Consider the following 138938-nt stretch of genomic DNA (forward strand, 5'->3'; position numbering starts at 1 on the left):
GCTCTCACCACAGATCAGTGTCATCTGAAAACATCATGGTTCATGGAGATTCCTATCAAACCTCATCTGTCAGCCTGTCCATCACCACTGCAAACAAGAAGGTGCTCAGAGTTGATCCCTGATGGAGTCCCACCTCCACCTTGAACTTCTGCAGCCCCTACAGCACACCTCACCACTGCCTCACAGCTCCCATATGTCTTGCACCACTCTTACATATTTTCTCTGCCACTCCAGCCTTCCTCATACAGTACCATAGATCTTCCCTTTGCGCCCTGTTGTATGCTTTTTCCTAAAAAAAGCACAATGCAGATCCCTTCTCTGTACGTCTATCAGCACTCTTAAAGGAAATACTGCATCCGTAGTATTCTCTCAAGACTGAAATCATTTTGTTACTCACTTCTGCCCTTTGTCTGTCTTCCAGTACTCTTTCCTGACATCTTATTGTATGGCCTCATCAAATGTATTTTTCTTTTGTTGCTACAACTCTGCACGACTCCCTTGTTCTTACAAATGGGCACCGGCATGATTCTCCTGTCACGGACAAACATCGAGGTCTAAAGTCGTAAACTCTTTTATGCCTATGCTGATTTTACTTTTTGCTTGTCAGTTTTTTTTTGGTCATTTTTTTCCATATTACAGTTTAGTTTGATATTTGTAATAGTCTGATTTTTTTGGTGCATTTTTGGAATTTTACAAATATGTAATTCTATTTTTTTTCATAATTTCTGTTAATTTAACCCCTTCATGCATGACGGTCACTACAGTGGACAGCTATTAACATTTTTTTTAACTCAGTATATCATGGGTCATGCATAAAAGGATTAATATTTTGTAAACGTTGTAATTTAAAAAAAAGAATCATATCTTTTTTGTGGATGATTTTTAGTTTTTTTTTGCCGGTTATTTCCATGCTGATTCATATTTAAATCTGCATTGCTGAGCCTGCAGGTTTCACCCCTTAGTGTTTGACGACCTTGTACGTGCACAGCGTGCACTCACCTGCCACTCCTAGAGTCCACCCAGCAACAGCAGTGTGTGTGTGTGTGTGTGTGTGTGTGTGTGTGTGTGTGTGTGTGTGTGTGTGTGTGTGTGTGTGTGTGTGTGTGTGTGTGTGTGTGTTTGTGTGTGTGTGTGTTCGTTCGTGTCCTCATTTGTCACCAATTCAGCTTCACATCCAGATAAGAAGTAAATGTAAACACACATGAACTCAGCCATTAATAAGCAAAACATATCTCTTTATATATGTATATATGTTCTCAACTTGCTTTAGAAGAATAATAAATAAATAAGGAATAATGACAACAACCTTTTCTGTTTTCGCTAATTTCTTAAGCACATTTTTAGATCATTTTCACTTGTTTAGTTTCTGTCCGCCTCACCTCTGTTGCTGATTCAATTCCCCAAGGGGGGGCTTTCTGGGGGAGCACAAAATATTTTGCCTGAAATCAAATCTTTGTGTTAGTGCGGCCCACATTTTTTCTTCTCACATGAATCTGGGGGTTTTCTACAGTGGGTTTAAAAAAAAAAACAGGCAAGGAAAAAATGAAAAAATAACTTTGCTTCAAATTTTGTAAACAAAATGATTTTTTGATGAAAAAACATCAAGTGACATTGTTAAAATGTTTTTTTCTTTCCTTATTTCTATAAAAAACACAAAAACAATAGCAAAAAAAAAAAAAACGTGCAAAATTAAAAAGATTGATTTAATAACCAGAATAGCCATCATTAGCCTTGTAACCATCAAACCTCCTCTTATACATGCTACCAATCAATTTTCTAATAAATTCTAGTGGCAAATTTTCCCACAGGGATGAGAATTTGTCTTTTAACTCAACAATATTTTTTTTCAATTCTTTTCTAATATTCATTTTTAATATCAATTCGTCATGTATTTTTTAGAAGAACAGTTCATTACATATAAAGATTTTTATAATTTACCCGTTTACCTCCTTTACACTAAAACAAAGGAAAATTTTGGACTTAGTGTTACTTTTAGGTAATGATTTTACTGGTCCGGCCCCCTTGACATTAAATAGGCCGTATGTGGCCCCCGGACAAAATTGAGTTCGACACCCTGCTCTATAAAATGTGTGAATGAGAGAGTGAATGCTTGTATTTCTCTATCTGATTTTAGAGTGAGAGGGTGAAATTGTCTGCATATGATGTTTATTTCTCTATATAACCTGTGAATTAGAGGATGAATGCGTGTATGTCTCTTTATGCTGTGCAAGTTTTTGTCTCTATTTGACCAGTGATTGAAAGGATGAATGGTTGTATGTCTCTATATGATGTGTAAATGAGAGGGTGAATGGTTGTATGTCTCTATATGATGTGTAAATGAGAGGGTGAATGGTTGCATGGCTCTATATGTGGCCCTGTGACTGACTGGCGACTGGTCCGGGCTGAACCAGACAGCTGTGATAGGCTCCACTACGACCCTGAGTGAAGGACGGGTAGTGCGGATGACGAATGAATTAATTTTTTCTTAGTGTTTAGTAACCTTTTTTGTTTTTAAGATCTGATCCTGGGATCTTCTCAGGGACCTCTTAATGGTCTGAGGTCACACATGCCAAGTAAATATGTAATTACGGGATACGATAACAAATTGGCGGAGGGTTTCCGAGGCGACGGCGCGGCACGAAAGACCAAGAACCGGGCGGTGGTTCCACCCAGAGAACAAACAAAATATCTGTATTTGTGGATCCGAAGTTCTGCCCGCCGTAAATCATCGCTACTGAAAACTTTACAAGCCTCCGTCACAATAAAGGCCCCGAGCAGGGATTTATTGGAGGTCCGGCTCGATAAGGGCGTGTGAGGAAGACGCCCGAGGGGGCGTGGCGCGGCGGGGGGGTTAATGAGGCGACACCGCGGCGACAGGGAAGTTCATTGTCGGTAATTCACACCATCAGTAAAAAGTGATGGGAGTCAGATTGTTTTGGCAGGAGGACAAACGTCCGACGCCTGCGCCAAATCCCGACCTGGCTGGAGTTTCCAGGTACAAATCAATAAATGAATATTTATTATATTCAAAAATGAATTCAAATCCTATCAATTTTGACCCAAGAAAGTTTTTTTTAAATAAAATTCATCTGATCTCCAACAATCAGGATACTTTTCATATTTTTTGCAGGTGTTTTGCAAATGTCTGGTTCGCTTGCAAGCCATTTTTCCGATAGTTTATTCCTCCATCAATTTTTTTAAAATGTGAAAAATTATTTTTACATTCTAAAAAAAATTATCATTTTTTCATCATTTTTTTTCCAGGGGTAAATATCCGCATTCAAATTGATTTTTTTTTATTAAAAGATTGAATTTTTTTCTTGAATTTACTTCTTTTATGTAATTAGAATGTTATTTTTTTTTTAAATATGAAAAAAAATTCTTATAAAAAAAATCGTTAAAAATGGATTAAAAGAATAGTTTATTTTTAAATGTGTATTTATTATCATTCAGTGAACGTTGAATCAAACCAGAATGTTGGCCATTGTGCTCTCTGATGAGAATGACATCAAACAGATATTATTCCCCCGATGGTTCAAAAAAAGGAGAGTAAAAATAAAAATGAGAAAAATCAATGCATTTCATTTCCTTTTCTTTATCATGTTGGAGAAAAATTAAAAAAATCGAATTGTTAATGCACATTTTATTTATTTTAACGATCTTATGAGCAATTTGTATAAACACAATAAATATATCAATTTTCAATTCAAGAGTAACAGGGGTGAAAATTTCGGGATCTTTGCTTTTTTTTTTCCCCCCTTAATATTTCCTGGCTCGGGTCGTTCAGCATTTCCAGGTTTCTCGAGAATCGGTGTTCCTGGGATTCGATGTTTCCCGGGTTTGCAGGGCGCCGGTCAGGAACGTGATTTATGCTGCTCATATATCGAAAAAGACTTTGGAAAAAAGATTCGTGGAAAACTATCATCACATCTAAAGACGAGGTTTTAGTGTCAGACTGAGATTTTTACAAAGAGTCTAACTCTTACAGGGTCATTATTAACAAGACTGCAACTAGATTCTTTCAGCAATTGTTTTCTCCACCATGCAATATTTGCGGAGCCTCCGCTATTTCACTCCATCGCTTCTCCTTTCCCACTCGGTGTCGATACATTGGAGTTGGGATTGACCAAGTCGGGCTGTTCCACCCTCAGCTCCACCATTCCCTCCTCTGTCTGGATGCTCCACACGGATTGGGACGTCCTTCAACGTTCCCGTTTATCCAAACCGCCAACAAATACCGTATCTGCCGTCATTGCCGCTCTGCCGGTTGTTTGTCTATCAGGTTTCCTGTTCCCGGTTTTGTCGGAGCTCATCTATTAGTGGTTGATTGTGTTATTTCAATGTAAAAAGACCGCAAGACTTGGGATGATATTATCATAAATCCCAAGACTTGGAAAAACAGTTCAGATTACCACCTTCTACTTAACGATAGATGACGGGGCGGTGCTGCGACTGCAGCAAAACTCCTACAATTTCTTTCCCACTTGCAATTTTAAGTCTGCAACCATAAAAATCATCAAGTGTTAGCCCAGCAAAAGGAACCGCTGCTCCCTTGGAGAACATCCACTCCAGCCCGGCGTCGAAATGACCCAGTCAGACGAACCAGGGTTCTCCGGGTCTCCGCATCCGGAACATCGTGTCAGTTCTTCAGGCCGATCAGTAATGATTGATGGGTTTCAGAGATCGATAAGGTTTCACACCCTTCTCGTTCTAAGTTCACCGTTCCGCAGAAGGACCCACCCATTTCAATGAAAATAAGCCATTCTCACATACAAACAAACACACGCCACATGATCCGAAAAGCGTTTTAGCGGCACACTCTCCGCTGGGAATCGGACTCACACCGGCGAAGGTGTTGGCTCACTGCGATTCCCAGGGAGAGACGGAGACAGAGATGGAAAACCCTTGTTTGTGAAAACGCATCAGAGCCTTGCCATTCCCTGCCTTCCGAACGCATTTTTTTCCGCTAAGCTAATGTGCGTCGTGTTATTTTCGATGTCCTAACACAGCCAAGAACGCTTGTGTTTTATTGACATTCGCGTTGCTGTGTTTTTTGGCATCGTTTGCCGCGCTGGACTCGGGATTGCATTGCTTGGCAACAAGCATCATCAAATTGCTTCACCGTGTCACTGTTTCATAATTGAGATGCAAAAAGTTACATAGTGAAGCTTTAACATGGATTTCACAATGAAAGATAAATGTATCGATTAAATTCAAATTCTTCAAAAAAAAATAAATGTAATAATAAAAATGAAACATAATAATAATAATAATAATAATGATAATAATAATAATAATAATAATTGATAATTACCATAATTTCCTGACGATAAGCTGTGACTTTTTTTCACGTAAACAACGATGCGGCTAATATATGGACTTTTTTGGGAGAGGGACGCTATTGGGCTTCACGCTGCTAAAACGTTTATCCTCGTCACATCGGACCGATAAAATGACCAGGAAATTCTGAGTCCGTTCAACTCCGACACTGAAGAAGACGACTTTGACGGTTTTAGTGTCAGGAGGAAGCCCGAGATAGCGATCGGCTAGCCGGTGCGGCTTACATTGAGGTGCGCTCAATAGTCCAGAAATTACGGTAGTAGCATTAATAAAAATATATTTAGATTTTTTTTTTTTTTTTGTTGAATTTTTCTACATTGTCTATTTTTTGTCTATTTTTAGGCCAAACATGATGTGTGAACACACACACACACACACACACACACGCACGCACACACACACAAACACACATATATACACGCATGCATATTTTTAATCTGAGCGTAATTTCTGGTATCTATCTGGTGTTTTTTCCCAGATTTTCTGCTCAATCTTTCACTTCCAATTCGGTTTTCGTCTCCTCTGCTTTCATTTCTCATCCCTCTCTCTCTCCTCTCACTCTCTGTCCTCTCTCTCTCCATCCCTCTCCTGATAACCCACTTTCGCCTTTTTCCCCGCTCTCAGCATCTTCTGATTGGCTACACGTATGTGTATGTGTGTGTTTTTTGATTTGCCAGCCTGTGTTTGTGCGTGCGTGGGTGCTTGCGTGCGTGCATGAACGCACGTGCGTGCGTGCACGTTTGTTTGTTTGCATGAGTGAGCGGGCGAGCGAGAGCCTGAGCTGTCAGCCTGCAGCATTTTGGATGGTTTTACCGAGGTTATTTAAGGATATCTCTCTCTCCTGAGTGTGTGAGTGTGAGTGTGTGTGTGTGTGAGTCTGTGTGTGTGTGTGTGTGTGTGTGTGTGTGTGGTCCAGTGGGCTCTGAGGTAATTATGGGAGATTTCTCACTCAGTGGAGCGAGGGGCAGGTGCCCGAGGAAGTCGCTCTCCCTCCCTCCGTCTCTCCGCCCGGCCTCCATCGCTGCTCTTCGCCGTGTCACTATTTACCGCTAATGACGATGTTTAAGGAGAAATATGGCCGACGTAATGTTTATAACGCACGCATGATAATATCATAAATAATCCACCGCCATTAGGAGCTTGTTTCGCACCGGGTGGGGTGAGAGGGGGGGGAAACTGGGACAGGATTTAGTGAAAAATGATTTCGCACGTTGCAGCTCACTGCTGCGGGACTTTCATTCGAGGAAAATTAAATATTTTTTAAGGACCTTCAGGAGACGGTCCCTCTGCCATTTTTATTTATGTTCTTGAGGGATCCTTCCTGCTGAAAAATAAAATGTGTTAACACACCCTGGGATGTAATTGCGTGTGTTTTGAGGTCAGAGGACGAGTGGCACGAAAGCTAACTTTTTAGTTATTTGCGTCCTTGGCTTCATTTATTTTTGAAGCCACAGCTAGCACGCTCAGTTAGCCTGGCGGCTAACTCATCCTATGGTGGCGAATGACAGGAAATAAGAATACAAGTCATAAAACTACTCGACTCAAAAGAAAACAAATTCAAACATGGTGGTTGAATGTGACATCACAATTTACAGTTTTTTTTTGTTTTTGTTTTACAGCAAATGATGAAAACATCCAGCAGCGCCATGGAAACAGACGGCGTTGGCTTGACCTGCAGGTAAGCGCTAAACGCTAAGGTGGGGCAGTCAGGTGACAACAGAGCTCGTTCTGCGGTGATATCAGATTACTGTGATGATTTACTGCTGTGAAATTGACATTGGCTACGGCTACAATTACATCATTGCGTTTTCTTACTTGCCGCTTGTCCAGCCCTTCGCTGTGACGCGAATGCACCTGGTTAACAGGCGTTAGCAGCGAGGCTAGCACGCTACGTGCTACGTGCTTATATTGCCACGCTACGTGCTTATATTGCCACTCAGGCAGCCACGTAAACATTACTTCTCTCTGCCGGTAATTTTGTAACTGCTAACTGTAACAACTGTAACTGGAGCAGGGGGGGTTAGCTTATTGCTAGCAAAGTCTAATGGAAAGCAGGAGATTTTGGTGTTTGGGTCCCGTCGCCATGACGATTGAAACAAGGTGTTACCTTAACCCGACCAGTTGACTACACACCAGATTCTCAGAACTTTAACTGGGGCCTAGTGAATGAGACTATTGTTCAATTTCCATATTTCAGTGTCTGAAATCTGAAATTAGAGGATTAAATCAGAATCTTCTGGGAAAATAAATTGTGTAGATTACACTGAATTAAATTAGATTTCTTTAGATGAGACTGGATTAGATAAATAAAATGAGATAAAGCAAGATTAGATAAAACAAGTCTGAATCAGATAAAATGAGACCGGATAAGATTAAATTAATTGATGTAAAACAGGATTAGATTAGGTTCTATCGGATTAAACTGGATTAGATCACATGCCATTAGACTGGTTAGGGTTGATTTATTTCCATTACACTACATTAGATTAGTTTACATAATATTAGATAAGATTGGATGAGTCTGGATTAGATTACAACAAATTAGATGACATGAAACAGGATTGTATTATATTACACTACATTAGACTTGCTTCAATTTGATTACATTTCACTACATTACATTAGATTACCTTTAATTGAACTAGATTACATCTGATAGGACTGGATTAGATTACATTACACTAGATAAGATTATATTAGATTAGATGAGATGAGAGAGATTAGATTTAGATCAGATTAGATTACATTAGATTAGAATCTGATTAGATTAGATTATTGTCAAGAAAGTTTCAGGATCTGATTTCCTCTAAAAAAGTTTCCATCCAGCCTTTTCATTTCCTGTTTTAATTTGGAAATCCCCACCTGTCACTTCCTGTTCTCCGACATCTCCTGACCAATCAGGTTGTCCTCTGTCATTCGCACGGACGTGAAACGACTCCCCGCGGTTTGTTTTTGTTTGTATTCGCTTCTTTCCTGGCCCTGAATTGATTTCACGCACAGAGAAACACACACACACACACACACACACACACACACACACACACACACACACACACACACACAGTTGATTGCACTCCCTTTAATATGAAGAGAAACTCAGCCAAACTCATTCCTGCCAAAGAGGCTGCTATTATTTTTTTGGTGTGTGTGTGTGTGTGTGTGTGTTGGGGGCACTCACATCTGCTTTATTTACCAATAACACCCTAGTTTGTTGGAGTTTCTCATAGTGCTGTGGCTCACATCAGCGTCAGACGTCAGAAGAGGAAGGCTGCATTTCAAAAAGGTGAAAGGAAGAAGGAAAGACAGACAGAAAGACAGAAAAAAGAAAGAAAGACAGAAAAATCTCCTCATTTGCTGTTTCATTGTTCCTTCCATTGCCGTCCTTCGCTCTGCATTCAACTTCCAACATGAGTCATCTCTCTCCCTTACTCTTTCTCTCTCTCTTTTCATGTTCCCGCTCTTCCTCCGCCGTGACTTCATCCCTCTATCTCCTCGAGCCTCCCCCCTTCTCCCCGCCTCCCGCCCCCCCAACCAAAACCCCTCGCCGATTAATCTGATGTTTTGGTGACAGTCCAACAACAGCTGTTTCAAATGGTTGGCGCGAATCCTCTGTGTGCGTGTATGTGTGTGCATATACGTGTATGTGTGTGTGTGTGTGTTTTCCATGGTTTACCCACAGACTCACACTCGCCCTTTAACACCGGTCACCCCCAACACACACACAGTTCATTTGAAATCTGCATTATTTCTTTATAACCGCTGCAAACCACACACACACACCATTTTGTTTGCTTCTCTGTGTGTGTGTGTGTGTGTGTATGCGTGCCTCATACATTTCAGAAATTCTCTCTCTCTCTTGCCATCTCTCTTTCTCCACGTGACTTGAGGATTATCTCTCTCTCTTTCTCTGTCTCTCTCTGCCAAAAAAAAAAAGGCCAGGGGACGACGGAGGGGAAGTGGGTGAACGAGAGAGAGAGAGAGAGAGAGAGAGAGAGAGAGAGAGAGAGAGAGAGAGAGAGAGAGAGAGAGAGAGAGAGAGAGAGAGAGACTTCTTAATAAGAAGCCATAAAAATAAACCGAAGATAATTCAGTATCTATCAATGTCAAATACCGTTTGCGTCCTTTTGGGAGCCACACCTCTCAGTGACGTGCACGCCGAAATGTGCACACCGTGCTCCTGGTCCGGGCCGGCCAGGTGGCATCCTGTGCATTAAGAGCTGCGTAGGTGCTGATAGATCACGAGCTTTTTAAGAGACAACCTTGATCGGGTCCTCCCTCTCTTTCTTGTAGAATTATGCAGCGATGGGTGTTTGCTAGCGTGCACGTGCACATGCATGTGCATTAACTGAAAGGTGTACTTGCCCGGGTTCTCTCTAGGTTCCCCATCTCCCACCAACTGCCCCAAAAAGCTAGGTTCATTGAAGACTCTGTGGGTTGTGAGAGGCTGGACATCTCTCTATGTGGCCTGGTGATTGACAGCTGCTCTTGTGATTGACAGCTGCTCCTGTGATTGACAGCTGCTCCTGTGATTGACAGGTGACCCGCCCATGTTAAATCCCACCTTTTCCATCAGTGACAGCTGAGGTCGTCCAGCGGTTCCAGCTCAACTCGGCTTCTTTACACGCAAAGGGAAGAGGAGAGCTAGAGAAGGCTAGCGGCAGCCATGCTAAGATGTGGCGATCCTGCAACAGGGCGCCAATCTCCAGCCAATCGTCGGCAGGCATCTGCCAATGTCTTATTTTTAGTATCATCTCGGCTCTTTCTGAACGTCAACCAGAGCTGGTGCCGACAAAGAGCTGGGCTCCATTTACTGACCCTGATGGATGCCCAGGGAATGTTTACTTCCTGGTTGATGGCGATCAGAGGAAGTCAAAAGAGGAACTGGCAGGAAATAGAAATCCTCTTGTTTGGGGAGGCTCAATTCAGTTTGTTGGATAAGAGACAACAAGAGAATGAAAAACAACGAACTGACACAATTTAAGAAAATTAGCCTTTCAATTAGCCTTGAAAATTAGCAAAACGTTTTTACTTAATATGGCTCAGGTGGACGGCAGCCTACTGCTCATGGTTCGTCCATGATGGGTTCATTGCAGAGAACTAATTTCCTCACGAGGCATTAATATGATTAATGCCTCGTGAGGAATTAATGATTAAATTATTATATTATTGAACTCTATTGAAGAATAGAGGGACAGCGTTTAATAGCGATGAGTCACATGTCAATCACAGGGTCACCTGTCAATCGCATGGCTGTATGTGTGTGTGTGTGTGTGTGTGTGTGTGTGTGTGTGTGTGTGTGTGTGTGTGTGTGTGTGTGTGTGTGTGTGGCTGGAGCAAGCCTTATTTATTTTTCTACTGGACACACCCGTTCCCCATCTGTACACCGATTTAATGCAAATGTACGGATCGTTAACATGAATCTGTGTGTGCTAATGTGTGTGCATGGGTCTGTGTGTGTGAGTGCATGTGTGTGTGTGTCTTAAACTTCTCTAACTCAAGAGTGATTACCAGGGTGCTGAATTAATTCCAACTTCTGAAGATTGTGTGAGAACAATTTGTCAATGCAAATGAAACTCGGTGAGTTTGGGTTGTGAAGCCGGTGAGATGTTTACTTGGAAAAACTTTTATTTATTTTGTTTATTTTTTTAATTTAAAACATTTTTTAGCTTGTATTATTGTCCTCCTGGTTAATGGAGGTTTTTTTCCCTGTGACTTTTTCGACTTGTCTGGAGCATTTTTACTCATTTTAATCCGAGTAAATGAATGAATAAATAAAATAAAAACCCTTCAGAACATCAGAGGGTCATGGATGTGCTGGTATGAAAAAAAAAAAAAAAAAAATCAAAAAGAAAACAGACGAAATCCTGTGTCGAGTGTTTGCTAATGCTAACATCCAAGGGCTAATGGCGTCACCGGTGACAACCACTTAATAAATCTTCGCGCTATTGATATGAAAATTAGATTTTAAAAACAATGGGGCCTCGGATCCAGCCAATCACAGGGCGCCTCATAGAAACAGCTGTTCATGCCCATATTTACATGTCGGCATGATTTAACGTTGCTAATCTCTTTCACAAGATTTGTCGATGCACATTTGTCAATGCGACATGTTGCATTGTAACTACGCCATAGTTACATTGTTGCATTTTAACTACATTGTAGTTACACATTTAGGAAGCGGGAGCGGTGTGATCTGGTTGTACTGGAGGTGGATGGAACCCGAGAGAGAGAATTTACTGCCATAAACCCAGAGATATTTGCATTTAAAGTATTTATTCATTTCTTTATTTAAAACAGAGATGAAATGTTAGCTGCTCCAGAGCCAAATTCCAGTCTGGTGAGTTTCAAGGAACAAAAAAACTTGAATATATATATAAAAAAAAATTAGCTTTCTCCAAAGTAGTTATTTTAAACATTTAAAAGCGGATATTTCATCCAAAAGAACCGTTTACCCTGGAAAAATGTCAATGGGAATTGATTATTTTCAGTACGGGTTTATTTGCAGGTTCCATCATCACAAATCAACAGCCTTTCTGAGGGGTTTGACACACACACACACACACACACACACACACTGCATCCAATAAATATCCACTTGAACGTTGGCCAAATAAACCGGAGGTTAAAAAGCTTGTCTGGAAATAAATCATAACACTATGAGTGAGAAGAAGGGCTTTTTTTTTTTGTTAAAGTCTATGAATAGACGCGGGGAGAGATTCCTTGCTGCTCGCAGGCGTCACATCTGCATCACGTTTTGCACAACTCATATGAAACAGATGAGAGGGTGAATTCTCTTTATATGACATGTGAGTGAGAGGGTGAACAATTGTATATCTGCAAATAAGAGGGTGAATGGTTGCCTGTCTCTATATGAATTGGTGTGTGAATAGTAACGTAAATGAAAAGGTGAATGGTCGCACATCTCTATTTGACATTTGAATGACAGGGTGAAATGTTGTATGTCTCTATATGACATGTGAATGAGTGAGTAAATGCATATTTGTTGCTAAATAACATGAATGAAATGTGACTGGTAGTATTTCTCTATATATGGTGTGAATAAGAGGGTGAATGATTGTATGTCTCAAAGTGGAAAAACACACTCCAGCCTGATTCAGCATTGACGTAATGTCCTTAAAACAAGTCCAAATGAATCTGTGTTGCTTCCTTAGTGAACAGTTTGATTTCACACTAGTGCGATTGACTTGGAGTTACATTTTAAGTTGAAGTTTAAGTCTTCCCTTTATTTTTTTGAGCAGTATATATTGAAATGTGGCCATATTCTCGATAGGTGGCCCTGTGATTGGCAGCTCTGTCCCTTAATTTTTTTGTCCTTAAATTTTCATCAATAATTTTTAGTATATTTGTTTGGGATATTTTTAATTCAATTAAAATAATCACTGCAGTCACGTCTTGTATCACCCCAGTTTCCCTCCCGACATTTTGTTCAGCCACCGTTTTAAAATCACGTCATTCTCCAACAACTAGCAAAAACCAGATAAATAAGCAAAACGTTCGGAACGAGAAAGTAGGGAATGCGGCAAAAAGGCTCCGGACATCTAAGATGGCGAAAAGGTGGCTGGGAGGGGGCGGGGCTTCTGTCCCCCCGCCACTCTGGACGCCGTTGTGAATATCTGCTCATTCACAGCGTGCCAATGACGGCTTTTTTGACGGGTTTGTGTTTGTCTGGCGTGTGGGGAAGAACAAAACCAGTTCCTCAGGGTGACAACAAAGTACATGTTGATTCTGTATAGTGTGTGTATGTGTGTGTGTGTGTGTGTGTGTGTGTGTGTTTTCCGCCGAGGATGAAGAGCAGAAGTTGCCTTGAATAGACACCAGCCCATTGAAACATCAATGACAAGAATGCGACACATCCAACGCAAAGTACACACGCGCTGCTTTGAGTAAGCCTCACACACTCACAGCCCACTGGACACACACACTCACACACACACCCAGATGAAATACACGCCACATGAAGTCAAGCCCTGTTTTTCTCAGATGGGTCAATATTTGCCTACTCTCCCTTTTCACGCATAAACATTTCTCTCTTTCCCAATGCAGCAACGCCTATGTCACACACACACACACACACACACACACACGCGTGCACACGCATGAATTTTAAGCTCAGGTCAGAGTGCACCACATGTGTGTCTTTCAATCCAGCAGCCATATTGTGAGGATCGTTCGACAGGAGCCCAGGTGTTCTGTTATCCTCGGCGTGAGCAGTTCATCTCCACCGCTCCGACACGACGCTTTTCAGACATCGGCCTTCGAGCCAGAGTCGTGATGAGTGATAAACCCCCCGCAGAGGGGCGGCGTCGGTGGGTGGGGGCTGTATTTCATTGGCGGAAACGGTAGATTGAAAGCGGAGAGAGAGGACCAGAGTTACGGCCGGTGGCAGAAAACTCCCTGCCGGAGTCACAAGGCAGTCATCTTTTACGATTTCCTGTTTTACGCCCAATATGGAACTGAGTCACTGTTAATGGACGTCTTTCTCATTCTGCCTGATGGAACGGGGTCGCTAACACTAACGCTCCACGATCCAGGAAGCGATTTTGGGTAAAATGACGGTAGTTTAATGAGCCTTTATTTTTAAGTCTCATGCCGTAAACTGGCTTTCCAGACTCACGGTGCGTTTAAAGACTGACTTGATTTATGGGAGGACAGCGTTCGTTTTTTTTTTAATTTCTGCCTCTAGACGAGTAATGGATTTTTTTTTATTTTTTTTTTTAAGTAATTTAGAAATAAATTACCCGCGGCCTCCTTAAAGCTGGGGTTAACGCAAGGCAGGGCTCAGAAAAAGAGTCCGGGAAAATGAATGGAGCCGCATATTTTTTTTCACAACACGCGATCCCGACGATATTTTAGGGTGCAATGACAGTGAGGGGGTGGCGTCAGCACTGGAATGCCACAGGACCCTTTCCTTTGAGGGGGAGGAGCCGGGAGGTCATATTTGTCCGCCATCTCTGCCTTGATAAGATGTTATTTTCAAAACTTTGTCTCGTATTCGTTCAAGTTCTAATACAAGCACGGCGGACGGCAAGCAATGCCAAAATCTGTCCGTAAATGGAAAACGCTGGACAAGGAAATGCAGGACAAGGTGTAGTGAATGATGTCGAGGGATGCTAACCGACACACTGATGTGCAGTGATTCAAATCTGGCGATGAATGCATGGCTACATACGACGTAGCTCGATGTGCTATGCTTCTGAAACACAGCCGTTCGTGCAATAACACAGAACCTCATGTTCTGCCATCATGCAAGTTCACTCGAATTCACCCTGATATTCATTAGCATATATGCTAATGTCAGAATCATGTTTCAAAACATGGTGGCGCTGATGTTCTACCAACCAATCAGCATTCGTGGCAGTTTATCCATCCTGATAACTGGCTGAAAGTGGATGAATGGATGATTGGAAACAGTGAGGGGGATGCTGGCGCCTCTCGCTACCAAACCAACCACTTTAATTAAAGGTGCGGAAGACGAGATAACAGAGATGAGATGGAGTCGACGACTCCATCAGCGGAATGAGACGCTATCGGATTTCCTAACCCCCCCCAGCCGCCGTGTCGTGGATCGATCCGCTCTTCCTCACGAATAAACACACACGCACTCAAAAACTGAGGGGTTACCAGGCTACCGAGCCTCCCATTTATCAAAGCAGTTGGCATGACAACTATTAATCCAGTGATTTACGGCGTCGCTAGCTTGTGACCCAAAAAATTTAAGCTTTCTAACCCCCCCCCAACACACACACCACCGATGTTCCTGTAAACACTCAAAACAGGCGACCCTTATTCATTCATGTGTAAATGCCGGCGGGTGGCCTGAGCCAATCGGGGCAGACATCGGGGTTAGAGGCGGGGTTTAATCTGGCCGGGTCACCTGTGTGGTTCAGTTGTTGCACCAACATGTACGCTAGTTGCTTCGTGCCATCTTCGTCTTCACCAGTTGGCCTCCTTTCCCCAACGGAGGTTCTGAGACTCCAGCCGCACTGAGCGGGTCGCTGCTCAGCCCTGATCCGGTTAACGAAGGAGCGCTGTGTTACCGAGGCAACCACGAATCAAATAGAGAGGGCTTTTCTTTGAAGCAACGCAGATGTCGGAACAACCGACCGAACTGTGTACGGAAACATTACAATAGCAATGACACCTATTCAACTACCATGCGCATGCACACACACACACACACACACACACACACACACACACACACACACACACGCACATAGACACATATACATATCCTTCCTACCATGGTTTACTTCAACGGCAGTTCCCTCGTGATGTTGGTGGAACCAGATTCAAGTGCTACTTTGTCGATGTGGTGTTGTTTGATTGTGTTGTGTTTTCGTGTCGTTTTTGCATCGAGATCTTTTTTGTTGTGCTTTTCTTTGTATTGTTGTTTTGTCATATCGGGGTTGTGTTGTTTTATGATGTCTGGCTGTGTTTTGTTTGGTTGTAGTGTTGTGTTAGTGTCTTTGTCTTATTATATTACATTACATTACAATCATTTGGCAGACGCTTTCATCCAAAGGGACTTGGTTGTCTCGTATTCCGTTTGGTTGTGTTGTCGGTTGGTTGGTTTGTCTTGTGCGATTGTTTGTGTTTTTAGGTTGTGTTGTTGTGCTGCTGTTTGTGTTGTTTAGTTATGTCATTGTGTCCTTGTGTGGTTGTGATCTTTTTGCTTCTGCTGAGCTGTTTGTGTTGTCGTTTGATGGTGTCCTTTATGGTTGTGTTCTTGTTTGGGTGTCTTTTTGTGTCCCTGCCTGGTTGTGATCTGTTTGGTTAGGTTGGTGTGCCGTTGTGTTGTTGTGTGATTCTGTTGTCTGGTTGTGTTGTTGTTTGTGTTGTCATTTGATGTTAATCTGATGTTAATCTGTTAATCGAGTTGTTCTGCTGCTGTTTTGCTCAGTTTGCTTCTGTTGTTCGGCTTTGTTGATTTGTTTGATTGTGTTGTTGTGCAGTTAATTTCATTGTTGTTTGGTACTACACCCCGTTGTTGTTGTCTGATTTTGATTTGTTAGCGTTTGTTGTTGGTGTTGTTGTGTTGTTGTTTGGTAGAACTGTGTATTTCTATTATTGTGCCGCATTGTCATCTTCCCTGCTGTAAGTCTCTGCGTGCCGGCTGTTGTCATTGCCGTTGTTGTTGTTGTGATTGTTGATGTAGCAGAGATGTCGATCTCTGTGAGGCTGAAACAGGAAGTGAACAGATGAAACAGGAAGTAAAAGGAAAATGATCTGGAGGATGGAGTTCCATCTGTTGCAGGCCAACATCAACCTTCCAATGGTTGTCGATTGAAATAACGACGCAAACGGCGTAAACGAGATGGTATCGTTAAAACGCGACGACCCGGAAAAAAGATGAAAGAGATGACTTCAAAGGGGGGGTGAGGGGCTATGATGTCACAAGTATAACAACAAGATATCAAAGTTAAGGGCTAATCTCTTTGAAGATCAAAAAAGCGAACGATCCCCGGCACGATGACCGTCATTTGGCCCGCTGTCGTTTTGAGACTCTGCCCACTTTTGACCTGGTCATGCCTCTGATTGGCTGCCTCGCCCGTCGGCTGTATTGCCTTTTGGTCTCAGCTAATTTCGTTGAAACAATTTGTAAACAGTCATGACTCACCCTCTTCTTCATCGTCCTCCCCCTTTTCCTAGCCTCCCATCTCCAAGGGGCCTCCAGGGGCGGCGTCGGGATATTTGTTGGGGGTTAAGAATAGACCTGACCTCCAGCCAGGTCCCCTGGATCCTGTGCCCCTTGACCCCCCACCACCTCCTCCCCGGCTCCCTCGCCGCCGTCTTATTTAGACTTGAGTCTTCTCTGAGACCGAAATCCTCCACGTCTGACGTCCCTACATTTTCGCTTCCAGCACTGAGCTTTCGGGCGGGGTCAGAGACACAGATTCTGGGATACTTGTGTAACCCTTTTAAGAGGTAGCGTACCAGGACCGTGGGTATTTCGGGTTATAGTGTAAAGAACCAGAGAATCTTGCAGTGAAAAGGACGCCGTTCTGGCAGGTCAGGAGAGACTTTATTTTGTACTCACAGTCAAGTTCAACCCGCGCACGTGGCCAACCCGGAACCGCCCTGCCCTCTCACCCATGCGTCCTTTAAACAAGTCCCCCCAATACAAGGGCCGGTAGAACAAAACACCCCATACTTTCTCCTCAATGCATCTCTTATGGCGGTGTGTCCCAACCTTTTTTGAGCCACGGCACATATTTTACATTAGAAAAATCACACGGCACACCACCAAATAGATATGTCAAAAACATTTTTGAACGAGTTAGAATGAAACCGTAGTCTCAATTTACTTAGTGTGAAATCTAATATATCTAATATCTGTAGATTTGTCAAGTTGCAATGCAAATTTCCCACTGATGTGCAACTTTTCCAGAACACTTTTTTGCAATGTCCAAAGACATGTCATCAATATGTCTGAAAATGGTATTATTTGAGAGAACTCACTATTTCTTTATCGACGCCAAAGCCAAGCATTTCTTCTACAATGATTTTGCCGGCAGGTAGTATTAATGTTTTGATACGGTGTGTTGCTGTTTGGATTTAGAGATGAGTTCAGCAACTTTGTAGCAAGCTTTCACTGCTTTCTCACTCGTCTTAGTAGTTTTCAACAATGCTACCTGTTTGTTTACGCAGATACAAGTACCGTAAATTCCGGACGATAAGCCGCGACTTTTTTTAAGTAAACAACGATGCGGCTAATATATGGACTCTGGATGGGGGACGCTAACGAGCTTCACGCGGCTAAAACGTTTATCCTCGTCACATCAGGCCGATGAAATGACCGGGAAATTCTGAGTCCGTTCAACTCGGACACCGAAGAAGACGACTTTGACGGTTTTAGTGCGCAGGCGGAAGCCCGAGCTAGCGATCGGCTAGCCGGTGTGGCTTATATTGAGGTGCGCTCAATAGTCCGGAAATTACGGTACTTTTTATTTTAAAAATGTATCACGCAAAGCGTCACTAATCACTCTGATGCACAGGTCAATTCACTACCCGTTGCCATCGAATGGGCACGCTGCCCACATAGACATTGGAAGACACATTATTTGCGTTGGATGATAATTTTCGGACCAATCAGGTGAAAGTAGGCATTTTTCCACGGCACACCTGATGATGTCTCACGGCACACTAATTTGCCGCGGCACAGTGGTTGGGAAACACTGTCTTATGGCAACTGCCAATGACAACAAACCAAATTGACCATAATTTACATGGTTACAGTTGCTTGCCAGTCCCTAATCAATCATCATTTATCATTACCTTTATCTGATCTTTATCTTTACCTGGGGCCGAAGCGATCGGACAAGCTTCAGGCGTTTGAATGGGGTTTGTCTCATTTCATTCATTAATTCATTCTTTCATTCATCCATTCATCACCTACACCAATATTCCAGGACACAGTTGTCCCAGTGACTAGAAACCAGTCCAAGCTGACATCTGGGTCAAGAGTCCGGCTGTAACCTGTCAATCAAAGAGGCTACCTGTCACTCAAAGGGTCACCTGTCAATCACAGGGCCACAAATAGAGACGCAACCCAGGAGTCATAGTCGTCACGGAAACCCACTGACCTGTTTTCAGACCGTGGGAGAAAGTTGGGGAGCCTGGCGAGGCCAGAGCCCAGGTGAAAAAAAACAATTTTGAAGAAAAATATTTCGATTTTGGTGACGCCGGCAGGATCGCGTTGGTTTGAACAGGGACGGGTGGTGACCTCGGGAGAGAGAAAGAAAAGAAAAAAAAGAAATGCGGAAGCCGTGTGGAACGGAGTGTTTGGAGCATTGATATCGAAACATCTGATCAAACCCTGCAGTCTTTAATTAAAGAAGATGGAGGGGGAAGGAGAGAGAGAGAGGATGGAGAGGATGGAGAGATAGCAGAGGGAGGGAGAGAGGGTAGAAAAAGAGGGAGGATGGAATGGGAAGGTGGGAGAAAAAGAGAAAAGAGGGAGAATAAAGAATGAAGTGACTGAAAAAGAGACGGGAGGGAGCGAGGAGGAGAGAGAAAAGGGTGAGAGAGAGCGACAGAGAGAGAGAGAGAGAGCGAGGGAGAGGGAGAGAAGTCATGTGACGGAGCAGCACGTGTCGCCGGCTGTTTCAACTCTCATTCCTTCCACTCAGATACAAGGGGGGCTCTCAGCCAATCAGCACGCAGCGTCTCTCTCTCTCTCCATCTCTGTGTGATCCCATCAGTCGCTCTCTCGCCCAAACGCCTGACCTGCCAACTCTCTTTCTCTCTCTCTCTCTCTTTCTCTCGCTCTCTCTCTCTCTCTTTCTCTCGCTCTCTCTCCCCATCCATCTGAACATCAACTTGAAGGGTGTTTAACTCTTCGATACCCAGCTGTCATTGGTTAAACATCTATTCTCATTATTATTTCTATCTTATTTCTTTCCCAATTTCTTGAGTCAACATTTGAATATCAGTCTCCGTTGGTATTTCTTTTTGTAAATTTTTTTTTTTTTTCCGGGGGGGGGGGGGGTTGGCTTCATTTTCATTGATCGCCGTCTGTTTATTGTACCTTTGGATTTCACTGGGATTAGCTTTGAGCACTGTTGTCTTTCAGCATTGTTACCTTTTAGCACTGTTAGCTTTTGGCACAATTAACTTAGAACACTGTTAGCTTACTGCACCGATAGGTTTCAGCGTGGCAAGCTTTAAAAAATGATGTCTTTCAGCATTTTTAGCTTTGATAACTGTTAGCTTTTGGCACTGTTAGTCATCAACTCCATCAGCATATAGCACTGTCAGGTTTCTGCACCATTCGCTTTGATCAGTGTTAGCTTTTAGCACCGTTGGGTTTCAGCAAGGTTAGCTATAAGCCCTGTTGTGTTTCGGCATCTTTATTTTTGAGCACTGCTAGCTTTTAGCTGTTAGCTATTTTGCCTTCATTTCCATTGGCTATTAGCACTGTTAGTTCATGTCACAATTACCTTTGATCACTGTTAGCTTATAGCATCATTAGATTTCAGTGCGGTTAACTTTAAGCGCTGTCACCATTCAGCACTTTTACCTTTGAGCACCGTTACTTTTAGAACAGTCAGTATCTGCACCATTAGCTTTGATCTCTGTTAACTTATAGCACTGTTAGGTATTGGCACCATTAGCTAGGATCACTATTACCTTATAACACCATTAGATTTCAGTGCGGTTAGCTTTAAGCACTGTTGCCTTTCAGCATCTTTATTTTTGAGCACTACAAGCTTTTAGCACTGTTAGCCTTCAGCTCCATTAGCTTGAACATCATGAGCTTTAAGCACTATTAGCTTCCAACAGCTGGACGTTTCCTCTCTGTGTAGGACTGCGGCGCTTCAGTCTGCAGCCGGACGCTTGTTTACATTCAATATAATGAACGACCGTGTTCACTTCTTATTTTATTTTGAAATCCTTTTGTTTGGAAATCCTCCATCACCCCATTTCCAGGTGACTATTTTCCCAATGACTTTCATTTTTGCAAATTTAGATCCAATATTCACATATTTCTTGCCAGCTTTGAATATTTGATCACAATATCTCCAGTCTCTCAGTTTTATAACATTTGTAATGGCTTTTGAATTTCTAGGTTTATTATGATTTAATTGTGAATTTCTTGCCGATTCGAGTACATGAATGAATTTGAGTCTGTTGCTTTGCCGCGTCATCTGTAGCTTAATGCGACATAGTATATTCTATTTACTTTAGATTTACCAACAAAGATTTTCTGAGGAACACAAACACAAACACAACACACACACACACACACACACACACACACACACACACACACACACACACAGGTAGCATCTCGGATGGCTGACACACAACCGCCAAGTGAGGGGTGTTTGATTTCTGCACCTGTCTGTACAGCCACACAACTGGAGGAGCCTCTTGTTGTGAAAAAAAAAAAAAATTGTCTTGAAGCATATCTGTGTGTGTGTGCATGTGCGTTCTCCATCTGCCGCACACTGAGGCTTAGCGATGCATTGTGTTTAACCGGGCTGCGATGCTGCGTGCTTGAGCCTCTCTGACACGACTAAATGCAAGTGTATGTGCACACACACGGGCACACACGCACACGCACGCCACGAGGACAGACAGATGGGCAGATGGAGAAATGTATCAGTCCAGATTTAGTGAGAGTTGATAGTGATGAAGAGTAGAGATAGAGAATGACAGGAAGTGAGCGGGGAGTGGGGTGCGCTCTCATTGGACGGTCAGGTCCATCTTCAGAGTGGAGACATCGGTATGACCCGTTAGCATAGCGAGGCTAACTCATTATTCAGAGGCAGATCAGTATCCTGTGGATATGTTTGCAGCAGAGTTGTTGTTGTAGTCCCAATGTCCTCATATGTGGACACATGCAAATAATAAAGGCTTTAGAATAATAAAGAACTTTTGCAACTGCTTTAATCTATTCTTTTACCAGTGGAGGTACAAGGTGTGTGATCCTTTCAAAATAAAATCTGAGACTTCCTCCGGAGACGGCCGCCGTCCTCTCGTGTGCGTAGAAGCATAAAAGACAGATTTGGGCTAATCTGTGCGCCGCGACCGATCACGCTCATCTGTTATTCGTGCATCGTTTCCTGTCTATCAACACAGACATACCTTGAACATCTGTGCCTCGGCGGCGGCGCTGTGTCTGGGGCCGTCTGTGGCGGAGCGCGAGGTGAGGAGAATTTTATTTTGTTTTTTATTTATTTTTTGTTGCTGCCGACCTCATTGTAGTTCACAGACACAACTAGGACAATGTTTCATAATAACACATCTTCACCCCTAGGATTTGAACTTCTTTGCTCATGAAAGAAACCTTCACAGCACTTGTCGAGTTTTATTTTGAAAACTGTCGCCCAGTTTTTGTGCATGACTTCCTGTGTCTGCGCTAAACCGACTGGCTTAGATGGTTTTACAAGAGTGTTTATTTTGTGGACTTGAATGTCGAGCGCTGCTGCACAGAACTACAACTATGACGTCAGCTTTCACACCACCAGCTCACAGTTGGAAAGAAATAGCTTGTGTGTGTATATAGATAGATTTATGCATGTATATATTTATATATATATGTGCATATATGTATATTTATATCATATATATTCATATACTCACTCACTCACTCATTCGTACATCATAGAGACATACAAATATTCACTCTTTCGTTTACATGTCATACAGAGACATACAACCCTTCACTCTCATTCATATATAGCAATGAATTTTTACCCATGGCTATATGATAAACCTAAACGCTTTTGGGCCGAACCAACGAAAAGTGGCACCCTTGTATAACATGAATAGAATAAAGGTTTTTTCATTGATGTTCTGATTGACCTCACGCAGGCTAGACGGGGGCGCCCCCCGGGCCGTGAAATACCCAAGTGTAATATGTAATGTGCACTAGTCATGTTGGAAAAGGAAGGGTCCAGCTCCAAACCGTTCCCACAAAGTTGGGAACGTGGAATTTTCTGAAATGTCTTGCTGAAGCTTTCAGAGTTCTTTTCACTGGAACTAAACGGCCAAGCCCAGCTCCTGAAAAATAAGCCCACACCATAATCCCCCCTCCACCAAACTTCACACTTTGCACAATGCAGTCGGACAAGTACCGTTCTCCTGACAAATGCCAAACCCAGGTTGCCAGTTGGTAAAGCTCTAGAGTCCAGTGGCGGCTGCACTTGGTGATGTGTAGCTTGGATGCAGCTGCTCAGCCATGGAAGCCCATTCTATGAAGCTCTCTGTGCGCTGTTCTTGAGCTAATCTGAAGAGCACATGAAGTTTGGAGATCTATAGCGAATGAAAGTCGGCGACCTTTTTGCACTATGTGCCTCAGCATTCGCCGTTTACGTGGCTTACCACTTCGAGGCTGTCGTTCCCAAACACCTCCATGTTCTTATAACACAACTGACAGTTGACCGTGGAATATTTACGAGCGAGGAAACTTAACGACTGGATTTGTTGCACAGGTGGCATCCTATCACAGCTCCACACAGGAATTCACCCAGATCTCTTTCACAAATGTTTATAAAAACAATCTGCACGCCTAGGTGCTTGATTCTATACACCTGTGGCCATGGAAGGGATTGGAACACCTGATTTGGATTATTTGGATGGGTGAGCGAATACTTTTGGCCATATAGTGTATATCAGGTGTGCCCAATACGTTGATCGTGATCTACGGTCAATCTCAAAGGTAGTGTGGGTAGATTGCATTACATTAAAACCTATCAGCCTATCCTCTTCACTATGAAATTTGTCACTTGACTGTCGGTCTGTCCAATCTGACCTTTTCTGACACAGGCGTCACTGCACATGTGCACATAATGGCGCGTTCTAGAAAGCTAGCAAGTTAGCCTCCACTTTATCTCTTCTAAACTTATGGGTATAAAAATGAGTGGGGGAGCTGGACCAAGTAAAAAGACTAAAACGTATCACTTCCGTACAGAATGGGAGGTGGACTTTTGTTTTTACCATGTTATTTTCAAAGTGCGTTTGCGTCATCTGCCAGTCTGCCATTGCTATACCGAAAAAGGGAAATGCATTTTCAGACTGTTCATAAAAACTACCATGCCGACTTCCCTCCGAAAAGTGAGCGGAGAAGGAGAAAGGTAAAGGAACTAAAATCCCAGCTGTCAGGACAGCAGTCATTTTTCTCCCAGCTAACTTCAACTATGCTGCTGATTCCATTCAAGTCATCAGAATAAGGTATTTACCAAAAAAGTACTCTGTTGTAGTGTGCCATAAGGGTTCATGCAGTTATGCAAGATCAAAAAACATTTATTGTCTTAAGTATATCTGTAGATATACGAATAAATGATATATTCAGCATTTTTAGAGGAGGTAGATTATTTTATTTTATTTTTTGAAAAGTAGCTCACAAGGCGTAAAAGTGTGGGCACCTCTGGTGTGTGTGTATATATATATATATGAGTATATATAGATGCGCGCGTGTGTGTGTGTAGATATATGACCCTCCTGATTGGATTAAGTGGAATAATTGATCCCGATTTGCCTCCAGATTAAACAATTTGATGACCGCTCCAGTAGCTAACGGGCTAATCCAAATGCTAGCATGTGCCAGGTCTGTGGACAGTGGAGAAGCCTGAACCCTACGACTCTGTATCCAGTTCCATTCCGCATCCTGGTTTCGGAAAACAAGGGCGTCAGGAGTCCGATTGGTGTGAAACCGGATGCGTTTTCGGCACGTCGTGACACGCGACCCCCGCTAGTTCTTCCCCCTTTGACAATGGCGCCTCCCCCCGTTCCCCCTGGCCTGTCATTACGTCGAGTGGCGCCGACTTAATGAGACGGAACGAAAGGTGATTAGAAAGAGAGGATTTCACCGCCATAAGTTGTTGATTTTTGCTGCCGCTGGGAAAAAAAATGGAAAAAAAAAAAAAAAACGTTCTTTCCTCCTCATTTTTACCGGGGAGTTCTGGAGGCCTCGGCGCGGCGGCATACAAATAAGGGCATTTGGAAACGCGGCACGTTTGCGCCTCACTTTGTCACCTGTTCATGTATGTGTGTGTGTGTGTGTGAGAAAGAGATATAATAAAGAACAGGAGATAATGGTAATGATGATCGCATGGGGGGGGTGCAGGGGGGAGGAGAAGGAGAAAGGAGGAAGGAGAAGGAGGAGGGGAAATGTAGCACGACAGAAAGGAGTAAAATGAGGTTCTGATGGAAGTGGGGGGGTTGTCAGGCAGGGGATAGAGGTGAGGCGGTTGAGGATGAGGAGGGTGGAAGCTGGCGAGGAAGAAGAGGAGGAGGATGAAAAGGATCTCATAATGCAGGAAGATGGAGAGCAGGAAAAAGAAATAGAGACGTGGAATGAAGTTTCCTGCCGGCCTGCGTACACGGGCTCACAATGGGATGTTGGTGCTTGTAACTGGATCTCAATGTTTAAGGAGCATGAAAAAATAGATAATGAAAATGACGATGATGATAATTATACTCCTACAACTACGATCACTATGGTTAATAATAATGATAAAAATTCCAACAGTTATCATGGTAAAAATCAATGATTTTAAAGATAATTTTCAAATATGTCATTTCAAAATCACAATTTTTGGAAAAAATTACTACTACTAACAATAATAATAATAATAATAATAGCCCCAATCTTATTCATATCCTTTAAAAAAGTTTTTATGATTTCATATTTATTATTTATTCATTTACTTACTTTAGTATACAGGTAATTGATTCATGATTTTTTTTTTATCTCCCGGATTCATTTGGAATTGTTAATTTTTTAATTCATCATATATTTTTCCAATAAATTTCATTGGTATAAAGTATTGCTATAAAAAATGGTGACTGCAAGTTTGTAAACTTGCCAGGATTTATTTCATTTAAAAAAAAAAAACAACTGTATCATTTTATAATTTTTCATTTCATCAAAATAGAATGTTATTTAATTTTTTTTTACATTTTTATCCTGAATCTGGCCCTGGCAGTTCTCCATGGAGACCTTTGACATAAACTATACGTGTATTACGTTGACAAGGTGGGATGGCCGGCAGAAATCAGTCAATTGACGATTGGCTTCTAATCAATACATTTACAGCAAACTTCTGTCGTCGGACACACAGGAAATGTTGTTTCTTGTCTGCAACCCCGTGTGTGACTGTTATTGATCGGCATCCATCTGTCCCCGCCCTCCATTACATGCAAACACACACATGCAAACACACAGACACAAACACACACACATAGACACAAAAATACACACACACACACACACACTGAAGATCAATAAACACATGACCCGTCTGTGAAACAGGTCACAGCTCTGACTGATCACCGCAAACGAGACATGGCCCCCCGTCGCACTGTAGGGGTGTGTGTGTGTGTGTGTGTGTGTGTGACATTGTTTGTGTGTTTCTGTAAGTATGCACGGTCTGTCTGTGTCTTTGTGTGTCATTATGTGTATCAATGCGTTTGCGTGTGTGTCAATGTGTGACAGCATTTTATCACTGTGTTTCAATTTTGTGTGTGTGTGTGTGTAAGTGTTTCTTTGCATGTTTACATTTGTGTGTATCTTTGTGAGTAATTTTGTGTGTGTGTGTGTACCAGTATGTGTCTAAGTCTGTGCGTACCAATTTGTGCTTGTGCTTGTGTTTACATGCAACTGTGTGATAGCGTGTGTGTGTTAGTGTCAGTGTGTGTGTTTGTGTAACAACAGCTTTATAACACACTGGTGTGTACGTGTGTTTTGTGCGTTTTTTGTGGGTGTGTGCGTAGGCAACACCTCCATCTGTCACCCTTTGATCGATCAGATATTCACTGGCTGATTGACGTGTGTGTGAGTGTGTTTGTGTGTGTGTATGTGTGTGTGTGTGTGTGTGTGTGTGTGTGTGTGTGAGGAGTCCGAGGATGAATCCATCCTGACAAAGAAGCTCCATCTTTGTCTCATCAGATCAAAACAACAAAAACCCACAGAATTGTATAAAGAAAAAAGAAAGAAATGATTTTATTCTTTTGAAAGGAGCAGCTGCTGTTTTTTCATATTTCGGAAAAAGAGACAGAACTCAAGCACGTTGGGCTTTAAAATTCAGATCTCTGATTTTCTTTTCATGGTTTTATGTTTTTCTTCCTTCAGCTGAAAAGCTCAGAGGAACATGAACCAGTATTTGCAAAAGTATTTGTATATGTGCGCGTAGGAGTATAAGTATATGTACTTGTTAGCAGCTGTGTGCAGAATGAACACTATAGACAATGAATGTATAATTTTCTTATTTTTTGATTAGCAGGCCGTCTGTTGCCAATTTTTTTTCTCAATTCATTTTATTAGACAATTTCTTTGTAAATTTAGCTTCCTGTTTCATGTAGCACAACTATATCTACTTGTTAGCTGCTCTGCACAGGATCAGCCATTTCGACAAAAAACAAACAAATGAATAAACGTACAAATGAATAATTTTCTTATTTTCTCGTTACCCTTATTCTTGTCATTTCTTTTTAAGTTTATGGTAACTTGCTGTATCATGTTGTACAGGTTTATATGTACATGTTAGCGCCTGTTTATAGGACAAGCAGTGTAGACAACGAACAATCAAATTATTTTCCTGTTATCTGATTAGCAAGTCATTTGCCACACGTTTTTCCTCAATTCAATTTATTTTGGTAGTTTCTTGGTAGATTTAGGATAATCTCCGGTTTCAAGTAATATAAGTATATGAACATGTTAGCGGCTTTAGGCAAGATTAGCAGTAAAGACAACGAAAAAACAAATCGAGCAAATGAACGAACAAACAAATAATTTTCCCATTTTCTGTTTACCCCAACTTTGATAATTTCTTGGAAAATTTAGGGTAACTTCTTGTTTCATGTAGCAAAAGTATATATTTGTTAAACCCACGGCGCAGGGTTAGCAGTATACATAAAGAAACAAATTAATGAATGAATGGATGAACAAACGAACAAAAGAATCGCTTCATATTATCTGATTACTCTTATTTGGGGAATTTCTTGGTGACTTTCAGGTAACTTCCTGTTTCAGTCAGCATAAGTATATGTGCCATGTCAAAACGACCACACCAATGAATGAATGAACGAACAAACAAATAATTTTTTTATCCGAATACCCTTTTTTTGGAAATTTATCGGTAACTTTAGGGTAACTTCCTGTTTCTAGTCCCACCTCCTTCCACCCCCACGATACTAGTGCCTGACATCCTTGAAGCTTCGGGCACTTCAATACATAAGTTTACTGTTCACTCAGCAGATGCAATAGTGCATGTGTGTTTATGAGTGTGTGTGTGTGTGTGTGTTCGTGTGGGGGGGGCTTCAAGGGGCCGTGTGGGAGGATTTATTCTCTATATTATGCGTCACGTATGGACGTCGGGCAAACTGAGGTCTCCTCGACCAGAGATTCACCTCTCATCAGCCAATGGGAATGCGGAGAGGGGGACCAGTGGCGGGGGTGGGGGGTGCTTTTATTTTGTTTTTTTTCTGCGGCAGAGTTCTGACAGCACGCGGGAGCATGAGGAAGAGGAGGACGAAGACTCAGCGAGGAAGTTTAGTGAGTCACTCAGGGCTGAAGCGAAGGTCGGCGCTGGAGAAGCCGTTTATTTATTTCCTCCGGGGCTAAAAATAAAAGCTTCTCTTCTCCGAGAGCGTGAGAGTCAGTGCGGAGAGGAAAGTGGCAAAGCGCCTCTTCATCCTCATCTTCATCATCAGCATCATCAACATCATCAGCATCATCCCTAAGGTTTTATTTTGAAAGGTCGCAGAAACAGACGTCCTCTAGTACCCCGACATCTAATACTACCACCACTACTACAATTAGTACAACTACTCAAATTTTCAATATTTATTATGTATTGAAATATTTCAATATTTACAAAAAGTCAATTCAAACATCACAAAAATATACTTAAATATATAAACCTCCTTCAGCATCTCGTCCATTTCATCGAAGTGTTTCCTGTCCCTCCTGTTATAGAACGTAGCCATGCCAGGGACCTCTTCTTTCTTGTTGACACTGACAAGAAAGACACACATATGTATATATGTGCATATATATGTGTGTATATGTATATATATATATATATATTTACATGGAATGATACAGAGAAGATTAGAAGAAGAGGAGCTGTTTTCGCCTGTCAATCATAGGGTCACCTGCAAATCCCTGCTGCACCTGTCAGTCGCAGAGCAATCCAGCCCCAGGTTTGCAAATACTCCGGGCTGATTTTCAGGCCAGGAGACAAGCTTTAACCTGGGCTCGTCACCTGTCAATCAGGGACATTTATTCATTAATTCAGTCATTCATTCTTTTACTACAGACGCCACTTATCATGCAAAAAGTGTATTGTGGAGTCACGGCTTGTCCAACCTGACATTGGAGCCGAGAAGCGGGCTTTATCCTGGACAGGTCACCCGTCAATCACAGGGTCATTCTTTTGTTCATTTGCGATCGACAGCTGACCGCTTCAGGTCAAACGGAGCAGAAAAGCTTCCCATCCCGAAAATTGATCAAACTCGTCCATTGATTGATTTGAATTTATTGATCGGTGATTAAAAAACGATAACCTGAAAGCAAGAAAACGGTGACTGAAGGCTTGCAACGGAGCTAACACAAAACGAGCAGCCAGCGGGGAGATCCCTCCCGCCATCGCCTCCCCGCTACCCCTCCTTCTCCTTCCCTTCCGCTGTTCCTCCACCTTCCTCCGCCGCTGTATTCGGTGCAAAGTTCAAGGTCATCCAGCCTGAGAGCGGCTGAGTAAGAAAAGGCATATGGCACTCGGGATGTAATAAGTACCCCCCCCCCTCCCGGGTGTCTCCTGGATCCACGGCGTTTGGTCGAGGCCAGTAATTAAACCCTCCCCTCCGTCCCCCCAACACGTGCCGGCGATCTCCGCCGCGGTGAATCAAATACACCCATAAATCACAGCAAACGGCGGAACGCTCCCGGCCAGGCTCTTACAAAGATGGCGCTGCAAGGATGATGAGTCTGGCGAACTCCTTCTTGTTTGGTGTTTTGGTGGCAATAAATATCGGAACTAATGAGATCCGACGCACCTTGAAATAGATGCTCAGTTGTCAATCAAGAATATTATCTTTTTCAAGTGTAAGTATTGTGTACGGTTGGATGATTGACAGCTGACCCCCAAGATTAAACCCTCTGACCGGAACATTATCAACTATGGTTGCATAACCCTTGATATGGACCGCAGAGCTTATCCCTGGAGGCATCTTGCTGCGGGTGAGCGCCGGAAGCTAATGCTAACAGACGTTGGCGTATCCGGCAAACACGGCAGCTGTCAGTCAAACAATCCGGGTAACCCTGCGATTGACAGCTGACCCACCCAGGTTAAACCTCGATTCCTCATCATAGTATAGGCGCAAAGCTTGTAGCATGGGGGTTATCATCGGAAACTAATGCTAATTGGCGCTAGTGTGTCTTGCAAAAACGGTGTCCGACAGTCATACAACTCAATTTAGGATGGGGGTACCTAACACTAGTGGAACTACTGAAGCTAGCGCTAAACTTATCCTCCCACTTCTTGAAGCCATCTTTGTGGTCTTTAACGCGCCAGTCCTTGAAGACACATCTTCCTGCTTTACCTCCACTTTTCCCCTTCACTCCCCCAGGCGCCCGACCTCGCCGTGCTGACGGAGCCAATCGTTTATCGTGCGAAGGCAGCCGGAGGCACGTCTTTGTTTCTCCTCTTTTGTGTTTTTGTCTTTTGCTCGCCAGCAAAGCTAAATATAAAACGAAGAAGGAAAAGAAAACAACGGATGTTTCCACGAGTTCCTCTCTGATACAAAACACAAATCAATTGTCAGTTTGATGTATTTTTGTTTTTTCTCTCTCTCTCTCTCCCAGGACAATACAAAGCTTTGCTATCGCTAGTTAGCTTAGCATGTTAGTGATCATTTTCAATTCAGACGTGACTGCTGGGTTGTAGCTGGGAAGATAAGTTAATGGTTTTTAGCAGACACTGGCTATCAGTTCCATAGTGCTGTTGCGCCAAGCTAACTAGCCCTTCTCCACCCTGATCCAAAAAATTAAGTGGACACTGTCCGACCGCTGACCTCCTCTCTTGCGACAATGAGGATTTAGAAATTGAAGGTTGTTCAGCCGTTGGCTTCCTGGGGAGCCTCCCAGAACCGGGTGGGGGAGCTCGGGGGAAGGTCCTGGCTAGCGGCCCGGGTTAAAATGGTGTAACGCGAGCCGGAGACTTTTGCAGAACTGTAAGTCGGTATTTTGCCGTTGGCGTGCGGCGAGGCCGCTGTTTGGTCTATTTTTACCCGCCCGCCTGTTTGTAAGACATGTGCGTCGGTTCCAGATTTCTTTTGTCGCGTGTTGTTACCAAATACCTCATTACCTAATGGGTGTTGAAGGTGACCATCTTGAGAAGTTGCTGTCAGCCGACAGTGTTGGGTAAGGACGCACCCGTTGCGTGTCCTCTCCTGATCCTTGACATACTGTGTCCTCCAAACGATTAACCCGCTAGCTGCTACAGCCACAAACTTCTTCTTCTTTGGCCGCCCGCCTGGACATCCCTGACCTTGGACCACATTCCAGTGTTGAGACCCTGTCGTCATTTACCTGCCTTTTTGCGAGAGCAGCAACGCCGCAGACCCAAATTTAGCAAATTAAGCTAACTGAAAATCCAAGGGCTTAAAGGGATGGGATAAGTTGAGGGATTGCGATTTTTTGGAGGGTTTTTAGGTTTCTATTGACGAGTTCGAGAGAAGATCAAACGAGGGGACACGTTTGCAATGGTTAGCTCTTCCGCCTCGCAGAACGAGGGGTTCCTGGTTCAGTTTCCGACACAGGGCCTTCATGTGTGGCGTCTTCGTGTTCTCGCTTGTGTCTGCAAAGGCCTCTTCCACAGTCCAAAAACACGCAGGAGGTTCACAGGAGATCCCACATTGTCCAGATGTGTGAGTGAATGGTTGGTAATGGGTGAACCCCACCTCTCGCCCAATGATGGTTGGGAGTGTAGCATAAGCGGTATAGATAATGTATAAATAGATATATTTATATATTCTAGCCGTGAGTCAGTGGGGTGAATTTGGGCGCCGTATTTGTAGTTCTCTCCAAAGGTGCTCAATGTTCAAGTCTAAATATAAAAGCTCCTGTTAAACTATATAAACCCGGTCGCTTTTTGCATGGACAGTGGAATTCATGCATGAAACCAACAAGCTTGAGCTTTCAAAATAAAACTGTAACAGCACGACAAAGATTTTCTCCAGGTCTATTTGACTGTGACTAAGTGAGTGGATGGTTGTATGTCTCTCTATGAGAGTGAATGTAACCGTTTCCAATGCAGGGAGCGTTAGCGCGCTAGCACAGGCCACGGGTCCCTCAGGAGCCGGTGGATTTAAAGAACAATAACAAAACAAGATGAGGCTGGACAAGCGACGGGAGCCAAATGCTCTGAGTCTACTGCCAAAATGTTTTATAGCAATATTAAAGTTGTAAAAGGGATTTATTTTCCCTCTAAATGACATATTTCATATGTAAAGGAGATTTAAGCGTGATTTATTTAGGTTGATGTCTTGGCTTTCCTGTATTTCGTGGCTCAATGAGATGATGTTTCAAGGATCCTTGCAAAGGCCTTATTTTCAGGGTCCCTGAAATGGACGCTTACGGGACAGGACCGCTTGTTAGCTTAGCACGATGAATGCTGTTATAATGGAAAAACATCCACAAAATAAGACAAGAACTTAAATAAAGCAAGGATAAACAATCAGATTCCAAAATTCTTTCTGTGCCGATGTCGGCCTAATCTTGACTGGATTTTTGGGATTAGGAACATGGGCAAGAAAATAGATGTGTATATTTAGATCGACGCAAACGTAACTCCCCTTTCCTGCTCCCACTCAGCATTTTAACCACTATGGGACGCCACTCAGAGCCAGTGTTGCAGCCCCCCCGGCCCATTGACATCACATCACAAATTTTTCGATGATTTCACATCATCTCATAGCTGTCTCTCCAAAAAAAATCGTGATTCGGTTCAGCGCCGCCCCTTCTGGTTTTCAGTGGTACTGCTCCATCGGGTCATTTTCCGGAAAGCAGTCCCTGCTGTGTTTTCGTTTGCAATTACTGCTCGTTTTCTAGGTTACGTTGCTGATAACAGGATTGTAATATGAACACATGAGCGCTTTGTCGTTGCTGAGAAAGAAATATGATGATTTTTTTAACAGAGGTTTGCTACAAGTACCATAGACTACCATTCATTATGCTAAGCTAACATTCAGTAGGGGTGGATGTGGTCACAAGAGGACTTCAGGGAGCATCCTGAGATAAGTCGTCCTGAGGGCCAAATCTGTGACTTTAGTTTGCGTGTCCCTGCATAATGAGGCATACCTGAAACACACACACACACACACACTCACACACTCACACACACGGTTTGTTAAGGTCATTGTTGTCAGCAAGGCCTTTGACAGCCACGCCAAGCGCCGTTACGACCATCACCTGCCTCACACAGTTAACCTTTCACTGCCACTGCGTTCAAGACAAGCAACTGACAACTGACAACTGACACGCACACACACACACACACACACACACACACACACACACACACACAGAGTTCAGGAGAATGACTGCCCCACCCCGCTCTGTGTTGCAGTGATAACATTACAGTGCCTGCTGTTGGTTTGTGTACATATGTGTGTGTGTGTGTGTGTGTGTGTGTGTGTGTGTGGGTGGGTGTGTTTGAGGTGAAATATTACACCCCTGGATTTATTCCGTCGAACAAATCTGGATTAAAACCGTTATAAGATAAAGTTGCTGTTCTTATTAAACACAGCTTTCCAAGCTGGAGGCTGCAGGGCTTTATGCAGATGCATGCTCCAGATCCTCTCTGTTTCCCATGACTCTTTATTTATTTTATTTGTTGTTCTTAGCGGCTACAAGTAAATGTTTGCTAATAAAAAAAAAAAGCTAAATAGCCTTAATGTGGGTTTCCAAACCACCTCCTTTTTTCTCATTATACTTCCGCTTCTTTGAGCCTTTGTCGAAAAGGCTCTGCAGGAACAATATCTGATATCTTCATCAGATTGTGACTCAGCTCTGGAGAAATGGAATGATCACAGGAGCCGGACTCGAGGTGGGACTCGAGACGGGTGCGCGCATTCGAGGAACGCCGGGTGAATTCCAAGCAAAAAAAAATTGCTTCAATTTCCAGGTGCTGGAAAAATATAATTAACATACAATAAAATTCAGAAAGATAAACCCCAGAAGGCTCAGGGTAAATGTGTTTTAAATCAAACTTCTGTCATACAGGAACTCAACTAATGAATAAATTTTACAAGAATGATTAAAAGAAATTAGTAAATAATAAATAGATAAATAAATATTTAAACAAATAAATACGTTTCACCCGTTAAACAGGAGAGGGTAAAATTACTTAAAATAAAATAAAATACCATGAGGCTATAAGATTAATTTGATACATTAAATATGAACAAACGGAAATCAAATAAAATAAAATATAACAATAAAATAAGATTGAATAAATTTAACTTTAAAATAAGATGAATAAAATGAAATCAAATTGAGAAACAAAGTAGGCAGTATATTAATTTAAATTAAATTAATAAATGTTAAAAATACACAATAAGTAAGAGGAAGATGTAGGTAATTGAATCACCTGAATGCTGAAAATAATTACTTATATTTAAATTACATTAATGAGTAAGAAATTAAGTTAATATCTCAGAATTATGTTTAATATGAATTTAAATACGGTCTTGAAAGGAAGGAACATTGCAGCTCCCTACTCATTGGCGGAAACGTCATAATAACCTGATATGGGTTATTATGTGGCGCATTGATTGACAGGTCATCCTTTGAGTAACGGTTGGCTCTTGTGATTGAAAAGTGGCCGGCCCAGATGAAACCCTGCTTCTCGGCCCCCAAAGTCAGCTGGGGTCGGCTCCAGGTCAGGAGAGACAATGAATGAATGAATGCCTTAATGAATGAATAAATGGATGACTGAACGAATGACAACCTGCTGCCTGGAAGAATCCTGATCTGGAAGCCGCTAGTTCGACCTGCTCCTCCGGTTCCTGACCATTCTTGAATGTTCTTCTTTTCCCCGGTCGGTTCCAACGTTTTTTCGGAAATCTGGTGGCACCTCATTGTTTTTTTACTTCTTTTTTTTTTTGTTCCTTCCGAGGCGCCGCGCTTGTGCTTGTGGCATGTTGTTGCTGGGCAACGGTCAAAAAAACAACACCTTGTCACTTCAGCGAATGGAGATTCTGACTAGATGGCCCAGTTTATGACAATATATTCAATATGTAATAATATTGTTCATATTGTAATAACAGTCAACCTATAAAAATATTTTTATTGATTCATCATATCTGACTGAAGTTAAACATTGCCTCTGTTTCTACTCTTGGTGGGGATTTTGCATTTCTTTTAATCACTGGATGACTTCCGCCATGCGTTGATGTGGACCCCGGCATCATCACCGGCCGTCTCCTCGTCCCCGCTGGGATTATGGATTTACTCGCCGCCTGCCGTTCACGCTCCTCAATCTTAATCCGTAAATCCGTCATTTCACAAACATCACGGGGGGAAAAAAAAAACTCGCTGCCTAGCCTAGCCACAATGTGGGTCATAACAGCGACTTCTATTGGTGCGGGGTGGTATTATTGGCTGGAATACAACCAGTCACTTAGAGGATGTGCAGCATTTGTTTCACAGCCGTGAGTGAAGCAATATTAACTTTCATATTTGAATAAATGAGAAATAATTTTAAAGGTGGTGAGAAGAACGCCAAGGGTAGGAAAATCAAAAAATTGGATATTCATTATATAGCTATAAATTAAAATAAAATTACAATTGGAAAAAAAATACAAATGTTATTAAAAAAAAGAGAAAACAATGAACAAAAAATGGAAATGTAAATTTATAAATAGACACCGAAATAAAGAAATGCTAAACAAATAGATAAATGAAATTAAGGTCCTGGAAGAAGCCCCCCCCCCCCAAAAAAAAAAACAAATATTAGTTGCCAGACTGATCTAAAAACGCTAAATAAATGTAAAAAATAAATAATATAAGATAATCGATAACATCGATACATCGAATACACAAATACATAAAAATTGATAAACTGGAACAAAAGAAAAATGAACAACTAGTCAGAAATAGATAAATTAGATAGATAAATGAATTTGAAAGAATAAAAAAACAAATAAGTACTAATAAATATAAACAAATAAAAAAGTCATAAGTAAATACACAAATAAATAAACACACTCGTAAATACATTGGAAAAAAACAAACAGAAAAAGATACAATTGCTTGAAAAACAATAGTACCAAAATAGTTCTGGGAAATGCAAGAAAAATAAAAAATAAAAGATAAATATAAATTAATAAATAGCTAATTAAATAAACAGACATTTGATTAATAAAGGATAAATTAGGGTTAATAAAGGGATTAATAAAGGATAAATTACTTAATTTATTAATAAAAAATTTGTAGCTAGCTAGCTAGCCTGATAGATAGATAGATAGATAGATAGATAGATAGATAGATAGATAGAGAGAAAGCCAGTGACCTCACTATGGCAATATTACTAAAATCAATTAATATGAAAATACATTTAGCATACAAAATCTAGTATATGATAATAGTATACAATGATAATAATAATAATAATAATAATAATAATGATAGTTAAACCAAAATGGACTTCCACCAATAATAATAATAATAATAATGATACTGATAACAACCACAATAAATAAACATACGAACAAAACAGAGATTTAAAAGAAGCAATAAAAGTGGTAAAATAAAATGAAAAAGAAAAGAAGTAAGCAAGTAGCAAGAATTACTTCAAATTGTTTTTTTTGTTACATCAACCGTGGAGATAAAAAAAAAATAGTTAAAAAAAAAAAAATTCTAAATGACAGATGACACCTACGTGGAGGAGGAGGGAGGAGGAGGAGGGCTCCTTCACTCCTCCCTCCCGCCGGCGCGCTCAGCTGCGCCCCCTAGCGGCGACCCGCCGCAACAGCCGCCGCCGCCGCTAAAGCCGCCCCGCCGCCTCCGCGGCTCCTCATTCAGTAGAAGATGGCGGACTGCGCTCCACTGTTTGATGAGGATCTCTCGTCCCTCGTCTTCGACTACCTGACAGGAAGCGCCGGTGGACAGGTAAGGTCCACCCGAGAAACCTCGTGGGATGTGGGGTGGGTGGGGGCGCGTGCACGCGCGGGATGGGCGGATGGGTTGTGTCGGAGGGTGCACGCCGCTGCGGCACCTTCCTCCACCGGAGTCTCCACCGGAGCCCCGGCCGATGCGGAGCCTCTCCCGCCCGGGTAGCATCTCACCGGTGGACCCCCCCCCCCTCCCCCCACTCCACGCGTGTGCGTGTGGTCGTGGGTGCGCGCAACCGCCGTCTTGGCTTTCACGTGTCTTCTTCTGTTTTGGAGAGGAAGTGTCACAAGCCGGTGAAAAGACCACCGAGCGTGGACACGCGTGGCACCCGTGACACCCTTCCTCTCTCTTCCACGCGTGGATGACGTGGAAATGCAATCGGGTGCAATGTATATATATGTGTGTGAGTGTAAACTTTTTTTTGGAAAGGGGGGGGGTTTGACGCATTCTTGCGGGGGAGAAAAAGTTCAAGAGTCCACGCAAACCACGTGGACGCGTGGAAGTCGCCCGCGGTGTTGTGACAATCCGGTCCACGACTCGCCCCCAGCTTCTCTCTTCATCTTTTCTTACAAATACACACACACACACACACTCAGTCACACACACACACACACACACACACACACACATTCACACGCACACGGTCCTTTTACCCCACGCTGCGTCTCCACGGATCCACGCAGAGGGTCGCCGTGGAAACGCCGCGGTGCAACCGGCGTCCTGATCCGCTCCTTCTGCCGTTAAGCCTCTTGCCACCTCACGGTCTTAACCGGTGTGCGCGTGTTTGCGCGTGCGCGCGTGTGTATTGACCAGCGTCGAAGTTGACCCCCCACCCCACTCCCACTCCCACTCAAATCACCGATTATCTACAATTACACGAGATTTGTGCGTGATTGGAGCCGGAAGTGGCGGTGATTGACGCGGAAAAGTTGTCACTGTTTTTTTTCTTTCATAATCGGTGTTTTGTAACCCACGCGTTACAAAACACCCCCCCCCCCCGCAACCCCGCGATTGTTCCGCCGTGGGAACCCGCGACCCTCATCGACTGTCAGTACCCCCCCCTCCCCTTGCGCTCCGCAGGATTTTTGACCTGTCGTGACACTGTCACGTCCCGTGACCCACTGTCCACGCAGCCCCCCCTTACCCCCCCCGCAGAACTTTCCGTCGCCTCGCGGGGGGGATGACGCGGCGCCCCGCGCCCCCCGGCGTTTCCGACGCACGCCGAACCCGTGCGGTGAAGCCGCTCCGTGCGGCGGCACTCGACCCGGCGATGCGGCGTGCGTGACGTGGCCGCGGTTCGGGAGCGAACACGCAAATCGGCGATTTTCCAACGGGAAATCGTCGCCCGGTGACTGGAAGAGATCAGGTCTAATCCCCCCCACCCGTGGCAGTTTTTCGTAATTGACGCGACCGTGCACCCCCCTCCCCGCACGCAAACACGCACACGCACCCCCCCCCCCCCCATCCGCCGTGGGACGCATGTAACATATAGATTTGCGTTGCAGCTTGACTGCGAGTCCTGAATGCATGATCACGATGTAGCTTGGAGCTGGGGTGCTCGTGGTGCATGCGTGTGTGTGCGTGTGTGTGTGTGTGTGTGTGTGTGTGTGTGTGTGTGTGTGTGTGTGTGTGTGTGTGTGTGTGTGTGTGTGTGTGTTTGAGAGCCACTGCTGTCACAGCTGATTGGCAGTTAAGCAGGTTAAGTCAGTGTGTGGTGGGATTCAGGGAGACTGGACTATTTATAAACTTGCAGCTCCCACACACACACACACACACACACACACACACACACACACACGCGCACATGCATGGTGTATAAGGGTCTTTGTGTGTGTGTGTGTGTGGGGGGGGCATGCAGATGTGGACACGCCGGACGCCGTAACGTTTAAGAAACCTCACACACACGTCTCTTTGAACAATAACCCCCCCCCCACTTGAGTGACCCCTTAGTGAGACTCCTGACCCCCTTATATAGAACCCCCTCCTGGTTATATTAGCCAAGGTCAAAGGTCACATGTTGAGCCGCGCCGTGTTCGAGCGAATTGGAAACACAGTAATCGCAAAGCAAACTCTCCAGTGCTACTAAAAGTAGTCGTTATATCAGTAACGCGCGGCAATAAGTACGGCCGTTGTTGGCGGCAATGAAGTTCACGAAGTGGCGTGCAGGTTTTGCATTTTATTTCTTTTGGGGATCCCCGACGGCGTTGAAGAGTCACACGATCACGGTTGTGTTCTGAACGCACCGCGCCGGGCCGACAAGTTGGTGATTTCCCACTGGCAGATGTCGGCGTCTTTGAACGTGGCGTTTTCGACCAATCGTATTTCCGCTCGCCATCGAGCAGTTGGAATCCCCGCGAGGAAGAAGAAGAGGAGGAGGAGGAGGAGGCCTGATTTGTGTGTGAAATGAATCGGGGGTTGGGGCGGGGGGCGCTGTGAGTGTTTTGATTTCTTACGGCGCCGTCAGATTAACCGCTTGTTTTTTTTTTTTTTTTTTTTTTTGCCGCAAAGTCCTTGACTGACGCGGAGGGTGGCGAGCAGCTTGGAGGCGGGAGTAGTGGCGGAGGGGGTGAAGGAGAGGGGGGTTAAAAAAAAAAGTATCACAAGTTCTGTCTTAAGGTGTAAAACGATAAGGTTGTCTGTCCCTCAAACGCAGCGTTAATATGTTAATATTTACTCGGGGCTCTGAGAGCGGCCCGCGCTCGCTCGCTCGCTCTCTCTCCCCCAGTGTGTGTCTATGTCGCTCGTCCCTGCTGGTTGGTTATTATAATACTACTCCATCCTCGTGACTGGAGTTACAGAACAGGGCTGCTGCAGTCATGTGAGTTGTAGTGGAGGAAGGGGAGGGTGTGTGTGTGTGTGTGTGTGTGTGTGTGTGGAGGGGGGAGGCGTTGCCGTGACGTCAGAGACCGACAGGCAGCCTCCTCCTTACCCGCCCCCAAACATGTGACTCCTCTCTCTCTCTCTCTCTCTCGCTCTTGAACATACATGGTCGCTGGCGGTTTTGCTGCAGACGCTCGGCCGCCGCGCTCCACGCCGCTTCTGTTTTTCATTCAGATTAGCGATGGGATACCCATACCCCCCCCCATCCCCCAAACACACACCCTCCAACTGATGCATAGGTTTGTTTTAATGCAGTGCAGTAATAATCAAAATATAAATACATAATAACATAGAATATACACGTATTTTGTGTTTCCTGTGATGGATCTGCTCCGTCCTCGGACCCTGGCGGAGGAGTCGCCCCGTGCTCCCGCGCTACTTATCTATCGATATCCATAAACAAACCCATAAAGATTGGAAACACTTTGGATTTTTGAACAGCAGCGGTAAGCGGATGACCCCCAACCCGACCCCCGATGAACGACCGAACAGTCCCGACCCCTTTTAGTTGCTAATCATTGACTCACCAGCTGCAGCTTTACCCCGCTGTGTGCAACGCAACTAGACAAATAGTCAGTCAGGCCCAAACATGAGGGTGGGGAGTCTCACATCATCATTATTAGTATTTTTACTATTGTTATCATTATTATTATCCATTCATTGATTTATTATCTATACTACTTCTCCTGCATCCAGGATCACAGGGCTGCTGGAGCCTGGTTATTATTATTATTATTATTATTATTGCTGCTATTATTGTTGTTGGTAATATTGTTGGTGTTATCGTTATTCTAACAGCAACACTAACGCAACAATTATAACATTAATGATAATAATATTCAATTATTAATGTGGTAATAGTATAACATTTCTTCTACTGCCAATAAAACTACCAATTATTTATTTAAACAGGAAAATATTATTATCATTATTGTTTTTTGTTGTTGTTATTGATATTATTATTATTTTGCTGTTGTTCATTTCATCATATTTAATGTTGTTTAAAAAAAACAATAAAAATTGTAATAATAATATATTAACAATATTTATAATGATTAATATTTTAATAATGATAATAAAAAATATGATAATTGTGGTAATTGTGCTAATGATTATTATAATAATTATTCTTATTATTTTTTTTTTCCCATAGTGCTGCTGAGAAGTTGTGTTGTGCACTAAAGGTTAGGTTTGGAGTTTAAAAATAGATGCCTCCTACCTAACAACATCAACAACAAGATAGCAAGACACACACACACGGATAGTCAAAGTGTCCATCCACAGACACGGGGAGAACATGCAAACCACATAGAAAGGTCCTTTTGTCGTAATCGAACCACGGCCCTTCGTGCTGTGAGGCGGAAGCGCTAACCACTGCGCCGCAGTGCCGCCCAAAGGGAAACTCCTTTAAATAAAAAAAAAAAAAACACAGCCATTTTATTTTGAATTAGATGAAAGTACATGGTATAAAAAACAGTGCTTTACTGCTGTAAATGAAAATGACAGTAATGACAGTGAAGTAATTACAATTGTACCAGGGTCATCACTTCCTGTTGTAGACCTTCAAAATAAAACCTTTCAAATGTGCTTAAATAAGCTTCCCAATTGATTCAGACATGAAACATTACAAAATAAAAGAAGGAAGTTGAGTGATTTCAGACCGTGGGTTTTGAATAATCCTTCCCGATTGCCCCCCCCCCATCCCCCGCAGCCCCGCCATTGTGGACTAATCCAGATAAAACACTCCAGTCTTTTAAACATTAATCGCGTCTGTGAGACGACGCCGGCCGTTTGCAAATGGAAAACGTAATACAGCACGGAGCCATTAGTGCGCAGTCGCGCTTGCCTGTCCTGTAACCACGTCACGTGCATGCGCGAGGCGGTACGCTCCCTTCCCCGGCTATCCGGTGATCCTCTCCGATTTCGGATACAAAGTCGATCGGGTACAGACGATTGGCTGGTCGAAGGGGAAATGTGCTTTGCGCTTGGGTGTGTATGAGTGGGTCAATTGTTTTCCCAGCATATATAATTTATGTTTCATTCCTGAAAATTTGGACCAAAGTTCAAACTGGGCTTCCCACCCTCTTGTATTCTTTTACATTTTGCAGTAAATGTTTGAAAGGTCAATATTACGTCAGGGATAGAAAGCAAGTATTTGATCTAGTCGTCCCAGTTCTGCGGTTGGATTCCGGTCCGACTGGCTGACATGTATGCTTTAGCTTTGGGGTTTATGGTCGCTAACGGACGCAATGGTAGCCGACGGGCCGAGGAACCTCCCTCACGTTCTTTCCGTTTCGGATACTGGTTTGTTTCACCGCAGTCTGACCTTGAGGGCGACCTTCTTATTCAACATCCAAGACTCCCCCTTCGTGCCTCAGGTGAGAAAAGGGGCGCGGAAAGTAATTAGCATAACGACACAAACAAACATCAGCATTTCTCGGTCGCCGCAGTTCACTTGAATCCCCCATGCAGAGCGGACAGCGAGCGGCGTGGGCGGGCTCGTTTCACTCCATGGACGCTTGAACGCCAGTCAGTCTGATGCTAAATTGCGGTGGCAGGAAGTAGCGAGGGCGGGTAAGAGACCAGACACTCAGGTATATAAATAACAAGGACTTTGACGTTCCAACTGCCGCTGACAGATGCCGGTGTAATCGAAAGCAACCGGGATTTATGTCGTCACGGCGACGAGGACGGGGAGGTTTCTCTTCGCCGCCGCGGATCTAGATGCCGTTTTTGTTTCTTCTCTCCGGTCGCTTTGCGTTGTCAAATGGGGGAAGATTTGACTCCGAGCGGATTAAGAAAAGGCAAAGCAGATTAAGGGGCATATTTCAGGGTAACGTCGCCAACCGGGGGGGGGCTGGACGGGTCGGGTTTGACGATCTGGACAGGAGACCATTGCCCTTTCACTTTCCAATCGGCAAAATTTTGACCGTTTAATCTGTAAATTTTGCTTTTTGTAAAGTTCCACAGTGTCGTCTGCAAAGTGAATGATTTTTTTTGTAATCATAATGGAAAATTAGCGCCGTCTTACTTTCAAAAACACTTTTCGAGGCTTCCCTTCAAGGCGGTCAGTCGGGTGACTGGTCAGAACTCCCCGTGCTAAGCTAATGGGTTTTGCGATTGGCTTAGGGTTTTCTGCCAGTGTTCCAGCAGCGTTGTGATTGGTCGGTTGGTTCAGGTGACAAAACCGCCTGGTGGGCAAACACGGCGCCTGGAAAAGGAGTGGACCCACACACACACACACACACACACACACACACGCAAACACACACAAGCTATAAGACACCCAGGCCTGGTGGAGTAGGGCGTGGTGTTTATTTTGGGCTGGCGGTGTGTTTGAGCTGTACGTTGGTGATGAAGGTGGAGTTTGCCTGCTGTGGTTCTTTGTATCTGGACTGATAAGCAAACACAACCTTTCTGATGGAACCGCCACATCTGCAACGCCAGAGGGGGTTGTGGAGGGGCGTGGGGGGTTTGGCAACATTTCAGAAAACAGCCTTTTGTCCCTGGTTTTGTCCGGAATCCCAGCGTCTCCTCCTCCTCCTCCTCCACCCGCCGTCTGTCTGAGTCGTGATGCGCTCTGCTGCAGTGCAATGTGTGCAGCTCGCAGCTCCTACAGTGACTCACCTGTCCCTGCAGCGGACACACCAGCTGTCTCACGGACACACACACACGCACACACACACACTCATGCACACACCACTCATGCTCGCCCGTGTGCTCGTGTCGAAAAAAAAACAAGCTGCGAAATCCCGGGTTTGCATTGAGTTTGACTGACACCCATCAGGCGGTTGACGAATTACGCCTGTCTGCAGGTGACGGGCAGGTCAAAGGTCATGGCCGTGTTTTTGCTTTTTTTTTATTTTCTTTAGAAACCAAACAAGCATTTGCTTGATTGGCCTGTGATTTTTTTTTTAAACTCGTAATAAACACGCAATACACGTTATAAATGTGTAATATCGAAGCTGCAATCGGCTGAAACCCTGATCAAATTGAATTTGTTTCCTTTTATTTTATTTTTTTGCATTTTTCATACTGGACTCTTGAGAAGAAACTCCTTAATTCGTGAGAAAATAATAGAATATTGATTGTATCCCGGGGTAATTACAGCAGTAAGTTTTTGCCGGCGTTGATCAACTTATGGATTTTTCCATTACGCCTCGGCGTTCTGATGTCATGGTTTTCGTTTACGACACGAGATATAAATTTTTTCTTTTATCGCGCCGCTTTCCGGGGTTTCGGTAGGGACGGTGTGGTGGTGGTGGGGGCCTAGAGGGTCTGGAGCTTCCCGTTCCCGTTGCCACGGCGCTCAGACCAACAAGCGAAGTGTAAAATCGATGGCGGCTCGGCTCAAAATCGAGTGCTCTTTCGCTCGCGCCCCCCACCACCCTCTCCCTATGGGGGCTGGAGTGCTACGTCAGGGCCCCCCCACCGCACCAACCGGAGATCCATCAGATCAGGCATCTGGCTCTCGGATGACACTCCCACCCCTAGCCCTGTGTGTGTGTGTGTGTGTGTGTGTGTGCTGAGCTGTGCAAGTGCACTCATGATGGCAGGTGAGGCTGGTGGTGGGGGGGTTGGAGGAAGGGGGGGTCTCTAAATAATTAATCACATGGTGATTTGTCAGTTGCTTGCACACGGCTTCTCGGTGAGAGGGGGGGGTCAGAGTTGTCGTGGCGACCCCCTCCTCACCCCCTCGCCACCCCACCGATTCAGATTAAATGAGGATGAATCATCTTTTTTTTTTTCTTTATTTTCTTTTCCTGACTCCGCTGAGAGGATATTAGTTTTCTCCCCCCCCCCTCCCCAAAAAGGTTTCCTTATAAGGCAGCGGAGGGAGGAGGAGAGCGGCGTTCTCCCTGGTAGAACCTGTGCACGTGTGTGCGCATGTCGTACGCCGCGACCTTTTGACCCTCACTTCCTGAGCCCGACTTCGCTTGTTCATGGCCCTTCCCTCGCCGCCTCCTCTGAAAAACATAAAAAAAATCACGGCCCGCAGCATCCCTTTTTCTCGGTTACCATGGCAACAACCCCCCTCCTCCTAACAACTTGCATTCTAAGACTTGTTTTTTCAAGAGCAGATTCCAGATTACGACGTTAAAACACCTGGATTCTCCATACTGATAAATATTTCGGATCGGCACACAAACCTCCAAAAAGTACATGTTAGTATCACGAAATATCTTTTAGTTCTCGGAAACTGAACTCGTCGTTTCGTTTGATTTGACCGCAAAACGTCCACGCTTGTCTCCAGACCAGCCGCCTCCGGGACCCCGTGGGTTTTTTTTTCAAAATAAAAGAGCCAAAAGAAGAACACCCTTGGAAATGTTGCTGATGCGTTCGATTGTCGGGGTCGGATATCAGGAACTTGCCAGCTTTGCGCGCTCGAAATGGAACGGACGTAGATTGAAGACGTCGAGCGCTCGTGTTGGCGGCAGCGTGATCGCCGCTGTTTGCTCGCGTCACTCCGGGTGATCGACCTCCTCCTTGATCTTCACCGTAGCCCCGCCGCCTCCCCCTCCGGCGCCGCCTCGGTGACATTTACCTGGAGCTGCGGGATAAATAGTGGCGGCGAAGGCATTACGGCGTGATTTATGTCCGAGATTTGCTCCCACTGGCGGTATCTCGGGGTTATTTACTCACCCCGTCAACGCAATTCGTCCTGTAAGAAGGCGCTAACGTCGCTGCTAGCTTGATGGCTAACAACAGAAAACGGTATCAACTGAACTGAATCAGACTGCTGATTGGTCAGCTGTGTCACATGGGCGCGGTTGACTGCGGAAAAGTGGAAGTTTTGTCATTCCCGCTTTACCGCAGGTGCGGATGATTCCGACGGGAATTATACTTCGGAGGATAAGAGAATAAAAAGGGCGACGCAGCGGTTGGCGCTTCTACCTCACCGCAAGTAGGTGGATTCCCACGGGTGGAGGGGATTTGTGTCTCCACATTCTCCTCGTGTGGAGTTCCTCCGTGTACTCCGGATTCTTCAGAGTCCTAAAACATGCAGGAGGTCCATTGCAGACCCTAAATTGGTCAGGTGGTGAATACAGTGATCCCTCGCTATAACGCGGTTTACTTTTCACGGTTTCGCTACTTCACGAATTTGCATCGTGCATTGTGTTCTGCATTCTGATTGGCTAAAAAGTCACCCTTCTTCTCTACCTGTGTGTCAATAACGTTGCAGTTTAATATGTACACGTACGTAAAACAGCTTGCCAAATTTACATTACGTACGTGCAAATTCTCTTGCAATTTCGAGTTTCTCTAAAACCTATAATGTTGACAAAACGCTCTGGACCGACAAAAGCACCTGCGGCAGGGTCCAAAAGGCAGAGGAAGATGCTATCTATCGCAGATAAAGTTAAACTTCTGGACATGCTAAGGGAAGGTAAAAGCTATGCGGCTGTAGGTCGGCATTACGGAATTAATGAATCTTCTGTTCGTTCCATAAAGAAGGAAGAAAAAAACATAAGGCCGACAGCAGCAATGTATAATAGAGTATTTAATTGTATAATAATTGTAAAAAAAAATAAAGGTTTCTACTTCACGGATTTTGCCTATCATGGGTTCTTTTTGGAACGTAACCCCCGCGAAAAAACAAGGGTATACTGTAATGTGGTGCGTCTCTGTATGACCCGAATGAATGAGAGATTGCTTGTAAGCCTGAATGGTGTATGAATAAATAAAATAAATGGTTTTATGTCAATCAGAGGGTTCATGGGTGATTTGCATGTCTGTATGACGTGAATGAGTGGGTGAATGGCCATGCGTCTCTAGCTAGAAACAAGAAAAGTTGACCAATAGCTTCAAAAATTTTTTGTTTACATCATTCCAAGTCTCCACACACACACACACACACACACACACACACACACACACACCTGGAGATTGACCAGGGTTGTTGTCGGGATGAGCAGTTAACCATCCACAGCAAATGGGTGGAAGAACTCGTGTTTGCCAATCGTTGTTTATGTTTGAGTCATGCGGCGTTGCCCAAGTAACCTGTGTGTATGTTTGTGTGCATGTGTGTGTGCACGTGCAGGAACTAGAAATACCGTTACGCTGCTGTCAATGCACACACAGTGACGTATCGTTGCTGCGCCGCATTAACGGTTAAAAGAAACGAACAATTCTTGTCCGACAGGAAGTACAACTGATTTCAATTCACTTAAAAAAAAACAAAAAAAAACACGCTTTCATTTTGAAAAACCCGGCGATTGCGACACACCTGACGGTTTTTTGACCACGGCGTGATGTCTGCGCTTCGCAGACTAAACTGAATGTCGTCGCTGGCAAAGCTCAGATTAAGTTAATCTTTTAATTAAGGATTATCTGACGGGATCCCCCACTTTAATTACACCTGATATTGTATTTATATCAATTACAGTCATTTAGTCATTCATTGTGTACGTTCGGGGCGGTTGGGGTGATGGTGGTGGTGGAGCCAATCCCGGCTGTCATTGGTGCGAGGGATGAGGGTTTATCCTGGACGGGTCAGTTGTCAATCACGGGATGTCTTCATGTCAGTCATGGGGTCGGCTGTCAATCAAAGGGTCCACATATAGAGATGTCCAACTATTCACACCTCGGGGGAATTTTAGAGTCTTAAGTAGACTGTTTTTGGGAGGAAGAAGAACCTGCACAAGTAGAGCCCATTGGAACTTTGTTTCTGTTGGTTTGTTCCATTGGTTTGTTGCAGTAAGAACCTTCTTACTGTTAGCCAAGAGTGCTAACAGCTGTTTTTGGACAGTGGGAGATGATGGAGAGAGGTGAGGCTTAACCTGGAAGGGTTGACTTGCCAATCACAGGCTTACCTGTCAGTCACATTTAGAAATGTCCAACCGTTCCATGGACAACGTGGAGTCTTCAATGAAACCGCTGTTTTTGGACCGTGGGTGGAAGACAGAGAACCTGGAGAGAACCCAGGCGGGAGAACCTCGGTAGAACCCACATGTTGAGCGCATTGGAACACCGAGGTTAGAGCCTGGAGGAGCAGGATCGAATACTGCCACGAAAACTGACAGGTGGAAAAAAGATTTCAGACACAACTGAAACCCTATTGGATGAAATAATAATGAATAAAGAAAGAAAGAAATAAAAAGCGGCGGTTGATTTCCCTGAGGTTCTCCCGAGAACTGAGAGTTCCCTTCGCAGTTCTCGCCGCTCAGTTCCGTTTAACGCAGCCGAGTGTAAAAAGAACATCAGTTAAATTTTTTTCTTTTGAGCGGAATTTACAGAAATCTGAAAACCCCCCCCCCCTCAAATTAGGACCTCCGGATGCGAACGGCACGTTTTGCTCAGCTACACTTCCATGATGCTCCACTGAATGCTCATTTGTACAAAATAAAAAACATATAATAATTGTTAGAATGATAACCATGCTAATGATAATAGAACAATTTTCTGAGTTAAATAAAGTGCTAGTAATAATAATAATAATAATAATAATAATAATAATAATCCTCTCTTGCATCTCATTTTTTGGCTCCCTTAAAATTCAATTTTTAGATTTAATCAACTCTTTGGGGGGATTTGCTATCTTTTGTTTCCAATAGAATCACTGATGCATTGGTGCTCAAGGATTTCTCCTAATTTATTTCCTTTTTTTTCATTCATTTTTTTAATGAGGGAGACAGCAGTGATTAACGATCGCAGTGTTTTTGAAAATAACTTTTTTTTTATTTAGAATAAATAAAGTTAAATAAATAACATAAAATCAACTTCAAATAAATCCAATTAAAAATGTAATCATCAAGTCACATTCACATTTTTATGATTTTATTTTTGTAAATCAAGGAAGTGCTTGTGGTGTTTTTCACTTTTACAAAAAATATACTGATGTTTACAAAGCAGACATGTTATTTTCCCTTTTAGAGTGTGTGTGCATGTGTGTATCATTTTATATTGTGCGTGTGCACGTGTCTATGCATGTGTCCTCATCCAAACCTTTACCTGTCATTTGTATTCATCACAGTGGCCCCTCCGGTGTGTTAGTGGTGTCAACAACCGGGGGAAGTGGGGTGTGTGTGTATGGTGGTAGTGTGTGTGTGTGAGCAAACAAACACGACGCAAACACACCACATTCCCCCTCTTCAGTCCAAAAAACATCCGGTTCACTGATAACTCGAAACCTATATGTGGACCCGTGATTGACAGTTGACCCCGTGATTGACAGCTGGTTTGTCCCGGCCTCTCGACCCAGTGACAGCAGGGATTGGCTGTCGTCCCCCAAGCCCCGCCCCCCCACCGAACCCAGTGTTCGTAGATCCAGTGTGTACGCACAAAGATCGCCTTCTTTCGATGTCACAGGCGTGAGAAAAGATGAATAATTAGGGAGATTAGCCGCTCGCTCAGCGACCATGCTTGCATGCGCCGCCACCAACGCCGCTGCCGCTCCTTCACCGAAGTCAACGCCGGATGAGAAATTTCCCCCCGGAAACATTGGCCCGACCTGTGGTTGCCATGGTGACATTGATACATGGCGGGGGCGCCATTGGAAAATCACATCTCTGTTGATATCTCTTGGACGTGGGGGGGTGTGATTGGCAGGTGGGGGGCCTTGGTGACACACACACACACACACACACACACACATACACACACACACACACACACACACACACACACACACACTCACACTCCAGGTTAGAGCGCAGCCAATCTTGGTCAGAACCAATGTGGAACACACACGTTGGGTGAGCGGAAGCAGCGTATTTATCATAGCCCGAGTGCGTGCGTCTGCATATGTGTGTCAATCCCAACACACACACACACACACACACACAGGCACACACACACTCCTTCTCTTCTCAGTAATCCACTGGTCCAGTGGGATTATGGGATGTGATTACGACTCGTGCTGGACAAGGTTAGGGATTCGTGCGTTTGAGGGCATTATGTCATACTGTGAAGTTTTTCCGAAAAAAAATAGCGGCTATTTTCGCGTAATTTTGCATTGCAACGACAACGCAAAATTACTTCCTGTTTAAGAACAGGTAGTGTCTAAAATGAACAAACCGTTGTTATTAGACCACAATGAAGTGTTTATTAAAACCTCTCGGTGAATGAGCGGCACCTGTTAGCGTAGCAACATTAGCATTTTTTCCCATGAAATAGAATGTAGTAAAACTATCAGCAATATAGTAGTATTTGTAGTAGTAGTAGAAGCAGTGGTAGTAGTGATAGCAGTCATAACTATCATGTGACTGCTAAGCAGCTTTATCGGTTTGTGGAGTGTTTGTAGTCTCAACACAATGACAGTTGGCTTATCTCTGTCGTAACCTACACCACCGTGTGTGTGTTAGCGCGCGCAATAGGGAAAGTGTGTGTGCGTGAGACGAGTCCGCGTTGAGCTGAAGCGGGTTCTCAAGGGCACGGGTGAAAGTGAGAGGAAAGGTTAAAGGAAATTTCCAGAGCTTGGCAAACATGGACGCACACGCACACACACACACATGCATGCACACACACATGCATGCTCACACACACACCCTGGTGCCAGCATGGTTCATAGCCGTGGCAACAAGGTACCAGGGGAAGGCAAGCACAGACTGGTGGGAGTGCAACACACACACACACTTTCACATTAAACACACACTGCCTGATAGCCGCTTTTATCTGCGATCACAGCCGTATTAGATGTAGTTCAATGCAGGACACACACACGCGCACGCAAAGACGCAGGGGCACACACAAGCACACACACACACACGCTCTCTTTTACACACACACTTCCTCGATTACACCGCTTTAAAAAGCATTGAATGTTATTTTTAGCTGATGTTGCATCCTCGGATAAAAGCAGCATTAATGTGTGTCTGCCTCTGTGCTATTAATAGACACACACACACATTTAGAAAAAACTGCACTGTCACATCTCACACACACACAGACACACACAAACACTCACACACACGCGGTTGACCCGGGTGTGACCTTTCGCTTCTGTGGTAATTAGGGAGTCGTCATCGATTCGATGGAGAAAATAGGCTGGTAGCGCTCGGCTTCGGTTGCACAGCGCTGTGATGTAACCTGTGTGTGTGTGTGTGTGTGTGTGTGTGTCTGCACTCAAGCGTGTTTGTGCAGACACACTCTTAAGACAAAACACTTGACACTTCTTCTCCCAATGATATTGTCTTAATTTAACTGATTATTCAGTAAACATAATCGCCTTTGGTGGTGGCTGATTGAAAGTTTGGAGACGTGTGTGTGTGTGTCTTTATCTGTGTGTATGTGTGTATTTGTTTGTGTGTGTGCATATGTCTGTTTGTGTGTGTGTGTGTGTGAGTCATTAGAGTGGGCTGTAAAATGGGCAGCAGGCCTCTACCTGAGAGCAGCTGAAGGAGGTGGGATGGAAACACACACACACACACAAACACACACACCCAAGAATTGATATTGAACTAATGGAAAATGTCCGCCGCTTTGTTTTGAAACTAAGGTCATGTGACTCGGGGGTAATTTTGTCAATAACCGAACAAAGATCAATAGTTCAGAGAATCCGAGCGGTTTAATAAAAAAGACAACTACCTGGTCGACTTCATCTTCTTTTCTATCATTGCCGTGGAAACCATTTATTCGGTTTCATTTTCCAATCACGTCCTGGTCGGTTCCCCGATTGTCCATTGTCCCCAGTAACCGTGGAAACGGCCTCATAGAAGCCACCGGGATCAATAATCGGTGGTTTTCTTTTTTTTTTCGAGAGTTTGGGGAAACAATTGGGCATCAATTGCAGATCAATCAGGTGCTCGGATGGTATAGAACACACACAAACACACACACACACACACACATGCAAACATACACACTCTTGTATGGTACTTGTCTGGATGTCTTTAGGGTTAGTGTGAGTGTGTGTGCAATTCCATGTGTGATTGTGTGGTTCTGACTGTGCGTGTGTTTATATGTTTATGTGTGTGTGTGTGTGTGTGTGTGTGTGCATTTCGTAAACTGAACCTGCCTCCTGTGAAATCTTTACTGTCACTTCCTTCATGCCTTTTGCAGTTTTTCTGTTTTCCAGTGCTTTCTCTCTCCCCTTCTCTCTCACTGACCTACTTCCCAAAGGCTGCCCAGGCTTGCGTGACCACAGCGCTCACTTGTACAGAGCTATGGCATCACACACACACACACGGACACACACACACACACACAAACACGTGCATGCGCAGGGTTTTGCATAATGCCTGCTCACATGTATTTACTACGCTCCTCACCTGAACAGCGTGAAATAGTTTCAACAAGACATAAACAACGCGGCAGTGCATGTGTGAGTGGTTGATGGAGTCCATGCAAACGCGCACACAGCTCCGATTTGTGGTAAAAAAGCTAACAACGCTTCTATTAATAAGCATTAATAAAGAGGTAACAATGGTGTGCGGGGCCGTCAAGGCATGATTCAGGGTTGAAGTAAACGGGGGCGGAGCTAAGCATCCAAACCCCCTTCTCTGATTGGCCGAGAGGCTGTTGGATCCGTATGACCAAAATGAATGGAATGGATTGAATGTTCAACTCCCTCCACAGACTGTCAGAATCTAAGGAAATGGAACGCACAACACGGCGTGAAGCATTTAGCATTTTTACCATCTTCCATTCTATAATTTTGTTTTTTGCTAAAGATGACATATCTCTCCCTATTGTTATTATATCATAGCAATTGAATAACCTCAAAAGTCAATAGGAATCATTGTTTACTGTATTTAAACCATTTTAGGTTGATCAAGGCAGAAAGCCGCCCACCCTTAGCTTACCCACCTGTTGTGGTTTTTCGCGTGCTCCCTCGACGACCACTCGCTCAGCAGCGGCGGTCACGTCTGCAGTTACCGTGGTATTACCCTTCTAACACGATCGGGACCCAGCTCTCGGGTTTGTAAAAAAGAAAAAATTGCAAAACGATCGCTGTCTACTAGCTTGCGGGCGCTGACACACCCTCACGTGTAAATCTGCCACGGCGAGGCGGGGGCGCCGTTGATGCAAGGAATGCCCATGTTGTGATGCAATATGAGTAATGAGTCAAATATTTTTATGGTGACTCTGTGTATGTGTACTGCAGACGTGTGTCTGCAGGTGTGTTAAGGTGTTTGTTTTGTGGTTTAAATGTCAGGGCAGGTTTGTACGAGTCTTTTTCCTTTTGTTTTATTTTTGTTGTTTCCTCTTCCAGGTCGATTGAGGTGTCTGACGTCCATTGTGATTTTAATTTCTCGCAGTGTTTTCTCTGGCGCCGACGCCCCGGATTCCTCCGGATTAGCAGTCTCTTGCTCCTAAGCAGAGCGGTAGCGATCAATCTAAAGCAGTAGAGCAATAAAAATCCCGTCAGAAACAAGTCAATACTTGCTAGCTGCTGAAGTAGCTCACTGCCTGGTTCTATTTGTAAAAACAAGTTTTTCTGCACAGGTTTTTGTAGAACTACACCAAAATGTAAAGGATTGGCTGGACATTTGCTTAAAGGTAACCACCTGTGAGCATGACAGCCACTTGTATTTGCAAGGCTAGCTAGCTAAGAGGTGCTTTTGACACTAGAAAAATCTGTACAGTTTTACGTTTTAAGATCTTAGTGCTTGCAGAAACTAGTCAGCTGCTGGTGTTGAATCTACAAGGTTAGCTGGCTAAAAGTTTTAACACTGTTTTGACACTAGAAAAGCGTCCATTGATACAGTATTTTTCAAAAGAAGTAGCTTGATTTCACCTCACTCTTGATGTTAGCAGAAACTAGCCAGCAGCTAGTGCAGTATATGTAAGATTAGCTAGCCAAGAGCTGCTCACACTTGTAACACTAACGCTGTAGTTCATATAGTAGTTTTGTCAAAGGATTAGCTTGTCTAAATTATCAGAACCGGATAAGCTGCTGGTGTTGGATATGCAAGGCTAGCTAGCTATGTAGTGCTAATACTGTTGTGACAATAGAGAAATACTCAAAGCATTCATCTGTACAGTGTTTACGTAGAAGGATTAGCCTCATATAACCTCACTCTATATGTTCGCTGGAACTAACCAGCTGCTAACACTGTTTTGTTACAAATGGCAAATAGGCCTTTGTTTGTGCTGTAATTGGAGGAATATGGTCAAATTCCAGGCGTATTCCCAGGATGAGACAGATGTTAGCTCCGTCGCTACATCAGTGGAAGCTACCAAGCATTGAGAAAAGATCCTGAGCTGCCGTTTCCTTAAACCCAAGCACGTTTCAGATGTCAGGCAACGCACCCCATCATTCTTGCATCAGGATGTAGCTTAGTCGGCGCCGCCGTGAGCCGCTGCTAGCTGCCGGGGCTAATGTCAGTCGGCGTTGATTGACAGCAGACGGTCATCGCCGCAGCATGGTGCGGCTTGCCTGCGAGGTTGTTGCGGAGCACACTCAAACCGCCGGCATTTGCCCCTTTACACGCGTAAACACACACACACACACACACATACACAAAAATGCACACCTCTGCTGGGCTTCATGCTTCCTCCTGCTGCCGACCTCATTTCAACCCTTGCTGTCTCTCGCTCCTTTCGCTCTCACCCCTCTCTCACCCCCCCAAGACCTACACTCACCCCTCCACCCCATCTCACCCCCGCCCCTTCCTCACTCTTCTGTTTGACTGTTTTTCTCCTCTTCCTCCCATGTCAGTTGTATCCGCTGCCTCACAATTTTTTTTTTCGCTCTCTTCAAAGTGGCTTCTCTCTCTCCCTCCCTCAGCCTTTCCATCTCTATCGCCTTCCATTATTGTTCTCCCAATAGTTCGAAGCTGTCTGCAGCGAGATAAGCATTTACTGATGAAACAAACACACACATGCGGCGCGATGTTCTGCGAGCGGTGGATATTGCGTCAAACGAAAATGTGGGATGCGGTTGGGTGGCGTCTGATGCGGGCGGCGGCGAGGTCTGACGGCTTATCGGCCCCCCCGCCCCCGACCCCCGTGGTCGATTTTCGACGTTGAGGAAGACTACCGAGGATGGACAGCGCCAAAGAGCGGGGGTTGGCACAGCCTTTAGAGCTTGAGGATACTCATTGGACTGCGCCGTTAGCATGATATTAGCAGTTGCGTCCATTTCTTGTTTCCTGGAGGGGGCGGGGCTAGCATTGTATCCAATCAGAGCGGAGTTTAGCCAGACTCCCAACTCTTACTGGGAGTCTTACCTACCTGTCTGACTGGCTAGTGGCTGTTTGAGCCCCACCCAACCTGTAGCTCCGCCCCCTCACATGGAATAACAGGTTGTGATTGGCTGGTGTTTTGGCGAAAGCACGTTAGCGTTTGGTCGGCCTCAGCCGCCGCATGCTTGTGCACATTGTGTACACCCCTCACACACACACACACATACACACTCCCCTGCTTTCTCCAAGATAAGGCATCTTGTCAGAAGCCTAACCTTTGACCCCCGTTGTCTCTGTTCAGGCTCTTTCCAGGAATTAAACCTCTCCGAAAACTGATCCTAGAAATATTTGTTGTGAAAGGAAAACATATATAAATATCTTTTTGTGATATTTATATGATGATGTCTTCCTCTATTATTTTTTATTTTTAAAAATATGAATTAATAAAAATATGTTTTTTTTTTCCTATTTTTAGAATCAAATAAAAATAAACATTTTAATTTAGAGAAAGAAATAACATTAACATTAAGAAATTAAGAAATAACATTAAAACATTTTCAAGTTCCGCACTGCTTTTGTAATAGCATGCTAATTAACCTGTTATTACTGTAGAATAGTTATGCAATGCTGGATTTTAAGATAATTTACCAGATGAATTATTCATGTGTTTGAGTTCATCTCCTGCTGAGTGAGGGGGAAGCTAATACCCCCCATCTGTGCTAGTACTTTGACCCGCGTACTCTGTCAGTAGTACTGCAGTACTACGTCACAGACGAGCCGTTTTAATCCTCATCCTCGGCTCTTTCTGGACGGGAAGCGACGCTGCATGTTTTTTCCTCCTCACGCCGAGAGAAATATCAAGACTGCCCAGATGACTAACGCTTGCATAAGAGCATCCCACACACACACACACACACACACACACACACACACACGCACACAAACGCACACACACACACAGATGCGTGTTGCAGTTTGTCACGCACCCACAAATTTTCGATTTTTTTTTGTACCAGTGGCGGTTTTAGTGAAAACTGTGTTTTCCTGATTGTTTACAGGAGGCCAAATTTCTTTTAAATAGTTTTTTTAAGGTGACTCTTAAACCATGCAGGTGAACGTGTGCACAAACATAAAACAATCCCTGTTTTTTTTTTTTTTTTTATGTGATCATTTACTGATTTTGTTGTTTTCATGCCCTTTTTTTTCCACTATAATCAGTTGTGGTGATAATTATTGATCGTAACTCCTTGGCAGAATCTTCTTTCCCGCTCTCACATATTTTCTGGACTACAGTACACATGCACACACATTCATACATATAGTGAAACACGTTGTGTGTTAGTGTGTGTGTGTGTGTGTGTGTCTGTGTGTGACAGGTGAGCCAGCGGTCGTGCGGCACGAGGGCGGACAAGGCGGCGGCGTGAAGGTCCCGGCCCTCGTAAACGCCGTGGCGCAAACACATATAGACAAACGCACAAGGTCTCACATCAGCTGTCCTCCTTATTTACGGCACCATTTCGGGACCTTGTGTGTGTGCATGAATTTGTGTGTGTGTGTGAGTGAAGGCCAGCACCAGCCTGCCAGGTGACAGATCGGTTGCAGACACATGGATGGCAAGGGACAGTTATCAAACACCTGCTACCTGAGATTGAATAAACAGGCAAAGGAGGCGACGCTACTTTTCGACTCGCTATGTTTCCCCAATTTGCCTGTTTTTTAAATTATTTTTGTTTGTTTAATGACTTTATGATAACACAGGTTATTCCCAATTTATTATTATTATTATTATTGTTATTTTTGCCTTTTTCTTTATAAAGCAGGTTTCTTAGCAATATTCTTAATTATATAAAAATAAAATAAAATGAAAAATATTTCACAATGAACCAGCGACGAGTCCAGGGTGAACATCACCTCTCGCATGACAGCCAGGATAGGATCCAGAATCTTCTGCAGGATAAGCGGAAGAAGATGCATGAATGGAGCAATGAAATATTCTGTCCTAGTTTTAATTAACTTTTCCTTAATTTTGTTGAAAACTTATTATCCTAAATGTAGATGGTAATGCATATTTTTTATAATATATCCATGAAGCAGGTGTATGTGTATATGTCCATGCTCATGTGTGTGGGTGTGTGTGTGTGTGTGCAGGTGTGTTTGCAAAGCATGCCGTGATGGCAACATAAAATTGGACATTTTGTGTGTCTGTGTCTGTGTGTGTCTGTGTGTGATCATGGGTTGTTTATGTACACGAACAGTGAGAGTGTCTGTTTTCCCTGTGTGTGTGTGTGTGTGTGTGTTTGTGTGTGTGTGTGTTTGTTGGCCCTTCAGAGCATAATGGCAAAATAAAAGAACCGCATCCCTTGTGTGTGTGTGTGTGTGTGTGTGTGTGTGTGTGTGTGTGTGTGTGTGTGTGTGTGTGTGAGATGGGGAAAGGAAGCCGATCTTTTGATGGGACAGCTGGGAAGTTCAAAGCCCCTTTCGGCTTGGCGTCTGATGACGAACACACACACGCACACATGCAAACACACACACACACACACACACACACACACATGCATTTGCTGCTTTTGTACTTTGTCACAGCTGCAGACACGCGCACACATGCACACACACACACAGGCGTAATTTCGTCACCCCGCTCTGAAGCAGGTTCACTTCCTGTATGTCCAGATAAACCCTGGGGTCAAAGGTCAAAGTGCAAAGTCGATGTTTTCCTGCCCTTTTGCGCCACTCGCTTTCTTTTCCCTGCCTAATATGGCTCTGCTGCTACACAAGGGGCTTGGTCACGTGCACCGAAGACAGTGGACAGAAACTCACACAAACACACAAACATACACACACATTGCGTTAGCATGTGTGTGTGTGTTGGGGGGGCCTGGCTGTAGTTTTTTTTTTTTTTTTTTTTTTGCTGAGATAAACCAAACTTCCAAACCAAACACAAGCTTCTACGACAGCCACTCACCTCCTTCCCTCATCTCCTTCCTTTCCTCCCTCCTCTCACACTCACCCTTCCTATCGCGACAAAAGAAAAAAAATTATATTTATTTTGGAAATATATTGATCGGTCAGGAGGTCTCATTTTTGTTTTTCCACCAGACGTTGCAGAGCAGGATGGGTGGTTGCACCGGACTAATTCTGTGTGTGTGTGTGTGTGTGTGTGTGTGTGTCTTAAGCCACTAAGCCTTGTTTATCTCCTCAGCCCCCGGGCTAAGGGCTCTGATGGACCGGCGTCTAGACCAGTGTGACTCCGGCGACGCTTTTATTTTCTTAAATCATCCCGGCTGTGATGAACTTCCTGCTCGCCCCCCCCTCCAAAAAAAGAAAAAAAAAAAACAACGAAGCTTTTAAACCTGTTTTATAGCCTTTTAATTACCGGCACTCGGCGGGAAACGGCAGATTAATTGAGTTGAGAAAGTGAAATGAGGAGGGGGGATGGGGCTGGGGAGGTTGTCGAAGTGTGTGTTTGTGTAATTGAATAACTGAAACGCCAACTTGGAGGAGGCGGGGGAGGTTGGGGGGGTAAGAGCGGAGAAACAACACATGGGTGATTTGCGAACAGGTTTAATTGTGATGTGGCAAGGTTGGGGAAGGGGAGGGGTCTCCAGAGGTGAGGTAGAATATTTGTTTTTATTAAAAAATTTATAAAATGAAAAATAAATTTAAAAAATACGCAAAAAAATATCATACATCTCCATTTGGAACCTGTAATCAAAATAAAATTGAAAAAAAAAGCTGAAAATTGGCAGGAAACATTTCCGCGTTCAAAATATGTTCTTCTGTTTGTAAAAATCAAAGTAAAAAGAAAAATAACATAACAGCTCTTCAACACTCGGAATGTTTTTAAATTGAGCTGTATGTGTGCATGAAATTGTGTCAGAAACTGGAAAAAAATACAGAAAAACATCAGTTTTTAATATATAATTTATCTTTTTAAATAAAAAACTTATTAAAAATAGATATTTCAGCATTTTACACCTGTAATTCAGTAATTAAAAAAAAATAGTTTAAAAAATAGAAAATAGATAAATTTGTAATTTTTTCAAATAAAATTCCCAACTAAAAATAAAATTAATCAATCAGAAAAACAAATTACAGCACTTCAACCCTGTTTAGCAGAGTTGTTCAAAATAAAATGAGCTGAAAATAATAGTTTTTTTCTTACTTATAATTGGAAAAAGCTTTATTTAAAAAAGTTTAAATGAGCTTTTTGAAAAGAATTACTCAGTAATAATTTCTTAAATAATTATAACAATAATGATTAATTAAAAATGTAAGTTAATTATTTAAATCATTCATCATTGGCAATATCAGTGTTTTGACGGAAGCTCCTGGCTATTTTGTATTTGACTCTCTCAACTCCGAAGGAAGGAGGGAGGAAAAAGGAGGGAGAGTAGGGTGATGGAGAGAAAAAGAGGGTGATGGAGGAAGAGGAGGAGGAGGCAGTTCTGTGCGAAGAAAACGCTAAAAATGTCAGAAAGAAAGAGATTATTAATTAGCAACACGGTCAGTTATTGGAAGTTTGTCCTCTAATAAAGCCACAGTCAGCTGTGGTGTGTGTGTGTGCGTATGTGTGTGTTGCCAAGGTGATGATATGTCACCCCGGCATCCCTGACTCCTCTCAAGGACGGAGATGCTGATTGCACCGTCAACCGTTCGCTGCGTCTGCGTTCATGTGTGTGTGTGTGTGTGTGGGTATACATGATGACAGAGTGTGTTTGTACACACACTGATTTGTGCGCACCGGTGGCCTTGCGTGGTTGTTAGTGTGTGTGTGTGTGTGTGTGTGTGTGTGTGTGTGTGTGTGTGTGTGCATGCATGTATGGAAGGGTGACAGGTTGCCGGCAAAGTAACTAGAGATTTTTTTTTGGGGGGGGGGGATTATATATGAGGACATTGCTCAGTTGATTCGCGTGTGTGTGTGTGAGTGGGTGAGTGGACAGTCTCATTTGTTCCGTCTTACTGCCTTGGAGTTTGCGAAATAATCTTTCGAAAGGGTACAAAAATTCCTAAAAATTAGATGTATATATTGGGAATAATATCTGCCAATAAGCAGCCCACTGACAAAATGGAAAAAAAAAGAAAAAAGAAAAGAAAACGTGGATAAAATCAAAGATACTCGAGTACGCACTCAAATGTGCCGACGAAACCTTTCCCCCTGGAGAGGAACTTGCAGCCGGCATGCTTTCAAAAAAAGGGCCAGCCTTGGTCGTGGAGTGGAGGGACGCCTTCTCCTATCTGGAACCGAAGGCGGCGCCTTCAAAGTGTGTATTTCTGGCCGGTCGTCGTAAATATCTGCTCACGGTCGACACTCCTCGTCCTAACAGCGGGTCCAGGGGGTCAAAGGTCAAGGGACTGTACAATCTGAGCAGGCGTGCCTGTGTGCCCTTGGCCTTTCTCAGTATGTGTGTGTGTTTGTGTGTGTGTGTGTGTGTGTGTGTGTGTGTGTGTGTGTGTGTGTGTGTGTGTGTGTGTGTGTGTGTGTGTGTGTGTGTGTTTGTGTACTGCAACTGTAATGTGTTAATGCACCATCATGCCTTTATTTCTGGCTAGTTTTTGAGACTGTGTGCTTGTGATAATGCTTTTATACCTTTTTGTGTGTGTGTTGTGTGTGTGTGTGTGTGTGTGTGTGCGTGCGCATGCACGTAGGCAGGTCGGTGTGTCCACCTGTCTTTATCTGAAAGTGATGGATTGTCCAGGTTCTACAATTTGCTGTCAACCTTTAAACACGCTCATGCACGCCTACCACCAAAGATAGACACACACACGCACATACACACACACACACACACACGAACACACACACACACACACACACACACAGACAAACAAAACACACATGCACGCACGCAAAAGCCCTGGACATATTTATAGAGTGTGGGAGTATGGGAGTTATTAAAATGCTGCATTGTATTTCAACGCGGAAGCAGCCAAAACTCATAGCACCTTTCATTGTGTGTGTACACAGTGTGAATACAGTTGCAGAAATTCTAGCAAAAAATACAACTGTCCAGTGCAAAACAAAAGAAAGGAGAAAGATTAAAAACATCACGCAACTTTTCAAATACACACATGCACATGCGCTCACACGCATGTAGGATTACACAATGTCTAATTTCAACATCAACCTGATGACGCCTGCAACTTTAAAACACTGCTTGATGTCATTGAGACTTCTTTCTTATCTGCTATATTTGTAAAGTGAACTTAACATCCTTCATAAAGTAAATTTTATATCCTTTGAGTTATTTTGACATCCTTGTTAAGTTAACTTGATATATATTGTTAAGATAACTAGATATCCTCATAAAGTTACCTTGACATCCTTGTTAAGTTTTCTGATGTTCTTTGTAAATTTAACTTGTCAGTCTGAGTTAACTTGATATCCTTTGTAAGGTTAACTTGATATCCTTTGTAAAGTTAACTTGATATCATTTGTAATGTTAACTTGATATCCTTTGTAAAGTTATTTTGACATACTTGTAAAGTTAACTTGATATATCTTGTAAAGATAACTAGATATCCTCATAAAGTTACCTTGACATCCTTGTTAAGTTTTCTGATGTTCTTTGTAAAGTTAACTTGTCAGTCTGAGTTAACTTGATATCCTTTGTAAAGCTAACTTGATATCCTTTGTAAAGTTAACTTGATATCCTTTGTTATCAAAGTAAACTTGATACCTTTCAGAAAATTAACAAAATTATATTTTTAAGTTTTTAGTTAATTGAGTTAAGGTGTAATTACATTTTGAAGCTAACTTTATATCCTTTGTCAAATAAACGTAATATCCCTCGTTAGTTTAACTTTTTAGTTAACTTAACATCCTTGTAAACTTAACTTGACATTATTGTAAAATTAACCTGACTTTCTTTGTTAACTAAAGTTGACAGCTTTTAGATATGAAGTTAACACGTCTGTGTACGTACATAGGAAGCCACATCACACATTAACGCTACAATCTGGCTTCATCCAAGCCCCTCCCACCTCCAGAGAAGAACCTTCAGGAGGGCGGAGAATCCTCCTCCTCCCCGCGGCTGCAGCAGCGTCTATCTGGGCCAGGACGGGCGCCGCGAACCCCCGGGACCAGGAACACTTTCTCAGCCGGCGGGCCTCGGAAATAGAACCGTGGCCCGAGAGGCTTCTGAGCGCAATCAGACCCAACCTGGATGGCCAATCAGACGCGTTTCAGTGAAAAGATGCTAAATCTGTTGTTTATTAGAAAACAAACAACTGGAAGGAACAAGAAGCGAATCGCGTAAGTGTTCTCCGACATTACTTATCCATGGGTCATCATGGGTGTCTGACAGGAAGTCAAGGTCTGTGACACAGGAAGTCCAAATCTGTAGGACAGGAAGTCGGGATCTGTGACTCAGGAAGTCGACTGCCGTGAAACAGGAAGTTGTGGTCTGCAATGCAGGAAGTTGAGGTCTCTTGTACAGGAGGTTTCGGTCACTGACTGAGGAAGTGGAAGTCTGCGAGACAGGAAGTTGGGGTCTGCAGCGCACAGGGTCTCTAGCGAAGGAAGTCAAAATCTGTCCTGGTATCTAATACAAGATGTTTGGCTCTCAGGAAGTGACTCAGGAAGTGAAGTTCTCTGAGACAGGAAGTTGAGGTCTCAAACGCAGGAAGTCGGGGCATCTGTTGCAGCAAGTCAAGGTCTCTGACACAGGAACTTGAGGTCTTGGATACAAGAAGTAGAGGTCTCAAACACAGGAAGTCGGGGTTGCTGTGGCAGGAAGTTGAGGTCTCTGATACAGGAAGTTGAGGTCTCAGATACAGGAAGTTGAGGTCTCAAACACAGGAAGTCGGGGTTGCTGTTGCAGGAAGTTGAGGTCTGTGATACAGGAAGTTGAGGTCTCAAACACAGGAAGTCAGGGTTGCTGTTGCAGGAAGTTGAGGTCTGTGATACAGGAAGTTGAGGTCTCAGATACAGGAAGTTGAGGTCTCAGATACAGGAAGTTGAGGTCTCAAACACAGGAAGTCGGGGTTGCTGTTGCAGGAAGTTGAGGTCTGTGATACAGGAAGTTGAGGTCTCAAACACAGGAAGTCAGGGTTGCTGTTGCAGGAAGTTGAGGTCTGTGATACAGGAACTTGAGGTCTCAGATACAGGAAGTTGAGGTCTCAAACACAGGAAGTCAGGGTTGCTGTGGCAGGAAGTTGAGGTCTCTGATACAGGAAGTTGAGGTCTCAGATACAGGAAGTTGAGGTCTCAAACACAGGAAGTCGGGGTTGCTGTTGCAGGAAGTTGAGGTCTGTGATACAGGAAGTTGAGGTCTCAAACACAGGAAGTCAGGGTTGCTGTTGCAGGAAGTTGAGGTCTGTGATACAGGAAGTTGAGGTCTGTGATACAGGAAGTTGAGGTCTCTGATACAGGAAGTTGGGGTCCTCGATGGAGGAAGTCAAGGTCTGTGATGCAGGAAGTTGAGCTGTCCAACACAGTAAGTTGGCATCTGCAATACAGGAAATTGGGGGTTGTTATGCAGGAAGTGGAGGTCTCTTGAGGCAGGAAGTGGAGGTCCCTAATGTAGGAAGTTGACGTCTCTATCACAGGAAGTAGGGATCTCTGACACAGGAAGTCGAGGTCTCTGGTGTAGGAGCTTGTGATCTGTGACGCAGGAAGTGGAGGTCGGTGACGCAGGAAGTGGAGGTCCCCGAGGTTGAGAAGGTGCTTCCTCAGCAGGACTCCGCCCGCAGCGCCAGCAGGACGGAGGGCTTCTATATTTATCGCTGTTTCCAGGCGCCGCTCTGCTCGCGTGTCGTACTGCAACGCAGCAACTGCCGCATCCGCTGCGTCCTTCAGGCGGGTTGGTGGGTGGATGTGTGTGTGAGGGGGGGGGGGGGGGGGCTCCGCGACCTACATGAGACACAGCAGATGTGGGGGGGCGGAGGAGGGGATGGGGGGGTGACGGCGAGGACAGAGGGAGCCAACGGTCGCGAATGTGCTACAGGAAGCGTTCCTCGCCGTGATGCGTCGCATCCCCGCTAGAGGGGGTGGGTGGGGGGTGAGCGAGACGGAGGGGGAGGGGGGACGAGAAAGTCGCATCAGGTGAAACATCCAACGGGCGGAAGGAGGGAAGGAAGAGGAGGAGGAAGACGGAGGGAAAGAAAATAAAATATAAAAAAGATGAACGCATCACTCGGCCCGCCGCTGAAGAAGAAATTCTGCCTCGGTGCGTCTGAATGCAGAATCTTGCCGCTTTTGTGTTGAGTGTTTGGCCCCCCGACAAAACTGTGTTCTGTGTGTGTGTGTGTGTGCATGTGTGTGCGCATGTGTGTGTGCGCGCGCAGGGTCGTTTCAGGACGGCTCACACCGCCAACGTCACCGCCGCCACCACCGAGATCGAGCCGATTCACAGGTTTGAATGAGAGAGGAGATAATTAATAGTTTATATAAAGTGTGCGTGCGTGTGTGTGTGTGTGTGTGTGTGTGTGTAGTGTGTAGTGTGTAGTGTGTGTACGCGCATGCCCGTCACGGTCCCGTCTCCAGGGAAACCGGCGAGGCGAGAGAAACAGCCGGCACGGTGTTGCAAAGGCGCAAAGTGTGTTTCCCAAATGCGCAGGCTTTTTTTTGTCTGCAGGAAGAAGTCAACTGATCGCCCTGTTGTCTGTTGCCTAGCAACGCAGGTGACTGGTCTAGGGTCAGAGGTCACACGCACTTTTTACAGATGAGTTGGCGACAGGGGGATGCCTTCTGTCCTTCCCTTTTTCCTTTCCTTCTCTTCTTTCTCCTTTCTATCCCTTAATCCCCCCTTTCCTCCTTCCCTTTTTTCTTCCCTCATCCCTTCCTCCTTTCCTTTCTCTTTTTTTATCATTCCTTTCCTCTGTTCTCTCCTTCCTTCCTTGCCTCCTTCCTCAGTTCCACCGTCCTTTCCTTACCTCCTTCCCTCCTCCATTCCTTTCTTCCAGCCTTCATTTTCCATTTCCTTACTTTTCTTCTCAACATGTCTTTTTACCCAGCCTCCTCTGTCCTAACATTGCTCTCTCACCTTCCTTCCTTCCTTCCTTCCTTCCTTCCTTCCTTCCTTCCTTCCTTCCTTCCTTCCTTCCTTCTTTCCTTCCTTCCTTCCTTCCTTCCTTCCTTCCTTCCTTCCTTCTCCTCTCCGTCCGTTTTCACTTCGAGGCTCCATGGAAACGGTTATTGATCGATTATTGATCTTTAATCCTGGGTTTCCTTGAACCTTGTAATGAAGCACAGATGCACTTATTTGAAATCAATTGTCCTGGTGGTCCTTCACACCCCTCACAAACACACACACACACACACACACACACTTGTAAATACACAAAAATAATCTCCCATGTGTGTCTTGAAGCTGTAATTGAACAGTTAGTATACTAACTGTGTGTGTGTGTGTGTGTGTGTGTGTGTGTGTGTGTGTGTGTGTGTGAGTGTGTGTGTGTGCATGGAGAATTTGGGGCTTGATGTTGCGTCTCGCCAACATCACTGACATGTACACTTTGGTCCGGCTGTTGTTTTTCCTTCATGTGGCTTCCTGTTTCCTTTTGCCTCCACTTCCTTTTTACGCCTCACCTCAGCCACGTTGCCGTGGAAACCTAGTCTTGTTTTTTTTTTTTTACCGCAGAATCAAGGTGAGCGTTGCCGTGGAAACGCAGGTAGATGTTATATGGTTAGGTTTTTTTTGTTTGTTTTTTGTTGTCATTTTTTTTTTTTTAGCCGTCAGACAGGAAGTGACACGTTTCCGACACGGTCACATGACTGGACAGCAGAGTCCTTCCATCCTTCCCCCACCTCCACTCGTCCCTCCTTCCTTCCATTCATCCCTCCTTCCATCTTTCCTTGCTCCCTTCATACTTCACCAAAAATAGTAGTTTAAACAAAGAAGAAAAAAAGTAAATCATTATTTAGAAATCAGAAAGAATCAAAAATATTAGAGACTTCCTTCATACTTCATCTGCTGCAGTCTACCTTTTCTCTGCAATTTTGCCTTCTTCCCTTCCCTTCACACACACACACACACACACACACACACACACACACACACAACCACACAAACACGAACATCCACATACACACACCCACGCAGAACTTTCTGGTCTCTTCTCATCGTGACGCTCGGGTTAGTTGTCCAGCTTTTGCTTGTGGCGTTTAAGCGACTCATTCCAGTGGAGGAAAAAGGAAGTCTTTGAACTAATAGTCAGGAAAATTTGAGTCATTTGTATCAGATTTTTTTCGAGTGATTTTTTTTTTAAATTTGTTTTATCTGTATCAGTTCAAATTCTGTTTCTTCTTGGTCATGTATTTTTCAGTGTTTTTTTAGTAGTTTACTTATTTTTTATTCACTTTTTAGCATTTTATCTGTTTATTCATTTCCAACTTTCTGTTTATTTACCGAACCTCTTTCAACTTGAATATTTTTTTGTGGAAAAAAATATCTATTTTAATTTTCTGATTTTTTTTAACATCTGTGGTGCATTTAATGTTTAATTTTTAGTCAGACTTTATTTCCAATTTTTTTTCTCATCCTCAAGCAATTTTCCTTTCAATTGTTATTTTACCCTCCGGGTATTTTATTTCTCTCCTCACTTATTTCAAATTTCCAGCAATATTTTTCATCCATTTTCAGTCTATGCGACAGACTTAGTCTCTTTGATTTTCTGATTTTAATTTTCCTTTTTCTAATCCCTCCAATAATTCTTAGCTGGTTGTGAAATCTTTAGATGCCCAGATTACTTTCCTCTTCAGATTTTGGATTAAATTATTTTATCACAAACTAGACTTTTATTTTTTTAATTCATTTTTTAAATTGTATTTTTTCATTTATTCACCTTTTACCCTGAAATAGTCAGTCAGTCTCATTTTAAACCAGGAGTGACCTCACTACGTCACTCAGCATTTAATCCCCCCCTCCCCTTTTTGCAGACACACAAACACACACACACACACACACACACACACACACACACACACACGCACATGCCCTCACCCTCTATTTCTGTTTCCACCTTTAAAGCCTAAAATCTCCTCCCTCACCCAAACACTCTAATCTGTCGGACCGCAGCAGGTTGGGGATTCACCAAGTTGTGGTGCAGTAAATGCATCGTGGGAATTTTTATCCATCCATCCATCCATCCATCCATCCATCCATCCATCCATCCATCCATCCATCCATCCATCCATCCCTCCCTCCCTCCATCCATCCATCCGGCCGAGAGGACTGTTCGCCAGTCAATTGCAGGGCCATAATTATTCATCTATTTTGTATTTATTTATTAATTATTTATTTATCGTTTGTATGTTTGTTGTTTATTTATTGATTTATTTACTCCTTTATTTAATTAGTTATCTGGTAAATTTAGATTATTCATTTTTAACTTTTGCAGATTAATTTTTTTTGAATGGTCTTCCCAGAATCTCAGATGCCATTACATTACATTGCAGTCATTTGGCAGACGCTTTTATCCAAAGCGACTTACTGCCATTTTAAACATCTGCTAGGGTCGCTTCTAAACTTGAATGGATTGACATGGAAATTTTAAAAAATTATAAAAAATAAGAAAATGGAACAGATGAATTATGATAAAACATTCTCATTTTCCAATAAATTATTGAATATTTGAAAAAAAAAAGGAATTCACTAAAATTCTTGCTGAATTTGTGGGTTGTCCAGGATTTATTTATTTAATCTGTTTTTAAAAATTAATTAATTAAATTTATTTATTTTATTTATTTTCATTGATATTTTTTATTTTATCCGGATGCAAATGGAAAAAAGTTGCCTGTGTGTATTTGTTGCCTTGTGAGCAGATGGCAGAGCCGTCTGTCTTCACATGAGCAAGATACTGATGAGATGAGTCAGACACACACACTCACGCACACACATTCACACACACACACACACACATGCATACTTCTCCTTTCCTTCGGAAATTTGTGTACATTTTTCCGTCGATTTATTTTTGTGTGTCAGCCTATGGATTTGTGTGCACTTTATACATTTGTGTGTGTGTGTGTGTGTGTGTGTGTGTGTGTGTGTGTGTGTGTGTGTGTGTGTGTGTGTGCATGTGCGAACATGTGTGTGTGTTAGCACTTGCATCTGTCCCTGCTTCCTCTGAGACAGCAGGGAACATCGCTGACTCACACCATCCATGAAATAACGCACATACACTCATACATACCCAACACCCACACACACACCCACACACACAGATAACTTATGATGAGGGTTGAAAAGTTGCCATTTTCAATTTTTCTTTTATTTCTGATGGAAAAAATCAAAGTATTTTTGATTGAAAACAATGTTTCTTTGAACCACGCGTCAAAAACAATCAAACTTTCGAGAGAAATATAGGAGTGTGTGTGTGTCTGCGTTGTATTGTGAGCCTGGAAAACACTCGCTATCGCTCTAGTGCGCCGCCTGAGTGCGTCTGATAGACATCCGTGGGCTCGGCTGATGAATTTGGGTGGTGGCGGCGGCGTGCGGGGGAGGATTGAAGCAGTGTGTGATGGATGCGATGAAGAGTCGGGAGGGAGAGGAGGCGGGTGGATGCGGCGGGAAGACGGACGCTCGATCTGAAAAACCCGACGTGACCGAAAAATGGGAGAGAATCGACACTCGAGTGTTTATTTTCTTTTTTTTCCGATCTTCCATCCTCGCTTGGCGCCCAGTCGATCTTGCAGGGGGGGGCGGGGGTAAAGACAAGTGACTCCCTGTTGGATTTGGCTGATTGGTGGCATGTATCATTCATCTATCATGTAATATAGATAATTTTCATTCAGTAACAAACATGGATATACACCATGACATCGTCTGCAAAAGTATTTTTCTGTTATGATTGTGATGAATCTTGATGCAGAAATTATCCTGAAGGAAAGTCAAATCATCAAAAATTTGCAAAAATTATCAGCTTAAAATGTAAGAAAAAAGTTAATAATTGTTTATAAATCCGAAAGAGTCAAAAATAAGATAGAGATTAAATGTCATTAAATCAGTGGAAATTCAGGCATGCAAATACTTTTCAATTTTAAACATCTGCATTTCATGTAGTTTTTTTTTCTAGCCCTTTTCATACAATACAACATGTCTGCAAGAAGCTTTCCATTTCTATTAATATCGAGATGAATCTTTGCTAATTTGTGGCCTTGTTGACTTTTTTTTTTCCTTTTTTTTGAGGCAGGCAAAAAAAAAATCCTCTTGAACTCCAGAATAACAGCTCTAAGAAATCACAAACTCTATAATGAAAAAAACAACCGAAATTGATAAAATATATATATATATATATATATATATATACATATGTTTTTTTTCATCTAATCATGAAAAATTATCAAAAATAGTAGTTTAAACGAATAAGAAAAAAAAGGAAATAATTATTTAGAAATCAGAAAGAATCAGAAATGTAATAGAGATTTAAAAGTTGCTGAAAAATGTAATTAAATCCGTGGAAAATCAGTCATGAAAGTTCCTCATTTTAATGTGGTTCTTCAGCCCCTGAGGAGATGCTGCTGTTTGCTTTGGCGCAATTAAACAGACAAATAAACAAACGAACAGGCAGTTGTTGAGCATCAGTTTAGTGAGAAGAGATGAGATGATTCACTTCCGCCTGCAAAGAGGAAACGATGGAACAACGCTTTGCTTGAAGTGGCGACGGAAGACATTTCCCGCCCCTCAGATTCCACTTCCTGTTTCTCACTTTGAGCGTGCCTCCTCTCAGAGAGGCTCCGAAGAATTTAACATTCCCAGGACACTAATTCAATTCTTTTTTTTTTTTTTTTTTTTTTTTTTTAAATTAGTGTTTTCCGGAAAACTGAGTGAAATCAATATTTAACGTCACCAGTTCACGTGGCAGAGAACATTACGGGATTAGAACAGATCAAATTGTGGCCAGTGGCCTGAGATTAAATACCAAGAAGACGCTTTCTGTATATAGAAAGATTTTAATGAGGGGATTTTATGAAAAGAAGAAAAAAAAGCCTTATTTTTCAAGCCAGGGAAGCATTCCAGGAAGCTGGGACCTGCGTGGCATGCCCTGCACACACCCGTAAAGTTAGTTATTGTATTTCACACTAAGAGACTGATCAAATAATAATAACAATTATAATAACAAGAATATAACAAAAAAAATGATACGCCCCCATATGAGGACATCACCTCACGCGTTGAAAATTTGATTTCCAATTATGAATGCACATGGGAAAATTACCTTTATTTATTCCCAATAATTTTATTGTAGTTGTTGATTTTCCTCTTACTATGTTATAACAAAAAGTAGTAACACAAATGTATATAGAAAGATATTCCTTTTTTTAATTATACTTCAGTTCTTTTATTTTTCTAGTTTCATCATTATTTCCTCTGATTATTTGACTTTTGATATAAGGCTCATATAGCATTTTCCATGATGATGATTATAGTCATCACCATTATTATTATTATTATTATTATTATTATTGTATATATTATGTATATATTATTAGTCATAATAATAGTAATTTTAAGAATATTTGTGGTCATATTTTTAGCATTGCTATTGTTATTATTATTGTTATTATAGTAGTAGTTGTGATGGTTGTACTATTAGCATTTTTATTATTATTTGTTGTAGTAGTGGTAGTAGTAGTACTATGTAGTATGTAGCAGTTTAAATGTAATATTTGGTATTAACTTGATTTTTAATTATTTTGTTTATCTATTGTGATGTTCCTTATAAATAAATGAATAAATAGCTAAATAAGGCCCAGGCCGTGGGAGTTTCATTTTTGTCCCTGGCTGCCTGCAGCACTTTGCCTTTCTGTTCACCAAAATAATAAAACCACGTCCGCTTCCTGTTTGCCGACTGTCTCGCCGCCGCTGCCGCCGCCAGCCCAGGTGCGAGCTGTCAGGGGGGCAGTTAAGATGGTCTGAAAGGACGCGGAGGGGGGCGGGCGAAAGAAAGCCACAAAGCTACATGTCTATTACGAGCTCATACAAACCCGAGGAGACGAGAGTACACAGATGGTCTTGATAAGAATCAGAAGCTTCTTCTTTGTCTTCCTCTCTTACACCACTAATTTCAAACTTCCCCTTAACCCTCATTCACACCTCCTGTGGGAAACTCTCCAGTGTGTTGACATTTAATTAGAGGCGAGGGGAAAAAGCTGACAACAAGAAATCGATAAATAAAAAATGCCCCCCTCCGAACGTTGACGGTGTTGTACGTGGACGCGCCTGCCGTGGAAAAGGACTATTTGTTGGCGGGGAGGAAGACGAGGCCCTTCAGACGCAATTGAGGGTCGTTGTTGTGGCCGAGTGTCGGTTCCTCCGGCCGGGGGGCTGAGATACAAGAACACCTTGAATATCATCACTTTGAGCAAAGTCGTAACTCCTTGGTAGTTTTCGGTAGTCTTTCTATGCTAATTTCGGGTAATTTGTGTTTATTACCTGTTGTTAAGTGTTAATTACAGGTCGATTCCTTTTTCGATCTTTTGTTATTCCAGGAAAGGTTTGGTTTGTTTGTTGAGCAATTTTAAGCATTTGGTTACAATGGAAGCTCTCAGAAATAGTAGAGTGTCATCTGCATACGGATGAGTTTTTTACATTGAAAGACCTGCGTATGCTGACGTTCCTGCCGTTCTGCTAATTTGTGTTGGTTTTCTTTTTTGATCTTTGACTATTTTCAGGAAAATTTGTGTCAGTTTTGCTATGTCTTCCACGCCTTAAACACCAAGGAATATTCATGTGTCATCTGCATAACGGTGTTCTTTTATATTGAAAAGCATGCATATACTGAAGTTCTTGCAGTTTTGCGCTGTCGTAGGGAAGATTGACGCTCGTTCTGAAAAACACGACGTGATAGAAACCTTTTTTTCTTTTCGAACATTTTGTACCCCGCTTGCCGTCTAGTCGATCTGGGGTTTGACAGCAGGGGGGTTGGGCTGAAGTGACGTGACTTTCTTTTAGATTTACCTGCCGTCATACGTTATCCAGCCGCTTATTGGTTATTTCGTGCTAATTGTGGTCAATTTGTGTTAATAGCAGGTCATTAATGTATTAATTTCAGGTCATTTTTTTCTCTCTTATACTCACTTTCTTCTGGGATTCAAATTGAAGTATTTCTGATTCTCATTTATATGTTAATTATAGGTCATTTTCTTTTCCGATCTTTGATTATTTTCATGAAAATTCCTGTTTTTTTGTTTGGTTTTGTTCACAATTTCTCTCACCATTGCTACATTGGAAACACTTAGTAATAGTAGTGTGTCATCTGCATATGGGTGTGCTTTTACATTGAAAAGCATGTTGATGCTGAAGTCCTTGCAGATTTGCTAATTTGTGTCAATTAAAGTTAAGTCTTTATTTATTTTCAGAAAAACTCTGAATTTTGTAAGATATTTTTTTCTTTGTCTAGCAATTTTTCCCATGTTGCTACAAAGGTACCACTCAGGAACAGTAGTGTGTTGTCTGCGTACGGGTTTAGTTTTACATTGAAAAGCATACGTGTGCTGTAGTTCTGGCAGTGTTGCCATACCCGTCCTCTGATTTAGCACGTGAGAGCATTTCCCCAGCCCTGCAAAGTACTTAATTGTCGTGACTTTTCTTCTCCTTAAATCCAAGGACCAAGAATAAAAACACGTAAATAATTAACTCCTTCTGCTTTCATGAATCAGAAGCGCTTCCTTATGTTTTCCTTGGAAATAACAAAACAGACTTTCAACGAAGCTAGCGGACAGCTTAGGGCATTGAATGACTCGTGAAAAAGTTTTTTTTTTTCGGCAGTATTTTTCATACAATATTGTCAAATATTCCAAGCTGCGTTGTCGTGCAGGGAACGGCTGCATTTGCGACAGCTGCGCTTTGGCTGTAGCTCCGCCCCCTTGCCTTGTGTATGTTTGCATGTGTCAGACCCGGAGAGCTGAGTGTGTGTGTGTGTGTGTGTGTGTGTGTGTGTGTGTGTGTGTGTGTGTGTGTGTGTGTGTGTGTGTGTGTGTGTGTCTCCACGTGGATCGGTACAGCTGTTTCAGTCTATAGAGGTCGGAGCTCCGCCCCTCTGGCCTGCACTTGAGTATCAAAACAAACCCCCCCCCCCCCCCCCCACTTCTCAAGCGCCAGCATTTCCTGTTGTTCAACGAGGGAGGGGGGGGTGACACCTTCCAAAAAAAGTTCACACGCATCAACACACGCACACACACACACACACACACACACACACTGACCCCTTTAAAGACATCTGATCCTGAACCCCCCGTCAAAACATCTCAACATCTCCTTCAGTCTTTCCTTTTCTCACCTCCTAGCCTCCTTCATACCTATGAGACAGTGTACAGGAGTGCGTGTATGTGTGTGTGTGTGTGTGTGTGTGTGTGTGTGTGTGTGTGTGTGTGTGTGTGTGTGTGTGTGTGTGTGTGTGTGTGTGTGTGTGCGTGTATGTGTGAATGGAGGGGAAATGGGTGATAGTGTCTGGTTTTAGGAAGGAAGTGCTTATCATGTTTACAAGGAAAATTACTTGAGCTTTCCCCCAAGGAGTGTGTGTGTGTTTGTGTATGTTTGTGTGTGTGTGTGTGTGTGTGTGTGTGTGTGTGTGTGTGTGTGTGTGTGTGTGTGTGTGTGTGTGTGTGTGTGTGTGTGTGTTCGAGAGAGATCATGTAGCAACAAAAAACAATTACTGTTGTGGTCAGTTATGTATTTATTAATATATTTTTCATTTTATCATTATTTTATTTTATATTTTTATTTTATGTCACCATTTTTTATTCAGGCAATTTTAGGTTTTTGGATTATTTATCCAAGGGATTGTACAAGTCTTTATTTGCTGAGTTTTTAATTTTAATTTATTTCAAGTTGATATTTGAGTGGTTGGGTAGGTTTAATTCTTATTTTTTTATTTTCTCAGTGTTTTTGTCATCTTCATCCTCTTATGGATGCTCAGGGCGTCAGCTGAGCGCAGATGACACAAATACAAACACACACACACATGCACTCACATGTGCTCACACACACACACAAACACGCACACACACTCCCTTTCTCATGGTGGATGTTTGAAGTGTTTGTGAAGATCCCGCTGCAGCAAGTTCAAAGAACTTCCTGGAAAAAAAGCGGCCTCTTCACCGCTGACCCCTGAACCGGTCGGTGGGACCAAACAGGCCGCCCTTGAAGTCACCATGGCGACGACATTTATCAGAACCCCCCCAAAATTCAGCCGGAAAGAATGGAAAAATTGCTGAAAGATTGTGAAAGAAACGACCTTCAAAAATACATGGAAAAAAGTAATAAAGAATAAATAACATTATTTACCAAAAAAAAAAAAAAAAAAATTAAAATGATCAAATAAGCTCACAAAAACATTAGAAATGATATTACATTTTTGCCAGGATTTGAAACAATAAATAAATGAATCAATATATTAATGAATGAATAACTAGATAAATAAATTCAAGCTCCACCAAAAAAACAGTGAAAAAAATAAATTAATAAATATCAGCCAAAAAAAATCTCTAAAATCAACATAAAAAAGTGTTAATTAAATTGGAAAATGTAAATGCAAAATTGTGGGGGGAAAAAAAAAAAAAGAAAAAAAATCAAAGTAATAGATGGAAAAAAAAATCCTTCTGTTTTCTTCGGATGAAAGAGTCTCACATCAAAGACTCTCCGCCTCCTGAAACTCTTTCATCAACTCTTTGATCTTTTCTTCCTTCACTTCCTTCTCTCTATTTTTTCATTCTGTTTGTTTCAGTCGCTCCTTTTGTCCCCTCTTTCCTCCCCTTCTTTTTCGTTTCGTCTTTTCTTCCTCTTCCTCCCCCACTCTTATATTTTCCTCCCGCATCTTTCCCTCTCATCCCTCCATCTTGCTTTGATCACTTTCCTTCATGTTCCTGTTTCATCCCGTCTTCTTCCCCCTGCGATCTCCTGTCCTCTCTGTGACTCTCTCCTTCTCTCTCTCTCTCTTTCTCCCTCCCTCCATCCCTCTCTCCTTACTCTTGCACCATCCCGGAGTCGTGACTGGACGGATGGATGCATGCAGAGACGGAGGGATGATGGAGGGATGATGGAGGGATGATGGAGGGAGGGGGGGCTTCACCTCCCTGAGTGCGGCAAGATGGAGGGATGATGTAAAAATAAAAGGGAAGGAGGAGAAAGAGCAGAGGAACACGGGAGGAGGCGCGCACATACACACACACACATATTGACAAACATGCACAAACACTCATGCACACACACACACACTGCGTCGTGAGCGGGTCATGTGACCAGGTTTGGTCGGTTACCTTTCACCTGCTTCTTTCTCTCCTTCCCTTCTTCTTTTTCATCCTCCTCTAGTTTCATCTCTTTTTTTGTCTCCTGTCCGTCCTTCACCTCTTCCTCTCCTCCTCCTCCTCCTCTCTTTCTCCTTCCTGTCCTACTTCTCTTTCTTTCCTCCCTTTATCCCTCTCTTTCCCATCTTTCCCTTTCCTGACTTCGAGGTCATCGATGATTCTTCCTCCTCTTTCTCCTCTTCTTTTCCTCTCCTCTTTCTTCTCTCCTTCAATTGAGGCTTCGGTAATGAAATGGTTCACACTGATAGAGGGTGCAATCCAGACAGGCCATAAATCAGTGTGTGTGTGTGTGTGTGTGTGTGTGTACATGTGAGTGTGTCTGTGTGAGACCTGGCCATTTAGATTCGTCATTGTGATATAAGTGCTTAATCTGCCTGGATACAGTTCTTGGACCACACACACACACACACACACACACACACACACACACACACACACACACACACACACCGCTGTAAATGGCATTATATGGTGGGGAGACATTCTGCGTTGGAACATCACCTTGTGTTTTCTCTTTGGGTCGCAGTCCCTGCTGTGTGTGTGCGTGTGTGTGTGTGTGTGTGTGTGTGTGTGTATGTGTGTGAACAGGTGCGTTCTGTAAATGTTGCAGTAACATTCGATACCTGTGCTGCCGGCGTGTCTTTGTTAAGGATCTCAACCTGCTGACTGCCTGCTGTTCCATCTCTTCGGTGTGTGTGTGTGTGTGTGTGTGTGTGTGTGTGTGTGTGTGTGTGTGTGTGTGTGTGTGTGTGTGTGTGTGTGTGAGTGAGAAAGTGCATATTAAGCGCTGTGCTGACACCCAGGGAAAATTTTTATGCTAAACAGTCATACATGAGCAAGTGTAGCGTGTCGTGCGCGAATGTGTGTGTGTGTGTGTGTGTGTGTGTGTGTGTGTGACAGTTACCACACACACACTCCCCCAACTGACGTGTGTTTGCTTTGACTATGAGTGAATCCTCCAGTTAGGACTGTGTACTTGTACTACGACATTCTTCTTACTACATCATTAAGTACTGCAGTGATGCTTAACCAGCGGTAAAGTGTTCATCGTCGTGGCAACGCCAACTTAATAACTCGTCGCCGAGGCCCCAAATCAGGCAATGATTATTTCCCACGTCTGTAAATGGTGGCAGGAGCTGATCGATCGCACTGATCAATTCATTTCATAACAGCATTTTTACAACATTTTTACAACGGGAATATATTATAACACTGGTAATAATAACAACATACCAGTAATAATATAATAATAACAGTAATAACAATATTATAATAATACAATACAATACAATGCTAATAACAGTAGTTCCAATAATATAATAGTAATAACAATGAAGTTAGACAAAATGACAAAATAATATTTCTCCTTCCTCTTCTCATCCTTCCTTCCCCTCCATCCCTCTGACCCAAACACTCATATTCACCAATACGCTTACCAATATCTCCCCTTGACCATAACACTTTGACGTGTGTGTTTGTGCGCACATGTGTGTGTACGTTCATATGTGTGTGGGTTTAAGTGTCCAATCTTTTTTTCTGTTGCATTCATGTGGTAGCAAACCAATTAATTGAGACATTAAGATTTACTCAAGCATGGGTTCATTGACACTGCGAGTGTGTGTTGTGTGTGTTGTGTGTGTGTGTGTGTGTGTGTGTGTGTGAGATTTTCCCATATTACATAAACACAAGCTAACAAACTAAGCTAATGTTAAACCTTTAAACACTGAAAGTGTTTTTGTTAGCAGATAAACAGCTTCATAACACCACACACACACACACACACACACACACACACACACACACACACACACACACAGGTCCGATTGTGCGTTTGTTTGTGAATAAGGAGTGAGCAATTGTCAGCAGGCAGTGACACAATCGGCATCTATTTTTCTCTCTCTTTCTAACACACACACACACACACATGCATGCTTACAGCTCTGTTTACGTTTTGGTGGGAAACAGGAAGTGATTTAGTGGGTAATTACACTTTCTCGTCTGGAGCGGAGCATCGACTCATCGCAGGATGCGACCCATCGGCTCATTTCTGCCCTGCCAAAATAAAAGCCTCAGTATCAGTTCATTCAAATCATCAATACATTAATTTGCAACATAAATAAATGGAACTTACAAATAATTGACGTTACAATGGTAACATATCATAGGGCGAAATAGATAATATTTGCACGCGATTTTTACAATTTTAAATCAAATACAATTTTTTTGTATTCCAGACTATGTAGTCCAGACTATGTTCAGGTGCTGGTCTCTGATTGGTTTATGGTTTCCAGCGATATCAGACACCTGAAGTTAGCGTGAGGTTGGAATAACATCGTATTCCAGCGCTACATAATAAGTTATTGAAAGTCGTCTGAGGTTGCAACCCATATTCAGGCGAGGACCGACTTTAATAGAAGGTGGGAACGGACGATCAGTCAAACGGCGCGGCTTGGTTGCTTACCAAAGTCACTCTAAAAAAATTTCGACAGATGTTTGAGCGGAGCTTGCCAAATAAAATTGGTTGGAGGTCGCAGCTGATTTAGGAGAAAATTTAAGGATTCTTACCGTGCGAAAAAAATGGTAGTTGTAGTTTAAAAAAGAGGATGAGAATTAAAAAAAAATAAATAAAAAATAGAAAATATGAATTCAGGTCAAAAGCAAAAGTTTTATTGTGGCAATATCATTTTTTTACATTTCACATTCATATTTTATTTCATTTTTTTGTCTCAACGTCGTCTCGCAACCATCGTCTTTGTTTCGATCTCTTCCTGAAAAGGACAGGAAGTGGGATATCTGGATTTATTTCACTGATCCACTGATTGACAGATCGAGCTTTTTTAACATCCTCCTTCAGACGTCCTCTGCCCTTCCACTTCCTGTCCAGTCATCCCGAGTCTTCTTCCAATTTAAATATCAAAATAGACAATTGTCTGTTCCTTTTGTTTTTTTGGCCTCGGCACCAAAAACGAACTCCGGCGTCCACGTCCTCGCCATCTATCCACCCTCGACCCCGGGGAGGCCTTTCCATCCTGGTCGCTGAAGCCTTGAGAGGCTTTGTCTCATGTGACTCTGGGTAACTGAGTGACGCTGCTGCCGCCGCCACAGCCGGTGACTCACCGGGCTCCTGTTACCCCGGGCTGCAGGGTCGCCTTTCTCGCCAGCGACTTTTTCAGGAGAAGCAGAGGACGCCGCTGGCCGCCGTCCCCCGCTGATGATCCGGCAGGAAGCTGTGGCGGCGTGACAAGTGGTTCGGGTTGTGTTAGCATCTAACGAAACACAGGAGAGGAAGTGAATCTTATATATCCTGAATCGCTAAGGCTCAGGTTTAGAAAATCCTGACTCAGCGATAGAAAAGAGCAGCTTCAGCTAATTTCGAAAAAATGTTTTTTTTCTTATTTTTGATCTTATTTCTGAAATATTTGATTATTCACTTCCTGTTTATTTATATGGCAATTGACAGAAGATACAGGAAGTTGAAGCGAGTTTTCAAGCTTGACTATATATATATTCACTAAAAATCTTATGTATAGTTTCTATTTAATCAGTATATATACATACTTCATTATTGCAAAGTGTTAAAAAACATATGTATATATGCATTTATACTTACATACAATATTGAATTGAATTTATATAAAGGAATTTATTTCATAATGATAATAATAATTATATATGTTATTATATATGTATTTATGGTGTCCTATGGTGACACTCAAGTGCATTAGAGGGATTTATGTATCTATAAACTACAGATTAAAAAAAACGATAGAAAAAATAACAAGTGACAAAGTGATGCATACACACATAAATAAAAAATGTAGATCTATATATATATATACATATATATATATGATAAATTAGCAAAGTGTTTGAAATATATATGTATGCGTAGGTATGTGCTTATGTGAGTTTATTCACATAAATATAAACATGTAAATGGTCAACATATATATGTAAACTGGCCGCCCCACCTGCCGCTCGCAGCAGGAGGAGTTTAAACGAAGGTGAAATAATCTGATTGGCCGGCCTGTTGCTGCTGAATTAAGGTCAGATTGAAGCACACAAGCGTGGGTGTGACGCAGTTGGCTGTTAGTAATCAGGGTCAGGGAAAGGTGTGTGTTTGTGCGTGTGTTCGCGCGTGCACGCATGGGTGTGTGTGTGTGTTTTAAGCAGCTCTATCAAACACAAAACACCCGCAACCGACCGATTTCCTATTAAGCGGCAGCGTCGTCCCCGCCGACCTTCGACCCCGACCCCTGATGGTGATCCCAACCCCCACCAATCCAGTTAAGGGCTTTGCAAACTGGCTGAAAACGATAGATTAGCCGGCTGAGGGGAGAGAGGAGGAGGAGGAGGAGGAAGACGACGACGTACGGGTTGAGACGACGAGGATGCCGTTTACAGATATGGATTTTCCGCGGATGGATCGACGGCTGTTTATTGGACGTCGCAATTAGTTGGGATTTAGTGGCAACGATCTGAAAATCAAACCCTGGGAAAAAAAGGAAATAAACAAGGGGAGGCGTAAAATGTAAATAAAAAACTCCTGAATCCGAGGGCTGGAGCGATGGGTTCCTCCTGGTGGACGGAGTCATTGTGACTGCATTGAGGGAAGGTTCGGAGACGGTTGTGTATACATTTATTTTGATAATTAAAAACTTTATCAGTTGTTGTCAGGTGTGATAAAAATAAAACAGCCAAAAATAAATAAATAATAGAGGAAAAAAAAAATAAATAATGACACTTTAAAAAAAAAAAAAAAAAAAAATCAGGAAAAAAATCTTTAGAATAAGGATATAAAACCACAGAAAAAAATAGAAAATTATTTATTGAATTTTCTTACGCTCAATATTGAACAAAATTCTGCGTCCATTCATTGGCTCTTTTTTCAGACATGGGAGTTTTCCCGTCAGTCTTGACCAACAGGCGGGAGGGAACCCTCCCTCTGCTCTCAAACAGGGAGATGTTCAAGTAGTGATTAATAAACTGGGAGAAATGAGTGTCACGCCGCGTAACATCACCGCCTTGTGACAGGAAACCGGGGAGGGTTCAACGGGTCGGCCTGGGGTCACTGGGGTCCGCCCGGTGAAAACACAGGTCTCTTGCACGATGGCAGATCAGGTCACATGGTAGATTTTACAATAGGAAAATATAATAAGGAAGGAAGGAATTAAGGAAAGGAAGGTTTCACATACTTTGGATGCCGAGGTTTAAATAAAATTGAGAGAAACAAGAAAAAAACATTCAGATACAGATGGTATTTTTTTAGGGGGCGGGGCCTAGGAAGCTGCCCCTCACTGATTGGCCTATTGTGGAAACATTCTAAATGTCCGCAATCATGTTTTTTTAAGTAAATAATAAATAAGTACTTAATAAATTTAAGTAAATAATAAATATAAAATATTAAAATCTGGATTAGATTGTGGAGTACTAGTAGTAATAGTACTAGCAGTATATGAAGTACCTGGTGAACTAGCAGCGTTTCAGCTAATCAGTGACCCTCCCAAGGCATGAGACGTAGCATAGCATCGACCGCTATGTAGATTTGTTTGCTTTACTGGGCTTCTGCCAATCCCCTGTCTCCCTCCTCTTTCCGGATGGTTCTGTGGAGCAAACCGTTCAATCGGTTCGGACGGAAATTGCATTTTTTTTTCTTTTTCTTTCCGATATTCAATAATCCCCCGAACGTCCGGATTATTCTCCCGTCGTCTCGATTGAAAATTGCATTTGTGACTTCGTGAACTTCATTAAAAAGTCGTATTCCCTATTTCTTCTCCTCCCCATGCCATCGTCGTTTCCTCCTTTCGCCCTTTTTTCGGTTTTGAAAACTTTCATTTAAAGGCCCATTCAGTTCTGGAAGCGAAACCCATTAACCCGCCCCCCCTTTCCTCTTTGCTCTTTGTTTTTTTCCCACTTGACACCCTCTTGTTCTGAATCGACGACAATGGGGGGGAGCTTTCACCCTGGACCTGCCGTTCATTCGCAATCATAAACAGACACGCAACCATTCACTCTCTCATTTACCTGTCATCTAGAAATATAACTAGTCATTCATATCATTCGTCCCCAATTCGATCAAAAGGCAATAGACACACGTCCATTCACGCATTCATTCACATCATATAGAGTCACATTAACAATCACTTATATTTCATATAGAGAGAATCGACGCTTCACACATTCATCTATATATCATATAGAGACATGCAACCATTCACGCTCTCATTCGCGTCATTCATTCATTGTCTCCATTTGACCCCCATTCAATCAAAAGGCCACATATAGAGACCTGCAGTCATTTACATTTCATATAAAGAGAAACAATCCTTCACTCATTCATTCACGCGTCATAGAGACGTGCAGCCATTCACCCTCCCATTCACTTGTTATTTATATGTACAAAAGTCACCCTCTCAGTCACGTCATATAGACCGGGGGTCAGAGACTCGCGGGCCAATTGTGGCCCTCGGACCAATATTTTGTGGCCCCCTGCCTGAAATCAAATATTTGTGTTAGTGCGGCCCGCGCGTTTTTTTCACATGCATCTGGGGGATTCAGACAGTGGGTTTAAAAAAAAAAAAAAACAGCAAGGAAAAAATGAAAAAGTAACTTTGCAATGTACTTTTTGTTTCAAAATTTGAAAACAAAATGATTTTTTGATGTCATCTAGTGACATTGTTAATACCATCTTTTTTTATCTCTATAAAAAACAACAAAAAAAAGAAGAAAAAAAAAAAAAAACGGGCAAAACTAAAAAAGATTGATTTAATAACCAGAATAGCCACCATTGGCCTTGTAAACATTAAACCTCCTCTTATACATGCTACCAATCAATTTTCTAATAAATTCAAGGGGCAAATTTTCCCACAGTGACAAGAATTTGTCTTTTAACTCAACAATATTTTTAGGGTGTCATTTTTAGTATTCATTTTTAATATTAATTCGGCATGTATTTTTTAGAAGAACAGTTCATTACATATAAAGGTTTTTATAATTTACCTGTTTACCTCCTTTATACTATAACAAAGGAAAAATTTGGACTTAGTGTTACTTCTAGGTGGTCCGGCCCCCTTGACATCAAATTAGGCCGTTTGTGGCCCCTGGACCAAAATGAGTTTGACACCCCTGATATAGAGAGAGTCGCCCCTTCATTCATTCGTTCACGAATCATATAGAAACCTACAAGTATTCATCCTTTCATTCATATTATGTAGAGACTTGCAACCAATCACCCTCTCATTCACGCGCGAGTACTGTTAGCATTATATCTATTGTTCTAAGTAATTTGTCATTTTCACGTTATATAAGAAATAAATTATTCTAATCATAGATATTCTAGTCTATTTGTTCGTTGTTGTTAAAAACGCGATTCTTTATTTGTTTATTACTTTTAATGCTAACAGTGTTGCATTTGGTCGGTCTGCTGGCTTAGCATCCACATGCTAATCTGCCAGTAATCGAGCAATTTGTTTTTAACCCAAATAGAAGCGCCGGCACTACGCTGCGGCTAACAGACGACGTGTCCGAAGTAGATTTTAAATCCGAATTCGAAGTTGGCCGAGACGCCGGGCCGAAAAACCTGCCGCCAAAGCCCGTTTGGCTTAAAGTGTGTATTTCCATCCCGCGCTGTCATTAGCCTCTTAGCTGCGGGCGGGGGGTGAGGCGGGGTGGCGGCGGCGGCGGTGGCGAGGCTTCACCTGAGCCGCCACCGCCGCCGCCAGATTTAGCCTCCGTGCTGGAGGGATGGAGGGATGGAGGGAGGGGATGAGGCCAGATTAGGTTTCGGAGTGACAGAGGTTGGCTGGAGGTGAGATGGGTGTAACAGATCAGCCTCCGGGAAGGAAGAGCCGCCGTCACAACGGGTTCCTGTTCTGTCGTTCGGAAAAGAAAAAAGAGGTTTGATGCTCACTCCTCCTCGCACACCGCTGGACCTCAATGAACTCCGGCAGCCATTTTTTTCTCCCAATAAATAAGGATTAGCGTTCATCCTTTGCAGACGCCTGCGTTTGGTTGTAACTTATTCTCCTAGCTTACGTCTAGTTGTAAATCAAGATGCTAAATAATTCCATCCGCTAATGCCTGGCAGATGCTTGATACGGAGAGTGAGAACCGTTATTTGTCTCGTTCGTTTCTGTTTCGAGGTGACGTTTGTCCTGCTAAGTGTTTAGCTTCGGTGGCGTCGCAGGGACCTATTCTGGCTGCTCTCCGGGTCATGTGATGCAGCAGATCGCTGACGACTCCCACCGGCCAAAAATAGTGTTGGGGTTCGGTTGAGGGGGGGGTGAAAGGTCAGATTGATTGACAGGTGATGCATCCAGGTCAAACCCCGCCTCTCAACCCGACGATCGCCGTGATTGGCTCCAGCAGCCCCAACCTCCGGCCCTTTGGGCTAACCAATAAATGAAGAATAAACTAGCAAGCAATGTAGTATTTATGCTGCTGATAGTTGTCATTTATGGTAGTATACTAATTTGTGACGCAGGACTGGAATGACAATCGGCGTTAAAATAAGCGCTGGCGTGTTTTCAAGCTCGTGCCGGAAACTGCATCAGCACTAGTCGATAGTGCTTGTTGCATCGACTGGATGTCGGATATCAATTGCAGTGAGTGCGTGCGTGTGTGTGTTTGTTTGAGACAAAGCTAGAAAAACACAGAAATGTAAAAGTAGCTGACAAAGTGCCTCTTTTTTTTTGCATGTACTTGCATTAATATGTATTTTTTTTATATATATTTACATATATATTTTTATTATATATTTATTTATTATTTTTTAAATATTTTGATATATTTGTTTTCACAGTTTATTTATATTTGAATATACGTATATATATATATACACACACACACACACACACACATATATATAAAACATTTTTTCAAGTAAAATTTTTAAACATATACATTTTTTTGTAAGCTTTCTCCTCCCCATCGTTTGACCTCATACATCAGAGGGGATTAAATACTAATAAGTTTGTACTGTAATGGGAGTAAAAGCTGCACTTGGTTGAATACTTATATTCAAAGTATTTTATATATATTCTATTTATAGAGAGATTCTTTTTTTTTGTAGTGGTTGTACAAACATGCAGACAAATGCCACCTAACTAAGTACATCGGAAAAGATGAATTTATTATTCATTTATTCATTCATTTATTCATTTTAAAATAATGATATTATCGACAGTGGCACAGCATCAGCCAAATTTTTCATGTTCTAGAGTGAGGAAAGTGTTTTTTTTCCAAAAGCAGCCGTTATTATATATATATATATATATAGTAGAGGTTGTACAAACATGCAGACAAATGCCACGGAACCAAGTACAACTAAAGAGATGATTTTTCTATACACTCACTCATACAAATATTGTTCACTTCAGCACATTTTTTTTTTGTTTAAATAATGAAATTATGACTTAGCATCAGCTAATCATTTTAAAGCGGATACTCCGATGTTCTCTGTGTGTTTAAGGGCGAATAAGGCTGGAACTCTTCCTTTGCGTTCCAATTTCCTCCACGTTTGTCCTCATTCATCCTCTGTAACCAACACACACACAAACACACATATGCACACACAGCGCCGTTAACCTTATGACTGACTGACTGTCCGTCTGCTGCTCATTGGCCGAATTAAACGGAAATCAGCTAAGAAATTCACTCAAGTAAAATAGACCCACTTTCTTTAGGTTAAGAGAATTTAATAGGAGGCGCAGTAAGAAACACCAGCTGCCAATTTGGCCTTTCATCCATTCAAATAACTCACTTTGGTCGTCATGTGCTTGCAGTGTTGCATTAGGTCAAGGATGCACACACACGTACACACACACACAGACACACTGCTGTCCTGTTGATTCCGCAATAATCCTCCGTCGTTTGCATCATCGTCCCCTAAAAAGTGTGTGAAGGGTCGTCTGGATCTGGCAAGAGATACTCCGGTTACCTGGCAGCCTGAGGGGAACGGGTCATGAGACCGGCATCAGCTGCTATTTTTATAAAAACGCTTGTGTAGTTACACAACTATCACGCATGTATTACATATTTATCACCAAGTTCTCACAAGAATTGTAGCTACATTAAATTTTAATTACTTAATCGCAATATTTCTGGTGCTGTTATCAAGCCAGCATTGTCGACTTGTTGTCACACTAGCGGTCTTTGTCATAGTGCTCTGATTGGCTGTTGCTCACGGGTTATGGTCTTGGTTATGGTCTTGTTGCAGTTGTCACGGCGATGGCCCTTTTTGTTAGCTTGTCGGAAACACTGGTGATCTCTAATAAGCAGCTGTCGGCCTCGATTTTCCAGTCGGCAGTCTCAATGAACCGCTTGTGATAGTAACAGTTTGGATGGAGATAAAAAATAAGATAAATAAAATCTGATGGCAGTTTTATAGTTTTGCGTGAAATATTTATGATCATCCATGATAATACCGTGTTGCCGTGTGTGCGAGCATGCGTGCGTGCTCGCACACACGTGTGTGTCAGTCCGATTCTCCGCTAATTTAGTGGCTTTTATTTGTGTTGCCTATAAAAAACACTTTATCTATTGATCCAGTATTTGATTTATTGATTTTTTTGTTATTTATTAAAACAACTTCCCAGCCCTAAATCAGGGAACACGGACTGGACCTACCCGGTTGTGGGAGGTCACGAGAAACATCTGGTTCATCGAGTCTCCTCTCGGGAGACAGCACCACTTCCCGTTTCGAACCATCTTCTCCATTCATAACTTCGTAGGATTTTTTTTTTTTTTCAATTTTATTTTGTTTATTTATTTCCTGTCGTGATTTCTCGTCCGCAGGGATCAAGAAACTGATTTTTTTTTTTTTTTTTAATGAACAAAAAAATACAGGAAAATTTGCAAAAAAATTGTTAAATATGTAACAAAAAATTGACAAAAAAAGAAGAAAAAAAAAAACTTAAATATGTAGCTACAGAGCCAATGTGCTTGCCGACCCTTTACGCTCCTTGTCAAAGTCACCCTGGAGAAAGTGAGTGTCTGGAGGGAGGGGGGGGTTTGCATGAAGGTTGGAGGGGGGACACTTAGCGGCGTCCCTGGCTCGCTGCCTTCGATCTTCCACGTTCAGCTCGCGGCGACTCTTCGCCGCCCCCCGCACTCCTCATCACCATCTCTCAGCTGGATGTGCCGCTCCGTCACTTCACCTCCACGCTGCTCCTCAAGGACGACCAACCAAATTTATGATTTTAATTTGAAAAGTAATTTCATACAGATTCTTTATAGGACATGCATTTCCTGCTATTTGCAAAATATATTTCATTTATTAATTTTCAAAAACATTATTTATGTTCTGTCATATTGTTTGTGTTAAGGAAAAAGTTTTGGGGTTCATTTTTTGGGGGAAAAAACATTTTTTACAACTTCCTGGAGATTTAATTTAAGACTCAAATTCCATCTGAATTTCTTTTTGTCGTGTCTTTCACCCTTGGGTGTTTTTGTGTTTACTCATTCCAGTTTTCTAAAAAGTTTGGGGGAAATGTTTCCAATATCTAGTTTCACCTGGTGGTTTTTCACAATTTGAACATTTTTGAGGGAATTAAACTTGATTCCTTGATCATAAAATATCAGCTGTAATTTCTACTCTTTTTAAACTGACTTTTAACATTTCTTTTCTTTCATTTTTTTATTCAAACCATTTCCCTCTTTTATTTCATTTCATTTTTGTGTGATTTCAGGATTTTACATTGTTTATTGAAAACTTGACCAAAGGCTCTCAATGAATTAGGACCAGAATTAATAATTGTTTTTTTCCTTGTTTTATTCTATTGTTTTCATAATATCAAAGTCATTTAGTGAAAATCTTTTTTCTTACATTTTTAGCAATTTAATTTCAATTTTGTCTTATTTTAAGCCTTTTTTTAGATCATCTATTTAGATCATGAATTTTATTTTGCTATTATATTTGAATTCATTTTTTACAGATTATTTCACAGATTATTGCTTGATGGAAGCTCTAAATAAACTAATAGCAGAATTAATTATTGTTTTCATTTTTTGTTTTATTTTTTTTCAAGGACCAGATTAATTTAGTGAAAATTGTTTGTTTTTATTTTCTAGCAATTTATTTTTGCTTTGCTCTCATGTCTACTCTAGTTTGATCTCATGTTAAGTCATTTTTTCATTTACTTAGATCATTCATTTTATTTTGCTCTTATATTTCAATGATTTTTTTAGCTAATTTGCAGGTCATTTATTTTTTCATATTCATTCCAGGTCACCACCTCACACTCGTCACCCTCAGGTTTCATTTCCTTCCTGTCATCGTCGCCACTGTAGTTTGCCACTGCTGCCGCTGCTCAGACGCAGTCTTTACACGACGGTCTCCTGCAAGGGCCAAATCTAATTACAACACACACACAAGAACACACACATACACACACAGATGTAGCAGCTAATCTGAGAATTCATGCCGGCAGTGGAGCGGGATTTATCCTCTCCTCCGCCTCCCGTGATCTACAGCCCAGAGTCGAGGGAGGCTGACCTTGTATGGTGCTGTTTTATCTCTGTGTGCGCGCGTGTGTGCGTGTTTCTGTTTATGTGCATGTGTGTGTGTGCCTGAAGGGAAGCCGGGACAGTCCAGAACACTGGCTATGCTCACCGGCACATGACTGAGCTTGTGACTGACCTTATATAACATTAGAAAAGGCTCTGTGGTTAAAACACCCGCCGGGTTCGTCTTCATCGTCCGGATCGATGAAGAGTTGCCGTCGACCGGGGGGGGGGGGGGGGCGCCGTGCACACCGTGCACGCTGGGGTTTTTTTTTCCGGTCCGTTTCATCCGGAAACCCCCAGGTTTCTCTGGTGTATTTCCTGCTTGTTGAGGTTAAACGCAGTAGTTTAATGTGTGCATGCGTGCATGCGTGTGTTCGTGTATGTACATGCATGTGTTTGTTTAACATTAATTTCCTCAGACCTGAAAATACACACAAATGACTAGGGTGCTATTGCTAACATCCTGAAATTAAAGGTCATAGGTCACATTAGGGGGTTGCATGACTGAAGCTAGCTTAGGTGTTGCTAGTAAAGTAGCATTTCGTGCTTTATTAAGCAATTTTTTCTTTGAGGTGGGGCCTCACCTTGTTGCCGTGGCGATAATTCTCGAGATGTGCATGTGTGAGAAGTGTGTGTGTGTTTGCACAGATGAGTTTGTTCAACATTAGTTTCTTAAAATCTAAACATACATACAAAAAAATGTGTCGCTACTGCTAACGCTCATGCCAACATCCCTCCTCCAAACCAAATGAGTTTTTCATGTAACCTATTAGTTTGATTTCTGTGATTATAGATCCAGGACTGTGAGCTAATGTTATGTTATGTTAATCACATTAGCAGCTATTGGCTAGCTTGACTGATGCTAGCTTGTGTTTGCCAATGAAGTCATTTTATGTTTTATTAAGCAATTTTTTTTAAGCAGCATGCATTATTGCTAAAGCTACCGCAATCGTCCCTCTACTGAATACATTCAGATTACTATGACTATTTCATGTAATCTATTACTTTGACTTCTGTGATAATAGATGCAGGATTGTGAACTAATAATTCTTGCTGTGTTGAAGCACAAGCCAGTGTATCATCACATTAGCAGCTATTGGCTAGCTCGACTGATGCTAGCTTGTGTTTGCAAATGAAGAAGCATTTTGTGCTCTATTAAGCAATTTTTTTAACCAACATGCGTTATTGCAAAAGGTACCACTAACATCCCTATGCTGAATGCATTCACATTACTATGAGTATTTCATGTAATCTATTTCTTTGACTTCTGATTATAGAATCTGGATTGTTAGCCTATGAATTGCGCAGTGTTGTGGCGCATGACGGCGTATCATCACGTTAGCAGCTAGCTTAATCGTATCATACTAAAGTAGCATTTTGTGTATGCATATGTTTAGAGCTACGTCTTTATTGAACCACCCCACTCTCTTCGAGGAAACAGACGTCTGGGTGGAAATGATTGGGAGGCGGGGCTTAACCTCTTTACCGCGCCGGCAAATCCAAAAGAGGCGATAAAGCCCAGGAAGAGGGTTTTTATATATAGCAGGTGCAAGAGGCCGGACCTGCAGCGCGGAGGCCGGCCTTCCTCCCGCAGCTCCTCGCCGCTTTTTAGCAGCGAGCGCTCTCCCACGTGCACGGGCTTTGGTCTATAAATAGCATGGGTTTAATGTGCGATTGTCCCGGCAGGCTTTTTTTTATTTTACGACTAAACAGGCCAGGAGGTTGGTGGTTTTTTTTTTTTCGTTTTTTTTTTTCCAGTGTTGCCATTAACCAGAAATGGAAGTCAGGCCTCCCTTCCAGCTGGTTGCCGTCGGAGACACGGCGGTATTGTCACACAGGAAGCGAGATCCCGAGTGGGTCCGCTGGTCACTTCTCTGGGGAGGAAAAAAAAGGATGGAAATAGTGAATTTGATGGTGGGGAATTTTTCTTATAAGAGCAAAAATGAATAGATAAAAAATGAATACATTTAAAAAATATTCGTGGAATAAACACTTTATAAATAGTTTTTGATGAAATACATTCATATGATATATTATAACAATAATGATGATGATGAAAATAATAATTAGTTCAAAACAATAACACAGAAACATTTAATGAAACATTTAAAACATTTGATAATGAAAAAAATGTTTATCAGTCTGCCCGAAAGACATTGACCAAGAAATGTTATTAATTGTATTGGAATAATAATAATAATAATAATTAAGAAATGAAATGTTAGTTTTACAGATATCACTAAAAAAAAAATAATAAAAAAAACAGTTATAGTTTTTATAAGGTTTAAAAAGAAATACAAAAAAACAGAAAGAAAATTTAAAATTCAGATTTTTATTTAATTTAATAAATGTCATCATCAAATTAGTGCCAAATTAGAAAACAAAATACAAACAAACATATAAATCAGGAATTATAATAAATAATTATATAAGTAACAATAAGTATAATTATAGAAAATAATTATAAATTGATAAAATAAATAAACTTACATTTCTGAAATAATTTGACTGATTCAAAAAAAAATCAAACAAATCAAAGAAAATTTCAACAGTGATTACATTTAAAAAAAAATTATATATAAATAAATAAATATATAGATAATAATAATTTTCTTCTTCTTTCCCTTCAGGGGTCGCCACAGCGAATCAACCTTCTCCATCTTACCATATTGTCTGTATCCTTCTCACACCAACTACCTTCTTATCCTCTCTCACTATATCCGTAAACTCACTACATCCAACCATCTCAGTCTGAATAATATTAATAATAATAACAATAATAATAATAAGAGAGGAAAAGGGAGGAACTCAGTAAAAAAAATGAGAAAAAATAAATATAAAATTCAACCAGGGAATGCCTTCGTTAAAGATGTCCACCTGAGGCTCGACGCTCCTCTTCTGACGGCGTTGCTGCGGTGATCGTTGACTCGGCCCCCACGAGAGGCCTTCGCGCATTTTCGTTTCGATAGAAGCGGTCTCTTGTTCTTCCCCGCCCGTTTTCCGTTTCCCACCGTGCGATGGCAGCCTCGGCGTTGCCGTTGGCACTTACGTTTTTTTTTTTTTTTTTTCTTTCCTTCTTAATCTGGCGCTGAACTCGGGATGACCGACTCCGGAGGGCTTCATTAGACCGAGAGAATCTGCAGGGGAGAAGAAAAGCCGATTGGCTTCCGACGGCTACTCGCGTTTCTTCTGACAACGGCGGTCCGAGGGGGCGTCAAAGCACCAAAGCAACATGGCTGCCGATTGTGGCTTAGTCCTGGACATCCCTGAAAATCGACTAGGCTCAATACATTAAATGGAAATTTTACAACTTTGGGTTCTCGCGATGTTCTCCATGTTCTCCTACGCTGGTTCTTCCATGTTCTCCGAGCCACGTTCTGGGTCTTTCCATGTTCAATCCTCTGTCCCTTCCATTCTTCTACCCTATCATCCCTCCTTCCTCTGTTCCTCCCTCCTTTCCTTCCTTCCACCATTATTCAGAGGCTGTGTGTGTGTTTGTGCTTGCATGCATGTGTTTGTATTTGTGTGTGTGTGTGTGTCTCGTGAAGACACATCTGCTCTCCCCAATCAGATCCATGACCGCTTCTCCTCTTTCCCGCTCCAACGCCCAGATGTGTGTGTGTGTGTGTGTATGTTTGTGTGTGGTGGAATGTGTGTGTGTGTGTGTGTGTGTCGAGCCCAAGGATGTTTTTATTGACGGGAACCTGCGATGGATGGATGGATGGATGGATGAAGGAGAGAGATAGAGAGAGGGAGTAGCTTCTGAGTGGAAACAAAGAAATCAATCGGCTCGTCTCACGATTTTAACGAGAGAGAGGAGGATGAGGAAGAAGAGAGAGAGAGAGAGGGAGAAAAGGAGGGATGAGAGGAGATAAGGAATAAAGAAATGGGAGGAAAGAAGTGGGACGTTAACGGAAGATAATTAGAGGGAATTAAAAAAAGAAAATGAATCGAGGAGGAAATTAACAATAAGGGCGGTGAGGGGAGAAAGGAGGGATGGGAGGATGAAATGAGCGACGGAGGAAAAGACAGAGATGGAGAGGTAAAACACCAACAGGGATGGATGACAAAGCAGAAAGATGACAAGGAAAGGAAGGAAGGAAGGAAAGGAGGAGGTAAAAGTTGAAGGTCTGTTTTGGAAGGGCTCACGGAAAAGAGGAGGGAGGGAAGAAGAAGGGATGGGATGGAGGTGAAGGAAGGGAGGAAGGGAAGGAGGAGATGAGGGTGCGAAGGAAGGAAGGATGTGTCGAGCGCAGGAGTGATGGAGGGCGAATGTGAGGGGAGCGATGTGAGCCGCATGCTAACGCTATCTCGCACACAACCACACACACACACACACACACACACGCACACACACATACACGCAGAGGTGAAAACACACACCTGCGCCAGCAGCTGGAGGAAGATGAAGCAATGGGAGGGTCTTATAAAGTGCAGCCTCCATCCCTCCATCCCTCCATCCTCCTTCATTCTTCCGTTTTCCTATCAAGTCACGACTCCCCTTCTCTTTCTCCTCCCTTCATCGCTCCTCCCCCTCCTTCATTTCTTCCACATCCATCTTCCTTTCCTCCCTTTTCCTTTCCTTGCTTTCCTTCTTACACCAAAATCATCCCTCCATCCTTCCGTGATCCCGCCCCTCCTGGCCCCGGCCTCATCTGATTGGCTCCTCGGCACCCTCCCCCTGACACATATAAACACACACACAAAAACACACGCATGCATGTACACATAAGCACATGCACATAGAGATATGCATACATACACACACAAACACACACACACACACACACACACACACACACACACACGGACAAACATACATGCTGACACACATATGTTTACATTCACACACAGAAACCCACAGAATTGTCTGAAAATCTCATGCACAAACACTCAGACACACACACACACACACACATACCAGGGGGTTGTAGACGGCTTCGTCATGGGCGCGCATTCATCCATTCATCCATTCATTTATTCATTCACACTTCTGCACAGGATGGCGAGGGCTTGGAGGGCAGGAACCAATCACGGTTGACGTTCAGAGCGAGAGGCATCTGTCAATCAATGGGGTCAGCTGTCAATCAAAGTCCTATTTACACCCTGTGGACAATTTCTAATCTTTAATGAACCAGCTGAGTTTTTTTTTTGGATTGTGGGAAGCCGGAGAACCTGGAGAACCTTAGAGAACGTGGACAATTTGGAGAAACCTGGAAAACGGGGAACCTTGTTGCCGTGCGACGGCGACCCCAGAGAGGAAAAAAAAGGGCAAAGGATTTGATTCGATTTCCATGAAACTTGACGGTTCGTGATTGACATTGAACTGAAAATACGCCTGAGGGGGAGTTTTGGTTTGAGGCTGGGTCGTTCTTCATCGTCGTGCGTGTGAGCGTGCACGTCGTCTATGTGTTGTTCTATGTGATATGGCAGAACATTGATCTTTAGTTTTCTAGACTTGCTTTGCAGGAAGTCGGGCTTCTTGTAAAAAAACCAAAACAAAACTGAGAACTGCTCTTCTTCCTCCTCCTCCTCATGGTATTCTATCTTTCTGCCCCCAGATTTTGAAGTTGCCTCCCTCCTCACACACCCTTCCCCTCCCTGGAGTCAGTAAACCACTTCCTTCCCCGACTGAGTCACGTACACACACACACACACACACTCACACACACACACCTCCAGCTAGCTCGGTGACGTGGCCTGGGGGTTTCTGCCATGTGCTCGAACCGCAGACTGCATCGGCTTACATGGGCTCTGATTGGCTCTTGGCCTGTGGGGGGTGTAGCTTGGCCTTATGCGCACACACACACACACACACACACACACACACACACACACACACACACACACACATACATACACACACACGAGTCAAAGTTCTGCTGAGGGGATAAGGTGCCGATACGCATGCTGAAGGTGTACAACGAGTGTCATGGAAGTCATGTAAATTAGCAGTTTTGAAATCAGAAACACACAAACACACACACGCTCACACACGCACACTCACACACACACACACACACACAAAGACCCCAAGTATTCTAAAACGTGTATCAGAAACAACTGTCATGAAATTATAGAAAGATGGCAGGAAAGATAAGATGTAGAAATATAAATGTTTTCTGTATAGATATATACATATTTACAAAGTGTGTGTGTGTGTGTGTGTATGTGTGCGTGTGTGTGTGCATACAACTGAAAATATATTTAATATTAATGAAACAGTGCCTTAATTCCCACTAGTGGTCAAACTGTGAACTACAGCCCAGGCTCAACCTTTCCAGCGCTTACTGCTAACCGTCGTTTGCGTGAAGAGGTTCTCGGGGTTCTTCAGGAGGCGTCAGGTTCTCCTTCCATGGGGGATTATTTAAGGAGGACGTTACTGTGAGGCCTCTTGAGGGGATTTTAAGGTCTCCTAAGAGGGTCGCTTTAAGAGGCGCAGTGTGATGAGGGTCTGAAGGCACTCATGGAAGTGTTACTGAAGGTTCTTACGATTCTAAATGGGGCCCAGAACATCTCCAGAGGGACTCTCGAAGGAGGAGGTGGGGGCTCTCCTGATCATGACGTGGATCCATAAAAGCATTTAGTGAAACCCTAAAAGCGTGAAAAATCGGGATTGGAATCTTACATCGGGTTTGTAAAGTTTGTTTCCGGGTCCTCGTTGCGTTTGATTCATTACACCAGTGCTTGGCGGCAAAATTATACAGTGATTATAGGAAAAAAAGCGACACTCCTCGCGTAGGGTACGTCCCTATGAGTCCGCCCACTGCCTCTGTCTCTGTTTTTGGGCAACGATGCTCCCCGCAGTTGACAACGGACGTTTTTCTTTTTGTTTTTGAGTCTGACTCTCCCTCCAAGGCGGTCATCTTTCTTGTTTTTATTGTCATGTATCCAGTACGGCGTTGACTGCGCTGGATGCAGCCAAAAGTGCAGAATTGTCCTGAGGTAGGAGGTAGTTCTTCAGTCATGTTGTCCTACATTTCACACTCCTTTCCCTCGGGCCAGGTGGGTAAGAGTCCATGTTGGGGGTGGGCGTGGTCTTTGGCGATGGAGGCGGCTCTCCTGTGGACTCTAGAAGCTCTGCAGAGAAGGCAGTTGGGTTCTGGTCCTCTCTGCAGTCTTTTCCATTTGCTGCAGGTTCAGAGCAGCGGTGCTGCCGTACCACACGGCGATGCAGCTGGTCTCAACGATGCAGCTGTAGAAGATGCTGAGGATCTTAGGCGACATGCCAAACCTCCTCAGCCTCCTCCGAAAGTACAATTGAGCCTTCTTAACTGTCTGCATGGCTTTGAGGGATCCTCACTGATGTGGACACCCAGGTATTTAAACCTGGTCATCCTCTTGACCTCAAGACCTCGAATGAGCAATGGCTGATGAGGTTTCCTCTCCTTCCTCATGTCCACTATCATCTCCTTCGTCGATTGACCTGGCAACGGTGTCGGGCTTACGCAGCCGGACCCCTTCGGGCGCCAAGCTCCTCATTATCGCTAACAAGGAGCTGCCGAGAGATGAGAGCGGTTGGGCGGAGCCACCCGGCAGTGGCCGGGGACCGAGACTTTTCAGCCCCGTTAAAATTTTATGCTAGCGCCAAAGTCGAGCGATGGCATTGTCCCGCGTCAGCATAGAACCCGGGCGGCTTTTCCTTCGCCGTTTCCTGTGGTGTGACCATTTCTCGTCTGTTTCTTCCAGTATGGGGAGGAGGAGGTGTGTTCGGACCGCCTGGACACCGACTTCCCGGACATCGACCTCTCCCAGCTGGACACCAGCGACTTCGACAGCGTCAACTGTCTCAGCGAGTTGCCGTGGTGCAGCGACCAGCCGGCGGACGCCTCGCCGACCTCCATCCACTACAGCACAGCCGACGAGCTCTTCGAGGTGAGCCGCGATGGGAAATACAAGGGCAGGTGGCACCAGAGGGGGCGGGGCATCCATTCATCGGTATCACAAATCAGTATCATAATGTCCGATTTAATTAGTATACTAGTTAGTAGATGTTGTAATTGCAGTTCCCCCGTTTGGCCACCAGGGGCATCGGCAAACCCGAATTATGAACCGAACTGAGAACGTCGCACAGTCCGAGCTTTCATAACCGGGCGTCTAATCTCGCCCGACGTAACGCTATCGTTTTGCGGCTTCTCGTTCGCCGCCGAGCCGATAATCCCTCCTGCACGCCAAGAAAAACGGGTTTAATCCGGCCAGGTTTTCTAATCCAATCTGTTAATCCACTCGTCATTCCATCCCTGAAAAAAAAAAAAAAAAAATTTTCCCTGACTGACTGGCTGGGTGCTCTCTGGTTAATCAAGATAACCGTGGGCTTTCACCACAGGTCGCCTAATAACAGTGGCCGTGACAGTTTCTCGCACATAATCCAGAGCACGACAGATAGAGATTGAAGGCTTGGAGACCTACTTCCTGAGAGGCTAACTGAGTTTCCCTCTAATCACCTGAGTGGAAGGCACTAAGTTATTATCGGTAGATAATCAGTGAAAAACAAGAAGTGATGTCAGAACAACAGATCATCGGCATAGAAACGAATACCAGAAGTGTAAAAAAGTGTTCGACGGTGGCGTTGGTTTGAATTCTACTGTCTTTTATTGTAATGAAATCATCTAATCGTTCATTTCTTTCCCACACCGTTTAAACAAAATGAAAATTGCAATTTTATTATTTTATTTTTTGCCATTTTATTTCAACTTTAAAATCAGTCATGATTATATAAATGTGCCAACATTATTTTGTATGTATTTTGTAATCATCCGTCCAGATGTAAACAAAAGGAAAAATAAGGAGTTTCTAAATTCAATATTGATTGAAAATGCTTATTAAAATATTCGAAGAAAATGGTTTGGCGGGCTGGATACAAAAGCTAAAGGGGCCTTATGTGGCTCGCGGGCCGTAAAATGCCCAGTTCTGTCATAAGGAGATGTGATATATGACATATATATCACAACCATCAAATAGAAATATATGACCATTCACCCTCTTATTCACGTCACATAAAGACATACAAACATTCACTCCCAATTCAGAAAGGCCCTCTCGGGATGAGCCTTGGAACTGTCTTGCTGCTGGTTAAGCGCTAACCTCTGCACCGCCGTGCAGCCATTATATCGAATCACCAGCGGATCAAGTATTTTGGAAGCGCTCGTCAGCGTAGAACCGAATATCTCGTCAATCAAAAACGTCCGAGAGGCGTCCGAACCCGATAATCCCCCCCAAAGGTTTCAACAACTATTGGGTCGTGTCCTAATGGCCCGGGTTCTTAACGCCTCCCGTTAGTCGATGTTCCGCCAGTAACTCAACCGCCCGTTTTCAGCCTCCGCGGACACATTTACAAAACACCGATCCCGGATCAGCGGCCAGCCGGGCGCCGGGGATTCTGGGAAGGCCCTGCCAAGAAGGTCATTCCCGAGGAATGTCGGGGGTGTAATGTCGACCGCGGTCCAAAATCGTCGGCGCCAGTGACCCTCCTCCCTCGCCATCCGTTAGTCATCGGTTTCATCTTTCCTCCGCCGCCTGAATTAAAGGAACACCCCTCTTTATTTATTTACTCCCACCCGTTTTTATTTATTTATCTTTAAAAGCAAACCCACGGGCCGGATCATTGATCGTCTAAAGGTTTCCGGTGCCGCGGCTCCATTATGGAGGCTAAATCGAGTGGAACCCGAGAACAGCGGTCCGAGGGGGGATGAGCCTGTTCGTTAGCGCCGCAGCGCTAGGTTCTGTCATCCGACGACCCGGATTCGGCAGTCAGCCGTCCTCACCACGTCTAAGGTTTCGCGCCGCAGCCCGGCTTTCTGTTCCCGTCAGCTGACGCCGCGTTGACATGCTATCTCCCACACGCAGCCACAGGAAGTGCCTGTTTCAATTTACACTAAAAAAAAAACCAAAAAAACTGCATGTTTCTGTTAAACCAAATTTTTTTTTTTTTTTTTACAAAAAATTTAGATATATCACTAAAATCCAAAATATGGACTGCAGAAAAAAAAAAAAAAACAAATACGTGCTTGTTTGATTTCTTTATTTTTAATTTCTTTCAACATTTGGAAAGTAAAAGTTAAATGAAAAAATCCAAAACTAATTAAAAAAACATGAAACTAAAATTGAAATAAATAAAGGATTAAATAAGTTTAAAAAAATGATTGAAAATTATTAATTTTTGCAGCAGGTTTTGAATATTCATATTTGTTTTCTAACCTATATTAGGTTGCATGTTTTTGTTTTTTTAATTCTATTTATTTTAATTCATTTCATTTTTGTTTTTATAATTTTTAATTCCATCTCGCCTCCTGTCTCCCCCCATCTTTCTCTTGTCGAACTTTTATTTCATTTATTTTATTTGATTTTCTTAAGTTATGTCTGCAGTTGTGATTGAGGGGAATTGAATAATCCTCATTTCAGTTTAAAAACACAGAGTTTTCCTGATGCCTGGTTTCAGAAAGAAGGACCCAGGATGTAATTTAGGATGTTAAGGGTCAGAACTTCTAACAAAGTAAAAGCCTCTCATTTATTTTTATTTTGAAATTTCTTTGCTAAGATTAGATCTATTTTCTTTCTGCTTTTTCTCATTTCATTTATTTAGCAAGTGGTGTGTGTTGTTAAGTAACTCCCTGCCATTTGAAATTTCTTGAATTTCAGATTTAATTAAAGTGGTGTTTTTCCAGGGTTTGTGAAAAGGACAAATAATCCCTGCCAGGATCAGATTATGATTTAATCTTTTTTTTTTTTTTTTTTCCACAAAGAGTTTTATTTTTAAGTAAAATTTACCATTCCTTTTTTTTCCAGATTCAGCCCGAAGCCGGCATTTTTTTTTTCTATTTTAGAATTGCAGATTATTTTGCCAACGGCGTCGCTGAAGCAGGTCGTTAATCCGCCTCTCGGGATTGCCGCTTAATCCCCGGCGAGGAGCGGGCCAATCTGTGAAAACACTCCTTTAGTTAGAGGCGCGTGACAGTTTGACAAATCCCTCTCCCAGAAAAATAAATGCGCAAATAGATAAAGAAATAAATAAACAGGAAGTGAATCTAATTAAATCATGACACTTTTTAATGGATTTTTAATTCATTGAACTTTTCGCATTTTTCTATCAATTTATTAAAGAAAAAAAAAATTAATTCGATAACCTAAACTTAAAATTAATTTAAAAAATTAAATATTTTACACCCTGTGCGAGTGTGTGTGTGTGTGTGTGTGCGGCATCCAGACAGACACCCCGACTGAGACGGAAGCCAGTTATTAAAGAGGGGATACTGTTGTAATAACAGCATATTAATCCAGGTTGTCAAACACAGATTAGAAATTAATGAGCAGGAAAAATGTGAGGGATGACGGCGCACGTGAATGGGTCCCGTGTACAATGCCCATGCATGTGAGTGAATTACTTCCAGAATTTCTCGCTGGATGCGGCAAAAAAGAAATAAAAATTCAGTTTACTTTAAAATTTTTACATCTTTTTCACCTCTTTTTTATTTTCCAGTTCTTGACTCTTTAATTGTAAAACAAAAACAAGTTCATATTAAGTACTATGTGATTACATAGTAATAGTTTGAAGTCACTCCATCACTCCCGTTTCTCATTTTGAGGTAATATTTAGATATTTGTAAATATGAGAGGGTGAATGGTGGCTTGTCGCTATATACAGCCCTGTGATTGGTCCATGGTGAGCCCCGCCCCTCGTCCAGTGACAGCTGAGATTGGACCAAGCCCCCTGCAATATTCAGTGCAGGATGACGAGCTGAAAAAACAATTACTTGGTTAATTTGTTCTTCAATCAGTTAGTCAAATTGTTAAATAGTTGCTTGATTAATTATTTAGTGAATTAATGATGGAATTAAATATTTGTTTAAGTTATTATTAAATTTGTTCATTTTTTAAAAATCATTTTTGTGCTAAGACTTAATATAGATAATGATTCTTCGATTAAATTCACTTCCTGTTTTATCTAACACTCTGGGGCAGATTATTTGCGTCAAAAGGAACCCGATTTGTCGGGAAAGGGAACCCGATCAGTCTTTGTCTTCGGCCTCCGCTGGTCAATAGCCCCGTTCGCTAAGGTTCACCCAGCTAATGAGGTCAGGGGTGAGAGGTCAGAGGTCAGAGCGAGGGGGAGGAGGTCAGAGATAAAAATACACTCTTCAACCAATCACATCAGGATTCTTTTATTTGTTTAATTCATTAATATTAATTATGATAATAATAACAAGATTTCTTTCTTTCGATCAGCCATTAAAAATTCCCGAATCTTAACTGGATTCAATTCATTGTGTCTTATACTGATTCATTTGTATTTTATTTTTATTTTTTTGCTGCTTCTGCACAAATATACCTCCAGCACACACGCACACACACACACACACACACAGTAGTTAAGTGTGGTTAAGTGTGTGTATGTCCTGACTGACCTTCCGTCCCCTGGCAGTGTAAAAATAAAAAGGATCCCTGATAAGAGTAAAACCTCGGCTGATGTCAAACCTGGTCATGAGGGTGAGGAAGAAGAGGCCCCTCTTTGTCCAACAGCGCCGGCTGCGGCTTCACCTCCTCGGGAACCGCCGTCCGCCGGCACCTATTTAGATCTCACTGTCTTGTGATAATGAGATTTTTATTTATCAATTTATTATTTATTAATGTACATCTCATGTATTTCTTTCATACTTATTCATTTATTTGATTATTTATTATTGATCTATTTATTTATTTTCAATAAATGTATCCTTCTATAATTTTATTTATTTATTTATCAGAGTGGGCTTTCACATTTATTATCCGTGTCACAGAAATTTGCCTCATATAATCGTTCCCATTTTTCTGACCATATTTTATTTAATCATTTTTTATTATTTATCATGTCTTTACTACTGATCTATTTAATTATTCTTAAAATATGTATCTATCTGTATAGTTATTCATGTATTCATCTGAGCGGGCTCTTAAATACATTCCCACAATATATAGAATCATTCTTTTCATTTAATCACTCCGTAGTATGACCTTAATTTTTATTCTATTTATTATCACTTGATTTTTCATATATTCATCGATCTATGTAGTAATCTATTTACCTGAGAGGGCTTTTTTATGTATTTTATCATACAGAATCATTCTCTTCATATAATCACTGCAATATTCTAACTTAATTACAGTTTTAATACTGTGTGTTTACAATATCGCATCCGAATTGCCGATAATAATTTGGAATTTTATTAAATTGCTGTGGGTGTAACTATCAATCCCCCCCCCCCCATCTCCCTGTTCTTCATTGCCCTCTTCAGATAGGGGAGGAGAATGCGGCCCTGCTGGCCGCCCTGACTGACAGCCTGGATGGGATGGTGGACGCCGACTTCCCCCCGCTGGGCGGCGAGGCCGAGAAGGACGAGGACGACGAAGACGATCTCTCCCTGGGCGCCGACGACTTCAGCCAGCCGCCGGGCGCCGAGACCGAGGACCCCTCCCTGGTAAGAAACACGACCTTGTTTTACTGATTTTTAGGAATTAAAAAGCCTCAAAAACAACACCTTCAGAGTAATTGACCAATTTTTTGGTCGAAATCAAGAACTCATAATCAAGAGAAAGTAATTAGTTACATATTATTTTTTCCTATTTTGCTAAATACTTCTAATAAATTCAATTTTGGTCCTGTTTCAATGTACATTTCATATTTTTAGAGCAGCTTTAATCATTAAAAGCTTTTCTTGACCGTTATATTCCATAACTGTTATGTAAACTTCTCACTGCATTGCCTCATCGTAGTACTTTGCTCTACTTCAATATTTTACATAATTTTCCAAGTACATGTCAGATTCACCGCAACACTACTACTCATATTTTCATGGCGTTCAATCTCACGCTATTACGCCGGCTCTCTCCTGTTATTACAACTTTATAGTCTTCAAAGTGGCTTCAACGTGGGAAAACGGAGGCCAAGGGGGAGGGGGATCCGAGGCTCCCCGTGACCTTTGACCCCCAGTCCCCTGTTGTTTCGGGGACAGCGCTTCCTTGTTAGCGCTGCGGTAGCTATTAGCGTTAGCATTGTTTGTTTGTCCGAAAGGCAAGATGGCATGTCCAAATAAATAGGGAGGTAGGATGACGTTCGAGGCATTCAGGACCCTGAAAGCAACGTCTCCTTGCTAGTATCCCGTGATCGCAGTGAGGTTAAAAACCTTCCAAACACACACACACACCATCTCCTTCTTCATGTGTGTTTGTTTTCCCCCGTCATCCCTTTTCGCACACTGCTGCTGCATGTCTCCCCCCGACGCCGTTTCCCCTGAAACACATTTCTAGGAACAAAAACTTGTTTTTCTGGGTTGCCCGACCCTCTCTTCCTTGCAGAAAAAAACACACACACACATAAGCGACCCGCATGATCCGCACTTCTGCTCGATTTCTTATTTTCCTGCTGCAGCAGTGCCACTTCCTGTCCAAATTCACGGAGCAGGAAGTCCTCAGGCTGGTGATCTTTGGGAATTTCTTCCTTAATTTCAGCCTGAATCTCGCCACTTTCAAGCGCCGCCTGCAACGGCACTGTTGTTTGTCTGGCGGACGGAGATTAGCTACGGGATGTTTTGATGGGCCTGATAGCGAAGCAGCCGTGGATGGAAAACAAAAATAATAACAAAAACTCACTCCGATCAGGGCAGGAAGATATACAACATGTATAACACTTTATATGCTATAAAAGTATCAATTCCAGAAAAAGAAATGTGAAACACCACATTTTTGGATACTCCCGAAATTCATTTGATAGTTCTTTTTTGTAATTATTGTGTAGTTCTTGTTTTGTAATCACCCTGTTATTAGTTGTAATTGTGTTGTGTGTGGTTTAGACGAATTTGTGACTAATTTTTAAAATAGTTTTGACAGCCTGTATTAGCCGCTAATGCTAACATTTGTTTTATTTGGGGTTTGTTTTATGTTTTCTTAGCCTATTTTGGCTGCTATTGCAGAGTTAGCATCGCACACGATGAAAGATTGTTTTCCTTTGAGCAAGAGAGAAAACTAGAAAAAATTCTGGTTATTTCTTTCTAATTTTCAGTCTATTTTTAGCTAGTTTTTGATTCTTTTCTTGCTAGCTTTCCAGTTATGTCGTGATCATCTTCTGGTTATTGCCTGCAGATTTTTTTAGACATAGTTTCTCTAATATTCAGGTTGTTTTGTTCTTATATTTAGATTTTTGTTTTTATTTTAATGATATTTTTTCAGGAATTTTATTCTTACAATGTAATTATAGTTATCTGATATTCTATTGCTGAAATTTTGACCATTTTTCATTTCGTTTTTCTTATCAAATAATTTCTGGCAGAGACGCTAATTTCGTCTTTATCTTTAGTCTATCTGTCTTGCTAATATCCTGCTCGTTTTATTGCTAATTTGCCACACTTAATAGATAAGATAGGACAGTTCTTGCTAACCTCGATCGAGCCCGGCTCCTGTATCTCAGCTCCACCCCAAGGTTAAACACCTTGAAGGTCGTTCGTTGGTCAAAAACAAGAAGTCAGCCATATTTAGAGGTCAGATACCATCGTCCCAGCTGTTGTGAGGCCAAACAAGTTGGCGCCACATGACTGCCCTTACCTTGTCTCACCTTTACGGCGCCTCATTTATCAGCCAACGGCAGTCAAATCGCCTTGGAGTCGCCAGTTACTGACTTGCAGCCATCTTTTTTTCTGATAATTGAATCCGGAGAAGTAACCAAGGTCAACATGAACTTGGGAATTTCTTTGGCGTCCGAGGTTTTTTGATTTCGAGAAAAAAAATTCTGTCTTCATATGAGGACATTAACATCTAGTGGCGGCAGAAGCGGGTGGGACCCATTCTTGTGAAAGAACCTGTCGCCTTCCACCCTTTAAAGCTGCTATTTTTGTTTTTTGTGTGTTTGTGTAAGTGTTTGGCTCGTTGGAGTCAATGGTTGTGGTTTGTTGAAGATATTGGTCATAACTAGTTGGGGACAGTGGTCATGGCTAGTTCAGGTCAGTTGGGGATGTGTCTAGTTGCGGCCATTGGTCATGACAAGTTGGGGACATTGGTCATCTATGTTTTTTACCCTTTAAACCAGACCTGGGCATTTTATGGCCCGCGGGCCACATCTACCCCGTTTCTCTTTTTTTACCCGGCCCGCCAAACTATTTTCTTTAAATATTTTGAGAAGTATTTTCTCCTTATTTTTCCCTTTTTTTAATTTTGTATGGATGATTACATAAAAATAATGACGGCGCATTTATATGATATTGAATGATTTTAAAGTTGAAATAAAATGGCAAAATAAATTGAATACAATTAAATTTAAATTGCAATTTTCATTTTGTTCAATTTAGTTGACACTCAGTTGTCCCACGCATAAAAATTAAATAAGAAATGTGGCTTGCCAGCCAAAATAATTGCCCACCCCTGCTCTAAACCATCACGCTTATCGACACCGCCGCTCTTGTGATGCATTCTGGTGTCTTCAGTCGGTTTAACCAATCATGTTGTCCGGATAAATATGATGATTACCTGAAATAAACCTGCCCGTACAAAGCCTCAGGATATATTAACAAAATAATTTTTGGAAAAACATATTGCAGGAAGTGAAAGAGACGTATTTCATAAAAATAAAAAATAAAAGCACCCAATGAGAGCCATGAGGCTGTTGGCTTTCCATCTGACGTCTTCCATCGCCCGTCCAGACATCCTTGTCCGTCTCCAGTGCCGGACTTAACCAGATATATGTCGTAACAGGCGGCCATTCCGAGAACGCGTGATTGGTCGGAGTGCGGGTGACATCACCGCCTCCGTGCGTCTGACACGCACGATCAGTGTCACAAATAGCAACCTGACATTCACATCCGCTTGAATGGAGAAGGCCGCTTTAATGACATTAGGATGTATACCCTGCCGAGGCTGCCAGATGTGTGTGTGCGTGTGTGTGCGTGTGTGTGTGTGTGTGTGTGTGTGTGTGTGTATGTGCGTGCTTCCTTCAACCAGCCCCCATTTCCATCAGTTGAGTGGTTTTACCGTCACATGACTGCTGTTTTCTCATCCACAACTCCCTCTACTGGTGGGAAATTACAGGTGACAACTTAGGCTGCGCGCGTGTGTGTGTGTGTGTGTGTGTGTGTGTGTGTGTGTGTAAAAAATGTTTTGACCATGTACATACACATAATTTTTTCCAAGGAAGAAAATAATTATTTTTAAAATTACCAAGAAAGTTTATCAAAAAAGTATGTTGAATTGATTGTATGTTTTGCCATGAATTAAATTTAATCAAATTTAATAATCTCTGAAATCGGATTTACAAAATCCAAAATAGAAATTCCCTAGAAATTTTTGATAAAAAAAATGAAATTCTCCAAGTTTTAGGGTTAAAAACTAAATAACAAGATTTAAGACTGATAACAAAAAAATTGCTGAATTAAAGAATTTAATCCAAAGTAGCCAGAAAAATTAAACTATACAGCAGGAAGTTCCACTTAAATGGAATGAAATCAATATCAACAAGCCTCTGGTGTTTGTGTTTCCATTTCCTGGTCATGTGATTTTATGTCAGTGTGTGTGTGTGTGTGTGTGTGTGTGTGTGTGTGTGCGTCCATGCATGTGCATGTGTGTGTGTTTTTTTATTTGCCTTTTTCTGTGCAAAAGGTCAAAATTCTTTTGCAAGGAATTATTCCCAGAATGACCGAGAAATCTAAATTAAATCAAATAATATCAAATTGAATTACATTTAAAAAAAAAAATGTATCTCCAAAGTCAGATGAATGAAATTAGAAGAGGACATTTCCTGGAAAGTTTTTAATAATTACCGTTACAAAAACTAAAGAAATCTCTCTACTCTATGGGGTCTAAAAAAAAAAAAAAGGAAATAACTTGAAAATAGTTTAAGAAATCTAAAGAATAATTGAAAAATATATACTTTTTTAAAAAAATATTTAAATTGTGCAGAAAAAAAAATTACCCCAAAGTAGTCACTCAAAATATAAATTTGAAATTCAAAAAATCAACAGGAAGTTCAATTTAAATGGAATGAAACTAATATCAACAAGTCTCTGGTGTTTGTGTTTTCATTTCCTGGTCATGTGATTGTGTGTGAGTAGTTCTGTGTGTGTGTGTGTGTGTGTGCGTGCGTGTGTGTGTGTGTGTGTGTGTGTGTGTGTGTGTGTGTGTCTGTGTGTGTGTGTGAGTGACTACCTCATTAGTGTGTTATTTATGTCCACGTCTCCCTCTGTCACACTTTTGTGTCTCCACTTAGCTGCACATTTTTCCCTCGTCGCTGTGTGTCTCCCCGCAGAGTCTGTATGTGTGTGTGTGTGTGTGTGTGTATGTGTGTGTGTGTATGTGTGTGTGTGTCAGAACAAGGCCCTCATTGATGTGATCATCAGGCTCTGAGGGTCCTGGAAGCTTCTGGAGGCCCGTCAATGCCTCACACAGACTCAAACCTTCGGCCTCCTCTTCACTCCATCAATGGAGGAAGGGAGGGAGGGAAAGAGGGAGAAAGAGAGAGAGAGAGAGTGGATGGAGAGAGCAAAAGAGTGAGAGAAAGGAGGGAGAGATGGAGAGATAGGAAATAAGTGAGAAAGTGGGGGGAGAGAATGAACGGAGCGAGAGAAGCGAGAAAGGGTGGAAGGAGAGAACAAAAGAGAGACAGAGAGAGAGAAAGAAGGGAGTGGGAGGAGAAAGAGAAAGAGAGAGATGTCCGCGAAGCTCGCTCGCCCCCGACGGCTCCCGCTCGCCATGCAGGCGGCGTGGACCCCCTGCTCTTTGCTCATTGGTCCACTCCGGCCCTCCTAAGGAGGTCCAGGTCAGGAGGACCTTCCTGCAGGAACCTGCAGCTTCTCCGTCCAACCAGACCAACCCGGCACCCGTAAAGACGACCTTTAACCCCGTCATCCGGGGGGTCATCCAGTATGGCTGCCGGGGGGACAGGAGGTCACTTTATATTTAAGTGATGGTGGACACAGGATTAACTGGGACTATTTCTGCAAGCTGACCCATGATCATCTGACAGGGTGGATGGATGGATGGATGGATGGATGGATGGATGTGATATACAGATGGTGAGATGGTGGGACGTAAAGATAGAGGGATCATTAGATGGATGATGATATAGATAGATAGATAGATAGATAGATAGATAGATAGATAGATAGATAGATAGATAGATAGATAGATAGATAGATAGATAGATAGATAGATAGATAGATTTTTCTATCAAAATTATTGTTTTTATTTATATACTTATGTATTTACTAATCATAATTACATGCATAGATGAAATTGATTGTGACATTGATGACTGTCAATAGAAAACTGTATTGATCCTTTAAAGAAAAGTAAAACGATTTCTTTTTTCAGACTTACATTTTTTTTCGTTTGTTTTGGGATTTATTTTTTTCCAATTTGCGAGCAGCTTTGTCAGTCAAAATTATTGTATTTATTCATATATTTATGTTTTCATCATTACCTTCATAAATGATGAAAAAAGATAGATAGATAGATAGACAGACAGATAGATAGATAGATAGATAGATAGATAGATAGATAAATAGATAGATAGATAGATAGATAGATAGATAGATAGATAGATAGATAGATAGATAGATAGATAGATAGATAGATAGATAGATAGATAGATAGATAGATAGATAGATAGATAGATAGATTGAGGAGGAGGAGGGATGGTGGTTGAGTCTGAGGGAGGAAGCGACAGGAAAATGGCGGCTGGAGATGACGGCAGGGGTAGGAGGAGGTCAGAACCATGGGGGAGATGGACGAGAGCGAGAAAGAGGGAGATGAGGAGGAGGAGGAGGAGGAGGAAGCGTCACGGATTAAGGGATGAAACGGAGGCTGGATTAACGATGGACTGGGGGAGGAAGAGGACAGGGGAAACGGGAAACGGTGGGACGGAGAAGGAGCATCGCAGGGAGGGATTAATGGGGGTTGAGGAATGGTACGATCCGCTGCTTTAATGGGAAACCTGTCATGGATCTGTCAGCTTTAGTCACATGATTAATGGCCCCGCCCCCTCTGCAGGAGGTCAGCATCTGGAATCTGATTGGACGACAATCTGAAACATTACCAATCAGAAAATCGGATGATGAGGAAAATAATAATCATATCACATGATTATTATTATTGTCATTGTTATTATTTTCATCACGATTATTGGACAGAATAGAAAACATAGTTTGTAGTCGTAGTTAAACAGAAAGAAAAAGTTGTTTTTTTTCAGGTATAATTTATTTGTTTATTTAGTCCTCAGGTGGAATTATATTCAGATTCTGGCATGAAATAAAATTAAAGATATTGTTTTAAAAAATACATTAAAAATGATAAATTTCCATTTATTGATAAATTACATTTTTAAACATGATTAAATTTAATTGAATAAAAACATTTTTTACATTTCTTGCAAAAAAAAAAAAAATGTGAGAAACATCTTACTTTTCTTTCGCCATTCAAGCTGAAGAAGCTGTTGCTGACACCGCCCAACGTGCCGACGGGCATCGACGTGAACAAAGACGGCGTCCAGGGTCATCGCTATAGCAACAGAAGACTGCACCTACGGCCGGTCAGACCCGTGGTCAAGGTGAGGGAGGATGGGGGGGTTGCCGCGGTTACCGGTCAGCTCTCGGACGGGGGGGGGGGGACTATTTTTTCACGCCATGTCTCAATAAGCAAGGAAAATCCAAGGCGCCACATCCGAGGGGGTCAAAGGTCGTCACATTTTCCCCTGTTGTGTAATTCATTGCTTATAGCCCAGAAATGCTGTAATAACACGTGAATGAATGCAATGACATGATTATAATGTAGAAGAAGCCGCGGTTTGAGGACGCGGTCGCAGTACAAGACGCGCCTTAATCCATTACACGACCTCTAACCCCTGCCTGGGAGTGTGTGTGTATGTGTGTGTGGGTGTGTGTGTGTGTGTGTGTGTGTGCACGGGCTTTATATTTCCTCTGGCAGCGCTGACTGACAGGGCCAGAGGTGAATCATAGTCCTCCTCTCGTCACAACCATCAGCCGCTTGACTGCAACCCAACGCTGAATCATCCTCTGCGCGAGCACGTGTGTGTGTGTGTGTGTGTGTGTGTGTGTGCGTGCTTGTACTCCTTTATCCCCGGCAGGAAATTGAAGACACACCCTCTCGGCATCTTCCAATGCCGATTCCATATTTTTTTTCTTGCCTCCATAAATAACCGTGGATGTCGTGACGGGCGTTTGGAAAAATAACAGCGGATGCGGAACGCCGGGTTCTCGCGCCCCCTTGGATAGACCGCCGTGTCCGTGCACGTGGCACCTCCTCGGGTTCTGCCCCCTTTCTGTTGCCCACTTTACTGGCAGTGGGAAGATTTCAGTGGCGCCGCAATGGAGCCGTCATTACCAGGAACTCCTCAGCCATCATCATCAGTCTTCTTATTGTTATAAGTAGAGGCAAGATTAAAGTTTTAAGCATTTTCAGAAAGTATTTCTGTTAATAATGTATTTATTTACTTAGCATTTTTTGTCAATAATATCATGTATTTAACTTGAAAAACTTTTTTAAAATTTTGATTGTATTTTTTCATTTTATTATTAATATTAACATTATAATATCATTAATATTAACATTATAAACATTATATTCTTCCTCTTCTTTGTCTTCTTCGTCTTCTTCTTCTTCTTCTTCTTCTTCTTCTTCTAATTATTATTATTATTATTGTTATTATGAGTAGTAATAGTAGCATTTGTATTATAGTTATATTAGGGAAATTATCATTTTTTCTTTAATTTTTAATTTTTTTCTCATCTGGTTTAAATTCTTCCAGTCAGTTCAGTATTGCATTTATTTTTAAATGACCTTTTACCTTTGACACAGATAATGAAACACAGTTATTTCGGAACAAAACATAGACATTTTTATTTTTTTGATTTTATATTTGGCTTTTTGTATCATCTTAATTTTCTATTTGTATTATTGTTTTTATTATTATTACTACTACTTACTCCCGAAGGGTTATATAGGAAATTCATCAGTCCGGCTCCAGACTTCCTGTCGGTGAAAATCAATAGTTTTTTCGTTGGGGGGAGGGGAGGGCGTTTTATGGGTCACCATCTCCTTTTTCTCAAACCATGTCTGTCATGAAAAGTCTCTCGACCCACACTGTGTTATTACACCAGTACTACTGTGTAATTACACTGTAATTCTGCATCAGTGCCTGACATTCTTTCCAGATACCATCAAACGCCTGCACTTAATACTGAATTATTAATATTATTTTCTTTTTCTAAACGTAGTAGAAAACTCTTATAATTACACGTTATCTGATCACTGCTCTAGTCAACGTACCACAGTTTTTTGTTTTTAGTTGTGGGTCACTTGAATAAAATCAGTTGTCATGGTAACTCTCTTGCCCCGTCCCTGTCCCAGACTGACCTCCCTCAGGAGCGCAAGCCACGGGCGGTGCGTCCGGCGGGCCGCCTTTGCACCGAGCTCCACCGCCACCTCACCACCGCCCAGGACCCCGAGGACGCCCCGGCACCGGACACCGAGGAGGACGAGGAGGAGGACGACGACGAGGACAGTGAGTCGGAGGAGGATGAGGACGATGAGGAGGAAGAGGAGGAGTCTTCCAGCAGTGAGGTGGAAGCCGCCGCGGCGGCGGCGACGGCGGCGACGGCGCCACCGCCCGTCGAGCCGCCCGAGCCGCAGTTCAGCTCGGAGAAGGAACTGCACTCGGTGGTGGAGCTGATCACCTACATGCACACCTACTGCCTGCCCACGCGCAAGCAGCAGGGTCTGGAGCGCCGCGACCGTGACGTCGCCCGGCAACGCGCCCGCCCCGACGTCCCCCGCGCCCCCGCCGCCCGCGTCGTCCTGGTGCCCGCCCCCGGGACGGCTAACCCCGCCTCCAAGAGGCTACCATTCGCCCGGCGGCGGGAAATGAAGGCCAACTCCCTCTTGCGCGAGCTCCTTCAGCAGAGCAGCTCCTTCGACGTGAGCAAGCCTTACAGACTGCACAGCCCGCCGTACTCCCACCCCCAAGGCCCCGCCCCCAACAGGTCCGCCCCGCCCACCTGCGCCGCCGCCAAACCGGAGCCCCGCAAAGACTCCCCCGAGGGGCGGGACCACCCACCTGAGGCGCCGCGGAGCCCCGGGGACCCGGCGGACGACGGCGGCTCTTTTTCTGTGCGCCGGTCCAGGCGCCTCGCCTCCTTCCCCAGCCGCTTCGCTAAGAGGCTGCGGCCCGGGCGGGCGAGGGAGGCGGACGCCGGGGAGGACGGTCAGGGCGGGTTTAAGCTCCTCCCCACTCAGACGGGCGCCGCAACCACGACGGAGACGCAAACACACGGCGATTGCGCGACGACGGAGGCGACCAAGCCCTGCTGCCACGGTGGTGAGCCTGCCTCATGGGCTACATGCTAACAGCTAACAAATTCTTTCACCTCCTTCCTAGTCGTGGGTCTTGTTGTCACCGCGATAGCGAGGAGATTCTCGTAGATTCTCGTCCTTTTTAAGCCTAACTCGTTTTTTTCTACTTCCTGTTTGCAGAAAAGCGCGCCTGCCTCTGCCTGCCTCTCGACGCCAAGTCTTCGGGGTGAGCACCTCCCGCATCGCCGCCGCATTCCATCACGCGGCCGACCGGGGCACAGCCATTTTTCACGCGCCGCGCCGGCGCTATACCGCCGAGCGACGGAGCGCTCCTTTATTAACGTTTCCATTTTTTTTTTCCCCTTTTCAATTATGTTTAATGGTACATGCCCCGGCACCGTCACAGAGCTGCTCCCTAATAAACATCTCACTAAAGCTGGTCTCCTTCTCGCCGAAGGAGCGAGGAAGAGGAGGGGGGGAGCGGTGATGTATGTCCCTGCTAAGCCCTCGGTGGTGGAGGGGGGGGGACGACATGGCGCGCCATTAGTTCTGACTCAAACTTTTCAAAGCTACACTACGTGCTATAACCAGACTCGTAGATCAGAGTTACGCCACGTAACCGTTTTTTCTGCAGATTTACTTTTTTTTCAAGGTCGTTTTGACATTTTTGGTGACCTCGGGGTAACTTTGACGTCTTCGCCGGTTCCCCCCGCCGAGTGCCGCTCTGGTCGTGCTTTCAGGTCAAAGAAATCGTCAGGGTGCCACAGTGGCGTTGTCGCCTAGCAACAGCGAGGTTCGAATCTGGTGATCAACTGGGTTCACTTTCTGCAGGGTCTCCAACATCTTGGGTTCCTCCATGTTCGTCTGCCAGCGTCCCTTCCAGTTTCTCCATCTTCCTCCTCCCTGTCCCAAAACATCCATTTTTTTTTTTTAACGCTGAATTGTCCATAGCTCAGTGGTTTTTAAGGTCTCTATATGTGATTGACAGCTGACCCATCCATTTTTAGCTCCTCCTCCAAGCCCCGTATTCGGGCGTGACTGGCCCCGCCCCCAATCGGAATAAATGGACAAAACGCCATCAGGATGTAAAACATATCGACTGAATCGCTCGAGGCTTCTTAAATAACAGAGCCTCGAGCGATTTTGATGTAATTCAAGAGCACGGCTTGTTCGTACCCTACACACACACACACACACACACACACTCTACCTCCACTTCTGAGCTCGTCCGGGCAGATTTTAATCTTTGCCAGACGATGCCTTTGCTCCACTTCCTTTATTTTTTTTTGGTTCTTTTTCGAATTAGCTTCACTGCACATCTAACTTCCAACACTTGAACACACGCACACAAGCAAACACACACGTGCACGTTGGCGGCCCATCTTTTACATTAATCTATCTTTTAAACCACTCGATTTTGTTTGCCATTGCCGTTTCTTGTAAAACTATTATTACTGGCTTCCCCACGTCCTTCGGGGAGGATAGCCGGCGGCGGTGTCGGGGACGGGGGGGGTAAACGATATCCCCGCCCGAAGCCGATCCGCTCGGCGTCCCTCCTCCTCCTCCTCATCACGGCGACGGGTGAAACACGAGCAGACGGCCAGGAATAGAAGGCAAGGAGGAGGGTAGGGGAGGCATGGCGCTTATGTACGCCGCGATAAGGGAGGAGGCGCAAGAGCGCCCAGGAGCACTTGCAGGAAGAGACCATTAAAATTGGACGGGGGGAAGAGGATGACCTGATGTTTACATATTGGGATGTTGCATTTTATGTATATACGTATTCCAGCTCTGCTGGGTTCGCTTGGCGTCCCGTTCCTCCGATGCGACCGACTTGTGGACGCTCAAGGCTGCCATACTAACACGTAGCATGCTAGCGAGGTCTTTTAGCGGGCATGGCGCTAACGTCGCGTTTTTGGTATGAACTCGAAACCTCACGAGTACTGAAAAAGTAGCGGGTCGTGTACCCTTGATGGACCCCTAGTAAAAACCTAGTGGAGTTTTGGGAACCGTGTTGTGGAAAAGAGCCATTAGAATCAGTGTCAATCAAAGGGTGATCACATGAATGTTCTGGATGGGATGTCCCCCCGGGCGCAGATCCTTTTTTATTATATTTGTGCTGACCTGAAAGTACCGCCCCACCCTACCTGAAGCTTATTGGATTCCAGCTGACTTTGAATGTTTGAAATCTCCCGAGGTGACCCGGGCAAGCCTTTTAATTTGTCTCCTTCTGTCTCGTTTCATCTCCGAAACCCAAAGCGAGTCCCAGTACGGCACCAAGCCTTTCGAGCAGACGCTCAGCGTGGATCTGTGCGGAACGGCAGGTAAACACTCATTCCCCCAGCATTCGGGGGCGGTTTGGCAGGCCAGTTGCAAATGTAGCCCCGGTCTTGGAAAGCTAAAATTATGTTTGGCATGTTTTAGTCCTCCATTGCATCGTCAGTCACTGGTAGCAAACAGAGTAAACAGAAGAAGCTGCTTCTGAGACTCCCAACTCCCTTCCAGGGTAATTCGGTCATAGTTGACATAGTTGCGGGTGCTTCAATGCTGTCACTGCCACTCCAAATCCCAAAGTTGACATCCAAGCATTTTGGGAAGATTGGGTTCAGGTTGGCTGGCAAACTGGCAAAGCGGTCCGATCGGTATCCATAATATGTATCCATGTTGGTAGCAATGAGTTCACCATGAGGTTTCCTGCCCTCCTCAGGTCTCACCCCTCCCACCACGCCCCCTCACAAACCCGTGGAGGACGAAATCTTCAAGCCAGCAGAGGGAGGAAAGGGAGGCGGGGGATCGGGTGGTGGCAGCGACGGCGGCGGCGGCGGCGGGGGCGAGCCCGTCCACCAAGCTTCAAACACTAACGGCGGCGGCATCGGCAGGAGTTCCTCATGGCTGAGCCGCTCCCACCACCACCGGAAGCTTCCAGAGCAGACGGAGCTCTACGCCCAGCTGCGGCGTATGGCCGGCGAGAACGACAGCTCCCGCAATTTCGGCGACCACGACTACTGCTTGTTGAGCCTCGGTGAGAGCCGCAAGCGCAGCGCCGCCATGGTGGGCGCCATTTTGCAGGCGGAGGGAGGGAACGACGCCACCAGCAGGCCGGAACCCAAACCCGATCAGTTATTGGCGGACGGAGTCGGCAAGGAGAACGAGGAAAGGCTGGCGGCGCCAGAAACATCCGATGAGCAGCAGACAGCACAAGCGGCGATGTTGTTTTCGCCGCCTTCCGACTGCCAGTTGGCGGCCGTGACGCCGCCAGTCTCAGAGGAAGAAGAGGCGGAGGGCTCGTCGGCGTCTCGCTCGCCCTCTCCCATTCTCCACCTGTGTCCCGACTCCCCCGCCAGCAAGACAGACTCCAGGTGAGGCGACGAAGATGAGGCCGAGGTGCCAGGGGAGGCATGTCGTTTGGCGTCACATGCACAAGTAGCGAGGAAGTTTTTTATGTTACCATAGAGGGGCAGAACATGTATGCTCCTTGTATGGAAGCGGCCCAGCTTGACCCTTGAGGAGCTCTAAATCTGATCTTTATCAACTGAGGCTGCTTTTAATCCGAACTTATTGAGCCGCCCACTTCTAAGATGTTATTCTATGGTCTGATATATCCAATGTAGCCCAAAGTTATTTAACCAATAACAGAAACAGGATCGATTGATTAATCTCTTTTACCACATTTGCGGACGTGACCTCAACGACTCCCTGTTTCGTAGCATTTCTTGACAAAATAGGAAGACGAGCGCTGTGGTCATAGTTCTAGCCTGGACTGTGTGCTGCAGCTTAATTCCAGCCAACCATTTTGTTCATCAAGAGCTAATTATTGGGCAAATATTGCCTCAGACGGCCGTTCCGATTAAATCTGCCGCCGCTTGTAAACACCAGCCCGTGTTTGATCACATCTCGCTTAACCGCCTGCCCCCGAAAATCGATAACAACAATCGTTCGGGATTTTCATATTCAACCAAAATAAATAAAAACACGCCTCGAACCGTGGAGAAGGTCAGCGTTCGGATTGTCGTCGCACCTGGAAGGCAAAGACGGCGGTTTGGGAGAGAGAGATGAAGGTCAAAGTGATTTCCCTGCAGTTTTAGCAGCTCCGCTCCGGTCTGACTTTCCAGCTTTCACCTTGCGCCTGTCCTTATCTAACAACCCCCCTCCACCCCCGCCCTCCTTTGTTTCCTTTATCCTCACTTAGTGAAAACTCGGAGATCTGTCCGGAAGACAAGCAGAGGAACAAAGCCAAGTCTGAAGAGGTAAGCGGGCCGTCGGCGATCGATTTTTGTAACGGCTGCGGGGCCTCTGGAACGTTCCATTGGATCCCTAAAGGTCTCGAAGTTCTTTCATGCCGAACCACGTTCACAAATGCATCCAGTCCAAGTGCGCCGCCTCGCACCGCGGAGAGTAGCGGAGTGTGACTAAACCCAAGACGCGGAGTCCTAGGACGCCCGCCTGCGTCCGTCTACGCTCCGTAATATCCTTTGTCTTGACGGTTGCTATGTTTTCTTCTCCCGCCTGTTGCCAGGACGACTGCCAGGTGTTTTACATCCACAACCTGCCGAGCAGCATGACCCAGAACATGCTGAGGAAACGCTTTCAGGTTTTCGGCAAAGCGGAGGACTGCAAGGTCATCATCTGCAACGAGTGAGTGTAGTCTTCTGAGCGGGAAGTTAGACGGGGTGGCCTTGTCTTTTGCGCAACGTTTACTGGTCAGTTCTTTTTCAGCACCATTAACTTTAATTGCTGGGATTTGATAAGGTAGCTAATGGGGCGAACACGTAAGCCTCACTGTTCCATGCCATCCAAAACTTTTATTTGGAGGAAAATAAGAATAAAAGAACAGGTCTGGGTGCTAACTGTAAACACCAACGTATGGCACAGTATATTTATAATTACTAGGGAAGGAAAAATCAATTCTTGCTTAGTTTACTGAGAAGATCGTATGACTGTCAGTCATAGTGCTGTGTGAGGTGTCCCTCATGGAGCGATTCTGGGCCCACGCTTCTTTAAATAACGATGCGTGTTCGTATTTATTGATATGAATATTGTGGCGATGCTGTGACAAAATTTCCCCTATGGGGATCAATAGTCTTATCTCCTCTTATCCTATCTACTTTTTCCTCCTTCTTGTGTGTGCTTGACCCAAGGGAGCGCCTCGGGGTGATAAAGATTCGCCAGACGGGTGTCCAAAGACACTGGAGGGAACGGGACAACGGACCCGCGGCGCTACGGCGGCTTGCCAGGAAGCGCTACATCGACCTCGGTAAAGTACAACGAAAAGTTCAGTCAAGCTCACAAAAGCTTCGAAAAATTCGAGGACATCTCCGTTACGTTGGAACAGTTTAAGTGTTGTCCAAAGGGCGGAGGCTTCAAGTTTCAATGGGTCAGTCAGAGATCTCAGGAGGCTAGACATCTCTAACCAAACTCAGGACTTTCTTCCTGTCCATGCTAAAAAAACAACAAATCAAGGCTAATGGCAAAAAGTGGCTAACGCTAATGTCTCAAAAAAATGACGTTAACTCCTGGGCTCCGTCAACGTTGGTAAGATGATGAAATGCCGCTAGGGAAGGCATGTGAAAACTTCTCAAGGATGTCGGAAACATCGACCCGAAGAAGTCGGATTTTGGGTGCGAGAGACGCCGTCCCACCTTCTGACTCTTGTGAGAGGCTCTATTGAGGTTTAGCTAGGACAGTCTTTGCGCCTCTCATCAATCAATTTGATCCTGTCTGTCCCATCAGGTGTAGATTTAGCTATCCCGTTAGCCTGCGGCGCTAACTCTGCCCTCCGCTTTCAGACGAAGCGGGTCCGGGACCCGTCAAGAGCAAGTACGACGCGCTTGACTTTGACACCCTGCTGAAGGAGGCCCAGAAGTCCCTGCACCGCTGATGGTACAGCCCGAGCCCAACCCCCCTGCCCCGCCCCGCCACCAACCCCCGTCCCCGACTGGTCAGCCTTAGTAACTGCAGCGGCTCGGCTCCCGCTCGGCGGCTCCGCACCCAGACGGGCCTATCGGTACCTCCACGCAAGGCAACCTCACTCAATGTTTACATTTTTACCATTGGAATATATAAACAACACGGACCTCGGGGTTTGCTTTTTTTGGTTCTTCTTGGGTTTTATTTTTAATTTTTTATTTTTATTATTATTATTATTATGTTTCTCTCGCCGGAGGATACTGCTTAAAAAAAAAAAAACGAACAAACGAACACAACACAAAAAAACAAAACAAAAAAAAAAAAGCCGCCAGGAGTCTGGACGAGACGGCGGAAGGGGAGAAGGAGACTCGTTGGTACAGCGGCCGTGAGCGACGCCGTTCTCCGCTGAGCTACAGCGACAACAAAAACACACACACTCACACACACAAACACAAAAAAAGAAGCTGCTTCCTGTCTGCGCCGGAGACCTACGTAGCAAACACCCTTGCTGTCCTTGCGTGGCGTCGGTCCTTCGTGGTGTGTTTTCTCTGCGTGTGTGTTGTCCTAAATGTGTGTGTGCGCGGGAGTCCGCGTGTTCTTTGTTCGTTTTGTAAAAAAAAAAAAAAAAAAGAAAAAAATTTGGGAAAAAATTAACCCCGCCCCCAAGCCCTTCCATGCCCCGCCCCCACCCGCCCCTTGTTCTGGTCGGCCGCCAGGAGTGAGAAAAAAAGATGGACGCCGTAACATCTAAGAGGTGTGTGTGTGTGAGTGTGTGTGCGCGCGTGTGTGTGTGTGTGTGTGTGTGTTCCGGACTGAGAATAAGAAAAAAAAAACTAAAATGTTATTAATCAGCCGCCGACGGATAAAGTTTACAAAATCGGAGACGAAGATGAAAAAAAAAAAAAATCACGTTTTTATTTTATTTTGTAATTGTAGTGCTTCCTTGATTTGATCTATGCACTGTCAGGAGGTTTAACGTCTCCGCTGTCCTCCACCCTCCCGCCCCTCCTGGACCCACACCATCCCATGACCCCCGACCAGGTGGCGCCCTCCGCTGGCCACGTTTCGCCGTGCGCTTCCTGCACGGAAGCGAAGGGGAGGGGTGACTTTTCACCTCAGTATCAGCCTCGGTCAAATTCAGGATTTTTCAAATAAAACACCAAACCGATGCTCATTGGGAGCGTCATGCTCGTTCGTTAGCTCGTCCAATCCCCATCTGCCACCGGGTTCGCCGTCACAGTCGCACCGCACGTGAGTCCCAACGCCATCCGGGGCACCTTCGCCGAGGGCGACGTCTTGTCTATGCAACTCGAGGAGCTTCTTTTCTCTCAAATCACTCCCGTTTCCTTAGCGACCGATCGCGTTTGAGCGTGCGTAGCATGTACGCTAACGGCTACTCGACGGATGCCACACCCGGTTGTTTTCATCTTCACAAACGCCGGTTACGACCGACAACAAGAATAAGCTAGCACGTTACTGGAGGCTAACAACACGTTGCGAGGTTTCACCGCCGCAGACTTGTCGAACGCAATGCTAAAAAGACAAGCTAATGAGCAAATGCGGACTTACCCTGGCGGGGTGCCTGAGGTGAAATAGTTCCCCACCGGTTCCGTAGGGTTCTTTGCGCGTATCTCCGTCTCCGAACACGCCTGAAACGCCACAGCCACTACAACCATCGCTGTTTACATCCGGACTGAAGCTAGCAGCGCTAGCTCTTCCACCCCTCCCTCCGTTTGGATCCGATCTCCTGAAACACCGTGACATCGGGATGCGTTTTCATCACGTCCTATTGCCGTCGGACGACTTCCTTGCTAGCCGCGGCTAGCATCGTCCGGTGGAATGTACTCGCTGACCTGAATGTAACGACCGACCGCGTCTTCATTTCGCTGGTTTCTCGACAGGAGGGTGGAGGGAGAGATTCTTTGGTGCTTCTTAACAAAACGAAACGACGATCGACCCTGCGGTCCGGCGAGCCGACGTGGCCGGTGGCGGGAAGGGAGGGAGGGGAACGGCGAATCGGCAATACGGCAATTTTCTCGGGAGGTACAGTGTCGGCTGAGCGTCTCTACCTCACGTCCATCCGCCTCATATATATACATATATATGTATATATATGTGTATATATATACATATATATATGTATAGATCTCCCCTTGGACTGTCGACCCTTCGTCCCTGATGTAACCGAGTGTCCCTGTCTTCGTCTTTTGGCTTCTCAGCGAGGTTGGGTGAGGGGGGAGGGGTCCGGGGGTCGGAGGGGCCTCCGCCTGGGGGCCCCGAAGGCCCCGGAGGTCCGACCCATCCTGCTTCCGGCCTCTCCTCGCCAAGGGATTCAAATAAACCCCCGACCCGACGACGTCTTGTTGTTGACCGTTTATTTTTTGCGGTCACGGGAGGCCCGAGGCCCCCCCCCCCCCCCCCACCCCACCTTACCCCCCCCCCCCCCCCCCCCCCAAAAAAAAAAATCCGTCAACCCCTCTTTCCGAAGAAACCGTCACTCTTATCGACACGCGTAAAGAACTGAATGTTTACATCGCCCGATTCTCCTTTTTGACTTTCGTGGGAAACGCACACTAAGTACAAACGCGCCTTATTCAGTGGTTGTTTTTTTTTCTTCCCCAGACGGGGAAGCAGGGGAAAGAAGAAAAAAAAAAAACACTTTTCCTGAAAAATAAATCAATTTTCTAGATGAAAAAAAAAAATTAATGACATAAAAGTGACAAAAATTAAAACTTGGGGAAAAAAAACAACGTTTTCCCGAACAGCTGAATGAGTATTTGTGCTTAGTTCGTCCACCACTGAGAAAAGTGAGAGAATGTGCTGGTTTACATATTGAAAAAAGAAAATATATTAAAATATATATATAATGTGTATATAGCACTATGCCTCGTTGTAAACATAAAATGTGCTGTGTGTTTTTCAAAAAATTTTTTTGGGGGGTGATTTTCTTCTTTTGAAGGGGCGGCGGGTGGCAGGCGTTGGAGTGGGTGTGGGTGGGGGGGAGGTCGCCCATCGGGCAGGGGGGTGTTTGTCTTTCGCCTCCTACTTCGTCAGGGAGGAAAACGGAAGGGGAAAAAAATGAATAAATCAAATGAATATATAAATGAAATATTATTCTTTTTATAGAAAAAGTCCAACACTGTTGTATGAAAGGTCCCTTTAGACGTCACAGGAAATGACGTTATATTTTCTATTTTTTTTTTTTTAATTTCTTTTCTTTCTTTTCTTGAAAGCAAGTCGAGATGCAATACGCGATTCCGATCCGCGGCGCGGCCACGTCTCCGGGGAAGCGACACGGCGGGATTGAGGGGGGTCGGGGGCGCACGCACGTGCGCGCGCACACACACAGACACTCACACTCACAAAACAGGAAGAATGTGTTCAGTTGTGTTGTGAACAACACACAACACGTGTACAGATACATACTAATATACTCTTGCACAGTAAAATGTCCCAAAAAATAAATACCATATTTTTCCTCCGAAAGGAAGGAAGTTACTTTTAAGACCACGTTCTTATTTTATTTTATTTTATTTTATTTTATTTTATTTTATTTTATTTTATTTTAGTTGTGATGACGCACAGGCTTGATCAGATCTGAACTCTGGTGACTGGAGGAGGGTGTGGGCAGTAGTCGTTGCTATTTCAAATTTTTTATATTATTTTATTGTCAAGTTTGTTTTATTTCTTTTTTTCTGTGGTGATGCATAGATTGGTTCAGATCTGGACACTTTACTCAGATTACAGTTACGACTGGTAACTTCAGGTGAGGAGGTAGAGGGATACGGAGTCTGTTTTTTCATTTTATTTTATTTTATTTTATTTTATTTTATTTTATTTTATTTTATTTTATTTTATTTTTCAAATTTTCTGACCCCCGCCCCGGTCGAACATTTCCAAACTGCTGCAGAACGTGTCGACGCTGTAGAAATCCCTGTGGTATTTTATTTTACCTACTCCTTTAAAAAAAAAAAAAATAATAATTTTTTTCCTGCTGCACTTTGAACTTTTAGTCAAAAAAAAAGACAAGAAAAAAAAGGATGGTGTTATTTGGTCTTATTTTTGTGGCTGAAAGTAAACAGATGCAACAAGTACCTGGTAATAATCAAGTAATAACAACTGTGTTCCCCCCCAAAAACCTGGAGTTCTGCTCCTCACGCAAGAGCATGCCGTCAAGACCAAGATAATTCAAATTTTTTTTTTTTGTTAAACGGTGAACAAATAAATCACAAATTTTAAGTCAATGCAGTAATAAGCATTAATGCATGGGTAATAATCAGGTTATTATTGTTTCTTCTCATTGCGCTTTGGACAGGAAGAGTGTTTCTAATCCCAAGTGCTTGTCCAGGTGTTTTTTTTTCTCTAGTTTTACATAATTTTGGTCAGTAAATGTCTTATTAACACCTGTTATGTGTTATGTAACTGTGGCAACTATGGGGTCGTTAATTTTGTAACCAAATTGCTTTGTTATTTCTAAACAAAATCCAGTTACATGATATATAATAGATTATATCAGATTCATTCATTAACAGTGAATTACGTCCGGTTAATTATTTACTGACTTGCTGTCAGTGATGATATACATTTGGAGCGTCTCCGTGAATGATTAAATAGCCCAAGAATATTTATATATGTTTTTATATACATACATATAGATATATATACAAATACCAAAGGTAAATGTCAATAAAGTCTTTGTTAGTATATATTTTAGCATTAATGTTCATCTACACCTTTTATTTTACTTTTACATGCCGTTCAGTAGGAAACTACCTGTTAATTACACGCTTATTACTGCATCATAACACATTAATAACTTGCTGTTGGTTTTTGCAGTCATCCCCGGTGGCTAACGAAATTAGCAACATTCACTAGCCTTGTTTGTTTTAGCAAAAGTGCAGCAGGCGACGGGATTTTCACAGTGCCTTCGGCCGCACCGAGGGGGGGCGGTGGCCTCGATTGCTTTTTTTCTTCTTTTTTTTTCCCTTTCCTTCTTTCTTTCTTTCTTGTTTTTTTTCCAAAGAGGTAATTTAAAAGAAAAAAAAAAAACAACAAAAAATAATAACGGCATCGATGAAAACGACACGATTCCGTCACAGTGTCGCGCCTTAAAAAAATATCGACCCCTTCCCCTCCCCCCCGCCGTTTCTAACCCCTTTCCAATCCAACGTGGTTTTAATACTAAATAATTACTGATGTAATTAAAAAAGAATAACTTTTTTCAATAGCCATATTATGAAAAAAAGAAGCTATATACATATATATGAATATATATATATATATATATATTTGTGTGTTTGTGTAGATATCTAGATGATTATATACTTTCTTATAGAAAACTTTGATGTTGACCATGTTTTCCTCAGTGTTTTGAGAACACGCTGACACATTTCAAAATAAAACTCGCACTGTCCGCCTCGGACAACCAATCCAAATATAACAATAAATAATAAGATGAATAATAATATTAATAATAAAAATAAGTTTTGAAAAAAAACTTCCAAAGGGAACCCCACACGCCATAATGCAATACCTTCTCTTCCCACTTTTCTCTTTTTTTCTCAAAAAAAGGAAAATGGCAAGAAAAAACAACATGAAACTTGAAAAATATAAATGAATAAAAGGTTTAAAAAAAAAAAACATAAAAAATGATTAAAAAAAAAATTGTGGAAAAAAAAAATAAGAAAATGTCGTCGGCGTCACGTTTGTGTTTCAGAAGCCAATAAAAAAAATCACCCTGTATTTTTATTTTCATATCTTTGTTCTCCCCGTCATGTAACTATTTCTGGGGTTCCGATCCCCGTCCCCTGACCCGCTTTTTTTTTTTCTTCATTCATTCATTGGCGTTCCCTCCCGTCCGGTTGGGCAGATCACAGAAGCTCGAGGAGGGAGCGCACAAACTGTCAAACTAAAAAAAAATTCTGATCAATGTGAGTGAATGTTATTATTATTACGATTATTATTAACATGTTATTATTATGTTATTACACAGTTGGTTTTTTTTTGTGGGTGGAAGCATATTTTGACACAAAGGGCATATTTTGTTTTACGACACCTAACGACTATCGAATTCACCGCTTTCCTTTTTAAATGTAGGTTTTTTTCGGTGAAAAAATGAAAAGACGCGTTAAATACTGCTAGTGAGATTTTATATTTTTACATACGTTGGTTTTCTTTTTTCTTTTTTTAATTTATACGCCGCTTAGTTTGGACGTCTTTGAAAAGGTGTATATGTTTTTTTTTTCTTTCTCCCATCTGGTGTGATGTCATACGTCCAGAGAACGTGGAGACACGCACACACACCAAAAAAAAAAAAAAAAAAAAAAAAAACAAACAAAAAAAATACAAGGCATTTCAGTATTTTTTGAATTGTTGAAATCTAGTTTCATAGCAGCGGAAAGTGTCTGATGTTATAAATTATATTTTAATCGGTGTAAATAGTTTCGAACCGGAGACTCTGGCTTCCTTTTAAACTGAATACATTTCTCTCCGGAGATTGTTTACATGATGAAACTGTAGAGACGTGCTCCTTGTATTCTGTATAAAAGTACATATATCCACTGCTCCGCCTCCTGGAAAATAAAAAAACAACCCTGATGAACAGACGGCGACTGGCGTCCTGCTCTCTCAGGTTCTGCTTCTGCTTCTGTTTCTGTTTGTTTCTCAACACTGTGTGTCCTCGTACGAGGATGGCGTGTCTTCTGCTGCTGCTTTGTCAGATAGAAGGTGTGTACTACAAAGTTGGGACTACCAAGAAGGAGTACACTGCTGAGGAGTGTACCACCAAAAAGGAGGGTATTACCATGACAATATATACTACCACAAAGGTGGGACTACCAAGAAGGAGTACACTGCAGAGAAGGAGTGAACTACCAAAAAGGAGGGCACTACCTTGAAGGTGTGTACTACCACAAAGTTGGACTACTGCAATTCCTTAGTTACCACAAAGTACCATGAAACCTAGTACAACTACAAAAGTGCACTTCTGCGACAGCAGCTACAACAGCGGTGTACGACCACGAAGGCGTGTACTCAAGTAACAAAGGCAGTTACCACCAAAAAGTCTTTGACTACCTCAAAGGCGTGCATTACAAAGCAGTGTATTACCAAGAAAGTGTCTACTACCCCAAAGACATGTACTATAGTCATAAGGTGTGAACAACCAAAGTCTTTAACTACCACAAAGGTGTGTACTGCCATGGAGTTTACTACCAAGCAAGCGACTACTACCACACTGGTGCACTACCATAAAGCTATGTACTACCATAAAGGTGTGTAGTACAGTCAAAAAAGTGTGTATCACCAAAACGTCTTCAAATACAACAAGGTGTGTACTGCCTTTAAGGAGTTTATGACCAAGTTAGCTTCTACTACCACAAAGGTATACCACAAAGATGTGTACTGTGATCACAAAGCCCCAAAAATTCTACCAAAAAGATCTATAGTTCCACCTAGACATCCGTCACAACAAAATTGTGTCCTACCATGAGGGCTTATACCACCACAAAAGAAGACTTGTACTACCACAAAGAAAGACTTGTACTACCACAAAGAAAGACTTGTACTACCACAAAGGCGTGGAGCAATGAGAAATCTTTGACTACCACTTAAACATGAAGCACAGAAAAGGCTTAAACTGCAACAAAGACTTAAACCACCCAGAAGATGCATGACACAAGAGGGGCGTGTAAAACAGAAAGGTGTGTCCAAAGAGGAAGGTGTATACTAAGAGGAAGGTGTGTACTACATGGAAGGTGTGCACTATGAGGAAGGTAGGCTTGTAGTGCTAGGAAGGATAATGCAGGGTTTGCCATGAACCGGTTGCCAGTTGGTCACAGGGCCACATATCAAGACATACGGCACATTTATTCATTCACCCAGTGGACATACAAGTATTCACCCTCTCATTCTCTTGCCTTACAATATTCACTCATTCACAAGACAGAGACATACATGGTTCGCCCTCTCATTTGCATGCCATATAGACAACAATTGCACGACTAAAATGTATTTATGTGTTCTTTGTGGTAGTTGAATCTTTACATTTTGGTTTTGTTGTCGTTGTTTCTCTTCTGTGCGTTCTTCTGTTTCTGTTCTTAATGTTCAGATGTTTTTTGGGGGGAATTTTGGGAATAAGTGGGAATGTTTTTTTTTTATTCCCACTTATCATTTCATCTATTTGTTTGGTCAACTGTGAAACGGTTGACAATCACTTTCGTGATCACGATATCGATTATGATCGAAAACAATCCGGGACTCCTGCAAAAAAAAAAAAAAATAGTCCCGCGTGTATCCTTCCGCCGGGCTCCTTCTCTCCGCAGTCACGAACATCATCGCCTTCTTCCTGCGGGGCTGCAGCTGCCCGCAACCCCCCCTCCCTCCCCCCGCACGCAGTCACGGGTTGTCTTTGCGTCACAGCCCCCCCCCCCTTCACGCACACACGCGCTCCGCCGAACACCACCACCGTATACGGCAGTCCTCTGAGCTGATCTCTCGGGGCTGACGTCACGCCACGGTGACGTCACGCCGCCATGCATTATATATCCGCGCTATTATTGTATCACCAAGCGGAGGGGCGTGTGCGTGTGTGGGCGTGTGACCCTCTTCTGCCTCTCTGACGTCACGTTGCGTTTCATAACACCGCCAAGGCTCACACCGGCGTGCACACGCACATGCACACGCACCCGGGGAACCTAGTTTTACCGCTTCCGGTTTGAACCAGAACCGGTCGGACCGGAAGTCCAACGCCTGGACAGGAAGTCATTGTTTTCAAATGTATAGATGTTTATAAATAAAAGTATAGTTGTATATAAAATAGATGTATGGTTTGGTAAAAGATAGATTGATCTCTTCAAAGAAAGACAGGTGCCGTTTTGAACATCTTTAAAATACTTTTAATACTTTTCTGGTATGCTGTAGTTAAATAGTACTTTACATCTGCATAGCACTGACTTGCAAGCGTAGATACTTATACTCTTTGCATGAACACAGTACTGAGCATTCTACATATTGCAGTTTTAGTCAGGGAAACACCCGGGTGGCGGTAAAATCGTCTGTTTAATGAGCAATAGCTGTTGTTGGCCACAGCCACGCTGCACGAGCCTGCGAATTGTTCCTGCTCCATTCCAGGTAAAAAAAAAAAAACAGAACTCATTGCACCACAAACCACGCCCACATCGTTCCGAGCAACCCCAAAATCACAAAGAAAACAAGCATCAACATAAACCCCGACATTTGTGACTCACCACAATATCTGGGACTGCATATCTATAACAATTTTTAAGCAAATTATTTTCAGCATTTACATGGAAATAAAAAAATAAAATAGAATGAAGTAAAACAAAATAAAAGTAAAACTAGATAAAATAAAATAAGGTGAATTAAATTAAATTAAATCAAATTAAATTAAATCAAATTAAATTAAATTAAATTAAATTAAATTAAATTAAAGGGATGATCTTTTTAATCTGCTTACATTCCAGTCCTTCATTCCTGGACATTCAAATCTCACTTACATGTTAACGTTCTCTCTGTTTCTGACTCTTCATTTCTAATCTTTCTTATGGACCACAACATTTTTGATTGGGTGTGTGGATGGATCTTCCAGATTGTTTTTAAAGTCTCATCGGTCACGTTGGATGAAACAGTAATAACCGTCACCTGGATTAATACGGGGATCATTAGTATCCAATCGCTGCTGTTTGTCGGATCTTTTACATCGGTTTGAACCCTTCTAATCGCAAATGGGTGAAAGGGGAAAAAAACACGGAGAAGCGGCGAGAAGAGGAAGCAGTGCAGGAGGAAGTCAGCTTTAGCTTGCCACCGCTGAGTCAGGTCGGCGACAGGAAGTGAAACTTCAGGGGGCCAGAGATGGATCCGGGCCGCTGGTCCTGGAGCCGCCGTTCTAGCTGAGGATGCAAGTCTTCGACTGGGATGCACTGGCTGCGGAGGAGGAAAAAGAGGAGGAAGAAGGATGTGGAGGAGGAAAGGGAAGAGAGGAAGAAGGAAGCAAAGGAAGGAGTTTGTTATCTGCTATGGTTGTAGTCTGGGGGTCCCTTCAGTGCCCGGTGTCGAGTGTGGAGCCGCCTGGTGGTGGGGCCTGGAACTGCACCGTGGATCCTGTCCTTGACAGTGCGCCTTCACCCACGGACACGCTTTAGGGCTTATAAACGCTCACTCCTTAGGATTTACATAGTCACGATTTGGGTTTATATACGGGTACTCTGGAGGGGTTTATATAAGTCAATCTTTGGGGATTGTATACAGCAGGAGTGTGCAAACTTTTTGGCTCAGGGACCTCATTGACTTTTAAAATTTGACAGACGGGCCGGGTCACCACAAGATGCGATACATATTAAAAAAACAAAACAAAACATTTGTTAATAGTACATATCAAACTTATCTGACATTGTCTGACATTTGCTTTGAAAATAAAACCAGCTTGGTTTTGAAGGCTCTGACGTTTGCTTGCATTTCAAGCACAAACCGATTTTTCCCTTGTAGCTTCACGTCCAGCTCATTCATGTGTGTCAGTATGTCCACAGTAAAGGCTAAATCACAAAGCTAATCTGTGTCATTCAGCTCCGGAAAATACTCAAGTAGCTCCAAAAATGACATAATCTCCTGTTTGAGCTCCAACATTCATTGATCCAATCATTCAATCGTTCACTTCAAGTATGAATTCTGTACCGATCTTTAGCGGGACGGATTAAAAAGACCAATGGGCCAGATGTGGCCTGTGGGCCGTAGTTTGCCCGCCCCTGGTATACAGGCATTCTTTATGGTTTGTATACAGTTACTCTTGAGGGTTTGCATAGTTACCTCTTCTTCTTTCGGCTTTTCCCTTCAGGGGTCGCCACAGCGAATCAACTTTCTCCGTCTAACCCATTCTCTGTATCCTCCTCTCTCACACCGACTACCTTCATATCTTCTCTCACTACGTCCATAAATCTTCTCTTTGGTCTTCCTCGAGACCTCTTGCCTGGCAGCTCCAATTCCAGCATCCGTCTAGTGAATGTGAATGTATATTCACTATCCCTCCTCTGTACATGACCCAACCATCTCAGTCTGGCTTCTCTGACCTTCTCTCCAAACATCTAATGTGTTGTTCCTCTGATGGACTCATTCCAAAGAGAACCTCAAAATCTTCATCTCTGCAACCTCTAGTTCTGCCTCCTGTCTTTTGGCCATCGTAACAGTTTCTAGTCCATACAGCATCTCTGGTCTCACCACTGTCTTGTACACCTTTCCTTTCATTCTAGCTGATAGTCTTCTATCACATAGTACCCCTGACAGTTTATATAGTCACTGTTTGGGCTTATATATGGTCACTCCTAAGAGGTTTGTATATATCACTCTAAGGTTTCTATAGAGTCACCACAGTATAAGTCAACATAAGTCACATAAGTCACTCTTTGTGGTTAATGTACACTCACTCTTTAAGGTTTTGTCTACAGTATAAGTCACCCTGAAGGGTATGTATATGTCATCCTGTAGGGTTTATGTACAGTCACTCTTTAGCTTTAGCTCACTCTTGATTGGTTTATATACTGTAATTTATATACCAAATATTGGACGCACCTGCCGGACCGGTAAAAATTAAGTAAATAAATCTATGTGTACATATATAGGCCGCACTGGTCTATGAGCCGCAAGTATCCACGTTGTAACATGAGATATTTACATAGAAACATTTTTTAAAAACTTCTAATTAAATGCATACCGATAACATCCACAAATGGAACTGGAAATACTTTTTTTTCCCAAAAAGTGGCTGTAACAGGGCTGATGAAAAATTAATAATTTTATTATCTAAATAATAAATAACAAGGAAAAGTCCATCCATTTTCTATCCCCACTTTGTCCTACTCCAGCTGATCACTATCTCGGTCTTCCTCCTGCGCACTAAAACCATTAACGTCATTTTCTTCGGTATCGGAATTCAACGGCCTTTAGAATTTCACGGTCATTTCATCGGTCTGATGCGACGAGGCTAAATGTTTTGGCGGCGTGAAGCTCGTTAGCCCCCAAAAAGTTCATAAATCAGCCGTATCATTGTTTAAGCCACAGTGTTCAAAGCATGTGGAAAAAGTAGCGGCTGAAGTCCGGAAATTATGGAAAGTCATTCTTTGGGGTTTGTATACAGTCCCTGTTAAGGGTTTATATAAGCCACTCTTAAGGGTTTATATAAGTCACTCTCTAGGGTTTGTTTACAATCCCTTTTGAGGGGTTTGTATACATACACTCTTTAGGGGTTATATACCCTATAATTCAGTCTTTAGGGGTTTTATACATAGAAGGGGTTTCATAGTGGGTTTATATACGGGTTTATGTAAGTTGACGGGTTGATATAGGTCACTCTTTGGATTTATATATAGTCACCATTTGTGGTAAATATACAGTCATTCTTCAGGCTTTTGTCTACTGTATAAGTCACCCTTAAGGGTTTATATATGTCATCCTTTAGGGTTTATGTACAATGACTCTTTAGTTTTTGTATGCAGTCACTCTCGGTTGGTCTATATAAGTCACTCTTTAGAATTTCTATACAAACACTCTTGAGGGTTTGTATTAAGTAAATTCTTTAAGGCTTATATAAGTCACTCTTTAGGTTATAGATACAGTAAACAGTCTGTATGGTTTGCAGATCCAGCGAGTGGTTCGGGTTTATCAATGCCGTCGCCTTCTGGGATTCACTTCTAAAGGTTTTTGAGAACCCCCGAAGTCCTCGTCTGCCAATGCCTGGTGAAAATGTGTTGCGTGCTGCTGGCCGACCGATCGCTGCGCCGCCCCTGCAGGAGCAGAGAGGGGTCGCTCTGTGTTGGCGTGCAGGCAAACCTTGTCTGGCGGCAGCAGCCGCCGCCGCCGCCTCCTCCTTTTCTTTCTTGGCGGCCTCGATGGCGGCCACTTTGGCCTCGTGCACCTCCTTCAGAGCGTTCCACTCCTTCCTGTTGTTGAGAAGGCGATCCAGCATGGGGGTGATTTCAACGTGGAAACGGCTGAACTCCTGACAGGGAGGACACAACATCCGGACAACGTCAAGGCAACGCTGCACATGAAATACATTGCGCCTCTGTCGCAACTGGCCAACTGAATGGAACACGGCCAAAACAAAGACGAAAAGCACAGTGTTACAGGTCTATACGCCTCCCAAGAGGTGATTAGCTCTTTAGCTGGCCAGTGGTAACTATTAGCACGCCTTTGTGAAAAGCATCAAGTCGCTCATGTTGTCGCCTTTGACAGAAAACATGGGTACTGTTCATAGCAGATCAGAAACTGGCACTTTCCTGGCCCCCAACTTTGCAGACATCACCGCCCGGCTGAGCCGACGTCCACGCAATGAAAAATCTTTATGAAAAGCCCAGGCAAAAGGGGATTGTGAAATAAAAGCCGGAAAATGGCGTCTGTAATGGAAGCGGTGGGACGTGTTACAGGTTCCCAGATTGGACGGTTATGTCCACCGCTTGTTATCACAGGACATAAACACATCCCAAGGGTCTCTAAAACCTCAGAATCATTAAAATGGAGCCCGAGCCCCCACCCTGTCTTCTCGACAGTGAGGAGGAGGAGCCAGGAGAATTGAAAAGATAAAAAAAAAAGATTAAAAAAAAAGTCTGGTGAGCGCTAGTTATCTATCTTGTGGGAACAATATGTTTATCTTCCTTGTGGGAACAATATATTAGCATTCGACGGAATACATTTTCCTTGAAAGAACAATACATGGGACTTTTAGGTCCAAGATATTTAACTATCTTGAGGTAACAATGTACCTATCTAGAAAGAACAATGTAGTATCCTAAGGGAACCATCTGTATAATATATTCATCTTGTAGGAACAATATTATCCCGTGGGAATACAATTAAAACCTAAAATATCCCCAAAAAACTAGAATATATTTATTAATGGGAATAATACATTTATCTTGTGGGAACAATATATATTTATCTTGAGGGAACAATATCCTTACCTTGTGGGAACAATACACCTCTATTGATCTTGAGGGAACAATGTGCGAACAATATATTTATCTTGTGGGAACAATATGATTAACCTGTCGGAACAATATAATTAACTTGTGGGAACATGCATTTTATCTTGTAGGAGCAATATATTTATCTTGGGGGAACAGTATATTTATCTCATGCATGTATTTATCTAACGTGCTATAATTATCTTGCACAGGGTACAGATTCTTCAAGCAAGACCCTTCACCGACGCCAACAATACATTCATCTTATTCCCACCGGTAACTTGTGCGAACAAGATAATTATGGTACACCCACTCCATTGCTAACTTGTTCCCACAAGATAAACCCGTCAGAGTTTCGCCATCAGACACGAGAGGCCTGACCTTGTAAACGAAAGAGCAGACGAAGTCGATGAAACCGCACTGGAGCTTCGGAAGTTCTTCGGCCTTGTTTCTGTCCATCATGGGCTGGATGGAGGGGGGAGGAGAGAACAGGATCAATCATTTACACTAATACGATCACCCTTTTACCCAAGGACGACCTTTGATCAGGATCTGTTCGGACAGGATGTACCGACAAACTGCCCCCCTTCGTCTTCTGCCCCGGTCAAACACCCACCGGTCATTACGTCGGTAAAAAGGAGGACATCTTTGGTCCCCAGATACCTTATAATTGGCAAGAGTTGAGCAAAACAAACTGAAAAAGTTCAGATTGACTTTTACGAAGTGTCCCCATCAGAGGACATACATTTTGTGAACTCTAGACCGAGTCCGAAGACAAAGACAACTCCTGCGGTTCTGTCGGATTGTACTAGAACAAATTAACCCACGGGGGGGAAACTTGTTTTGAAGTCTGCGCGAGGAAAAAAAACGTCTGTCAGGCCGAACCCCTTTCGCAGCTGACAGGAAGTCCACGCCGGCTGTCACTGCATGCCCGATTGCTCGCAGACATTTGTTTTTTTGGATTTCGGGACGAAAAGGAAAAGCCGCCTCCGTTCGGATCATTTTGCAAACCCCTGCACTAGGCTCAGCGATATTAGATCCGGAACAATAAGTCCGGGGATGGCGGTTATTCTCAAGGACACGGGGGGACTGAAGTGGCAGTGGACGAGGGGGTGGACGGGGGCGGAGGGGTTGAAGTTGCTCGGTGCCGGCGAACATCGCAGGAAACTCAATCTTTCTTTATTTCAGCCAGTTATAATCGTCCTCGGCCCAGAACGCTGCTATTTCAACCGCCCGGATCCCGTCCCCCGCCGACGACTACCGGGACCCTCTCAACAACTCATCTCTCTCTTCCGGTTTGCAGAGCAGAGCTCTGGTAGGGGGAGAGGCAATCACATGAAAGAGCTGAAGAACTAAAGATCGGACTTTTAAGGCTTTGTGTCGGTGAGCTCAGGGTTCCCTCTGGCTGGTGTTCCCTGGGAACCTGTCATGAGGTTTGGACTATTCCCCCAAAAAGCCAATCAATCCCAAATTGGAATACGAGATCCATCCGGGGATCAGTGGCCGGAGGATGGGTTTTGCCAGTTGGAGAACGTCACAGTATGTTGTTATCACTATTTTTCAGAGCAGGTAGTTAGGAATCATGGAACACAAGACTCTTCAGCATAATCTCCTGCCGCAGAGTCTCCGACTTTGAGTCCTTACGATGGGCTGCTGCTCCAGGACCGTCCTCTCCAGGTCTCCCTGCTCCCAGAACTCCGCCGCCACGGACAGCGCAACCTGGAAGACGAGTACGAGGCATTTCAAATGGAAATTCGTCAACGTCCAGATTGAGTAGAACTGTCAACAAATCCAAGGTTTACACAAAATACTTCTAAGAAAACTTGCACCAAGTGATTATCAGAATCAATATATACGCTTAGAGTACTTTCGGCTTCTGCACTTTATGATAATTTGGCTTTCATTAATTCTCCGTGGGGAAATTGGTTCTCTTCAATGAACCCATCATGGATGGGCCATGAGCAGTAGGCTGCCGTCGAGTTAGGGGTTCAGTGTCTTGCTCAACAACATGTCGAGGAGCCGAGAATTGAACCAGGAATGTTCGGTTCCAAAGACAATTGCGCTACTTCCAGCACCGCGCCCCACTGCCCATAAATTATTTAAAGTCATTGGTAAGAAGAACCACAAACCCTGCTACAAGTGATGAAGTTTGCCATTAGAAATACCAGGCCTGCGTGTTTGGACATCTTCTTCTTCTGTTGGCTGCTCCCTGCAGGGGTCGCCACAGCCAATCAACTTCCTCCATCTAACCCTCTCCTCTGCTTCCTCTTCTCTCACACCAACAAACTTCGTGACCTCTTTCCGTCCATAAATCCCCCCTCTGGTCTTCCTCTAGACCTCTTGCCTGGCCGTTCCAACCTCAGCATCCTTTTACCCAGATCTTCCCCATCACTCCTCTGTCCATATCGGAGCCATGTCAGTCTAACTCTTCTCTCCAGAACGTCCAACAGGTGCTGTCCCTCTGATGGACTCATTACTGTCCCTATCCATCCTCCTCACTCCCAAAGAGAACCTCATCATCTTCATCTCTGACGTTTCTAGCTCTACCTCTTCACCATCTCTGAACCAAACAGCATTGCTTGCCTCATCACCGTCTTTTGCACCTGTCCTTCCTAATTCTTGTTGATATTCTTTTCTCCTACTGTTCCAATCTGCTTGTCCATGTTTCTCCATCTCTTCTCCAACCCCTCAATTGCTCCGGACTGTTGATCCTCGGTATGTCCACTTCCTGTAGCTGACATGTTCCCCTTGGGTCCCTCTCCCCCATCAGGCACCTACATTCTGTCACGCTGCGGCTAACCTTCATCCCTCTCCTCTCCAGGAGCATACCTCCACCTCTCAAGATTTTTATCCATCTGCTCAATGCTCTCGGAACGATCACAGTGTCATCTGCAAACATGGCTCATGGAGATCCCAGTCTAACTCAGCCTGTCCATTGCTGTACCAAAAGAAAAGGGTCCCGAAGGTGACCCTTGATGTACTCCCACTTCAACTTTGAACCTCTCAGTAACACCTACGTCACACCTCACCGCTGTTTCACAGCATGCATACATGTCCTGCTCCAGTCTCACCGATTGTTCAGGTGATGCGGAGGAAAGGGTAGGGGTGGATTTGACAAGAGGCCGTAGCCCCCGGCGCTGATTTATGGTAGGATTACCTGGATGTGAGTTTACCGAGCGCAAGGAGGAGGAAAAAAAATGGTTAAAATTGTGGATAAAGCTTTGATGGTGCTCGGCGGAGCGGGGAATCTCACTCAAAGCCAGCATCGCTTCATGTCCCCTTGAGACCAGAGATTTGCGACCCCCACTCCATTTCTTCCCCACCTGTACCGCAGATCTTATTAATACTATCTTCAGCTTTTATTCATGATAAAAACCCTCCTTTCGTATCCGTGTTAATCATTGAGGCTATTTTTTTTTCTGGAATGGCTGGTGCCGAAAAGTCCTGCGCAGGTGGGAGGCAGGAGGGGGTGACAGAGGAAATATGAGCCGCGGAAATGCCAGAGGCCCCACCGCTCAATCACAGCCCGATGGGGGGGTCCGAGGGGGATTCGTCCGAAGAGGAAGAAAGGAGTTTTCCGTTTTAACCGATTTCAGCGAATTTAAAGTTTTGGTTCCCTGGGACAACGGGGGCTCTTTTGGGGATAGTTTCGCAACGCGGGGTGGAAAAGGCTCCCACGAGGAGGAGGCTGAGTCATCGGGTGGATTCACCCGAGCAGGGAGGAGTGGGAGGCGGCGCTGACTCACCGGGCCGAGGTGAGAACGAACCAGGAAAGATGTCTGATTGGCCTCAAACTGAACATTTTTGCTCATTTTTTGTTTTAATTTTAGTTTCTATTATTACTCTCGGACAAAGACATAATCCAAAATAAAGTATATTTAAAAAAAAAGGTATCATTTTGCCAGTATACGCCTTTGTTTCATATATCATGTATTTAATTAAAAATTGAATTACATTTAAAGGTGATTTTAATTAATTTTGAATTAAAGTTTATTGAGTTAAACAATCAAATAAGACGATCAAATATGTAAATTTGTTTCTCAAAAATGAATAATCCAGAATAATGTGTATTAAAAAATGTATGATTTTCCGTACATAGCCCTTTGTTTCATATTTTAAATAATTAATATTAAATGTGCAAATATGTAATGAATTTAAATTTAATTATTTTTTAATCAAAGTTGAATCAAATTTAATTTAAATATTTATCTCCTTTATTCATTTTCTTATATACCATATACGCTTCTACATTAAATATGCAGAACCTAGGCTAAAATATATTTAAAAATGTTTGATATTTCTCCAATATTGCTTTGTTTATAATATATACTTTATTGTATATAAATTGTATTACATTTAAATTTAAATCTGATTCAATTTAATTTGGTTAAATAGTGTTCACTACCTCCTTTTCATCAATTTATTTATATATCATACAAGCACACTTGTTTATTATATCATAATTATTACTGGCCTAATGAACATGATATTATATTACATGCTGCCAATATCCTAATAAAGAGATTATCAACGGGTAAAAGATCTGACAAAAAATATAAAGGATAAAAATAAAATTTGTCATTTGCCTCTCGGGTTTTTCCGAATTAACTTTTTTGGACCTACTGGAATTATATCCTCCCTTTCATGTTTTTTTCTCTATATTTGTAGGCTTCCCTTAGGGATCTGCTGTCAGGTGAGGGTGAAGATGGATGTCCTGACGACGTGTGTGTGTGTGTGTGTGTGGGCGATGGCGCTGACTCACCGGGCCGCAGTGAAAACACACCGGTAACAAACAAGGACAAACCTGGTGCTGAGAGATAATATTGTGACTGACGGAGGCCGGCGGGGGGAAAAGGAGGACACGGCTCTCCGTCTGAATTTGTTGCTGCTCGCCTTTGGTCACGTGACCATAATTTGGCGCCATGCAGCCACGCGGCACTATTACAGGTGTGGAGTCCGAAGCCCTGCGTCCTATCTAAGTAACCGCCACCTGTCAAGCAGCGCAAGGCGACTCCTGCTCGAATTGATATTCCAACCCACCGCGTATGTGTGTGTGTGTGTGTGTATGTGTGTGTTATACATTTTACTCAGTAACAGCGCTGAGGCTTGCCAGGCGGCGATGAGGGGGAAATGAAAAAGCAGCAGGTTGTTTTCTGCCTGGAGCAGCCATGCTCACAGCAAAAAAGGAAGAAAAAAAAAAAAAGCTCATTCCGAGGAGAGCGGGTTTAATCGTGCAGGATGGCTACCTTGCTCTGGACCTCCCAGGGTTTCGCGATGGCGGAGAGATCACACGCCGTCATCATCATGGCCCTGCACAGACAGGAAGGAGCGTGCAGATGGTAACATGGTGAACGACCGGCATCACTTTTAGGGAGTTTTCATTCATTCCTTCATTTGTTCATTCATTAGAGACATGCAAAGATTCACTCAGTCATTCATGTCAAATACATACACACACCAAGCAGGCATGTAAAACCATTCACCCTGTGATTTACCACCATACAGATACAAAACCCTTCACTCATTCATTCACACGTCATGTTGAGACAAACAACTGTTCACCCTCTTGTTAAATTATAAATTATATAAATTATATAAATTATAAATTATAGAAACATGCAAGCATTCACTCATTCATTCACACATTATTTAGACATACAGCCCTTCAATCACTCATTCACGTCCTATATTGTCTACTTATCTGCTGTCTATTTATTCATGTTTTTTTTTTTGGCTTTCTATATTCTGTCTTCTGCCTTTCTATTTACATTAATACTCATTTTTATTTTCACATATTTATTTCCTTTTTTTTGACATTATAACTGCTGTGACAAAGGAATTTCCCCTATGGGGATCAATAAGATTGATCTTATCTTATCTTATCTTATCTTATCTTATCTTATCTTATCTTATCTTATCTTATCTTGTCTATGCGCAAGCATTCACTTCATTCAAAAAACAAAACAAAACGGGAGCAAACGTCTTCTTTTGTCTCTCAAGCGTTTTTAAAAAAACAAAACAAAAGGAAGGATAAAAAAAAAAGGTGAATAAAAAGAAAAAGAAAAAAAAGAGGAGAACAGGTCCCTTCGCTCACGAGCCAATTAAAAATAACAAATGGAAGTTTGATCACATTTTGGTCTGGACACTTCCAGTCAATTCAATTATCAGACATTGGAAAGAAACAACAAAAAAATGTTTATTGCTGAGCTGTGTGTGTGTGCGTGTGTGTGTGTGCACATACATGACGATCTCTTTGCGTGTCGTCTCCAGCATCATGTACTTGGTCCAGTCGTTCCAGCTCTCGTAGGTCTTGGACTGATCCACGATCTTCTGGAACATCGTCCTCTTCCTGTAGCGAATAGAGGGACGAAAGATCGACTGACAACAACAACAATGACAAAAACAACAACAACTCCTCTTTAAGAACCAGGAAGACAAATAATGACATTACATGAGTTTCAGAAAAAACAGTGTGTGCATGTGCATGTACGTGTGTGTCTATGTTTGAGTGTGTGTTCGACAGAGACAGAGTGTGTGTGTGTGTGTGTGTGTATGTGTATTCTTTATGCATGTCAGTGTGAATGTATGTATGTATATTTATGTGCAAGTATTTTTTGCATGAGAATGTGTTTGTGCATGAACGTGTGTGTGTGTGTGTGTGTGTGTGTATGTGTGTGTTTAAGTATGTGTGTTTGCTTATGTGAGAGTGATTGTGTGTGTGTGTGTGTGTGTGTGTGTATCTTTGTGTGCATGCAATTGTATGTGTGCATATCCCGGTGTGTATGTGTGTCTGTGTGTGTGTGCGTGTATGTGTGTGTGTGTATCTTTGTGTGCATGTCAGTGTGAGTGTATATGTATGTATATACTGTATATGTGCAGGTATTTACATCTGTGTGTATGTATTTGTGTGTGTATGTGTGGGTCTGTGTGTGAGTGTGTGTATTTTTGTGTGCATGTCAGCATGAGTATATATGCATGTATATATATACGTGCTGGTATTTGTATCTGTGTGTGTGTGTGTGTGTGTGTGTGTGTGTTTAAACATGTCTGAGCATGTGTGCATGCAACTATGAGTGCATATGTATGTACATATATGTACAGGTATGTGTGTGTGTGTGTTTCTAATTGTGCCTGAGTGCATGTGAGTCTGTGCAGATATGTTTGTGTATCTTTGTGCGCTGCTCAGTGTGAGTGCATATGTACGTACATATACTGTATATACAGGCACGTGTGTGAGAGTGTGTGTGTGTGTGTGTGTGTGCGTGTGCATCCCACTGACTTGAAGTAGAGGGCGAGGTCTGTGGCGATAATGGCGATGTCCATCAGGTGGATGACAATGTCGTGCTGCCGCCGGTTGAGGTTCTGGTAAATGTTCAGTGCCTGAAACACCAGATCACAACCCGTCAGGCTCGGTCAGACACGTGTCGGATTCCTGCACGGTCCCTAAACGCATCGCAGAACCTCTTTACAGAAATAAAAAGTAAAACCCCTGATGATGGATAAGCTGAATTTACTTGTGTTGCTGTGTGTATCCATGGAAGCACTCAGCGACTGTTTCCCCCCCTAAAGGATACTTGTGAAAGGTTACCGGATAAAAATGGCGCTGGTGTGTGTACGTATGCGTGTGTGTGTGTGTGTGTGTGTGTGTGTGTGTGTGTGTATGTGGCCTGGGCAGCACTGTACTTCGTCTCTCAGCAGGGTCTTGCCGAACTCCAGGTGGTGTCTCTCCAAGATGGAGGATCCATGAAGCTTCGCCAGAGGGTTACCAGACCTATGTGCACACACACACACACACACACAGACACACACACAAACACAAACACACACACACCATGCATAGTGAGGCATGTTACACAAGGCTTCATGATGAGCTCATCCATCTGGGGCGGGGGTTCCTGATTTGTGTCATTAAGTTTTTTTTTTCACAGATTTCATATGTTGTTATTTTAAGATCAATTTTGAAGTTTTCATGTTTTATTTTAACTGGTTGAAAAAACGTATTTTATGCGTTAAGCTCATTTTAATCTAAATCATAATAAATAAGATAATTGTGATAA

General features: G+C 43.1%; 2 protein-coding genes across 2 annotated transcripts in view; one reads left to right on the forward strand and one right to left on the reverse strand.

Annotated features, from left to right (window-relative positions):
* Nucleotides 1-36821: 36821 nt before the first annotated feature.
* On the forward strand, nt 36822-119350 carry ppargc1b (peroxisome proliferator-activated receptor gamma, coactivator 1 beta). The gene is made up of 12 exons (XM_086139292.1): nt 36822-36985; nt 95378-95563; nt 100957-101139; nt 108120-108245; nt 110066-111032; nt 111188-111233; nt 113264-113328; nt 113712-114363; nt 115194-115251; nt 115521-115639; nt 116143-116258; nt 116791-119350. Exons 1-12 carry the CDS (start codon nt 36905-36907, stop codon nt 116880-116882), a joined length of 2691 nt encoding a protein of 896 aa, XP_085995418.1. The 5' UTR covers nt 36822-36904; the 3' UTR covers nt 116883-119350.
* A 6432-nt stretch (nt 119351-125782) lies between these two features.
* pde6a (phosphodiesterase 6A, cGMP-specific, rod, alpha) overlaps nt 125783-138938 on the reverse strand; it is a 31266-nt gene continuing 18110 nt past the window's right edge. The window contains exons 17-24 of the mRNA XM_086178804.1: nt 138565-138652; nt 138161-138261; nt 137123-137230; nt 136128-136191; nt 132526-132600; nt 131263-131346; nt 129749-129917; nt 125783-126853 (exon numbers count right to left, since the gene is read on the reverse strand). Of these exons, the coding sequence (XP_086034930.1) occupies nt 126816-126853; nt 129749-129917; nt 131263-131346; nt 132526-132600; nt 136128-136191; nt 137123-137230; nt 138161-138261; nt 138565-138652 (727 nt within the window). The 3' untranslated portion in view covers nt 125783-126815. The remainder of the gene's footprint in view (nt 126854-129748; nt 129918-131262; nt 131347-132525; nt 132601-136127; nt 136192-137122; nt 137231-138160; nt 138262-138564; nt 138653-138938) is intronic.

The sequence above is a fragment of the Fistularia commersonii genome, chromosome 31 (assembly GCF_037954325.1).
Source record: "Fistularia commersonii isolate RoL2024-O1a breed Wild chromosome 31, RoL_Fcom_v1.0, whole genome shotgun sequence".
Classification (NCBI taxonomy): domain Eukaryota; kingdom Metazoa; phylum Chordata; class Actinopteri; order Syngnathiformes; family Fistulariidae; genus Fistularia; species Fistularia commersonii.

Coding starts and splice junctions, on each gene's coding strand:
- ppargc1b (XM_086139292.1), top strand. CDS start 36,905: ATGGCGGACTGCGCTCCACTGTTTGATGAGGATCTCTCGTCCCTCGTC. Junction 115,252..115,520: donor ACAAAGCCAAGTCTGAAGAG/GTAAGCGGGCCG, acceptor GCCTGTTGCCAG/GACGACTGCCAGGTGTTTTA. Junction 115,640..116,142: donor AAGGTCATCATCTGCAACGA/GTGAGTGTAGTC, acceptor GCTTGACCCAAG/GGAGCGCCTCGGGGTGATAA.